General features: G+C 53.7%; 1 protein-coding gene across 6 annotated transcripts; it reads left to right on the top strand.

Moving 5' to 3' along the window:
- The first annotated feature begins 30,098 nt into the window (after window positions 1-30,098).
- On the top strand, window positions 30,099-121,329 carry RPS6KA6 (ribosomal protein S6 kinase A6). 6 transcript variants are annotated; one of them, XM_029067202.2, is made up of 22 exons: window positions 30,100-30,302; window positions 52,708-52,767; window positions 72,460-72,576; window positions 79,547-79,628; window positions 83,749-83,829; window positions 86,080-86,159; window positions 87,637-87,743; window positions 88,011-88,048; window positions 91,900-92,042; window positions 93,946-94,016; window positions 94,987-95,075; window positions 96,348-96,412; window positions 97,253-97,355; window positions 97,906-98,030; window positions 101,752-101,877; window positions 103,223-103,312; window positions 104,345-104,503; window positions 108,679-108,840; window positions 109,621-109,697; window positions 111,818-111,935; window positions 115,646-115,786; window positions 116,781-121,329. In XM_029067202.2, the coding sequence occupies exons 1-22, from the start codon at window positions 30,168-30,170 to the stop codon at window positions 116,904-116,906; spliced, it is 2,295 nt and encodes a 764-aa protein (XP_028923035.1). In that variant the 5' UTR covers window positions 30,100-30,167; the 3' UTR covers window positions 116,907-121,329. The 6 variants fall into 6 exon arrangements, 5 of the variants coding, with proteins under 5 accessions (XP_028923035.1, XP_028923037.1, XP_039768246.1 ...); XM_007658814.4 differs by lacking the exon at window positions 30,100-30,302 and adding an exon at window positions 44,048-44,117; XR_003760460.2 differs by lacking the exon at window positions 111,818-111,935 and having other exon boundaries at window positions 30,099-30,302.
- Window positions 121,330-126,720: the final 5,391 nt, after the last annotated feature.

Below are 126,720 nucleotides of genomic sequence, written 5' to 3'. Positions count from 1 at the left end.
GTCTAAACGACTGTTCAATAGCCACTCCGACACTAAAGAAAGAAAACGATAGTTCCCTTAGAGGCAGCAGAATGAGTTGGCTGAGAGGGTGCTCCTGTAGTAATCCTTGTCCCCATCATCAGATTTATTAAGCGCTGACTATGTGTCAAGCACTGTGCTAAGCACTGGGGTAGGTAGAGGAAGACCAGATCGGGCACAGTCCCAGTCCCACTCGGGGCTCACAGTCTAAGAGGGTGGGAGAGAGGGAGAGCAAGGGTGATAGTAATGGTATTTGTTAAGCGCTTACTATGTGCCCAGCACTGTTCTAAGTGCTGGGGTGGATGATCAGATTGGACACAGTCCCTGTTCCACAGGGGGCTCACTGCCTTAATCCCCGTTTTACAGATGAGGCGACTGAGGCCCAGAGAAGTGAAGGGACTTGCCTGAGGTCACACAGCAGACAAGCGATGGAGCTGGAATTAGAACCCAGGCCCTTCTAGGCCATGCTGCTTCTTGACCCCTTGGGGGGGATCCCCCGTGCCCTGCCCTCCCCCGGCCTGCCCCGCACTCCCACCAGGACCCGGCTCCTCACGGCCCAGCCGATCTCTATTTTACAGGTGAGGACGTTGAGACCCAGAGAGGTCAAGTGACTTATCTAAGGTCGCCCGGCCAGCTGGTGGCGGAGCCTGGAGAAGAACACCGGTCTGTTTGGCTCCCAGCCCTGTACCACCGGACACACTCCTCTGAATGAGCCCAGCGCTTCGGGACTCGGTTTTCGGCTGTCCTTAATGCCTCCCTTTACCTACGTGCACCCCTTCACCCTGGCTCACACAGTCAACGGGGGTGGGCAGACGGCAGCACTCAAACTCATGGGAAACGGCGTGGCTCAGTGGAAAAGAGCCTGGGCTTCGGAGTCAGAGGTCATGAGTTCGACTCCCGGCTCTGCCACTTAGCTGTGTGACTGTGGGCGAGTCACTTCACTTCTCTGTGCCTCAGTTCCCTCATCTGTAAAATGGGGATTAACCGTGAGCCTCACGTGGGACAACCTGATGACCCTGCATCTACCCCAGCGCTTAGAACAGTGCTCTGCGCGTAGTAAGCGCTTAACAAATACCAACATTATTATTATTATTATTATTATTATTAACTTCACCCAGAAAACTGTCCGCAAATCTCCCTTACCAAATCATCGCCCCCATTTCAAGTATAGACGAAGGGAAGACCACCGGCAAACTCGTTGATCCAATGATCCAAACTAGTCGATCCAATGCCAAAGTAGCCTTTTTTTTTTTTCCGGGCCAACTCCAGAGTCCCCAAAAAACAGTACAGTGCTCTGCACAGAGTAAGCGCTCAATAAATACGATTGAATTAATGAATGAATGGAAGAGCTTAGGCTTAGAAACATGTAGCAAGTCCAAGGGAGTCAAGGCGTCACCCTTGACATGAGTGGTTAGAGTACAAAGTGCGATTGTATTAAACCCAGGGAAAACAATCCCTTCCTTTTGCACCAGAGGCATTTGAACTCTTGATTGTACTTTCATTTGAGCAAAACCTAGGCATTCCCGTACATCCATGATGTGGAAATATTTCGGCCGAGAGAGGTATCTTTATTCTAGAGCACTTTCCGGGTTATTTTTTTCTAGTGAAAGTATTCTTTACAATGAATGAAACATCCTGCACATATGGCTTATTGTTTATTGTCTCATTTCCGAATAAAGCTGCTGCTACATTGTCATTTCAGGAACTATTTAAACTTCCTCCCATGAATGACATTTTTCACTTACCTTGGCCAGAATTTAGAAGGCATCTTCAGCCAAGGCAAGGTCCGTGCCTGCCACACTAAATGAGTCCTCTTGAGGAGCGCCGTTATCGGAGAGCCAAGTTGATTAGTGTGTGATCCTAATCGGCTTACAAATATCTCAGCCATTTTTCAGAAAATATGATGTCAGTTGGTCTACGTGACTTTGTACACTGTGTCTCTGTCGAATATACCTGCAAAATGGATGACTATTTCTATTTCATTTTTAATCCTGTGTACTACTCTCTCGAGAATGACTTCATGGCCCAGTAGTAGAAAAGTAGAAAATCCTATTTGTTGAGTGCTTACTGTGTGCAGAGCACTGTAGTAAGCACTTGGGAGAGTACAATATAACAATAAAACAGACAAATAATAGTATTGTATTTTTTTAGCACCCACTGGATGCGGTGCACTCTACTAAGCACCTGAGAAAGTACTAAGCACGTGATACACGCCGTACACACTAGAAGCTTCCACTCTCATGAAAAAGCTGAGTCCCGGATGAATGGAGCTAACTTCTGCACCTCAGTTACCTCACTGGGGAAGCAGCGTGGCTCAGTGGAAAGAGCCTGGGCTTCGGAATCAGAGGTCATGGGTTCGACTCCCGGCTCTGCCGCTTGTCAGCTGCGTGACTGTGGGCGAGTCGCTTCACTTCTCTGGGCCTCAGTTCCCTCATCTGTAAAATGGGGATTAACTGTGAGCCTCCCGTGGGACGACCTGATTACCCTGTATCTACCCCAGTGCTTAGAACAGTGCTCTGCACATAGTAAGCGCTTCACAAATACCAACGTTATTATTATCTATAAAATGGGGAGTAAGACTGTCGATCGCATGAGGAACACGGACTGTGTCCACCCTAATTAGCTTGTATCTACTCCTGTGCAGAGAAGCAGTGTAGCTTAGAGAAGCAGCGTGGCTTAGTGGAAAGAGTAAGGGCTTGGGAATCAGAGGTCGTGGGTTCTAATCCTGGCTCGGCCACTGGTCAGCTGTATAACCTTGGGCAAGTCACTTCTCTGTGCCTCAGTTACCTCATCTGTAAAATGGGGATTAAGACTGAGCCCCAAGTGGGAAAACCTGATTACCTTGTATCTACCCCAGCGCTTAGAACAGCGCTTGACACATAGTAAGTGCTTAACAGATGCCATTATCATTATTATTAAGGTCCTTGTGATCAGGGATCGTGTCTAACTACTCTGTTATACCGTAATAGTAATGGTGGTATTTGTTAAGCGCTTACCATGTTCAGAGCCCTGTTCTAAGCGCTGGGGTAGGTACAGGGTCATCAGGTTGGCCCACGTGAGGCTCACAGTCTTAATCCCCATTTGACAGATGAGGGAACTGAGGCACAGAGAAGTTAAGTGACTTGCCCACAGTCACACAGCTGACAAGCGGCAAAGCCGGGATTCGAACCCATAACCTTTGACTCCCAAGCCCGGGCTCTTTCCACTGAGCCACGCTGCCCGAGCCCTCAGGACAGTGGTCTGCACCCAGTAAGCGCTCAGTAAATGTCAGTGATTGATTGACGGCAGGCGGTAGGCAGGTGGGTGAGTGGACAGGTAGAAAGGTGGGCAGGTAGGGGGGAGGCGAGTAGATGGATGGTTGGGGGGAGGCTGGGAGGGTGGGCGAGCAGGCAAGCAAGCAGGTGGGTGGTTGGGTGAACGGGCGGATGGTTGGGTGAGCAGGCGGGTGAGTGGGTGAGCAGGTAGACAGGCAGACAGGTGGGTGGGCAGAGAGGGAGACCCCTTTGGCATGGCTGACATTGTAGCTCCAAGATTTTCCTGAGCCCCTGCCTTGCTCCGAGGGCTCCTGGCCTGTCCTGACCTGGCCTCCTACCCTGTGCTGTCATTCATTCAGCGCTTAGAACAGTGCTTGGCGCGTAGTAAGCGCTGAACGAATACCATCATCATCATTCATGTATTAATTCAGTCGTATTTATTGAGAACTTACTGTGTGCAGAGCACTGTACTGAGCGCTTGGAAGAGTACCGTGTAACACTAAACATATACACTCCCTGCCCACAGCAAGCTGACAGGGATGCAGAGACAGGGAGAGACAGAGTCACGGAGATGGGGGACACAGAGATACAGCCAGAGACATAGAGATAGACAGGGACAAAGAGAGGCAGAGAGGGACATGGAGAGACACACAGAAAGAGGGACACGGAGATAGAAGCAGGTAAAGAGATTATGGAGAGGCAAAGAGAAAGAAGGAGACGGTGTCAAGGACAGCAGACAGGTAGAAGGAGACTGAAATAGAAAAAGAAAGGCTGGGAGAGAAAAGAGACAGACAAGAAATGATGAGAGGAGATACAGAGAGAAAAAAACATGGAGTCACGCTGAGAAACAGAGACGTAGAGATAAACAGAGACACAGAGGGAGCTAGGCAGTCTAGACAGGGAAGGAAACGGACAGAAAGAGAGATGGAGACAGAGAAAGAGGTGGGTAGAGGCGAGCCCAACAGAGAGAGAGACCAAGATATAGAGGCAGAGATGGTCAGAGATCAATCGACTGTAATAATGTTGGTATTTGTTAAGCGCTTACTATGCGCAGAGCACTGTTCTAAGCGCTGGGGGAGGTACAGGGTAATCGGGTGTCTTATATTGAGCACTTACTGTGTGCGGGTCACTGTACTAAGCACTTGGGAGAGTACAACACAGTATAACAGAAACATTCCCTGCCCACAGTGAGCTTATAGTCTAGAGGGGGAGATAGACATTAATAGAAGTAAATAAATCCTGGCTATGTTACCTAAGTGCTGTGGGGCTGGGGACAGTGGTGGTGAACAAAGGGAGCAAGTCATAGCGATGCAGAAGGGAGCGGGAAAAGAGGAAATGAGGACTTAGGCAGGGAAGGCCTCTTGGAGGAGGTGGGCCTTCAATAAAGCTTTCGAAGGGGGAGAGGAGTCTGTCGGATTTGAGGAGGGAGGGGGTTCCAGGCCAGAAGCAGGTTGAGGGCGAGAGGCGAGTGGCGACATAGATGAGATGGAGGTACGGCGAGAAGGTTGGTATTAGAGGAATGAAGTTTTCAGGCTGGGTTGTAGTAGGAGAGTAGCGAGGCGAGGTAGGAGGGGGCAAGCTGATTGACTGCTTTAAAGCCGACGGTGAGGAGTTTCTGTTCGATGTGGAGGTGGATGGGCAACCACTGCAGGTTCTCGAGGAGTGGGGAGACACGGATTGAACGTTTTTATTGAAAAGTGATCCGGGCAGCAGATCCAAGTATGGCCCGGAGAGGGGAGAGATGGAAGGAAGAGAGATAGACAAACGGGCAGACAAGAGTCATGGAGACGGAAAGACAGATGCAGAGAGAGACAGCGAGAGCTAAAAGGAGGAATGGAGAGTCAGAGATGGAGAGATGGGAGGATGGGGGGAGGAGGGAGCGGGAGAGGATGTGGAGAGCGCATCTCTGTAATTTTCCGTTATCTCTCCCTCCGCTTTCCTCCAGAGTGGCGGAGAGTGACTCAGCGTTGGATGGAACATCGAGGACTTGGATTTTCTTGACGGCGCGGCCGTCGGTGTGGGGGGAGGTGGGTGAGGGGAAGGGACCGTTCCGGCCCCTCGGTTCCAGCCTCTGCCCCGGTCAGTCACGGCCCCTCCCTGGGCCCGGGGGCTTCTCCCCTGCCCTCTGAGGCTACCGCGTTCTCCCCGGCCTTGCTCCTCCCCGGCTCCACGCTTCCTCACTTGGCTGTGGCCGGGAGAGGGCTGCCCCAGAGCCCGTCGATCGGGAGGGCAGCAGAGGGGCAGAGCAGAGCAGCCCTGAGCTCCGCGGGGCCCTCGACCAGCGACGGCGTGGGTAGAAAGGCAGGGTGGTTTCCCGCCCGGTCCGGTGGGCCCGGCCCTCTTCCCTCCGAAGCGATGGCCCCCCACGCCAACGGGAGGCCTCCCTCGTCTAATAACAATAATGATAATTATGGTATTTGTTAAGCGCTTACTGTGTGCCAAGCCCTGTTCTGAGCCCTAGGGTAGATACAAGGTGACCGAGCGGTCCCATGTGGGGCTCACAGTCTCAATCCCCATTTTAATAATAGTAATAATAATGTTGGTATTCGTTAAGCACTTACAATGTGCAGAGCACTGTTCTAAGCGCTGGGGGAGACACAGGCGGATCGGGTTGTCCCACCTGAGGCTCGCAGTCTTAATCCCCATTTGACAGATGAGGTAACTGAGGCCCAGAGAAGTTAAGTGACTTGCCCAAGGTCACACAGCAGACAAGTGGCGGAGGCGGGATTAGAACCCGTAACCTCTGACTCCCAAGCCCGGGCTCTTCCCACTAGGCCAAGCTGCTTCTCTAGACTGTAAGGGCTGGGAATGTGTCTGCTTACTGTTGCATTGTATTCTCCCAACCCCTTAGTACAGGCTCTGTACAAAGTCAGCGTTCAATAAATACGAAAGACTGACTGATTGACTGACTGGTAGGCCAGGGACCTCTCCACACTGGGGATTCCCCTGCAGGGATCCAGTGGGATCATCTGGTTGGATGGGATCCAGGAGAGCGGAGGAGAGGAAGCGGCAGGACTGGCCAGGGAGGTTTGGAGGGGAGAAAGCTCAGAATTGGGGGAAGGGGTGGGGGGGGGGGGAGTTTATGGTATTTATTAAGCGCTTACTATGTGCCAGTACTGTTCTAAGTGCTGGGGTAGATACAAGGTAATCGCGTTGGACATAGAAATATTTTTGTTTGTCTCCCCAAAAGCTCCTTGTGTAAGGGGGAATGGTTAGTTTCTTTATTCTGACCTTCCCAGGTGCCTACTCCAGAATTTATAGATTCTCTCTCTCTCTTTCCCTTGTCCTTCTTATTTAAAGGACCGAAGCAGCATGGCCTAGTGGAAAGACCATAGGCCTGGGAGAGGGAGGACCTGGGTTCTAATCCTGACTCTACCACTTATTATTATTATGGCATATTGTTTAGCACTTACTGTGTGTCAACTCGTGGGGTAGATTCAAGTCAATCGGATGGGACAGACCCACATAGGGCTTAAAATGTAAGTAGGAGTGAAAACAGGTATTTAATCCCCATTTTACAGTTGAGTTAACTGAGGCCCGGAGAAGATAAGGGACTTGCCCATGGTCACACAGCAAGCAACTGGCAGAGCTGGGATTAGAACCCAAGTCCTCTGACTCCCAGGCCCATACTCTTTCCACTGGGCTATGCTGCTTCGTGCTGCTGTGTGACCTGAAGCAAGTCACTTAACTTCTCTTGCCCTCAGTTTCCTCATCTCTAAAATAGGGATTATATCCTACTCCCTCATACTTAGTCTTTGAGCTCCATGTGAGACCTGGTTATCTTGTATCTACCCCTGCGCTTAGTACAGTGCTTTTTTTAATGACATTTAAGTACTTACTATATACCAGGCACTGTACTAAACGCTGGAATAGATACCAGCTAATCATCTTGGAAATAGATCCTGTCCCAGCTCTAATCCCCATTTTACAAATTAGCTAAATGAAGCACAGAGAAGTGAAGTGACTTGCCCACGGCCACACAGCAGACCTGTGGCAGAGCCAGAATAAGAAGTCAAGTCCTCTGACCCCCAGATCCGGGCTGTTTCCACTAAGCCATGCTGCTTCTCAGCGCATAGTGGTACATAGTAAGTGTGTAACAGATAGCACTATTATTATTATCGTTATTATTATTCTTGTTAATATTAACAAACTGAATAGGACCAGACTCATTCTGCATGCCTGCTTTCCTCCAGTGGCAGGAGGGAATGGGTCAGCCAGGACATCTTTGCCTCTGACTCAGCCAGCCATGCCGTCACAAAGCTGTCTCAGAATCTCGATAAACTTTTCAGGGCGGCCAAATCTACTTAATAATTGCCAGAGGCTGGATTGGCCAATCATATCAGACGCTCCGCTAAGGTCTCTGAAAAGCGTGTCGACGTTCTTGGGGCTGTTCCCTGCCCTTCTCCTTTCTCCGACGGGCAGCGAAGATCATGCCTTCTGAGTCACGCTGTGGCCTGAAGCCACTCTGTGGAGCCAGGGGCATCCGGTCAAAGATATTAATAATAATATAGATAATCGTATTTCCTCAGTTCTTACTCTGTGACAGGCACTGTACTGGGGAGGATACAGGCAAATCGGGTTGGACACAGTCCCCGTCCCACAGGGGGCCCACACTCGTAATCCCCGTTTTACTGATGAGATAACTGATCCTCAGAGAAGCCAAATGACTTGACCGAGGTCACACAGCAGATACGTGGTGGAGCTGGAATTAGAATCCAGGTCCTTCTGACTCTTTCAGTCATTTATTCATTCAATCTTATTTATCGATCGCTTACTGTGTGCAAAGAACTGTAGTAAGCACTTGGGAGAATAGAATATAACAATGAACACACACATTCCCTGCCCACAGTGAATTCACAGTCTAGAGGGGGAGATAGACATTAATATACATAAATAAATAAATTACAGAAATATACAAAAGTGCCATGGGGCTGGGATGGGAGGATGAATAAAGGGAGCGAGACAGGGCGATGCTGTCAGGGAGTGGAAGAAGAGGAGAGGAGGGCTTAGTCAAGGAAGGCTTCTTGGAGGAGACGTGCCTTCAATAAGGCTCTGAAGAGGGAGAGAGCAATTGTCTGTCAGATATGAGGAGGGAGGGTGTTCCGGGCCGGAGGCAGGACGTGGGCCAGGGGTCGGCGGTGAACAGACGAGATGGAGGCGCAGTGAGAAGGTTGGCATTAGAGGAGCCAAGAATATGGGCTGGGTTACAGGAGGAGAATAGCCAGGTGAGGTAAAAGGGGGCAAGGTGACTGAGTGGTGAAGATTTGGTGAAGAATTTCTGTTTATGTGGAGGTAGATGATCAACCACTGGACGTTCTGGGGGAGTGGGGACACGTGGTCTGAATGTTTTTGTAGGAAAGTGATCCGGGCAGCAGAGTGGAGTATGGACTGGAGGGGGGAGAGGCAGGAGGCAGAGAGGTCAGCAAGGAGGCTGTTATGATGATATGATATATGATATGATGATATGATAGTCAAGGTGGGAGAGGATAAGTGCTTGGATTAACGTGGGAGCAGTTTGGACCAGAGGCCCGTGCTCTCTCCACTAGGCCACGCCACTTCTCTCGAGCAGCCGATCCAGGAGGACTCTGCCAGGGAACTGGCCGGCAGTGGAGACCAATGAAACGCCCTGATCATTTCCTCAGTCTGACCTTGGGCCTTTCTTCTTGAAGATGGTGCAGGATGGTGGCATCTTGAGGTCTTGGGGCATTTCTCCAATAGTCCATCTGTGGGGGAAAAGTTTGGGCAAGTGCTTAAGGAGCCTAGTACAGGGCGGTGGGTGGCCTCACGGGTACTCAATAAATACTGTTTCTGTGCCCTCCAGGAGCTCACTTTAACCTCAAGGAGGAGAGAGACAAAAATGAATGACTAATAGTGTATCTGGGAGGATGCAATGGAAAGTAGTTCAAGTGTATGAGTGTAACAGATCAGGATAAGTAATTCACATAGGTACACGTATATATGTGCCGAGTATAAGCGAAGGGTAAGATACACAAGTGCTAAGAAAGAAATAGAGGGGCAGAGAAATGGGCAAAAAACAAAGAGAGGGAAACTGAGGGGAGAGATAAAAAGAGATGAGAGAGATGAAGCGAGGCAAAGCCTGGGAAATACAGAAAGAATGAATACGTTAGAGGACGCAATATCAATCGATTGATCAATGTTATGTATTGAGCACTTACTGTGTGCAGAGCACTGTACTAAGGGCTTGGGAGCAAACAATATAACAGACACACTCCCTGCCCACAAAGAGGTTACAGTCTTGAGGGAGAAACAGAAGTATTGTTCATGAGGAGCTTAAAAACAGAATCATTTTGGAAAAGGCCAGAACTCAGGGGCTTATTCTAATCATCATAAATGAACTAACTACCTGTGGTATTTGTTAAATGCATGTTATGTGTCAGACACTGTTCTAAGCACTGGGGTAGATACAGGATAATCAGGTTGGACACAGTCCCTGACCCACATGAGGCTCACAGTCTTAGTCCCCATTTGACAGATGAGGTCGCTGAGGCCCAGAGAAGTGAAGCGACTTGCCCAAGGTCACACAGCAGACCAGTGGCAGAGCTGGGATTCGAACCCAGGTCCTTGCAACTCCCAGGCCTGCGCTCCATCCACAAGGCCATACCGTTTTCAGAGACACACCCTTTGGGGGGCAGCATTTCCAAAAGAAACGTCACATGTTAATTGCTTGTGGATTTTGTGGCACTGGCTGGCCTCCAGTCCCTGGCCTCCTCTGCCTGGCCTCCACTCCTCAGTCTTCCCTGACGGGCCTCCAATCCCCGGCCCCTCCCCCTTCAATTGGCCTCCACTGGCCAGTGTCCCCCAGCTGGCCTCCTATAATAATTATAATAATAATAATAATAATGATAATAATAATGGTATTTGTTAAGTACTTACTATGTGCTAAGCAGACTGGCCTCCGCTCCATGGCTGCCTCAATTGTCTGGCCTCCCCAGAGCCAGATTGGGTAGGCCAGGACATGGTTTGACCTCTTATTTATGGTATTTGTCAAGTGCTTACTAGGTGCCAGGCACTGTTCTAAGCGCGGGATAGATACAAACTAATCGAGTCAGACACAGTCCATATTGCCCCCTTTCCCTCTGCTCCCTCTCCCCTGCCCCCCACCCTCTGCTCTTCCCCCTTCCCCTCCCCTCAGCACCGTGCTCATTTGTATATATTATTTATTACCCTATTTATATTGTTAATGAGGTGTATATCTCCTTGATTCTAGTTATCTTGATGTTGTCTTGTTTTTTTTGTTCTGCTTTGCTTTGCTGTCTCCCCCCTTTAATGGTGGTATTTGTTAAGCGCTTACTATGTGCAAAGCACTGTTCTAAGCGCTGGGGGGATACGAGGTGATCAGGTTGTCCCACATGGGGCTCACGGTTTTAATCCCCTTTTCACAGATGAGGTCACTGAGGCCCAGAGAAGTGAAGTGACTTGCCCAAAGTCACCCAGTGAACCCATGACCTCTGGCTCCCAAGCCCGGGCTCTTTCCACTGAACCACGCTGTTTCCTTTAGACTGTGAGCCCATCACCGGGCAGGGATTGTCTCTATCTATTGCCGAATTGTATACTCCAAGCACTTCCTACAGTGCTCTGCACATAGTGGCACTCAATAAATAATATTGAATGAATGAATCCTGCCCGGGACTCACAGTCTCAATCCCCATTTTACAGATGAAGTAACTGAGGCACCGAGAAGTGAAGTGAAGGTCACACAGCAGGCAAGTGATGGAGCCAGGCTTGGAACCCACATCCTTCTGACACTCAGGCCTGGGCTCTATGCACTTTATATTGATGCCATTGATGCCTGTTTACTGGTTTTGTTGTCTGTCTCCAGCCTTTTACACTGTGAGCCCATTGTTGGGTAGGAATTGTCTCTATTTGTTGCTGAATTGTACTTTCCCAGCACTTAGAAGAGTGCTCTGCACACAGTGAGTGCTCAATAAATCCGATAGAATGAATGAATGAATGAATGAATGAATGAATGAATGAATGACCTAGGCCACGCTGCTTCTCAGACCTCTTCTCTGCACCTGCAGGATGAACAGCAGCATCAAGAAAATATAGTTTCCTCACTTGCAGCAAAAGAAAAATGGTTTTCAAAAGAGCTTTTTTTATGTCAAATGACTAAAAATAGCTTGAACTTTAAAGCTTCAGATTTAGCCCACAAGCAGCTCTGAAATTGATTTGGAATCACGGCGGCCTGAGCGTTTGAGACACCGCTGGGCCTGGGGCCTGTGTGGCTGTGCCCCGGCCAAACTGCACAGCGCCGAGTGGACGAAGACGTCGGACTCCTGGTGAGTTCCGGGGAAATCGGGGGGCCCGGGAGACAATGGGGGATGCTCAGGGGTGCTGGAGGGGGGATACTTGGGGCTCCAGAAGTGTAGGTGTTCCTGACAGTCACCCAGGCCTGGCATGGGGTGGTAAAGGGCGAGAGGCCTGAAGAGGCCTCGGGGGCAGAGGGAGCCCGTGGTCTCAATCCTGCCTTGATTCCGGCCAGGACTTTGGCCCGTGGAAATGAACCCGGCCTGGGACCTCAGAGGACTTGCTCCCTTTGTTTTTTCCCCCCCTCCCAACCTCATAACACGTAATAATAATAATAGTAATAACGGTATGTGTTATGCACTTACTATGTGCCAGGCACTGGGGTGGATACAGGCAAATCCAGTTGGACACGGTCCCCGTCTCACGTGGGGCTCACAGTCTCAATCCCCATTTTCCAGATGAGGTCCCTGGACACAGAGAAGTGAAGCGACTTGCCCCAAGTCACAGAGTAGACATGAGGCGGAGCTGGGATTAGAACCCATGACCTTCTGACTCCCACTACGCCATGCTGCTTCCCGTGGGTACATACGTACATATCTGTAGTTTATTTATTTCTATTAATGTGTGTCTCCCCACCTCTAGACTGTAAACTCGCTGTGGCCAAGGAATGCGACTGTTATATTGCCATATCGTACTCTCCCAAGTGCTCAGTACAGTACTCTGCACTCAGAAAGCACTCAATCAATAAGATTAATCGAATGAATGAATGAATGGCATGCCGTGTGGGAGGCCGCTCTGCCGGAGTTGGGTGCCTGCTGCGGGCACGATGTATATTAGACACCGAACTGTGAGCAGAGCACTGTACCGGGCACCTTTCTTGTGGTACTTGTTAAGCGCTTACTCTGTTGAGAAGCAGCGTGGCTCAGTGGAAAGAGCCCGGGTTTGGGAACCAGAGGTCATGGGTTCGAATCCTGCCTCTGCCACCTGTCAGCTGTGCGACTGTGGGCAAGTCACTTCACTTCTCTGTGCCTCAGTGACCACATCTGGAAAATGGGGATGAAGACTGGGAGCCTCACGTGGGACAACCCTATTACCCTGTATCTACCCCAGCGCTTAGAACAGTGCTCGGCACAGAGTAAGCGCTTAACAAATACCAACATTATTATTGTTATTATGTTCCAAGCCCTAAGTGCCAGGGTAGATGCAAGATAATCGGGTCAGACACAGTCCCTGTGGCACATTAGGGCTCTCAGCTTTAATCCCCATTTTACAGAGCTCACTGTGGGCTGGGAACGTGTCTATATCGTTCTCTCCCAAGCGCTTAGTACGGTGTTCCGCACACCGTAAGCGCTCTATAAATACTACTGATTGATTGATGAGGTAACCGAGGCACAGAGAAGTTAAGTGACTCGCCCCAACAGGCAGAGCCGGGTCCTCCAGCCCTGGGCACAGCATGGTGTTGGGTACCTGCTGGGCCCGGCTCCTGCCCTCCGCAAGCGTGCCAACTAGCAGGCATCGATTCCTCCGGCCATCAGATCCCGCCGGCTTTATTTTCGGCTTCTCCCGCCTGATGGCAGGAGGCCCCACGGGGAATGGCGGGTGGGGAGGCGGGGGTGGGGGGGCGGCTTTCTCTTCACGGTCCCTGCGTTTCCATGACGTCGGAGGTGATGGAGCTGGCAACCGTCCATGGCGGCCCGCCTGCCCGCCCGCCTGCCCGCCGGTGAGTCAGCAGGAAGCCTGTCAGCTGGCAGGGGCACTTTGGGATTCAGTCTTTCATGCTTTCTTTAGGCCTTCTCAAGGCCAGTGGCCACAGCATCCACTGCAGAGAGGGGAGGAAAGGAGGCCGGGAAGAGGGGGGTCGGAAAGGGGACGGGAAAGGGGACCGGGAAGAGGAGGATGAGGGGGGATGGAGGGGGGAGGAAGAAGAAGGGAAGAGGTGGAAGAGGGAGGGAAGGGGAGGAAGGGAGTAGGAGGGGGCGGGGAAAGGGAAAGCTGCAAGTGAGGACAAGCTCTTCATTCCATCGTATTTGTTGAGCGCTTAATGTGTGCAAAGCACTGTTCATTCATTCATTCATTCAGTAGTATTTATTGAGCGCTTACTATGTGCAGAGCACTGTACTAAGCGCTTGGAATGAACGAGTCGGCAACAGATAGAGACGGTCCCTGCCGTTCGACGGGCTCACCGTCTGATCGGGGGAGACGGACGGACGAGAACGATGGCGATGAATAGAGTCGAGGGGAAGAACATCTCGTAAAAACGATGGCGACTAAATAGAATCGAGGCGATGTACAATTCATTAACGTAATAAATAGGGAAATGGAAATATATACAGTTGAGCTTGGGAGAGTCCACTATAACGACAGGCACATTCCTGCCCACAAAGAGCTTCCTTCAAAGCCCACGTCACCCGCCTCTACCACCCACTCCAATTACTCGTCGTAAGCCCTCTTGTAACCCTCAAACCTCTCTGACCTTACCGTGGCAATCAATAATAATGATAATTATGGTATTTGTTAACCACTTACTAGGTTCCAAGCACTCTTCTAAGCACCGGGGTAGATACAAGGTCATCAGGTTGGACATAATCCCCGTTCCACATGGGGCTCACTGTAAAATTCCCATTTTGCAGGTGCGGTAACTGCGGCACAGAGAAGTTAAGCGACTTGCCCAAGGTCACAGAGCAGACAGGTGGTGGAGCTGGGATTAGAACCCACCTCCTCTGACTCCCAAGCCCGTGCTCTTGCCACTAGGCCATGCTACTTCCCCTAGGTCAGGTTCAGGCAATCATAGTTATTGAGCACTTACTGTGTGCAGAGCACTGTACTAAGCCCTTGGGAGAGTAAACGGCATAGCGGATGGAGTTAGAAGGTCGTGGGTTCTAATGCCGACTTCCTTCCTGCTCCCCATTGCCATTTTCTCACCATCCCTCCACCCCGTTCCTCTCCTTCCCTTCCTTCAAAGCCCATGCCGCCCGCCTCTTCCACCCGCTCCAATTACTCATCATCATAATAAGGATAATAATTAATAATAATTCCGATATTAGTTAAGCGCGTACTGTATGCCGTGGGCAGATGGCCTCACTTCTCTGTGCCTCACTTGCCTCATCCGGAAAATGGGAATTGAAACCGTGAGTCCCACGTGACACAGGGACCGTGTCCACCCCGATTTGCTTGTACCCACCCAAGTGCTTATAGTGACTGGCGCATAGTAGCATGGCTCAGGGGAAAGAGCATGGGCTCAGGAGTCAGAGGTCATGAGTTCTAATCCTGGCTCCACCACTTGTCAGCTGTGTTACCTTGGGCAAGTCACTTCACTTCTCTGGGCCTCAGTTACCTCATCTGGAAAAATGGAGATTAAAAAATGTGAGCCCCACATGGGCCAATCTGATGACCCTGTATCTACCCCAGCGCTTAGAACAGTGCTGTGCACATAGTAAGCGCTTAACAAATACCATAATGATTACTATTATTGTTCTCTGTGCCTCTGTTATCTCATCTGTAAAATGGGGATTAAGACTGCGAGCCCCGTGTGGGGCACCTTGATTGCCTTGTACCCTCCCAGCGCTTTAAACAGTGCTTGGCAACATAGTAAGCACTTAAATATAATAATAATAAAAGTTCACCAGCCTCTGGCTCCACCCAACCTCAGGCCGCTCACCAATTTGGGTACACGCTCGATCTCATCGTTCTAGCCACTGTACGATCTCTAATCTTACCACCTGTGAAATTCCACTCTCTCCAATCACAGCCTCCTCACCTGGCTTCTCTCCCACATACGCTCGCTTTCCCCCACCGCAGATCTGTCCTGTTCCCCCACCGGAGACCTCCGATCTATCCATCTCCTCCGATTTCTCTAAAGTTATCACGCTTCATTGGGTTTCCATTCCCAACTTACCTTCTCTTTACACACGAATTGAACACCCCCTCGCCACTGCCCTGTCCACTCACCTCCCTTGTACCCCTGACCCTCTGTGGATCTTGGCTTGAGGGGTGGGACGGGGTTGTCTGGGAGTGAGCTGATTGTGGGCGGGGAGGGGGCTGGGGGAGGAGGAGGATGAGGTGCTATTCTTCCAAACACTTAATACAGTGCTCCACAGACAATAAATTCATTCCTTCAGTCACTCAGCCGTATTTATTGAGCACTTCCTGTGTGTAAAGCACTGTACTAAGTGCATGGGAGAATACAGTAAAACAATAAACTCCCTGCCCAGCCCGAGCTTACGGCCTACGAGTGCTCAATAAATGCCTTTGGTAGATTGGCTGATTAATAATAATAATAATAATGTTGGTATTTGTTAAGTGCTTACTATGTGCAGAGCAGTGTTCTAAGCACTGGGTATTTGTTAAGCACATATTATATATCAAGCGGGGTTCTGAGTGCTGGGGGAGATACAAGGTAATTAGGTTGTCCCACCTTGGGGCTCCCAGTCTTAATCCCCATTTTCCAGATGAGGTAACTGCGGCACAGAGAAGTTAAGTGACTTGCCCACAGTCACACAGCTGACAAGTGGCAGAGCCGGGATCCGAACCCATGACCGCTGACTCCCAAGCTCGGGCTCTTTCGGCGGAGCCATGCTGCTTCTCTTTATTATTATTTATTGGGCATCTACTGTTGGGAGAAGCCTGTGTGTAAGCACTGTACTAAGAGAAGCAGCAGGGCCTCGGGGAAAGGGTGTGGGTCTGGGAGTCAGAGGACCTGGGTCCTAGTCCCAGCTCTGCCACTTACTTGCTGTGTGAGTTTGGGCAAGTCACTTAACCTCTCTGGGCCTCAGTCTCCTCAGCTGTAAAATGGGGGTTCAATACCTGTTCTTCCCCCCAGTTAGAGTCTTAAGCCCCCTGCAGAACTGTGTCCGACCTGATTAAGCTGTATCTATCACAGAACTCTGAATCGTGCTCGATGCACAATAAGCGCTTAGCAAATGCCCCAATTATTATTACTGAGCGCTTGGCAGAATACGATACACATGCGTGGCTTAGTGAAAAGAGCAAGGGCTTGGCAATCGGAGGACATGGGTTCTAATCCCGGCTCTGCCACTTATCTGCTTGTGACCTTGGGCAAGTCACTTCATTTCTCTGTGCCTCAGTTTCCTCATCTGGAAAATGGGGATTAAGACTGGGAGCCCCAAGGTGGGACAACCTAATTACCTTGTATCTCCCCCAGCACTTAGAACCCTGCTTGATATGTAATATGTGCTTAACAAATACCGTAATTATTATTAATATTATCAGTATAATCCTGGCCCACAGTGTCTCTGGGAGTTAGTAGCTCTTCCCACCTTCAGAGCCTTATGGAAGGCATATCTTCTCCAAGAGGCCTTCCCCACCTAAGCCCTCATTTCCCCTTCTTCCTCTCCCTTCTGCGTTGTCCTTGCTCTTGGATTCGCGCCCTTTATTCACCCCTCCCTCAGCCCCTCAGCACTTGTGTCCATATCCATAATTATGTATTTCTATAAATGTCTGTCTCCCCCTCTAGTCTGCAAGCTCACTGTGGTCAGAGACCATATCTATCAACTCTATTATATTGTACTCTTTCAAGTGCTTAGTATAGTGGTCTGCACACAATCAGCACTCAATAGATATGATTGATTGATTGGCAGCCTGCTTGATTGACAGCTGTGGACTGGAGTTACGGCCTGTTTTCCAACTCCGCTCCCCCGCCCCCTTTCTCCGTCTTCTCCCTTCCCTTCCCCCTCCTGCTTCCAGGGAGCCAGGACTCCTCGGATTCCCTGGAGTTGGCCAGGGAGGCAAGAAATTTGAGGGGCAGACCTAGGAGTCTTGGAGTCCCCTTCTAGACCGTAAACTCACTGTGGTCAGGGAATATATGTGGTATATTGTAGTGTACTCTCCCAAGGGCTTAGTATAGTGCTCTGTACACAACAAGCACTCCATAGATGAGATTGACTGATTGATAGGAGTAGGAAAACCTAGAAATACTCTCCGAGAAGGGTTGGATTCACCCTCCTGAGGGCTTGGTACTATTTGATTTTGAAAGGCTTTGGTTGCCTTGATTCTATTTATTGCTATTCTTGATTCTATTTATTGCTATTGTTCTCGTCTGTCCATCTCCCCCGATTAGACCGTAAGCCCGTCAGAGGGCAGGGACTGTATCTGTTACGATTTGTACATTCCAAGCGCTTAGTACAGTGCTCTGCGCATAGTAAGCGCTCAATAAATACTATTGAATGAATTGAATGAATGACTGGTGTGCAAACTTTTTAAAAAATTTTTGAATCTAGTAGATCACAATTGTATTATGCATCCAACACAAAGCAGCTCTGTGGGTTAATAATAATTATGATATTTGTTAAACACTTAACTATGTGCCAGACACTGTACTAAGGGCTGGGGTGGATACAAGCAGATCAGGTTGGACGCTGTCCCCGTCCCACGTGGGGCTCACAATCTCAATTCCCTATTTACAGATGAGGTGACTGAGGCCCAGAGAAGTGTAGCGACTTGCCCAAGGTCACACAGCAGACAAGTGGCGGAGCGGGGATTAGAACATTTTAGACTGTGAGACCATTGTTGGGCAGGGATTGTCTCTATCTGTTGCCCAATTGTACATTCCAAGCGCTTAATACAGCGCTCTGCACACAGTAGGTGCTCAATAAATATGATTAAGTGAATGAGTGACCTTCTGGCCTCCCCAGTCCGTGCTCTATCCATTGTGCCATGGATTCTTTTCACTCCCTAAATTACGAATATAGTTTGAATTCCAAATTGCCTACTTACTTAGAAGAGTGGTAATAATAATAATGTTGGTATTTGTTGAGCGCTTACTATGTGCAAAGCACTGTTCTAAGCGCTGGGGGGATACAAGGTGATCAGGTTGTCCCTCGTGGGGCTCACAGTTTTAATCCCCATTTTACAGATGAGGTAACTGAGGCACAGAGAAGTAAAGTGACTTGGCCAAAGTCACACAGCTGGCAAGCGGCGGAGCCGGGATTAGAACCCATGAGCCCTGACTCCCAAGCCCGGGCTCTTTCCACTGAGCCACGCTGCTCACCTATCCCAAACCCTAGATCATTAAGGAAAATTCACATCATAGAATTATGACTTGGGGGAGCCCCCTACTCACTTTAGCCTGAGGCCTTCAACTGCGGCTCCTAAAACGCCATCCTCCTCTGGCCCCGGTCTCTGATACCGGGGGTTCCCCCTGAGTGGAGCTTGACCCCCCCCCAAATCGGGTCTTCTTGTCTACCCGTTCACTCTGCTTATCTTCTGTCTACCTCAGCGCTTAGCACGGTGCTCGACACACAGAGAGTGTGCTTAACAAATATCCCAATCATAATTATCACCAGGTTGAAATTCCCCATCTATTTGTTCAGAGCAGAGTCACATCCACAACTGAATTTCCTGAAGAAAAATGACCTTCAAAGAATACGCGGGGCCTAAATGGCGAGGGAAGCTTTAAAAGCTGAGGAGCTGTTGAGGCCGCGAAGCGCAATGTTTCATTCACTCGGACTTTCACTCCTCGAGGGCAGGGATTCATGCCTACCGTACTCTCCAAAGCGCTCAAGATGCTGCTCTGCACACAGTAAGCACTTAAGAAATACAACTGATTGATTCCTTGGAAAAGCATTTTTCTGGGAAATATCGGCTCGTCTTGCTTCTACTGAAAACATTTCTCTGGGCAGTGTTGGCTTTTTTCTCTAAATTAAAAAAAAAAAAATCAACCTTTTTAAAGGCGACTTCTAGTCCACCACTAGAACATTTCAGCCCCGGCTGCGGAGACAAAAATAAAAGCCAAGGTTTTTCCATGTCGCGTTTACCTGCATTTATTTACGTCATCCTTGGGAATGTATTTCCTGTTGGGTTACTTTGATCCCCGTAACTCCAGCAGTATGGACTATTCCAAGAGCAAGAACTATTGTTTAAATGATCACAGAAAGTCCTTGACTTTGTCCTGGCTCTGGAGCATTGAGAGTCAGCGAGATTTCTGAATATTTTGATGGCTTAGCCGTGAATGTACACTAAGTCTTTAAAATACAAAATCACAGTGGCACCAAAAAAACAGTTTCGGTGCTTTTATGGGGCAAAAAGTCATTTTCTGTTCTAAAACCCACATCGGACAGCAAACATGGAAAAACCAGTAGGCAGCCTCATACTCATAGCTATTTGCTAAGCACTTACTACGTGACAAGAGTTTGGGGAAACTGTAGAAGCAGATCCGGAAAAAGCGGTGCGGGCTAATGAATAAAAAACCTGGGGCTTTGAAACCAGAGGACCTGGGTTCTAATCCTGGCTCCACCACTCACCTGCTGTGTGAACTTGGGTGAGTCACTTCACTTCTCTGGGCCTCGGTTTCCTCAATTGTAAAAGCTGGACATCAGTACCTTCTTCTTCCTCCTATTTGATTCTGAGTCCCATGTGGGATAGCTCACAAGTGTCCCACCTAATGAACTTGTATCTACCCCAGCGTTTAGAACAGTGCTTGACATATAGTAAGCGCTTAACAAATACCCTAAAATAATATGCTGGTATTTGTAAGCGCTTACTATGTGCAGAGCACTGTTCTAAGCGCTGGGATAGATACAGGGTAATCAGGTTGTCCCACGTGAGGCTCACAGCCTTCATCCCCATTTTACAAATGAGGTAACTGAGTCACAGAGAAGTGAAGTGACTTGCCCACGGTCACACAGCTGACAAGTGTCAGAGCTGGATTCCGAAACCCATAGCCTCTGACTCCCAAGCCTGGGCTCTTTCCACTGAGCCTTGCTGCTCAAAGGTCTCTGTCCCACAAGGGCTCACATTCCAAGGGGGAGAGTCCCCAATTTTTACAGATGAGGAAATTGAGGCCCAGAGAAGTGCAGTGACTCGCCCAGGATCATTCAGCGGGCAACTGGCAGAGCCAGTCCTTTGCACAGAGGGTTCTGCACATGGGAAGTGCTCAGTAAATACTATGGACTGCTATATATTGCTATAAAAAAATATATAGGTATTGAATTGTTCCCATGAGCGATGTACACCTGGATTTTCATAGCCAACCCCTATGATCCTATTTCGGCCCACCCCCTTCACTACTGTTCCTCTAGACTGTAAGCTCATTGTGGGCAGGGAATGAGTTTACCAATTCCATTAGATTGTTCTCTCCCAGGTGCTTAGTACAGTGCTCTGCACCCAGTAAGCACTCAATAAATACAATAGATTGATTGATTGATTGATTGATTGATTGTTGCATGCTGTCTTAGTGGGGTTTTGCTCCTTTGAAGGACCTATCCTCCAGGAAAACCCAAATGCACGTTTTAGCAGAGGGACCCAGCGGGGGTTGTTTATTAATAACGATAATAATAATAATGGTATTTATTAAGCACTTAGTCGGTTCTCCCCCGATTAGACCGTAAGCCCGTCAAACGGCAGGGACTGTCTCCATCTGTTGCCGACTTGTTCATTCCAAGCGCTTAGTACAGTGCTCTGCACATAGTAAGCGCTCAATAAATACTATTGAATGAATGAATGAAAAAATACTATTGAATGAATGAATGAATGTGCCAGGCACTGTAACTATGGTATTTGTTAAGCACTTATTACGTGCACTGTTCTAAGCGCTGGGGAGGATACAAGGTGATCAGGTTGTCCCCGTGTGGGGCTCTGTCTGTCCGTCTCCCCCGATTAGACCGTGAGCCCGTCAAACGGCAGGGACTGTCTCTATCTGTTGCCGACTTGTTCATCCCAAGCGCTTAGTACAGTGCTCTGCACATAGTAAGCGCTCAATAAATACTATTGAATGAATGAATGAATAAATACTATTGAATGAATGAATGAATGTGCCAGGCACTGTAACTATGGTATTTGTTAAGCGCTTATTATGTGCACTGTTCTAAGCGCTGGGGAGGATACAAGGTGATCAGGTTGTCCCCGTGTGGGGCTCACAGTCTTAATCCCCATTTTACAGATGAGGTCACCGAGGCCAAGAGAAGTGAAGTAACTTGCCCAAAGTCAGCCAGCTGACAAGTGGTGGAGCCGGAATTTGAACCCATGACCTCTGACTCCCCAGCCCATGCTCTTTCCACTTAGCCACGCTGCTTCTCTAACAGTAGTGAATGGGGGTGGGCCAAAATAGGGTCATAAGGGTTGGCTATGAAAATCCAGGTGTACATCGCTCGTGGGAACAATTCAGTACCTATATTCATTCAATAGTATTTATTGAGCGCTTACTATGTGCAGAGCACTGTACTAAGCGCTTGGGATGAACAAGTCGGCAACAGATAGAGACGGTCCCTGCCGTTTGACGGGCTTACGGTCTAATCGGGGGAGACGGACAGACAAGAACGATGGCGATAAATAGAGTCGAGGGGAAGAACATCTCGTAAAAACAATGGCAACTAAATAGAATCGAGGCGATGTACAATTCATTAACAAAATAAATAGGGTAACGAAAATATATACAGTCGAGCGGACGAGTACGGTGCTGTGGGGATGGGAAGGGAGAGGTGGAAAAGCAGAGGAAAAAGGGGAAAAAGAGGGTTAAGCTGCGGAGAGGTAAAGGGGGGATGGCAGAGGGAGTAGAGGGGGAAGAGGAGCTCAGTCTGGGAACGCCTCTCGGAGGAGGTGAGTTTTAAGTAGGGTTTTGAAGAGGGAAAGAGAATCGGTTTGGCGGAGGTGAGGAGGGAGGGCGTTCCAGGACCGCGGGAGGACGTGACCCGGGGGTCGACGGTGGGATAGGTGAGACCGAGGGACGGCGAGGAGGTGGGCGGCAGAGGAGCAGAGCGTGCGGGGTGGGCGGTAGAAAGAGAGAAGGGAGGAGAGGTAGGAAGGGGCGAGGTGACGGAGAGCCTCGAAGCCTAGAGTGAGGAGTTTTTGTTTGGAGCGGAGGTCGATAGGCAACCACCGGAGTTGTTTAAGAAGGGGAGTGACAGGCCCAGATCGTTTCTGCGGGAAGATGAGCCAGGCGGCGGAGTGAAGAATAGACTGGAGCGGGGCGAGAGAGGAGGAATACCTATATTCAATTCACCTATACCTATATTCGATTCACTGTACTAAGCACTGGTTTGGACACAGTCTCTGTCCCACATAGGGCTCACAGTCTCAATCCCAATTCCACAAAAGAGGTAATTGAGACACAGAGAAGTGAAGTGACTTTCCCAAGGTCACACAGCAGACGAGTGATGGAGTCGGGATTAGAACCCATGACCTGAGTCCCACACTGGTGCTCTTTATTGCCATTGTTCTTGTTCTTGTCTGTCCGTCTCCCCCGATTAATAATAATAATAATAATAATGTTGGTATTTGTTAAGCGCTTACTATGTGCAGAACACTGTTCTAAGCGCTGGGGTAAACACAGGGGAATCAGGTTGTCCCACATGGGGCTCACGGTCTTAATCCCCATTTTACAGATGAGGGAACTGAGGCACAGAGAAGTTAAGTGACTTGCCCACAGTCACACAGCTGACAAGTGGCAGAGCTGGGATTCGAACTCATGAGCCCTGACTCCAAAGCCCGTGCTCTTTCCACTGCGCCACGCTGCTTCTCATTAGACCGTAGATTAGATTAGACCGTAGATTAGACCGTAAGCCCGTCAAACGGCAGGGACCGTCTCTATCTGTTGCCGACTTGTTCATTCCAAGCGCTTAGTACAGTGCTCTGCACATAGTAAGCGCTCAATAAATACTATTGAATGAATGAATGAATATCCACTAGGCCTTGCTGCTCAGAGCCCCTTTTTCACGATGCTGTCTCCCCCTCAGCCCCCAGTCCCTGCACCTGCATGCCTGGAGCAAGAGAGGTGAGATTTACAGAGAGAAGGAGACAGCAATTTGGCAGCCGCAGGAAGAAGCAGCGAGGCACGGGCCTGGGAGTCGGAGGACCTGGGTTCTAATCTTGTCTCCGCCACTTGTCTGCTGTGTGCTCCTTTTCTCCCACTCCCTTCTGTGTCACTCTTAGAGTTGGATTTGCACCCTTTATTCACCTCTCCCTCAGCCCCATAAAGCTTATGTACATAGCCGTCATTCATCTATTTATATCAATGTCGGTCTCCCCACCGATAATAATAATAATGATGGTATTTGTTAAGCGCTTACTATATGCCAAGCACCGTTCTAAGCACTGGAGCACTGGGCTGTACGTACGTCGTGGGCAGGAAATGGGTCTACCAATTCTGTTGTATTGTACTCTCCCAAGTGCTTCGTACAGTGCTCTGCACATTGTAAGCACTCAATAAATATGATCGATTGCTTGACTGATCGTGAGCTCTTGTGGGCAGGGAACGTACCTACAAACTTTGTTTTCTTGCATTCTCCCAAGTGCTTAATACAGTGCTCTGAACACAGAGAGTGCTCAAATAAATAGGATTATCTGTTCCACCCTGTTGTCTACCCCATTAGACTGTAAACATCTTGAAATTAGGGGAAAGTGCCTTCAGTTTTTGTGGTAAGTTCTCAAGTTTCCCTACCTACCTCCAGTATGCCCTACTGCAAGCGTGTAGCTCAGTGCTTTGGGAAAAAAAAGAAGGATTGTGCAAGCAGATTGGAGAGTGAGTGGAATTACTATCAGTAAAGCTTGAAGGAGATGGACTTTGAGTTGCGATTTTAATAGAGGAAAGACAGAATTAGGGTGGCTAGAGAAGAGAAGGGTCCGGGGGGGAGGAAAGATGATGAGAGAAGGGAGAAATAATTCTACTGCTGGTGGAAATCAGTTTGGCAAAATAGCCCAGTGCTTAGAATAATGCTTGGCACATAGTAAGCCCTTAACATGTGCCTTTATTAGCAGTATTAATGTGATTTCAGCTATTAGTCTCCATAGTGAAAAAATTAGGGAAAGTTCGGATGGCATCACAGTCCGGGGAAGGTAGAGAGTAAAAATTTGGGTTTGGAATTTAGAAGCATTTACCAATCGATCGATGGTATTTATTGAGTGCTTACTGGGTGCAGAGCACTGTACTAAGCGCTTGGGAGAGAACGATACAACGGAGTTGGTAGACACGTTTCCTGCCCGCAACAAGCTGACAGTCTGTAGGGGAGGGGGGTGACCAGCAAGGGAAGGCAAGAGGTGCCCCGGGGAGCCCACCAGGACTGTAACACCACTTGGGTGTATTTGGGTATGGTTTCTTATCTTTATCATGGGTCTCCATCCTTTTGTCTTTCAGGCTTCGGTATTTAGGGTTATGCCTTTGAGTGCCCAGTGTAATTGTGTGCGTGGGTGTGTGTGTGTCTGTGTGTGTGCGTGGACCCTGTCTACCCCCAAGAGACTCCCAACCCCCTCAAGGTCAGAGACTGTGTCTCCACCCCCCTCTCACCCCCAGTTATCAATTGATCAATCGATAGTATTTATTGAGGGCTTACAGCCTGCCGAGCACTATAATCAATCGATGAATGGCAGTTGCTCTGTGTGGCTAGGGAATGTGTCTGTTATATTGCACTCTCCCAAGCGCTTACTGCCGTGCTTTGCACACAGGTTATTATTAAGGGCCGTCGAGTCGTCTCCGATTCACAGCGACTCCGTGGATATACCGCAACCATTCTAACGGTTCTTCCGTTATGGTTGTAATGGTCTCTATCCGTTACACGTTGAGAAGCAGCATGGCTCAGTGGAAAGAGTCCAGGCTTAGGAGTCAGAGGTCATGGGTTCTAATCCCGGCTCCGCCGCTTGTCAGCTGTGTGACTTTGGGCAAGTCACTTCACTTCTCTGAGCCTCAGTTACCTCATCTGTAAAATGGGGATTAAGACTGTGAGCCCCATGTGGGACAACCTGATTGATTGCCTTGAATCCTCCCAGTGCTTAGAACAGTGCTTTGCACATAGTAAGTGCTTAACAAATACTATTATTATTATCCATCTTGCTGCGTGCTTCGCCTGATGTCTTCCCACTTATCCATCTTGCTGTCTGCTCTTCCATGGTTTTCCCTGGACTTTTCCTAGCATTATTTGTCTTCTCCAGAGAATTAGTCCTCCTGATTAAGTGTCCAAAATCTGGTAATCTAAATTGAGTCATTTGGCCTTCCAAAGACCACTTTGGTTTAATTTGCTCCAAAATCCATTTGTTTGTTTTTCAGCCATTCCATGGTAATCTCGAAAGCCTTCTCCAACACCATATTCCTTCTCCAACACCATATTTCAAAAGAATCGATGTTCTCTCTATCCTGTTTTTTCACTGTCCAGCTTTCAGATCCATCCACTGCCACTGGAAACCCCGTAGAGTTGATACAGGTAGCGCTCAGTAAATAGGATTGATGGCTTGAGCAGTGTCTGGCTGCAGACCTCTGTACTGAGTGCTCGAGTGAGCGCAATGCAACACAAGTGCTTGGTACAGTGCTTTGCACACAGATAGCGCTCAAAAAATACAGTGGATGGATTGAGTGCTGACTGGCTGCAGAGCACCACAGTGAGTCCTTGGGCGAGTGCCCTAGTGTATGAATTACATATTTGTAATTCTTTTAACTTATATGAATGATGTGTATATATCTATAATTCTATTAATTTATACTGATGCTACTGACGTCCGTTTACTTGTTTCGATGCCTTTCTTCCCCCCCTCTAGACTGTGAGCCTGCTGTGGGCAGGGATTGTCTCTATTTGTGGCTGAATTGTACTTGCCGAGCTCTCAGTACAGTGCTCTGCACACAGTAAGCGCTCAATAAATTCGAGTGAATGGTTAAATGAATACTGCAATGCAACACAAGCACTTAGTACGGTGCTTTGCACACAGGTAGCGCTCAATAAATGCGACCGATGGATTGAGTGCTGACTGGCTGCAGAGCACTGTACTGAGTGCTCGGGCGAGTGCGATGCAATCCTGCAATGATTATGCTGATGATGATAATGGCGTTTGTTGAGCGCTTACTATGTGGAAAGCACTGTTCTGAGCGCTGAGGGGGATACAAGGAACTCAGGTTGTCCCACATGGGGCTCACGGTCTTCATCCCCATTTTACAGATGAGGTAACTGAGGCACAGAGAAGTTAAGTGAACGCCCAAAGTCACACAGCTTGCAATCCAAGCAGTCGTACGTGCTCGGGCTTTGCGCACAGGTAGCGCTCAATAAATACGACCGATGGATTGAGTGCTGACTGGCTGCAGAGCACTGTACTGAGTGCTCGGGAGAGTGCGATGCCATCCTGCAGTGCAACCCAAGCGATTGGTACATGCTTTGTGCTTTGAGAAGCAGCGTGGCTCACTGGAAAGAGCACGGGCTTTGGAGTCAGAGGTCATGGGTTCGAACCCCGGCTCTACCACTTGTCAGCTGTGTGACTTCGGGCAAGTCACTTAACTTCTCGGTGCCTCAGTGACCTCATCTGTAAAATGGGGATTAAGACTGTGAGCCCCACGTGGGACAACCTGATTCCCCTGTGTCTACCCCAGCGCTTAGAACAGTGCTCGGCACATAGTAAGCGCTTAACAAATACCAACATTATTATTATTATTATTAGGTAGCACTCACTAAATTCTGATTCTCTTCCCCTCTTCAAAACCCTACTTCAAACTCGCCTCCTCCAAGAGGCCTTCCCAGACTGAGCTCCTCTTCTCCCTCTACTCCCTCTCCCACCTCCCCTTCACCTCTCCACAGCTAAACCCTCATTTTCCCCTTTTCCCTCTGCTCCTCCCCCTCTCCTTTCCCATCCCCTCAGCACCGTACTCGTCCGCTCAACTGTATATATTTTCATTACCCTATTAATTTTGTTAATGAAATGTACATCGCCTCGATTCTATTTAGTCGCCATTGTTTTTACGAGACGTCCTTCCCCTCGACTCTATTTATCGCCATCGTTCTCGTCCGTCCGTCTCCCCCGATTAGACCGTAAGCCCATCAAACGGCAGGGACCGTCTCTATCTGTGGCCGACTTGTTCATTCCAAGCGCTTGGTACAGTGCTCTGCACATAGTAAGCGCTCAGTAAATACTACTGAATGAATGAATGAAATTGGATGGCATGAACACTGTGGGTGGGCCCGATCCCTGCCCTGAAGCAGGGGGCCGAAGAAGGCGAGAAGACCCTCCCTGCGCGGCGGCTCACCTTCGCGTGAAACAAAAATTTTTCACTCTTGGCTTCAAAGCTGTCCATCCCCTTGCCCCCTCCTACCTCACCTCCCTTCTCTCTTTCTACTGCCCAACCCATACACTCCGCTCCCGTGCCACTCACCTCCTCACCGTCCCCCGTTCTCGCCTATCCCGCCGTCGGCCTCTGGCCCACGTCCTCCTGCTGTCCTGGAACGCCTTCCCTCCTCACCTCCGCCAAACTCACTCTCTTCCCCTCTTCCAAGCCCTACTGAGAGCTCACCTCCTCCAGGAGGCCTTCCCACACTCAGCCCTCCCTTTCCCTCTGCTCCTCCTCCCCTTCCCATTCGCCCTCCTCCCTCCCTCTGCTCTACCCCCTTCCCCACCCACAGCACTTGTGCATATTTGTATATATTATTTATTACTCGATTTTATTAACGATGTGCATCTACTGATGATTCTATTTATCTATTTTGATGGTGTCGATGCCTATTATTTATGTTGTCTGTCTCCCCCTTTTAGACCGTGAGCCCGTTGTTGGGCAGGGATGGGCTCTCTCTGTTGCCCAATTGTCCATTCCAAGTGCTTTGGACAGTGCTCTGCACAGAGTAAGCGCTCAATAAATATGAATGAATATATTATTTATTACTCTGTTTTATGCGTGATGATCTATTTTGATGGTATTGATGCCTGACTATTTGTTTTGTTTTCTCTCTCCCAAGTGTAGACTATGAGCCCACTGTTGGGCAGGGATGGTCTCTCTCTGTTGCCCAATTGTACACTCCAAGCGCTTAGGACAGTGCTCTGCACAGAGTAAGCGCTCAATAAATACGATTGAATGAATGAATATATTATTTACTACTCTATTTTATTCATGATGTGTATATATTGATGATTCCATCGATCTATTTTGATGGCATTGATGCCTGACTATTGTTGTCTCCCCCTTTTAGACCGTGAGCCCGTCGTTGGGCAGGGATGGTCTCTCTGTGGCCCAATTGTCCATTCCAAGCGCTTAGGACAGTGCTCTGCACAGAGTAAGCGCTCAATAAATACGAGTGAATGAATGTATTATTTACTACTCTATTTTATTCATGATGTGTATATATTGATGATTCCATGGATCTATTTTGATGGTATTGATGCCTGACTTTTGTTGTCTCCCCCTTTTAGACCGTGAGCCCGTTATTGGGCAGGGATGGTCTCTCTCTCTGTGGCCCCATTGTCCATTCCAAGCGCTTAGGACAGTGCTCTGCACAGAGTAAGCGCTCAATAAATACGATTGAATGAATGAATGAATGTATTATTTATTACTCTATTTTATTCATGATGTGTATATAATGATGATGCTATCGATCTATTTTGATGGCATTGATGCCTGACTTGTGTTGTCTCCCCCTTTTAGACCGTGAGCCCGTTGTTGGGCAGGGATGGTCTCTCTCTCTCTGTGGCCCCATTGTCCAATCCAAGCGCTTAGGACAGTGCTCTGCACGAAGTAAGCGCTCAATAAATACGATTGAGTGAATGAATGAATGAGTGAGTGAGTGAATGAATGACTGACTGACTGGGGCCGGGAGCGAGGCGCGGGCCGTTGCCCGTGGCAACCGGGGCCGCCCGGCGCGAGGCGAGGTGGGCGGGGCCGGGTTCTGCGCATGCGCGGCGGCCTCGGCCCACCGCCCTCCCCCCCGCCCGCGGCTGGGGAATCTCCGCTGACGTCAGCGTGACGTCATCGGCGCGGAGTCGGGAGGTCGGGGCCGCTAATCCCGCCTCGGGGCTGCCGGGTGACCTTGGGCAAGTCGTTTCACTTCGCCGGGCCTCGGCCACCTCATCTGCCAGAGGGACCCCGCGCCCCGCAGGGACTCTGTCCAACCCCCATTGCCGCCGCCCGCCCGCCCGCCCGGCGCTCCGCCGAGGGCCTGGCGCGCAGTAAGCGCCTCACAAAGGACCGCGGCGATTACTACGGCTACGGGCGCTGCCGCCATATTGATCGAGCGGCGGAGGGGGGCGGGGGGGAGGGGAGGGGAGGGGAGGAAGGGGGCGGGGCCGGGCGCGCGAGGGGCAGGAGGAGGGGGGCGCGGGGCAGTAGGCAGGGGGCGGGGCCGGGGCGCGAGGCGAGCAGGCAGGGGCGGGGCCGGGCGCGCGAGGCACTAGGCGTGGGGCGGGGCCGGGCGCGCGAGGGGGGGGGGTCAGGCTGTCAGTCAGGGGCGGGGCCGGGCCCGCGGGGCCGTCAGGCAGGCGGTCAATCAGCCCGTCCAGGGGGCGGGGCCGGGCGCTCGAGGCACTCGGTGGGGGGGGCGGGGCCGGGCGCGCGGGGCCGTCAGTCAGTCGGGGGGCGGGGCCGAGAGCGCGAGGCCGTCAGTCAGTCGCCCGTCCGTCAGTCGATCAGCCCGCTCAGGGGGCGGGGCCGGGCGCGCGACGCACGAAGGGCGGGGCGCGCGGGGCCGTCAGTCCGTCCGTCGGGCGGGGCGGGGCGGTGGGGGAGGTGTCGTTGCGGGAGGGCGGTGCGGGGGGATGTTTGGGCGGGAGCGGCGGTGGCGGCGGTGGCGGCGGCGGCGGCTGGTGGTGCCCGCGGCCCTGGCCCTGCCCCTGGCCCTGGCCCTGGCCCTTGGCCCTGCCCTGCCCTGCCCTGCCCTGCCCCTGGCCGCGGCCCTGCGGGTGCGGGTTCCCGCGGGCTGCGGGGTCCGCGGGCGCTGAGGGGCCATGGTGCCGCTCGCCCCTCCGGAGGATCCCTGGCAGCACAAGATGGACGGGGCCGCCCACGGACACGGAGCCGGACACGGAGCCGCAGTCGGAGCCGGACCGGGCGGCCGGCCGGCGGCGGGGGGCCCGGGCGAGGTGAGCCTCCGGGGGGCTGGGGGGGGGGTGGGGTGGGGGGGGGCCCGTCCTTCCTCCCCCTCCCCTCCCCCCGCCGCCCCCCCCCCCACTCCCACAGACGGTCGGCGCCCGGTCCGAGCCGCTCACTACGTGCCCGGCTCTTTTCTGAGCGCCGGGGGCGGGGGGGACACGGGCACAAGGTCGGCCCACGCGGGGCTCGCAGCCCGCACCCTCCCCCCCCCCTTTTAATAATAATGATGACGATGGCATCTGTTAAGCGCTTACTCAGTGCCGAGCAACTGGGCTAAGCGCTGGGGGGAGACAGGGGGAGGAGGTTGGTCCCAAGCGGGGCTGGCAGGCTGCACCCCTTTTAATAATAATATAATAATAATAATGATGATGGTGGCATCTGTTAAGCGCTTACTACGTGAAAGCACTGTGCTAAGCGCTGGGGGCAGACGGGGGATCAGGTCGTCCCAGCGCTGGGCTCGCAGGCTGCACCCCCCCTTTTAATAATAATAATGATGATGATGATGGTGGTGGCATTTGTTAAGCGCTCACTACGTGCCAAGCACTGTGCTAAGCGCTGGGGGGAGACAGGGGGAGGAGGTTGTCCCACGCGGGGCTCGCGAGGCTGCACCCCCTTTTAATTAATAATAATGATGATAATGATGATGATGATGGTGGTAGCATTGATAAGCGCTTACTACGTGATAAGCACTGTTCTAAGCGCTGGGGGGAGACAGGGGGAGGAGGTTGTCCAAGCGGGGCTGGCAGGCTGCACCCCCCTTCTAAAATAATAATTAATAATAATAATGATGGTGGTGGCATCTGTTAAGCGCTTACTATGTGATAAGCACTGTTCTAAGCGCTGGGGGGCAGACAGGGGGATCAGGTCGGCCCACGCGGGGCTCGCAGGCTGCACCCCCTTTAAATAATAATGATGATGATGGTGGCATTTGTTAAGCGCTTACTACGTGCCAAGCACTGTGCTGAGCGCTGGGGGAGAGTCAAGGCGATCAGGTTGTCCCACGTGGGGCTCCCAGTCTTCACCCCCATTTTACAGATGAGGTCACCGAGGCACAGAGACCTGAAGTGACTGGGCCAAAGTCACACAGCTGGCAAGTGGTGGAGCTGGGATTAGAACCCACAACCTCTGACTCCCAAGCCCAGGCCCTTTCACCTGAGCCACGCCGCTGTTAGGTGCCAAGCACTGTGCTAAGCGCCGGGGGGGATAGAAGGTCATCAGGTTGTCCAAAATGGGGGCTCACAGTCTGCACCCCCATTTTAATGATAATAAGGGCATTTCTTAGGCACTTAGTATGTGCCAAGCACCTTTCTAAGCGCTGGAGAGGATACAGGGTGATCGGGTTGTCCCATGTAGGGCTCACGGTCTGCATCCCCATTTTAATGAGAATAATAATAATAATAATATAATGGCATTTGCTAAGCGCTGACTACGTGCCAAGCTCTATTCTAAGCGCTGGGGGAGATACAAGGTGATCGGGTTCTCCCATGGGGGGCTCACAGTCTTCATCCCCATCTTAATGATGATAATAATAACCATCATGGCATTTGCTAAGCGCTGACTACGTGCCAAGCTCTGGTCTAAGCGCTGGGAGAGGTAAAGGTAGTCGGGTTGTCCCATGTGGGGCTCACAGTCTTCATCCCCATTTTACAGGTGAGGTCATTGAGGCCCAGAGAAGTGAAGCGGCTTCTGCCCAAGGTCACCCAGCTGGCTAGCGGCGGAGCCGGGATTAGAACCCACCACCTCTGACTCCCAAGCCCGGCCTCTGTCCACGGAGCCGCAGCGCTTCTCGTACAGTCCCTGCCCGCGGCGAGCTCACCGTCTGCGGGGGGGGGGGGGGGGGAGATGGACAGAAACACGAATCAACAGACATCGTAAATAAAATAAAATGAACAGATAGAGACATAAGTGGTGTGGGGCGGGGAGAGGGGGGGAAGAGCAAAGGGAGCCAGTCCGGGGAGATGTGGAAAAGCGGGGCTCGGTCTGGGAAGGCCTCTCGGAGGAGATGGGCCTTCGGTAGGGCTTGGCTCCCCTCTTAATAAGCGTTAATAATGATGGTATTAAGCGCTCACCGGGCGCCAAGCGCCGCTCTGAGCGCCGGAGCCGATCCAAGCTAATCGGGTTGCCCCACGTGGGGCCCACAGCCTCCGTCCCCCGTTGGACAGATGAGGGGGACGGGGGCCCAGAGGAGTGAAGCGACTTGCCCGAGGTCTCGCTGCGGACAAGTGGCGGAGCCGGGGTTAGAACCCGTGATCTTTTGACTCTTGCCACGAGGCCGCCGCTTTCCCCCCCGCCGTCCTCTTGCGGGCGCACTGATTTTCCTCTCCTCTCCCCCGGATCCAGGTGCCCCGAAGGGTCGGGGGGGAGCTTCGCCCCACGCTGAAACCACTCCCCAGGCGGCAGCCCCTCCTCCCCTGCACCCCCTGGGGGGGGGAGGGGGGGTCTCCCCAAAATGTAATGGGGATCCCTCCGTCTTTACACGTGACGTGAAACAGAAGCCCAGACTCCCACCCCCTGGCCGGTGTCCGGCCCCACTGGGCTTGGGGTCAAGGGCGGGCATAGGGCACTCTCCCAACCACCACGTGGCGGGCAGGGATCGTCACTTGTCCTTTCCGCCAGCGCTTAGTACACGCTCTGCGCACAGTAAGCGCTCAATCAATACTATTGAATGAATGACCACCGGGTCCAGGGAATGCTTGCCCCTAGCAGTCACCCCGTCAGTACTACTGAGGCACAGTAAGTACCACCAAGGCCGGGGTGGGGATGGGGGGGGAGGTGACCTCCGACCCGTTCTGCCCCCTCCCCCCCGGACCACCCCGAGGTCCAGGGGTGGCGAATGGAGGCCGGGATGGGGCATCCAAGCGGCGACGGAGGGCACGCGTCCGTTGCCGTTCGGTGGAGCCGCTCGTGCCCGCCCCGGGCGCCCGGAGGGGCCGCCCGCCCCCCTCCAACCCCGCTCCGCCCGCCCTCCGAACACCGACCGGATCGACGGGGTTTTCCGGCCCTTCCCGGCAGATGCGTTCCGAACGGGAGCCGGGGGCCGGGAAGGGAGCCTCGACGCATGAATATTTAATCCCCGTCTACTGGAAATGAAGTCAGAGATGGCCCTCAATCGGGTGTTCCGTAGTCCCCAGATGGGCCCCGCTCGCCCAGCCCGCTAAAGCGCCGGCGTCTCTGTCTTGCGAGTGCATGAAAAAGTAATGCCGAAAGGCTTCATTTGTTCCTTTTGGCATCGGTTGCCCGGCACACCGGGGCTCCGAGCGAATGCCCTCATTCGGACGGGGCTTCCGTTGTCTCGTACTCCCCCCCCCTCGCCGCAGGCCTTTAGTTCGGTGCTCCGCCCCTAGTAAGTGCTCAGAAAATACCAATAATTGACTGATTGACCGTGGGGAGTTGGTTCTCAACAGGCCCTATCTGCCAGGCGATGAGGATTGCTAAGTTCCTGGAAAAGACAAGCGGTCATTAGTAGCGAGTACCTGTTATTAGGGGGGATGATGGTGTATAAAGGATAAAAATGCTCTAAGATGAGGGGCGAGAAGACGGCGAGGCCCGGCCATCCAGCGGCACCCGGGGCGTTTCTCCTGTCGTGATCTCTTCCGGTGTTGTTTCCGTGCGCTGTGGTGACCGGGGGTGTGTGTGGGGGGGGGGGGGGGGCTGTCTCTCTGACATATTTATTAGAATACGCCGTTTGAATGTTGCAGTGATTCACTACAGAGTCACAGTCTCCATCCTTAAGTACTTGCGGGGGAAAAAAAAAATCCATCGGGAGTAAAATAAAGCATGTGGTCGACGGGAAGATAGGGTTTTTGCCGTCCTAAAAACAGTGAGGATTGGTTAGATCTACCTCTGCAGTTTTAAGGATTGTAGTCCGGAAACTCCTGGTGACTCCCCCCCACCCCCAGTGGCGCCTTTAGCGGGGCTAGAATTTAAAGCGATTTTTGGCTTCCTGGAATCAGAGGAGTATCTCTGAGCAAATACGGTTTTACTTTCTAATGCTGGATTCCGTGGACATATTTGCTAATGTTATTGTCTCCAGAAGTGCGGTACTCTAGTTTGGGTAAGATATTTGTGTCCCTCTATCATCATTCGGTAAACACCCAGTCAAAAGCTGGCTTATAAAGCCCAGGGTTTTTTGTGTTCTTTTCCCCACGGCATACGTATTTTACAGTCAGACCTGCAGCTGCATTTCAAGACTAAAGATTATAACTTCTTCCTTCACACTCTCTCTAGAATCCGCCTCTTTCTCTCCATCCCAACTGCTGCCCTGCGGGTCCAGGCACTCCTATCCTGACTCTGCTACTGTGTCACTCTCTTCGCTGACCTCCCAGCCCCCAGTCTCTCCCCACTCCAGGCCACATTTCATTCAGTTATATTTCTTGAGCGCTCACTATGTGCCGAGCACTGTACTAAGCGCTTGGAATGGACAATTTGGCCCCCGATAGAGACGATCCCTGCCCGTCGACGGGCTTACGGTCTAATCGACTTCGCTCTGCCGCCCAGATTGTTTTTTCTAAAAATCTGTCGGGTACATGTCCCTCCACCCCTCAAAAACCTCCAGGGGTTGCCCATCCACCTCCGCATCAAATACAGACTCCCTAGTAGCGTCGGCTTTAAAGCTGGCAATTCCACTGGTTTTTTAAATGCGATTTTTTTTTTTTAGTATGATTTGTTAAACACTTTCTTTGTGCTAGGGACTCCAGTAGGGTGCCGTAGATGCGTGATAATCCCGTTGCCACAGTCCCTATCCCACCTGGGGCTCAGTCTCAATCCAGTGGTATTTGTTAAGCGCTTACTATGTGCGAGGCAGTGTCCTAAGCGCTGTGGTGGTACAGCGATTCGGTTGGTCCCACGTGGGGCTCTCAGTCCCCATTTTAACAGATGAGGTAGCCGAGGCACAGAGAGGCGCTGGCCCCGAGGTCACCCAGTTGCAGGTGGCGGATCCGGGATTAGAACCCAGGTGCTTCCCGAACGCCCAGGCCCCGCGCCAATAGCCACGGCCCCGCTGCTCTGCCCTCCCTACCTGGCCTTGCCGATTTCCTCCGCGGTCCAGCCCGAACACTTACTCTTCTACTGCCGACTTAGCGTACCCCGAACCCGCCTGTCCTGCTTCTGACCCTTTGCTCACATCTCCTCGGGTCTGGAACTCCCTCCCCTTCATATCGTAGAGACCCCACCCTCCCCACGTTTCACAGGTCAACTAAAAATCAATTCTCCCCCTAGAAATCTTCCCTGATGAAAGCCTCATTTCTCGCAGCCTCTCCCCATCACTTTCTGCATCAACTTATTCATTCAGTTCAGTAGTATTGAATTGAGCGCTTACTGTAATAAGGTTGGTATTTAGTAAGCGCTTAGTCTGTGCAGAGCACTGTTCTCTGTGCAGCAGCACTGTACTAAGCGCTTGGAATGGACAATTCGGCAACAGATAATAATAATGTGGTATTTGTTAGGCGCTTACTATGTGCAGAGCACTGTTCTAAGCGCTGGGGCAGATACAGGGTCATCAGATTGTCCCACGCGAGGCTCACAGTTAATCCCCATTTTACAGCGACGGTAACTGAGGCCCAGAGAAGTGAAGTGACTTGCCCACAGTCACACAGCCTGACCAGTGGCAGAGCCGGGAATCGAACCCATGACCTCTGACTCCGAAGCCCAGGCTCTTTCCACTGAGCCACGCTGGAGACCATCCCTGCCCAGTGACGGGCTCACAGTCTAATCGGGGGAGGCAGACGGACAAAACAAGGCAACATAATCACGATAAACAGAATCGAGGTACCTTGGGTCCGTACCCCTAAGCACTTGGATCTTCACCCCGTCAGCATTTCATTCGGTAGTACTTACTGAGCGCTTGCTATGTGCAGAGCACAGTAACTGAGCGCTTGGAATGGACAATTCGGCAGCAGATAGAGACATCCCTGCCAATAACGGGCTCACGGTCTAAAACGGGGAGACGGACAACAGAACAAATAGTCAGCCATCACTACCATCAAAATAGATAAATAGAATCCTAAATATATACGCATCATGAACAAAACAGAGGAATAAATAATATATTCATTCAATCGTATTTATTGAGCGCTTACTGTGCGCAGAGCGCCGTCCTAAAGCGCTTGGAATGGACAATTTGGCAACGGATAGAGACCTTCCCTGCCCCAATAACGCGCTACGGTCCTAAAAGGGGGACCAGACGACGAAACAAAACAGAACAAAACAGACAACATCAAGATAAATAGAATCATGGAATATATACCTCATCAACAAATACAATAATAATAATGTCGGTGTTTGTTAAGCGCTCACTATGGGCAAAGCAGTGGTCTAAGCGCTGGGGATACAAGGTGATCAGGTCGTCCCACGTGGGGCTCGGGGTTTTAATCCCCATGTTAACAGATGAGTAACTGAGGCACAGAGAAGTGAACCTACCCCAAATAAATAGGGTAATAAATGACATATAGAAATATGCACAGTGCTGAGGGGAGGGGAAGGGGGAAGAGCAGAGGAGCTCTTGGGGCCATAAGCAAGGTAATTTCAATTTCCTACTTAGTCACCCTTATACTCTGCCACTCCCTAACCTATATAATTTTAAGGTCTCTCAGCCCCACAAGGCTGTAAGGGTTCCTGAGGGCGGGGATCGTGTCTACCGCCTCCGTATTATACGCTCCCAAGCTTGGCGCTGTGCTCGGCCCAGAGTAAGCACTTAGTAAATGCTACCGAAGGACAGGAAATGGAACGGAATGACTGGTTTTCAGCAGATTGCTTTGGGTGCGGTGAATCGATCAATAGTATTTATCTGGAGCTAAGCACTTGGGAGAGTGCCCGAGCAGTTGACACCCACCCTCAATGGAGTCTGTCGGGAGGAGACACGTAATTACCAGGTGAGGGAAAAGCCACCAGATTCAATAATAATAATGTCACGACAATGACTGTGGTAACTTGTTAAGTGCTTAATAGAACCTAGAGAGCAGCATGGCTCAGTGGAAAGAGGCCGGGCTTGGGAGTCAGAGGTGTGGTTCGAATCCCAGCTTGTCAGCTGTGTGACTCTGGGCAGGTCACTTCTCTGTGCCTCAGTTCCGCCTCATCTGTAAAATGGGATGAAGACTGTGAGCCTCATGTGGACAACCTGATGGCCCTGCCCAGCGCTTAGAACATGCTCTGCACATAGTAAGCGCTTAACAAATACCAACATTTTTATTATATATGAATACATGTCAGACACTAGTCTAAGTTCTGAGGTGGGTACATGCGGATGGTTTGCACACCAGACCCTGTCCCACATGGGGCTCCCAGTCTCAATCCCCATTTTCCAGTGAGTAGCCGAGGCACGAGGCTGCGGCGTGGCTAGAGAGCGGCGTGGCTCAGTGGGACAAGAGCTACGGGTGCTTGGAGTCAGAGGTCATGGGTTCGCCCATCCCAGCTTCTGCCACTTGTCAGCTGTTGGTGTGGGCAGTCACTCTACTCTCTGTGCCTCAGTTACCTCATCGGAAAATGGGGATGAAGAGCTGCGAGCCCCCACGGTGGATCCTACCCTGATTTCCTCTGTGGGGCCATCTCCAGCCGCTTTAGAAAAGGGCCCTTGCTACATAGTAAGCGCTTAATTCAAAATGCCAAACATTGCCTATGGATTTATGATTATTATTATTATTAAGTGACTTGGCCCAGAGGGTCACACCAGCCGGGACAAATTACGGATGCCCTGGGATTAGAACTCCAGGTCCTCCTGACGGCAAACCCGGTGCCCTATCCACTGGCCATGCTGCTTCTTCTTGAATCTCCTTCTCTGATTGAAAGATATACCTCAATTCTCTGGGGAGTGTTGGCAGCCGGGGGAGAGGGTCTGAGGAGCTTAGCGGGTGGGGACTGAAGTCATAGGCTCTGCAGGAGGCGGGGAGAGGAGAGATTAGTCTGAGATGACTTCTTGGAAGAGATGTGATTTATAAAGTTATAAAATTTGGAAGCATATCAACTTACCAAGATATTCAAAAGCGTGTTTCCCCTAATCCGCTCTCGTACGGCCGGTTGGTTTGGCGCGCTCCAGAGGGCCTCGCCTGTAAAATGAGCCACACGTGTATGTCGGCGTCGGCGCCTGTGAGGTTTAGTCTGATGGATTGCGGGACCAGATTTCCACGGAGCCGAGGCAGGGTAAACCACCCATTTCAGCTGTCACCCCAATAAAACGTTCACCAGGGCCTGCGCCTTCTCGCCGAACAGATGCTTTTCTTGCAAAGCTCGATTGTACAGCTCAGGGGGTTTGGAAAGTAGAATTTAGGACTTCCTCACTCCTCTTGCTTGGATCGAGGTGGTGTATATTCTTGGGAATAATGAATATTTTCGACGTGTCGTGCCCAGGAGTTAGCACATCTTCCAAACTTGGGCCCTGGAGCCAAATGGCCTCCCGGGCCTTGCCTTTGCCGGAAAAGTGGTCAACCGGCAATGGAGCTCCTACTGAGTAGGGAGTAACACGCACTCCCTGCCTTGGTGGAGCTTTCGCTCAAGCGTGGGAAGCGGACGGGCATCGATCGTCAGAGTGGCTTGAGGTGGAGTGAGAAACCCTGTCAAACTCACCCTTGTATTCTTTTCCTGGGTTTAGTACGATGCTTTGCAGCCAGCGAGCACTTAATAGATCCTCTTACTACTACTGCTGTCAATCGGTGGTATTTATCGAGGGCCAAGAAATGCCAGTAAGAACAAGGCTACGTAGAACGGCTGGTCACTGAACACGTGACTTTACGCAGACGCAGAACTTCTGAGCCCAGGTATTGGTGTAAGCGCTGAGGAGAAGCAGCGTGGCCTGGTGGAAAGAGGCCCGGCCTGGGAGTCCCAGGCCCTGGCTTCTAAGCCAGGCTCCATCACTTGTCTGCTGGGAGACCTTGGGCCAGTCACTTCACCTGCCCGCGCCCCAGTTCCCTCATTTGCAAAAAAATGGGGATTCGGTACTTGTTCTCTCTCCTCCTTAGCCGGTCGTTACCTTGGTGTGAGCCCGGACAGGGATTATCTCTATCTGTTGCCGAATTGTCCATCCCAAGCGCTTAATCCAGGGCTCTGCACATAGTAAGCGCTCAATAAATACGATGGAATGAATGCATGAATCTTACCCGGTGTTTACTGCAGCTCTTGGCACATAGTAAGCCCTTAACAGATATCACAATTGTGGTTCTTTTTAAGGACATCTGTCAGGCTGCTGGGAATAGGGAAAGGCTCCCTTAGAGAGGGCAGGATTTTAGGAGGGCTGAGGGAGAGTTCCAGGCATAGGGAGGATACAGCCATTTTGCACCTGTTCCTTGCTTATTCACCCACAGACAGCCTTGGTCCTCCGAATGGGTCGACTCTCTTCTCTCCACCCCCCTCCCCGCCCCACACCCATACAAACGCACAAGTACACACTCATTCTCTCCCTCCTGCCCTCTGTCTCTCCCCCGTGTTGGTGCTTCCCCATCCGCAGGATCATCTTTCCCGGCTCTTGATTGCCTGCCCCCCTCCCCAAGACCGTAAAGTCCTTGAGGTCAGGGGATCGTGCCTTTTAAGGGATAATAATAACCGTGGTATTTAAGCACTTACTGTGTCCCGGGCACCGGACTGAGCGCTGGGGCGGATTACAAGCAAATCCGGTGGGACACAGTCCCTGTCCCACGTGGGGCTCACAGTCTCGATAATCCCCATTTTACAGATGGGGTCACTGAGGCCCAGAGAAGAGAAGTGACTTGCCCGAGGTCTCACAGCAGACAAGCGGGGGAGCCGGCATGAAAACCCTCGACCTTTTGACTTCCCGGCCTGGGTTCTGTCCACTACACTCTTGGGCGCTCCTAAGCATTTAGTGCTGTGCTCGGCACACAGCGGGTGTTCGGCGATTTCCGACGAGTTCTAAAAAAAATGTGCTATTTGGGGATGAAAGTAAAATGAATCTGTTCACCTTTCCCCACATCTCCATCTCTGACATAATGCTTAATTTCTGTAAATCTCTTTAGCTCGCCACTTTCTTTCCGTAGCTGACAACCCAACTTCTGTCCTCTTCTCCTTTCCATTCTCTCTCCCTCCCCGTCCTCTTTCTCCCCTCTCTCCCTGTCCTTTTTCCTCCCTCTCTCCCTCTCCTTCACCTTTTGCCGCCTTTTGTTTCACCTGGCTGTTTACTGTTGTCAGCAGAGAGCGGCTCTGGTCGTAGGCTGCCGGAGGAAAGTTTCCCAGAGGGACTTGAGGGCTGGGGGAATTGGGAGCCAAAGAGACGTAGGAGAAGCAAAAAGCAGAGCGTGGGGGGAGAATGAAAACTCCTTGTGAGCCGGGATCGTGTCTGCCAGCTCTATTATATTGTACTCTCCCAAGTGCTCAGTCCAGTGCTCCGCAAACAGTAAGCGTTCAGTAGATACCACTGACTGATCGAGAGCCCCGGGACCTGTCACCCGAGAGCGGGATGGAAGGAGGAATTGGAGGAGGGAAGGGTGAGGACGTCTCGGCTGGGAGCAGATCTGACAGCAGTGGTGTAAAGACCGGTCTCTCTGGGAGGACGTGGCCAAAATCACGTGGCCTCAGGGCTTGGTCGTGGAATGGTTTGGGGATGTGCAGGGCACGGGTTGTTTTGAGGCGTAGGACCCGAAGGCAAGGTACCTTGATCGTTCCGTAATAAAAACTCAGAAGGTGAATTCCTTCCCTGAAATTTAGGGATTTTAAAATTCCCTACAACTGGGGTTGTGATAGTGTATATGGAATGCCCAGTCAGTGCTCGGGGAGTACAGGCTAAGAGATTGGAGAAGCAGCGTGGCGTAGGGAAGGAGCACGGGCTTGGGAGTCAGAGGACATGGGTTCTAATCCCGGCTCGGCCCCTTGTCTGCCGGGACTTAGGGCGAGTCATTTCACTTCTCTGTGCTTCAGTTACCTCATCTGGAAAATGGGGATTAAAAGTGTGAGCCCCGCTTGGGGCAGCCTGATTACCCTGTATCTTCCCCAGCGGTCAGAGCAGTGCTTGGCACATAGTAAGCGCTTAACAAATACCATTATCATTATTACATAATAATTATAGTATTCGTTATAATACTATGTGCCAGGCACATAGTAAGCATGTAACGAATGCCATTATTATTATTATCGTTATGAGATACCCTCCCTGCCCATGAGGAGCTTATTCTTCAGTGGGGGAGACGGACAGGAAAAGATTTACAGGGAGGGTAGTCAAGATGAAAAGTTGGACGTGAGTGCCGAGGTTCTGTTTAAGGTCATACCTGAAATAAGTTGAAGTTAGTGCTAGAGATGGATGGCACCTGAGTTGTTATGACTAAGGGAGCTGGAATTAATCGATAGAGGTGGGATTTGAGGAGGGTTTGGAACTTGGGGGGAGATGCGGTCCATCAAATTTGGGTGCACAGGGTTTTCCAAACTTGAGGGAGAGGGTGTGAACCGGGAACAGCGTTGGGAGAGTTTGTTTGTTTTTTCGCGGTATTGGTTAAGCCCTTACCATATGTCAGACACTGTTCTAAGTGCCGGGGTGGGTACACGTTGACAGTGAGGGAAAGTTTCAGTCGCGATTGGGAGGAATGAAGACCGAGTCAGGGAGTAGTGGGTGAAGAGAGCGGAAAGGAAAGGGGTGGGGGCGGTTAGGTGGGCGCCGAGCCTCGAAGCCCATCGTAAGGATTTTTGCGTGAAGCGGCGGGGCGCGAGAAGGCAGTGGGAGAGGAGAAAAGAAGAGACGCCTGCCGGCGCCGTTTGAGGAAGATGACGGATGCCGTAGGTCGGACTGTGGATTGGAGACGGGGAGAGGCTGGAGGCAGGGAGGCCAGCGTGGAGGCCACGAGCTTAGTCCCGCCGCAGTCTGCCGGGCAGAACTCGGACCAGGGCGGCGGCTGTTGCGATGGAGAGGAAGGGACGCGTCGGGGAGGTGGGTGTGGGAAGACCCGGCGGGAGGGAGACGGAGACCGGATCTGACCGGGGAAAGATAGTGAGGACTCGAGGGTGATCCCGAGGGGACGGGGCTCTCGGCACTGGGAGAGATGGCAGTCGGAGTGGTGTGCTCCCTTCCGAGACGGGAAGTTAGTCGATTGTATTTATTGAGCACCTATTATGTGCAGAGCACAGTACTGAGGGCTTGGGAGAGTACAATGTAACAGACACATTCCCTGCCCACAAAGGACTTACAGTCTAGAGGAGGAGTGGGTCAAGGGGGAAAGAAAACTTTCATATTGGGGTACAGATTTTCATTGTGCCCATGAGCGGTAAGAGCCGTAGCAGGCCGATGCATAGACTGTTAATTCATTGTCATATTTACCGAGCACTGACTGTGTGCAGAGCGCTGTACTAAGCGCTTGGGAGAGTACAGTGCAACAGTAAACAGACACGTTCCACACCGACAGTGAGCTTACAGTCCAGAAGGGATAAAGACAGACAATAATATAAACATATTACAGATCTGTATATAAGGGAGAGGTACATAAGATCTGTACAGAAGTGTGCATTAGAAAAGCAGCGTGGCTCAGTGGAAAGAGCATGTGCTTAGGAATCAGAGGTAATGGGTTCTAATCCTGGCTCCGCCACCTGTGTGACTTTGGGCAAGTCGCTTCACTTCTCTGGGCCTCAGTTCCCTCATCTGTAAAATGGGGGTGACGACTGTGAGCCTCATGTGGTACAACCTAATTACCCTGAATCTCCCCCAGCGCTTAGAGCAGTGCTCGGCACATAGTAAGCGCCTACCAAATGCCAACATTATTATTATTATTATTATTATAAGTGCTGTGCGGGTGAGTAAAGGGAGCAAGTCAGGGTGACACGGGGGGTAGGAGAAAAGGAAAGGGCTGGGGGGGGGGGGGCGTAGTCAGGGAAGGCCTCCTGGAGTAGATGTGCCTTCGGGAAGGCTTTGAAGGAGGGGAGAGTGACGATGTGTCCGATTTGAGGAGGGAGGGCATTCCAGGACAGAGGCAGGACCTGGGTGCCGGAAGTGCAGCAGGGGTCGCCCCCGGGGGGCTCGAGGAAGGGAGGCTGGGCTGAGGTGCCAACCAGGTGTGGGGCGACCCCCCCCCACCCTCTCCCGATGCCCTCAGGGGAGGCCTAGCGGGCCAACAGGACTCTCTTTCATTGCCACGGGAACGTGAAGAGAGCACCGCGCGGGCGGCTCGCTGCAGGCTTGCCCTAGGCCTTTTCAGAATCTTCTCAGGGCAGTTTTGTCCTCCAACCCCTCTCCCGTCCCATCGAGCATATGACTTCTTATTCATTCATTCACCGATCCGTATCTATTGAGCGCCTCCCGTGTGCAGAGCACTGTACTAAGCATTTGGAAAGTACAATTCGGCGACAGGGACAACCCCTGCCCACAACGGTAATAATGATAATAATGTTGGTATTTGTTAAGCGCTTACTATGTGCCGAGCACTGTTCTAAGCGCTGGGGTAGACATAGGGGAATCGGGTCGTCCCACGTGGGGCTCACAGTCTTAATCCCCATTTTACAGATGAGGGAACTGAGGCCCAGAGAAGTTAAGCGACTCGCCCACAGTCACACAGCCGACAAGTGGCGGAGCTGGGATTCGAACTCATGAGCCCTGACTCCAAAGCCCGTGCTCTTTCCACTGAGCCACGCTGCTTCTCCATCTGCCGTCGAGAGGAGGAAGCGGACAGTTGAATGGCCTCCCCGAGTGCCTTTCCGCACAGAGCCGGAACCGTTGCAAGGAACGGAATTTGGGAATCCAACGCCTGGGGCCACCAGGATGGGGAGAAGAACGTTTGTCGGCCTCTGTATTCGGCGGGGGCTTGGGGTCGTGGTCCAGACCCTCGTTTGCCCTCCCCCACGCAGGTCGTGGCCTCCCCCCTCGCCGAGATGTGTTGTTCCAAGGTGCCAGCGTAAGCATTTTATGGGGCAAGAGTAGTTTTCTTTTTTTAGGGTATCGATTCATGGCTTATAACGGGCCCAACACTGTTCCAAGAGCTGGGATAGACTCTAGTCAATCAGGATGGCCACGGTCCCTGTCCCCCGTGGGACTCATAATCTAAGTAAGAGGGAGAAAGACAGGAGAACTGAGGGAAAGAGAAGTTAAGTGACCCGCTCAAGGTCACACAGCCAACAGTTAGTGGCAGAGATGGGATTAGAACCCAGGTCCTCCGACTCCCAGGCCTGTGCTCTTTCCGTTCAGGCCGTGCTGTAGTTGGTAGTGGTATCTATTTAGTCTCCATTGAGTGGAACACTGTACTGAAAGCTTGAGCCCCCACGTGGGACGGGTACCGCCTCCAACCCGACAGCCTCGTATCCATCTACCCTGGCGCTTAGGAAAGTGTTTGACACGGAGTAAGCGTCTAGCAGACGTCATTGTCGTCATTATTATTGCTCTGCGATAACTTGCAATAACAGGTAATGACTTGTCAGCATCCCGTCGTTCGAAGCCCCGGCTGTCTGCTTTTCGTGCTTTTCCAGAGAAAGCTCATTTCGCCTCTTCCAGCTTCCTTCCTCTGTTGTTTTCCCAAATTGCTCTAATGGAAGGGTTTTCGTCTCACCCACCCATAGTACGCTGTCAGCTACCGAGGCATCGTAACTCAGTGACCTAAACACGATTTAGGGCTTATAAACTAAATCTGGGGGCGATTAAAATCCAGTCTCGCCTCTAACTCGCTCTGCTCCTTTGTGGTGAGTCATTTAAGCTCTCTCTTTCCGTCTCCTCGTCGTTAAGACAGGATCGTCATTTCCATACCTTGCATGGGTGGTGTGTTGCTTTATTAAAACAATTAGGAATCGGCTGGAAAATGCCGTTTCTATAAGGCTCGCGAAGCGCTTTTCCGGTTCGAAAGCCATCGCCCCGGGCGGTACGTGGTAGCGCCCCGAGCCCCGAACGATTCCTTCCGAATAGGTAGTCTCACCCTGTGGGGGGGGAAGCGGGGTGTCAGGTGGGTGGAAAGTTTCCTTTTTCTTGCTGCCTCACCGACCCGTCTGATCAAAAGGAACCTAGGCCCCCGTGGAATTCGTCAGGGGGAAAAAAAACCTGGCCCTTTCCCCAGAATTCCGGTCCCCGGAGAAGGATCGTTTGTCCTGGGAGAAGCCTCTGCCCATCGGCTCAAGATGGACGCCCGATCAATCGGTTCCCGGCAGTTCAGTCCGCGATCTTTCCGCCTCCCCCCCCAGCTGGCCACCGTCCCCCCTCCCGTCCGTCCCCCGAGCCGAGCGCGAGGCCGACGTCTCCGAACGGATGGGGCGCGTTGTGCTCCGTCATAAAGGCCACCGGGGCGAAATGGAGATCTCTCCTTTGGTTCCCTGGGGTTTCGGTCGGGCCGAGCGCAGGCCCGCCGCGTCGCTCACGGTTACGCCGATGAACATATCCTTCCTGCCTCCCCCGCTTCTCTCTGATAGTCTCGTGTGTCGCCCGTTGAGCTCACCCTTCAGAGGAGGGGAAGGGGAGGGTGAGAGAGCGTACGGTTGTCGGGACCCGTCTTGTCTTTTGCGGTCGAGTCGTCTCCGACCCCGAGCGCCTCCCTGGACACGTCTCTCCCGGGACGCCCCACCCTCCATCGGCAGTCGGACCGGTGGCGGATCCGTAGAGTTTTCCTGGTAAAAATCCGGAAGCGGTTTACCGTCCGTCGCCTCCTTCCGCGCGGTAAGCTTGAGTCTCGGCCCTCGACTCTCTCCCGTGCCGCTGCTGCCCGACACGGGGGAGTTTTGACTCGTAGCAGACTGCCTTCGTCTCGCCAGCCACCGCCCGGGCCAGGAGTGGAGTGGATATGCCTCCGCTCGACTCTCGCTCCCGTAGCCGTAGAGGATTGGAAACTCTCCAGGTGCCGTCCTGAGATGGGGGTCACTACCCGGCGTGGCTCAGTGGGAAGAGCCGGGGCCTCGGAGTCAGAGGTCGTGGGTTCGATTCCCGGCTCTGCCGCTTGTCACCCGTGTGACTGTGGGCAAGTCACTTCTCTGTGCCTCAGTTACCACATCTGTAAAATGGGGATTAACTGTGAGCCTCACGTGAGACAACCTGATGACCCTGTATCTCCCCCAGGGCTTAGAACAGTGCTCTGCACATAGTAAGCGCTTAACAGATACCAACATTATTATTATTATCATCGTTATTATTACCCGGACCCCCCTAAAATCCCGTCTCTTCCGGAAAGACTTCCCCGATTAACCCCTCATCTCCCCACCCCGTTCCCGTCGGCCTCGCGTACGCTCTCGGGTCTGTACTCCTCGAGCGCTTTGAAATTCACCCCATCCCCGGTCCCACAGCATTTAAGTCCAGTCCCTGGGATGATAATTGTGACATCTGTTAAGCCCTTACCGTGTGCCGGGCACTGTACTAAGCGCTGGGGTGGATAAAAGCAAATGGGGTTAGACACGGTCTCCGTCCCACGTGGGGCTCGCCGTCTCAATCCCCAGTTGACGGATGAGGTAACCGAGGCCCCGTAGACTGGCTCAAGGTCACACAGCAGACAAGTGGCAGAGCCAGGATTAGAACCCGTGACTTTCTGCCTCCCAGGCCCATGCTCTCTCCACTTAGTACAGTGCTAAGGGCTTAGTGCAGTGCTTTGCACACAGTCAGCGCTAAATAAATATGATTAATAGAGTGCTATGTTCTATTCTGTGAATTGCTCTCGTCTCTAAAGTCCCTATATTCTGGCGCTTCTCCCGTCCATCTTCTATTTTAACATCTGTCTCTCTGGCTTGACTGTCCATCCACTCTACCCCACTGTACTCTCCCAAGTGCTCAGTACAGTGCTCATCGTGGCCTAGCGGAAAGAGCGCCGGCCTGGGAGTCAGAGGACCGGTATTCTAATCCTGGCTCTGCCGTTCACCTGCTGCCGATCCTTGGACAAGTCACTTCACTTCTCTGTGCCTCAGTCCCCTCATCTGCAAAATGGGGATTCCGTACCCGTTCTCCCTCCTACTTGGGCTGTGAGCCCCGTGTGGGATCTGATTTATCTTTTATCTACCCCAGAGCTTAGAATAGCGCATGGTATTTAGTCAGTGCCTAGCAACTATTATTATTATTTGTGCTCTTTGAACAGTGAGCGCTCAGTGAGTACCAAAAGTAATAAAAATAAAAATAATAATTGTGGGGAAGAGGCGTGACCTAGCGGATGGATGGAGCGGATGGGAATCAGGAGGGCCCTAATCCCGGCTCCACCATGTCTGCTGAGTGACTTTGGCCAAGTCACCTAACTGCTCTGTGCCTCAGTTACCTCATCTGTAAAATGGGGATTAAGTCTGCGGGCCCCATGCAGGTCAGGGACGGTCCAGCCCGATTCGCTCCTGTCCACCCCAGCTCTTATTACAGTGTCTGGCACATAGTAAATGCTTAGCGAATACCACAGCAACTAGAAGCAGCGTGGCTCAGTGGAAAGAGCCTGGGCTTGGGAGTCAGAGGTCAGGGGTTCGAATCCCTGCTCCGCCACTTGTCGTCAGCTGTGTGACCGTGGGCAAGTCACTTAGCTTCTCGGTGCCTCAGTACCTCATCTGTAAAATGGGGATGAAGACAGCCTCACATGGGACAACCTGATTACCCTGTATCTACCCCAGCACTGAGAACTGTGTGCTCTGCACATAGTAAGCGCTTGACAAATACCAACATTATTATTATTATTATTATTATTGTCACCTAACTTCTCTGTTCCTCAGTTCCCTCGTCCGTGAAGTGGGGGTTAAGATCGTGAGCCCCACGTGGGACATGGATTGTGTCCAACCTGAATAGCTTGGCTCTGCCCCAGCGATCAGTGCAGTGCCTGGCACTTAGTAAGCGCTTAACGAATACCATTTAAGAAAAAAAAAGCAGTGTTGGCATGTGTGGCGGGGTAAATCAGAACTAGACCCACCCAGTTTCTTAATCACTGAGGATAATGGACTTTCGAAACACTGGGCGTCCACACGATTAACGAATTGACGGAGGATGGGGAATCCCCAGGGTTTCAAAAGAGGCACGATGTCTGATGGAGGTGAATCGCGAGGAGATGTCACTAACACCTTTCGTCAGGCACCTTGGACCAGGTGATGTTTGGAAAGCATTTAAGGATGGCTCCTTCTCCCGGCCCCCCACCCTGGGTCCAGGGCTGGGATGTTCGAACAGCTCCGCCATTAAGAGCTTTACGGTGTGCTAAGTGGCTTTCCCCATGCAAGAAGGACAGGTCTGAGTCTCATGCCAATCACTGGGGCGTCTCTGATGGCCTGTCACTAATAATCATTGGAGCGTTCGTTAGGCGCTTGCTACGCGCCGGGCACCATGCTAAGCGCTGGGGCCGATCCTAGATCGTCCTGTCGGACGCAGTCCCTGTCCCCACACGGGGCTTCCAGTCCACAGAGTCCAAGTTGAGTCGGAAAAAGAGAAACCCTGGGCTCTGGATTTTTCAGCGTTACCTTTTGAACACAACCTGGTTTCCGTACGTCTGAACCGAGTCGTCGAAGTAGAGAAGCGGCCCGGCCTAGCGGACAGAGCCCGGGCCTGGGAGTCAGAAGGACCTGGGTCTAAGCCCCGGTCCGCCGCTCGTCTGCTGTGTGATCCGGGGCGAAGTCGGTCGATGTTTTTGGTGCCTCCGTTCTCCCTCATCTGTAAAATGGGGATTAAGACCGGGAGCCCTATGTGGGGCAGGGATTGTGTCGAACCTCATTAGCATGTATCCACACCACTGCTTAGAACAGTACCTGTACTGTACAGTACTATTATTAAGTGAGTGATCTCAGACTGCAATACAGAATGTTTTTGTCACTCGGGCATTAAGCTGTCGTGGTACTTAAGCATCAAGAGATAATAATAATAATAATAATAATGGTATTTGTTAAGCACTTATTATGTGCCAAGCGCTGTTCTAAGCAGTGGGGTAGATACAAGGTAATCAGGTTGTCCCACGTGGGGCTCACAGTCTTCATCCCCATTTTGCAGATGAGGGAACTGAGGCACAGAGAAGTAAAGTGACTTGCCCACGAAAGTCTGACTCCCAAGCCCGGGCTCTTTCCACTAAGCCGTGCTGCGATACTCGAGGGGCAACGTGGCCTGGTATAAAGAGCCCGGGCCTGGAAGTCAGGGGATCTAGGTTCTAATCCTGGCTCCGCCACTTGCCTGCCGGACGACCTTGGGCAAGTCATTGAGCTTCTCTAAACCTCAGTGTTCTCACCTGTAAAATGGAGATTCGATACCTGTTCTCCCTTCCCCTTAGACTGAGAGCCCCATGTGGACCAGGGACTGTGTTCAACCTGATTATCTTGCATCTACCCCAGCACCTCGTACAGTGCTTGGCACATAGTAAGCGCTTAACAAATGCTGCAATTTTTTTTTAATAGTGGTGATGTTTACTGAACGCTCCCTGGTTGCACTGTACTAAGCGCCCGAAGCCCGAGCAATGCGTATTGGGAATTCATTTTGAGGGGAAGGTTTAATTAATGGACTGTTAACTCTAAAATGAGGTACTCTCCTACTTACATTGCTCAATAAGAAAAATCACATCTCAGGACTTCCCTCACCAAAGGGGTGGGACCTTAAGATGTTAAGTGTTAGGCAGCCCTTTTTGAAGTCTAAAGGAGAAATAAAATGCAGCCGATCAGTGGTATTTATTGAGTGCTTACTGTGTGCAGAGCATGTACGAAGCACTTCGTGGCGTATAACAGAGTCGATAGACACGTTTCCTGCCCGCAGCGAGCTTCCAATCTAGAGGGAGAGTGGTAAATCTCGTGCAAGCGCTTGTAAGTAAATGACATTTAAAAAGAGATGGGTGTTTTTGATTCCCTCTTAGTTTGATTAGATTAGAGATTTGTTGTTAGTTTTCCCTACAGAGTTTGCGAATGAACGGCAGGCTTGAGCTGCATTTTGGATTGGACTGCGGTGATCAGTCGATCACTGGTATTTATTGAGCGACTACTGTGTGCAGAGCCCCGTACCAAGCGCTTGGGAGAGTCCAGTACAGCAGGGTCGGTAGACACGTTCGCTGTCCGCATGGGGTTTAAAGTCTAGAGGACGATGTAGCTTTGGACACTTCTATATTTTCTCTCTCTCTCTCTCTCTTTCTTTTTATTTCTCTCTCTCTCTCTCGGACAGCCATTTAGGCTGGTGTTTTTAACCCCGTTACAGCCTACAATTCTAAGGAGATCTCAAAATCTGCATCAGAGGTGTTAATCCCCGATAACCCACCACTTGGATTTCCTTAAACCAGAAAGCTCGATACGTAAGAGAAGATAAATGTTTTACGCAAGGCCTAATGGCTTCCACAAGGTACCGGTTTGTCAGACTTCTTCCCCGGCGAGTTATGCTGTCAAACTCGATCGCTGACTCCTCACTCCTATTTTATCCAGACATCAAGGGGAAGTCCGGCTTATTAGATCCCAACTGGAGAGTTACGCATCGACTCGCTACGATGAAATCTAACCAGAACCAACTGTTGGCTCTCTTTTTGGGCAGCAGCTATTGTGAATTACAAGAGTCTAGCATAGATATTTTGGATAAAGCTTCAGTAGTAACATCGGAGTGGAACGCCCCCGGGTGCAACACGCCGCACAAAATGCTTGGGGGAAAAAGCGGTAGGAGCGCAGGACGTTCTCCCTCCTCACAGTCATTCAGCCGGTGGTTTTTGTTGAGCGCTTCCTGTGTGCAGAGTGCTGTACTAAGCGCCGGGGGAGAGTACGGTACGACAGAGTTGGCAGATACGGTCCCTGCCGACGACGAGCAGACGTCAGAAATTCACCGTCGGCTGGTGGAATGTGCACTTGGGTGTGCAAGTCGACATGAGCTTTGCGGGGATTATGAATCCACAGCAGCAGGGTGGCCTAGTGGAAAGAGCACGGGGTGGGAGTCAGGAAACCTGGCTTTTCAATCCTATTTCTGTGTCTGTTTCTACTCTTCTGTAAAATGGGGATTAAATTCCCATCCTCCCTTCCCTTTAGACTGCGAATCCCATGTGGGACAGGGGCTGTGTCACATCTGCATATATTTTATCGCCCTCAGTGCTTAGTACAGGGCTTTGCAAAGATCACAGTTGTTCTTCTTTGTATTATTATTGGGGCGGGGATGCTCCATCTGATTATCTGGTATTTCTCCCAGTGTTTTTCAAAGTGCTTTGGTGGTAATAATAATAATAATAATTATGATGGTGTTTGTTAAGCGCTTACTATGTGTCAAGCGCTGTTCTCGGGTGGATACAGACTAATCAGATTGGACACCGTCCCCGTCCAACATGGGTCTCACAGTCTTAATCCCCATTTTACAGACGAGGGAACTGAGGCTCAGAGAAGTGAAGTGACTTGCCCGAGGTCACCCGGCGGACAAGCGGCAGAGCTGGGATTAGAACCCAGGTCCTTCTGGCTCCCAGGCCTGTGCTCTAGCCACTAGGTCATGCTGCTTCGGCGCTGATATATTTCATTATTATTATTAAGTGCTAATGGCGACTGTTGGGTTGGCAGGGCTTGGGGCGATGACAGTCATCGGAGAAGGCTCTTCGGGACAGGTGGGAGATTACCTAATATTTTGGTGGCATTTGCTTACTTTATCAGTGCTTAATGTGTAATTAACAGTGGAAAAATGATCCGAGCCGTCTGGAATAGCACCGTGAGGTTTTAGGAATGCTACGGACCTAGAGGTTTTTGAAGCCTCATTTTCCGGTAGCTCCAGGGGACCTTTCCGCTTGCAGCTTCAGACCGGGGGTTTGGTCGAAAAGGTGATGAGGAAGGCGTGATCCGCGAGCGATCGAAATAACAAGTGGCATAGACCGATCGTGGTGGTTGTCGGCTCAGCCAGCTCTGCCGGGCCAAGGGTTTTAGGAGAATCCGATGGGGCTTCTCCACCTGGGGTCAGCCGGCCGCGACCGACCGACGGCCCCGTCGTCTGCCCTCCTCCCTCTTCCCCGCCTCCTTCCTCCTGCCCCTCCCCGTCCTCCTCCTCTGTCCTTCGACATAAACAAGGCGACCCTAAGCGACGCTTCAGTGGCAGAGACCAGCCCTGTGCCCATCCATCGAGGGTCCGGGCAAGGGCCGTGGCCAGGTTGGGGACGAGCCGGCCGGGACCGCGGAGGTACGAGGCGGAACTGGCGGCGGGAGCGGCCGGGAGGAGAGGAGGACGACCCTTCGGTCGGGTGGAGGGACGTCAGCCGGCCGTTATCGGGGAGTCTCCACGCCCCGCGGAGAGGCGGCGAGGGCCCCGCCCGGCGTTGACCTCCCCTCCGCCGCCGGGATCTCGAAAGGCTCCCGGTTGAGCGGCCGGAGGACAGGACCGATGAGTCCTCGGAGGGGAGTGTCGACGGCGGGACGCCAGCGGTGGCGACCGAGGTGATCAACGGGGGTTGAAGGCAGAAGGAGTGACGTTTCCCCCAATCCCTCTTCCTCCCCACCAGAAGAGTCTTGGGTCTTGCGTCCGGGCGTTATATGGTGGAATTGAGAATCAACTTCTCCGTCCACACACTTAATTGGCGGGGGGTGGGGAAGGGTCTGAGCAGGGTATTTTTGTCCTGGTTACTCAGTCTTCATTTTTTTCCCCCTCTCTTACAGCTGAATGGTCTTAAAATGGTGGATGAGCCCATGGAAGAAGGGGAGCCGTATCCCTATCAGGTAAGGATGTTGACAATCTCTTCAATCTTCTTGCCCTTGGGTCTTTTCCCTTTGGGGATTTGGTATTCCCTCCCCCAACTCCTCAGCCCCACGGCACTTACGTCCAGATCCGTGGTTTAATAATAATGTCGGTATTTGTTAAGCGCTTACTTTGTGCAGAGCACTGTTCTAAGCGATGGGGTAGACACAGGGTAATCACGTTGTCCCACGTGAGGCTCACGGTTAATCCCCATTTTCCAGATGAGGTAACTGAGGCCCAGAGAAGTGAAGTGACTCGCCCACAGTCACACGGCTGACAAGTGGCGGAGCCGGGATTCGAACCCATGACCTCTGACTCCCAAGCCCGGGCTCTTTCCACTGAGCCACGCTGCTTCTCCGAGGTCTAATGTCTGGCTCCCCTTCCCGGCCGGCAGCTCACTGTGGACAGGGATCACATCTACCGGCTCGGACGTGTCGTAGTCTCCCCAGCGCTCGGTACAGTGCTCTGCACACGGTAAGCGCTCAGTGAATCCCGTGGATCGTTTGTTCCGAGTCAACCCTCGCAGTGAGGTTTTCATTGAGCGGCCGGTAAGCGGCCTCGCCGTACGGGAGACGACTCTGTCGGCGGCGGGAGTGTACTTGCCGAGCGGGTTAGGGCGGGGACTGGGGAGGCGCCTACTACATCATTCCTCCGTTCTCATCCCTTAGCCCCGGCCCCCTCCCCCGGCTCGAAAGAGCCTGTCGTAGAAGGAGACCTCTCCTCCCTTGCCGTGGCCACGGTTCCGGTGCCCGCGGCCGGCTTTCCCCCGTACGGTTCTGCCAGCTGAAAGGGGGGACCAAGCCGGGGGGGGGGGGGGGGTCGAAGCGCTTCGCCAAACCGAAGCCAGAAGAGCCCTGGCGAGGCTGGGGGTATCTAAAGGGCTACTCTCGGGTGTTCCCCGGGGGGCGGTGGGGCGTCGTTGACTTGTGTAGACATCGAGAGGCACACATCTATCGAAAGGGCCTTCTAACGCGAGGGATCGCAACGTACGGCAGGACGCGTTCGGGGCCTCTCACGCTATTTTCCGGGTTTTCGTCCATGCTCAGGGGAACCGTCCCCACCAGCAGCCGTTTGCTCATAATAATAATAACGATGTCGGTATTTAAGCGCTTACTACGTGCAGAGCGCTGTTGTAAGTGCCGGGGTAGATACAGGGTGATCGGGTCGTCCCACGTGAGGCTCACAGTTAATCCCCATGTTCCAGATGAGGGAGCGGAGGCACAGAGAAGTGAAGAGGCTCGCCCACAGTCACACAGCTGACAAGCGGCAGAGGCGGGATTCGAACCCGTGACCTCTGACTCCCAAGCCCGGGCTCTTTCCACTGAGCCGCTTCTCATTGAGACCAGGGGTTGTCTCGGTTGCCTCGTTCCTCAGTCTGCATTTCCGCGGCGCAGCCGGTTCTCCGACCGAACGGCTCTTCATCCCGAGCGCTGTCAGGCCACGGCCGGGAGCCCTTCCCGGGTGCTTCCCGACCGGGATTTAGGATGGGAGGGATTTTCTGGCCCTTCCGCCGTCCCCTGGCCTCCGAGGCTACAGTGTTTCCAGCGCCCGGGCGAGGGGCAAGTGTTAGCGTCGGAGATCCCCGCCGGTCACCTGACGAAAGACGGCCACCCGGACGGGCCTCTTCGCGGTATTTATTGAGCGCTTGCCGTGTGCAGAGCACCGTGCGGAGCCGAGTGCAGAGCACTCGGGAGGCAGCGTGGCTCAGTGGAAAGAGCCTGGTCTTGGGAGTCCGGGGTCACGGGTTCGAATCCCTGCCCTGCCACGGGTCAGCTGTGGGACTGTGGGCGAGTCGCTTGACTTCTCTGTGCCTCAGTGACCTCATCTGTAAAATGGGGATGAAGACTGTGAGCCCCACGTGGGACAATCTGATGACCCTGTATCTCCCCCAGCGCTTAGAACAGCGCTCTGCACGTAGTAAGGGCTTCCCAAATACCAACATCATCATTACTAAGCGCGCGGGAGAGGACGGTACAGCAAGAAGCAGACGCATTCCGTGTCCACAGTGCGTTTGGAGAGCTTGCGTAGAATGGTGGTATTTGTTAACGTTGCTTCCACTGGAGGGGGTGGGAGTGGAGCCCCTCAGGGTGGAGCCACACCTCCGAGCTGGAAACCAGCGGGGCCCGGCTGATCGCCGCCCCTCTGCGGGGCGATCCGGAGAGCTCCGCCGCCTGCCCCTCCGTCATCAGATGCCGAGTCGTTTCCGATCCACAGCGACTCTGCGGGCGTACTTTCTCCCGAACGGCCTACCTTCCGCCAGGCGGTCGTTCCGGTATGTCCGTCCGTGGAGCTTTCTTGGTTAAAACAACAGATACGGAAGTGCTTTCCTATTGCCTTCTTCCTTGCGCCAAAACCTCGAGTTTCCGCCGTGGTCTTCGATCGCCATGTCGATGGCTCGATCGTCCTTGGATTCCCCCCCCCCCCCGCCGCTGGCGCCCAGCACAGCCCAGTCGGCTCCGTCTCCCCGGTTCGGAGGATTTGGGCTCGCCGGTCAGACGTGGCGAGCGGTTGGCTTTGATTTGGTACGAGAAGCAGCGTGGCTCAGTGGAAAGAGCCCGGGCTTTGGAGTCGGAGGTCATGAGTTCGAATCCCAGCTCCGCCGCTTGTCGGCTGTGTGACTTGTGGGCTTCCAGGACTGGGACAAGCCGGGGAGAAGCGGGGGATGGAAGTGGCCGGAAAGCACGCGGGCGAGGAGGAATAGGGGGCTCGCGGGAGAAGAGACTTGCCAGGCGGTGGGCTGGATGCCCCTGTCGGTGTGAAGTGACTGGTCGTCCCTTCATGGAGAAGCAGCGTGGCTTAGTGGCTAGGGCCTGCGAGTCAGAAGGACCTGGGTTCTAATGCTGGCCCTGCCACGTGTCTGTTGCGTGACCTTGGATGAGTCACATAACCTTTTTTTTTTTTTTTTGGCATTTGTTAAGCTCTTACTATGTGGCAAGCACTGTTCTAAGCGCTGGGAGGATACAAGGTGATTCAGGTTGTCCCACATGGGGCTCGCAGTCTTCATCCCCATTTTCCAGACGAGGTCACTGAGGTCCAGAGAAGTGAAGCCACTTAGCCAAAGTCACCCAGCTGGCAAGTGGCGGAGGCGGGAGTCGAACCCATGACCTCTGACTCCCAAGCCCGGGCTCTTTCCACTGAGCCACGCTGCTCCTCTGGGTCTCAGTTCCCTCGTCTGTAAAAATGGGCATTAAGAGTGTGAGCCCAGTGTGGGACAGGGAACTGTATCCCACCTGATTAACTTGTATCCACCCCAGCACTTAGAACAGCGCTTGGCACATAGTAAGTGCGAAACAAGTGCTATAATTATTATTCTGTTCTGTTGGGTGTTGTTTTTTTTAATACCATTAGAGAAGAGGAGGGAAGAGTCGTCATAAACCTGTCAAGTAGTTGCCATGTGCCGATCGCAGGGGCGGTACAGAGATGATTAGACTGTAAGCCCATCAGTGGGCAGGGACTGTCTCCATCTGTGGCCGATTTGTACATTTCAAGCGCTCTGCACATAGTAAGCGCCCAATACATACTATTGAAAGAATGATGAAGCTGGCCCCGGTCCCGTCTGACGTGGAGTTCCGACTCTAGGTGGGAAGCAGAACAGGTAACGAATCTCCATCTCACAGATGAGGAAACTGAGGCCCGGTGAAGTGACCCGCTCAGGTTCTCGCAGCAGGCAGATGGCAGAGCTGGGGTTAGAACCCAGTTCTCCTGGCTCCCGGGCCCGTGCTCTTAGGTAAATAGCCGTAATTTATTTTAATGCCTGTCTGCCCTGCTCGTCAGTCTGTCAGTTGCGTTTGCCGAGTGCTCACTATGTGCAGAGCACTGTACCAAGCGCTGGAGAGAGCACGGTACAACAATAGAAGAGACCCATTCGCTGCCCATAACGGAGCAGTTCATTCAATCATATTTATTGAGCGCTTACTGGGTGCAGAGCGCTCAACTAAGCACTTGGGAGAGTAAAATGCAGCCCTGAAAGACAGATGGGCCGGACGTAGAACATGTCACCAACTCCCTTGTACCATTCTTTCCCAAGTGTTTAGTACAGAGCTGTGGACGTAGTAAGTGCTCAAGAAATACCATTGATCGACTGAGGTCCAGGAGGCCAAACTGCTCCTTTCTCTCCCCTCTTCCTCCCTTGCCTCCATTCCTGCTACACCCAAAAATGCGCCCCAGAGGTTCCAGGGGAAAGTAGCATTGGAGAGCGTGACGGGAGAGACCCTGCGTCGTGGAAATTGCCGCGCTTGCTCCTCACCGTAGGCCGGCCCTCACAGCTTGTCTCAGCTTTATTTCACGCCTCCGAATCTCCTGACTGGACACCATTCGCCACGGCATCTGAACGGGGATGACGGGAAATCCGCTCCCCTCGCCCCACTGCCCTCCCGAGCTTCGTTCTGGTCTTCGTGTTGCCTTGGCGTTTGGTTTCGTCTCTCCGTACGTAGCTCTCTCCAGTCCCCTCGCCCCCTTTTTATTTGTAGTCTGGGACAGCCCCCCAAGGGGCAGGGGCCGTGGCGATTTCATTCATTCAGTAGTATTTATTGAGCACTTACTATGTGCAGAGCACTGTACTAAGCCCTTGGAATGGACAAGTCGGCAACAGATAGAGAGTCCCTGCCCTTGGACGGGCTCACGGTCTGATCGGGGGAGACGGGCAGAGAAGAACGATGGCGATAAATAGAGTCGAGGGGAAGAGCGTCGCATAAAAACAATGGCAAATAAATAGAATCAGGGTGATGTGCATCTCATTAAACAAAATAAATAGGGCGATGAAGATATAGACAGTCGAGCGGACGAGTACGGCGCCGAGGGGGTGGGACGGGAGAGGGGGAGGAGCAGCGGGAAAGGGGGGAGAAGAGGGGCTAGCTGCGCAGAGGTGAAGGAGGAGGGTAGAGGGAGCAGAGGGAAAAGGGGGGAGCTCAGTCTGGGAAGGCCTCTCGGAGGAGGTGAGCTCTAAGTAGGGATTCGAAGAGGGAAAGAGAATCAGATTGTCGGAGGTGAGGAGGGAGGGCGTTCCGGGACCGCGGGAGGACGTGGCCCCGGCGGTCGACGGCGGGACGGGCGAGATCGCGGGACGGCGAGGAGGTGGGCGGCGGAGGAGCGGAGCGTGCGGGGCGGGCGGTGGAAAGAGAGAAGGGAGGAGAGGTAGGAGGGGGCGAGGTGACGGAGAGCCTCGAAGCCCGGAGTGAGGAGTTTTTGTTTGGAGCGGAGGTCGAGAGGCAACCACTGGAGGTTTTTAAGAAGGGGAGTGACATGCCCAGAGCGTTTCTGCAGGGAGACGAGCCGGACAGCGGAGTGAACCGTGTCGTCTTTCCCAGGGATGGAGGGAAGAGAGGAAGAAGAGAGGGTAAGGAGGGAGGAAGGGAGAGGAGCGGTTTGGCCTACTGGAACTCAGTCGATCAATGGTATTTCTTGAGCACTTATTACGTCCACAGCTCTGTGCTGAACACTTGGGAAAGTATGATACAAGGGAGTTGGTGACAGGTTCTACGTCCCGCCCCTCTGTCTTTTGTGCTTGTATCTTACTCTCCAAAGTAGCACAGTGTTCCGCATACAGTAAGCGCCCAATAAATTCCCTTGCTACATCTCAGCTGGCAAAACTGGAAGATTGACCTAGTTACCGAGGGCGTGGCAGGTGAGAAATGACGAGTCTCTGTTTACAGGATAGAGGTATTGAGGGTGGAAAAGGTTTCGGTGCCCAGATTTTTGATAAAGGCGATGACCGTGAAGCCGGAGGATGAAACGCTCCAGGTCGGGAAACCGAGACTGGATGGGAAAACCGAGTAGCCTCTTGGGTTCCTGGGAAGTAGCATATTCGTTCATTCAGTCGGATTTAATACTAATCGTATTGCTGTGATGATAATAATAATGTTGGTATTTGTTAAGCGCTTACTCCGTGCAGAGCACCGTCCTAAGCGCTGGGGGAGATACAGGGGAATCAGCTTGTCCCACGTGAGGCTCACAGTTAATCCCCATTTTACAGATGAGGTCACTGAGGCACCGAGAAGTGCAGGGACTCGCCCACGGTCACTCAGCTGACGAGTGGCAGAGCCGGGAGTCGAACCCATGACCCCTGACTCCGAAGCCCGGGCTCTTTCCACCGAGCCACGCTGCTTCCCTGAGTACACGCCGCTGTACCGAGCGCTTGGGAAATACAGATACAGCAATAAAGAGAGACGATCCCAGCCCACGACGGGCTCGCACCTCGGGGCCGGAGGGACAAGAAGAAAGGTTCAGAGACGTTCTCCCGTGAACGGCAGCGGGCCTGCTTTGACCCTCTCCGCGTTTATCGTCTACGGCGGTCCGAACTAGGCCGCCAAATGGAGGGTCCGGGGGGCGGGGAGGACATTCTGGGTATCACTGAGTTGACCTCACTCTGATTTCACGCCCTCCCCGGCCCTCTTGAGCTCCCTCACGGCGCTCACCCCACCAGGCTGCTCTTGCCAAGCGGCTGCTACCCTGTCGGGTCTCCGGTTCTGCCGTCAGAGAAGAAGCACGGCCTAGTGGCTAGAACCCGGTCCCGGGAGGCCGGAGCGCCTGGGTCCTAATCCCGGCCCCGTCACTCGTCAGCTGGGTGACCTCAGGCAAGTCACTCCCCTTCTCCGTTCGGATCCCGGCTCTGCCACTCGTCAGCTGTGTGACTTCGGGCAAGTCACTTCGCTTCTCTGTGCCTCGGTTACCTCATCTGCAAAATGGGGATGAAGCCTGGGAGCCTCACATGGGACCACCTGATGACCCTGTATCTCCCCCCAGCGCTTAGGACAGTGCTCCGCACATAGGAAGCGCGTAACAGATACCATCATTATTATGCACGGCGCTGAGTTCCGGGGGCGGGTGGGTTACTGCCAAAGTTGGTCCAACCTGAAAAAATTTCCATTCTCCACCGACGGAAGGAGGTCTTATTTTCTGCCGTGTTTGTTTTTGCCGTTCGCCATTAGGAGGCCGTGTGTACAGAGTTATCACTTCATTCAGTAGTGTATTTATTGAGCGTTTACCGGGTGCAGAGCACTGTACTAAGCGCTTAACTAAGTTGGGAGCCCTGACTAAATATAGCCCCGACGGTCCCGAGCGACCACCCAAAAGCCCCGTCCTCCCAGAGCCTTACTGTCTCACCCTTCCTCTTCGCCGCTGGGTGTTTTAATACGCCCGGTCGGGTTGATCGTGTTCAGGGATTCCGGCGGAAGGCGGGCGATGAATTTTCCTCCTTTCAGCCGGCGGGGGCTGTTGGGCTGCAGTCACGGGACGGGTTGCGGGCGTCTCATCGTTTGACTCGAGGCCGTTACCCTTGGGGTCGGGCAGGGGGAGGACGGGCATTTTAAAAGAGTGCCGTGTCCTGCCCGGGGTGTTCAGTTTGTGCCTCCCCTGAGCGTAATGACTCTGGTATTTGTCCCTTTGGTGGTTTCTGACGTCTGGAGAAGCAGCATGGCTTACTGGAAAGAGCACGGGCTTGGGAGCCAGAGGATGCGGGTTCTAATCCCGGCTCCGCCACTTGTCCGCTGGGTGACTTGGGGCAAGACACTAAACCTCTCTGTGCCTCGGTTCCCTCGGCCGTAAAGTGGGGATTAAGACTGTGAGCCCCACGTGGGACAACCTGATTACCTAACCCCAGCGCTTAGAAGAGTGCTCGGCACGTGGTAAACACTTAAATGCTGTCATTATTATTATTATATCTACCCCAGTGCTCGGCACGTAGGAAGCGTTTAACAGATGCCGTCATTATTATTATAATTTTTATTAAAGGGCCGTCGTTTAAAAGACGTCGTCTCAGTGTTCGAGTCGGGTCTCTTTATGCCAGTGAAGTCGCCTCATTGACTCTGGATGGACATAGATTCCCCGATTCCACGTGTACCGCTGCGTCCGGAGATTTAAGGTCCTTCTCCCGCGGGGCAGAATTCAGCTCCTTAACGTGTACGCGGGAAAGGCTGGCGGCGAGCTAAGGATTTAGTCCCCTCTTGACCGGTTATATCCAGAACGCTCTTGTGTCACACTGAAGGCGTAGACGGTGTTGGCCCGTGTGAGCTCGTCGTCTGTTGTTAAATTGTACCTTCCTAAGCACTCAGTGCAAAGCACAGTAAGCGCTCGGTAAATTTGAAGAAATGTGGGCTTGCTGCCCCTCAAGGGTTTCTGTGGTGCAGAGACGCATGATTTGCTTCAGTCCTTTTTCCTTCACCTTGGGAAGCAGCGTGGCGCAGTGGAAAGAGCCCGGGCTTAGGAGTCAGAGGTCATGGCTTCTATTCCCAGCTCCGCCACCCGTCAGCTGCGTGACTTTGGGCGAGTCACTTCACTTCTCGGTGCCTCCGTTCCCTCATCTGTAAAATGGGGATGAAGACTGTGAGCCTCACGTGGGGCAACCTGACTACACTGCTCGGTACATCGTAAGCGCTTAATAAATACCAGCATTATTATTATTTTTTTTTTTTCTCATTTCCCTGCCCCAACTGGACTCCTCAGCCTGGCCCACTTGCAATATAATAATAATGTTGGTATTTGTTAAGCGCTTACTATGTGCAGAGCCCTGTTCTAAGCGCTGGGGTAGACACAGGGGAATCGGGTGGTCCCACGTGGGGCTCACAGTCTTCATCCCAGATTTTTGATAAAGGCGATGACCGTGAAGCCGGAGGATGAAACGCTCCAGGTCGGGAAACCGAGACTGGATGGGAAAACCGAGTAGCCTCTTGGGTTCCTGGGAAGTAGCATATTCGTTCATTCAGTCGGATTTAATACTAATCGTATTGCTGTGATGATAATAATAATGTAGGTATTTGTTAAGCGCTTACTCCGTGCAGAGCACCGTCCTAAGCGCTGGGGGAGATACAGGGGAATCAGCTTGTCCCACGTGAGGCTCACAGTTAATCCCCATTTTACAGATGAGGTCACTGAGGCACCGAGAAGTGAAGGGACTCGCCCACGGTCACACAGCTGACGAGTGGCAGAGCCGGGATTCGAACTCATGACCCCTGACTCCAAAGCCCACGCTCTTTCCACCGAGCCACGCCGCTTCTAACATCCCCGGACAACTAGCTTAAATGAAGCGGTCGCAGGTGCCGCCTGCTGTTTGCGGGGTGTGGGAGAGGGGACCACCCGAGAGCCAGCTCTGTCCGAATCACACCCCCCCCCCCCCCCCGCCAGGAGGAGGGATTGGTTTCAGGGCATTTAAAGCCTTAGAATAATGATGATAATCTGGTATTCGTTATGGAAAACAACCAAATAGATTTGGAACAAATTAAGCCAGAGGGGTCTTCGGAAGGCCAAATGACTCGACTTAGGGTAGCATATTTTGGACACATAATGAGGAAGACTAATTCTCTGGAGAAGACAGATAATGCTCGGAAAAGTCCAGGGAAAACGTGGAAGAGGCAGGCTGGCAGCCAGACGGACAGAGACCGTAACGGCGATAACGGAAGAACCGTTGCGGGTCATGGCAGAGGACGGGATGTTCTGGAGAAAGCGTATCCGTGGAGCAGCTGCGCGTCGGAAACCACTCGACGGCCCTTAATGATGATACTTTGTTAGGGGCTCACCTTGTGCCAAGTACCGTATGAAGCCCTAGGGCAGATGAGAGATAATCAGGTCGGGCACAGTCCCCGTCTCTCATGCCCATCGTGGGATGAGGAATCGAGTCTCCATTTTACAAATGAAGAAAGTGAGACCCAAGGAATCGAGTCTCCATTTTACAAATGAGGAAACTGAGTTCCAAAGAAGTCCAACTATTCATTCATTCACTCATTCGATAGTATTTATTGAGCGCTTACTATGTGCAGAGCGCCGTACCAGGCGCTTGGAATGGACAAGTCGGCAACAGATAGAGACGGTCCCTGCCGTTCGACGGGCTCACGGTCTGATCGGGGGAGACGGACGGACGAGAACGATGGCGATGAATAGAGTCGAGGGGAAGAACATCTGACCTAAGGCCACACAGCAGGCAAGAGACAGCAAGGGAAGCGTGGTCTAGTGGATAGAGCACAGGGCTGGGAGTCAGAAGGACCTGGGATCTAATCCCAGCTTCGCCACATTTCGGCTCTGTGACCTCGGACAAGTCACTTCACCTCACTGGGCCTCGGTTACTTCATCCGTAAAATGGCGACTAAGATTGTGAGCCCTCTGTGGGACAGGGACTTTGTCCAAATTGATTAGCTTGTATCTATCCCAGGACTTAGTACAATGCCCGGCACATAGTAATCATGATGGCATTTTGTTAAGTGCTTTCTCTGTGCAAAGCACTGTTCTAAGCGCTGGGGAGGATACAAGGTGATCGGGTCATGCCACGTGGGGCTCGCGGTCTCGGTGCCTGTTTTACAGATGAGGTCACTGAGGCCCAGAGAAGTGAAGTGACCTGCCCAAAGTCACACCGCTGACAAGCGGCAGAGCCGGGATTCGAACCCATGACCTCTGACTCCCAAGCCCCTGCTCTTTCCACTGAGCCGCGCTGCTTCTCTAAGCATAGTAAGCACTTAACAAATACCGTAAAAAAGGAGGCTGAGGTGGAATTCCAATAAATCATTTATATTAATGTCCGTCTCCCCCATTAAACTATAAGCTGGTTTTGGGCGGGGAACGTGTCTGCCGACTCCGTTATATTTACTCTCCCAAGTGCTTAGTACAGTGCCGCGCACACAGCGAACGCTCAAATGTTTTTGAGGATGAGGACGTCCTCTGAATTCCCGGCCCATGTTCCTTCAACTGGGCCATGCTGCTTTTTTTAAATGGTATTTATTATGCATCTACCGGGTTTCTAACATTATTCTAAGCGCTCGGGCGGGCACAGGTTAATTAGGTCGGACACAGCCCCCGTCCCGCGGGGGACTCACAGTCTAAGTAGGAGGGAGAACAGGTTCCGAATCCCCGTTTTACCGTCGAGGGACCTTTGCTAGAGAGAGGTGCAATGACCTGCCCGGGGTCTCTCGGCAAGCACGTGGCCGAGGCAGGATTAGAACCCAGGTCCTCTCACTCGCGGGTCCGGGCTCTAGGGCCCAGCGGAAAGAGCCCGGGCTGGGGAGTCAGACGTCATGGGTTCAAATCCCGGCTCTGCCGCTTGTCAGCTGTGTGACTCGGGGCAAGTCACTTCACTTCTCTGGGCCTCGGTGACCTCATCTGGAGAATGGACACTGAGACGGTGAGCCCCCCGTGGGACAACCCGATCACCTTGCGTCCTCCCAGCGCTTAGAACAGTGCTTTGCGCATAGTAAGTGCGTAACCAATGCCATTATCATTATTATTATTTCCCCCAGGCCACGCCACCTCACGCTGCCTGTGCCTTCCTCCCAGAGTCCTCTGGAGGACAAAGTTCCAGGCCGGCGTCCGGGCCTCTCCTTCCCCTTCCCACACCCCCCCTCGTTGGCGGCCTCTGTCCTCAACACCCTTGGGTCCAGGTGGCGGGATCTTCCCTCCCCTTCCTCCCCGAGCTGCCCCTCGCCCGGCCCGGCCCTCGGACCCCCACCCCCGGCCGTCCCTTCTCCGCGGGCCGGGGCGGTCGACGTCCCGGCCCCGGATAGCTGCAGGGTGGCGTGAGAGCCGCCCACCCTGGAGACGAAGGGGTGAGCGTGCGATCGGTACCATCCGTCGATCGGCTGGATGCGTATCAGTCAGTCGGTCGTATTTACTGAGCGCTTTCTGTGTGCGGAATAGTGTAGTAAGCGGTTGGGAGAGTACGGGTTAGCGGAACTGACGTCACGTCCCCTGCCCGCTTGGAGCTTCCGGTCTAGGTGCGTGTTAGAGCATTTTGGCAGCGTTAACTGAAAAAGGATTATCCTTTTCATAACCCCACATACTCCGCCTTAACGAACAGACACGTCACGTGAATCAGAGTCACATTTTAGTTTTAATGGCCCAGTTGGCTAGTTTGTACAAATGCCTTTCTTGACTCTTTTAGCACATATCCTTTTCCTTTCACCTCGGAAATATCTGATACTCTCTAGTCCTCTCCCATGGCCGGGCATCTTAAGTATCGTTTTCCTTAGGTAGATTTTCCTCTTGGTATTTATCACCTGAACACCCAAAGTCCTATCCCTATCAGGTGAATAACGTGCCTTGTTGTGAAAATTCAGAGTCGGCCTCTGCGAGTGTGTGTGTGTTTGATAACGCGGGAGTGTTTTGGTAGTCGGCGCAAAATTAATATTGTCGAATGTTTGTTTCCCTCCTCCTGGTTTTACTGAAACAATTCGTCTAGTTTGGAAAGCGATCAAGACGGTTACTAAGTGTATGATAGAATGATATTCCTCCCTATATTTGTCTGATCTTCGGAATAGTGTATTGCCTTCTTTCAGAAACGATGAAGTAATTGTCGGGACGTGTCAATGACGTATTTTGAAGTCACGGGAATGGATCAGGCAGAGAACCTCTAGACCGTAAGCTGATTGTGGGCAGGGATTGTGTCTGTTTATTGCTTCGCTGAGTAGAGAAGCAGCGTGGCTCAGTGGAAAGAGCCCGGGCTTTGGAGTCAGGGGTCACGGGTTCGAATCCCGGCTCGGCCGCTTGTCAGCCGTGTGGCTTGGGGCAAGTCACTTCACTTCTCGGCGCCTCAGTGACCTCCTCTGTAAAATGAGGATTAAGACTGTGAGCCCCACGTGGGACCACCCGATTCCCCTGTGTCTTCCTTCCACCCCAGCGCTTAGAACGGTGCTCGGCACATAGTAAGCGCTTAACGAATACCAGCGTCGTTATTGACATTATTAGCGATCTGCTCGACCGAGAAGACTTGAGGCCGTTTAGGAAGCCAGCTCAGCATCTGGAGCGGAGTGACCGCTGAGGGCAAAACCGGACTGATTTTTTTTTTTTTTCCTAATGTTTTAAGGCTCACGGTTGCTCTATTTGCTTTTTAACTTGGCGAGGTTAGCCTTATTTGGTTCCGAAGTCAATTGGAGTTGCCGATGAGTTTTCTGTTTCGGCGAGGGATGATGGGCGGTTTGTGTTATTAAGGGGAACCATGCTGGGGAGAGACAAGCCCCGAGTGGCTGGAGGTGAAGGTCTCGCTGTGGGTTTGGCTCGGTGCCATCACTCGTAGAGCAAGGCACTGACTCTCTCTTCTCGGGGTTCTCTCCCAGACCCCTCCCCGTCCGTCCGGCTCCTTCCCTCCGCTTTCCCGGGGAGTTCCAGAGGAGCGGCGTGGCCTGGCGGTCGGGGACCCGGGTTCTAATCCCGGCTCTACCACTTCCCTGCCGGGGGACCTCGGGGAAGTCGCGTAACACCTCCGTGCTTCGGTTTCCTCATCTACAGAAGGAGGATTCGGTGCCCGTCTTCCCTCCCCCTCGGATTACGAGTCCCGCGAGGGGCAGGGACCGTGTCCGACTGGTTGATCGCGTATCTGCCCCAGGGTTTAGTACGCTGCTGGGCACTTAGCGTTTAACGAAGACCACTGGTGATATTGTGACTGTTATTATCGCTGAGGTCTCCCCTCACCCGAAACCTAAGGCCCCTTCTCCATCCTCTCCGGTCGCCAGGTTTCCTCCACAGCCGCACCCCCTCGTCCGTCGGCCCGACGTGGCCGGCGTAGACCCCCTAATCGATCCAGGCGGGAAGGAGAGAGACGGTATAATAAGCGCTGAACCACAGAGGTGGTATTCCCAGGAAGGGCCAGGTGAAGTGTTAAACGACACAGCATATTGAAATGGGCGGGCTTGAAACACCCTCCGCTGTATGCGTGTGTGTCAGAGCTGTATACCTTTAGGGTAAAGGAACTTAATAATAATAATTATGGCATTTGTTCAGCGCTCACGGCGTGCCAGGCACCGTACAAAGCGCCAGGGCGGATGCAGACGAATCGGGCTGGACACAGTCCCTTGTTCTCCGTGGGGCTCACAGCCCCAATCCCCATTTTACAGACGGGGGAGCTGAGGCCCGGAGAAGCGAAGTGACGTCAGTCACGTTTGTCCAAAAAAAATCCTTCGAGCGCTTCTTGTGTGCAGAAGACTGAACTAATCTTTCCGGCATTTACTAAGCGTTTACTACGTGCTGAGCTCCGGGACGTTCGTTCATTCAGCAGTATCTATTGAGCGCTTACTCTGTGCAGAGCACTGTACTAAGCGCTTGGAATGGACAGATCGGTAACAGATAGAGACGGTCCCTGCCCTTTGAAGGACTTACGGTCTAATCGGGGGAGGACAGTCTAATCGGGGGATGTAGATAGGTGAGGAGATCAGACCCAGCCCCTCTACCACACGGTCCTCACAATCTACTATCTTCCCCATTTTACGGATGAGGAAGCCGAGGCCCAGAGAGGCTAAGCGACTCGCCCGGGGACGCGCCACCAGCAGCCTGGTGGAGGAGCCGGAACTCGCGCGTGGATCTCCGGTCCCGGCCTCTTTCCACTGGGCCCCGCTACGTCCCGCCCGGGATGGTACAGCGGAGTTAGGAGTCGGGATCCCTGTCCTCGAGGAGCTTACAATCGAACGGAAGGGCCAGGTGCTAAGATCAGTTCACAGAGGAGGAAATAATAGCGTGCCAAGAGGTATTCATTCATTCATTCATTCATTCAATAGTATTTATTGAGCGCTTACTACGTGCAGAGCGCTGTACCGAGCGCTTGGAATGGACAAATCGGCGACAGATAGAGACAGTCCCTGCCCTCTGACGGGCTCACGGTCCGATCGGGGGAGACGGACAGACGAGAACAGTGGCGATAAACAGAATCGAGGGGAAGAGCGTCTCATTAAAACAATAGCAAATAAATAGAATCAGGGTGATGTACATCTCATTAACAAAATAAATAGGGTGATGAATAATAATGTTGGTATCTGTTAAGCGCTCACTATGTGCCGAGCACCGTTCTAAGCACTGGGGTAGACCCGGGGGAATCAGGTCGTCCCACGTGGGGCTCACCGTCTTCATCCCCATTTTACAGATGAGGTCACGGAGGCACCGAGAAGTGAAGTGACTCGCCCAAAGTCACACAGCTGACAAGTGGCCGAGCCGGGATCCGGACCCATGACCTCCGACTCCAAAGCCCGCGCTCTTTCCACTGAGCCACGCCGCTTCTCACAGCCGAGCGGACGAGTACAGCGCCGAGGGGATGGGACGGGTGAGGGGGAGGAGAAGAGGGAGAGGGGGGAGAAGGGGGTTTAGCTGCGGAGAGGTGAAGGGGGGTAGAGGGAGCAGAGGGAAAAAGGGGGGAGCTCCGGTGGGAAGGCCTCTCGGAGGAGGTGAGCTTTAAGTAGGGTTTTGAAGAGGGGCACTTGAGGGCCACAGTGGGGCGAGCGCCCAGGTGGCGCGGAAGGGCCGGAGCGGCAGCCGGTGGGGGTACGAGGTGGGGAGGGGAGGTGAATCCCCCCGGGAGTCCCCGGGCCCGGAAACCGGGGTCCCTCCATCTCCTTGCTTCACCAGTGCCCCCTTTTCGACGGGAGTTGGGAAACCTGGACGGAACATGGGGGGTGACCAGAGTCCTCACTGCTCTAATCGGTCAGTCGGTCGCTGGTATCTATCGAGTGCTCGCTGTGTGCGGAGCACTGTACCGAGCCCTACGGCGTGGCCGAGTTGGTGGACGGGTTCTTCGGCCGCGGCGAGCTAACGGTCTAGAAGGGAGGAACGGCCCAGAGGGGGACTGGTCCTCTTCCCCCCCCCCCTTCAGAGCCTTATCTGAAGGCTCGTCTCCTCCAAGAGGCTTCTCTGACTAAGCCCTCCTTTCCTCCTCTTCCACCCCCTTCGGCGACGCTGTGGCTTGCTTCTTTTCTTCACCTCCCCCCGCCCCCTCCCCCCCCCAGCCCCGAGACACTCATGTCCGTATCTATAATTTATTTATATGAACGTCTGTCTCCCCGTCTAGACCGAAAGCTCCTTGTGGGCAGCGAGTGTGCCGATCTGTCCATTCCGAGCGCTCAGGACGGTGCCCTGCACATAGTAAGCGCTCAGTAAATACTATCGAATGAATGAATGAATGTTCATCGTCGTGGCATAGTCTCCCAAGCACCTAGCGCAGTGCTCTGCCGCACGGTAAGCCCTCGACGAATACGATCGACTCCAATGGAATAGACGGGTCTTCCAGAACTGCTTTTTCCTGACCCGCCTCGCGTTCCCTGATGCGAGACCGTGAGCCCGTCAAAGGGCAGGAACCGTCTCTCTCTGTTGCCGACGTGTCCCTTCCGAGCGCTTAGTACGGTGCTCTGCGCATAGTAAGCGCTCAGTAAGCACTATGGAATGAAGAGTGGGGGCGTTGCTCCCCGTAGGCGGGAGTCCCCGGGAGCCTGAGCCCCCAAATCCTCAGAGGGTGAAGGCCGCCCCCTCCCCGAGGACTCTCTTCCGGGCCCGGCTCTCCGCTCCCCCGCCCCGATCGATCGATCCGTGGTATTTATTGAGGACTTACGGTGTGCGGGGCACCGTACCAAGCGCTTGGAATGGACAGTCAGGCAACAGATAGAGACCGTACCTGCCCAGTGACGGGCTCACGGTCTGATCGGGGGAGTCGGAAGGAAAAGACAAGACAACATGATCACAATAAGTAGAATCAAGGGGATGGACACCTCATTAGAGAAGCAGCGTGGCTCAGCGGAAAGAGCCCGGGCTTGGGAGTCAGAGGTCATGGGTTCTGATCCCGGCTCAGCCACTTGTCAGCTGTGTGACTTTGGGCAAATCACTTCACTTCTCTGGGCCTCGGTTACCCCATCTGTAAAATGGGGATAGAGACGGTGAGCCCCACGTGGGGCGACCTGATCGCCTCGTATCCTCCCCAGCGCTTAGGACAGTGCTTTGCACATAGTACGCGCTTAACAAATGCCATTATTATTATTAACAAAATAAATAGGGTAGTACAGATCTATCCAAATGAGCAGAGTGCTGAGGGGAGGGGAAGGGAGAGGGGGAGGAGCAGAGGGAAAGGGGGGAGAAGGGGAAGCTCAGTGGGGGAAGGCCTCCTGGAGGAGGTGAGCTCTCAGTAGGGCTTTGAAAAGGGGAAGAGAGTCAGTTTGGCGGAGGTGAGGAGGGAGGGCGTTCCGGGACCGCGGGAGCACGTGGGCCGGAGGTCGACGGTGTCCCCGCCGCAGATTTCCGACGACCCCAGCGGACCCCTCCTCAGCTTGGCCCCGCCCCCGGGACCTTCCCGCTCTGCCCTTGACGCCGGTGCCTGTCAAGTGCGGGTGGGTAATTGAGGAGCAGTGAAGAAATCGGGGTTGGAATTCACCTGGAAAAGTGCCTGAAAATCCAACTCCCCGCAGCCTACGCCAAATCTATCCCAGCGCCTCTGTTGCCTCGCTCGGTTTCGTTAAACCTCCGGGTGGCCTTTGACACGTTGCCGACTGAAACGATCAATGAATGGTGTTGGTTGAGCACCTCCTGTGTGTGGAACGCTCTACTAAGTGCTTGCCAGAATGCCCTGTGGCAGAGTTGGTAATAATGTTAATAATAACGATGTCGGTATTTAAGCGCTCGCTAGGTGCCGAGCACCGTTCTGAACGCTGGGGTGGATACAGGGTAAGCAGGTGGTCCCACGTAGGGCTCCCGGTCTTCATCCCCATTTACCAGATGAGGTGACTGAGGCACAGAGAAGTTAAGTGGCTTGCCCGGGGTCACGCAGCGGACAGGTGGCGGAGCCGGGATTAGAACCCACGACCGCGGACTCCCAGGCCCGGGCTCTTGCCACTGGGCCACGCTGCTTCTCTGTACTGGTAGACCAGTACAAACCAAGGCCAGCCGCGGTTCAGATAAACGGGGCACAGACTAGGATAATAGTAATATATGGCATTTGTTAAGTGCCCGCCGTGTACCGGGCACTTTACTAAGCGCTAAGGTAGATACGCGGTAACGAGGTTGGATACGGTCCCTGTCCCTGACGAGCTCTCAGTCGTGATCCCCATTTTGCAGATGAGTTAATGGAGGCGCAGAGAGGGTAAAATGACTCGCCCGGGGTCACACACCAGAGAGGTGGGGGCAGGATCCGAACTCAGGTCCTTCTGACTCCCCGGCCGGCGCTCTGTCCACTAGTCCGTGCTTCTGCACCGTACCCCGTCCCTTCTGCGTCAGCTGGGCCCTTGAGAGCCTGGGCTGGGGAGTCAGATGTCATGGGTTCAAATCCCGGCCCCGCCGCTTGGCAGCTGCGTGACTTCGGGCAAGTCACCTCGCTTCTCTGTGCCTCAGTGACCTCATCTGTAAAATGGGGATTTAGACTGTGAGCCCCACCTGGGACGACCTGATCGCCTTGTATCTTCCTCAGCGCTTAGAACGGTGCTGGGCACATAGTAAGCGCTTAACAAATGCCATCGTTATTACTATTACCCGTCTGCCCCTCACGGTACGGATCCGTGTCCTATCTCTCCTCTCCTTTTCCCGTTATTGATCTTCACGTCTAGATTGTAGGCATTCGACTGTAGGCTTGAGGAGGGCGGGGTTTGTATCCTCTTGTCCTATCCGACTCTCCCAAGTGCTCGGAGTGCTGTGCACACAGCAAGTGCTCAGTAGATAGCCTCGAATGATTCATTGCACTCTCTGAGACCTCTGGAGTAGTCCTGCAAGACGCGGACCTTCTTCATTTGCGGCGGCGGCCCCTCGTTACTCAAACCGTCCGTCTGCCCCCAAGTATTTCACGTCATTTCCGCCCCGCTCTGCCCGACCGACGGGAACGCTTTTACCTCGATTCTGTTTATCGCCACCGTCCTCGTCTGTCCGTCTCCCCCGATTAGACCGGGAGCCCGTCAGAGGGCGGGGACCGTCTCCATCTGTTACCGATCTGTCCATTCCAAGCGCTTAGGACAGTGCTCTGCGCATAGTAAGCGCTCGATAAATACTACTGAATGAATGAATGAATTTTACCAGCGCCTTGGAAAAGCAGTTTAATTGCCAGGAATCGGTCTGCCACCAAAATGGACCGTGTCTGCTCATAATCTCAGGTTATGAGATTATGATAATCTCAGGTTATCGCGTCTGCCGATCTTTCCGTCTTAGGACCCGAGGACGTTTAATCTATGCAGTTTCCTCTCCCTTTTTACAGCTTTCTGAAATGAGTGTGGTTAATGAAACCATCGCCGTTCTAATTTTTTAGCGTCTTCGAGCCCGCGTGGGAGTCGGTGGGAAGGAGGTGTGGAGAAAACTGTATTCTGGGGAAATCAGCTTTCCGAGACAGGTGTCGGAGAGGGGCTGGGCTCCCGTCGTACTTAGCGTTGCCCCCCCCCGAGCCGGCGGAGGGGGAGTCTCGAGCCAGCGGGCCGGGGGAGACGTTGGCGGCCGACACGGTGGCCGACTCTGAATCGCGTCGCCTCTCTTCTACGTGCCACGTGCGGAACCCGTTCCGCCGCTTCGACTTCCGGTCTTCTTGTCAGCCGGCCGGAGTCCGCGCGGTCGGAAAGACCGGAGGAAGAGGAGGCGGCCCCCCCCCGCCGCCGGCCCCCCACCCCCCAACCGGCCTCACCCCGTCCCTCTCGAGAGCCGAGCCGGAGAGGAGGCCGCGAGCTGCCGTATCGGTCGGTCAGTCGACGGTATTTAGGGAGCGCTCAAGTGTACGCAGGGCGCTGTACTGAGCGCTTGGGAGAGCCCAGCAACATCGTTGGTAGACGCGCTCCGTGCCCTCGGGGAGCTTGCAGTCGCGGGAAAGGGACGGGACCGCACGGCGATGGAGGGGGGGAAGCCATCCGTGGGGAAGCACGGGAAATGCCAAGGCCACCGGTCGGGCAACGAAGGGTAGTTTCTGGGGGGGTGGCTTTTTTTTTTTGGTTCGTTTCAGGGCTCTGTCGGGCGAATTCACTACAGCGCTGTTTGGATTTTCTTCACAGGATGAAGGAAGCGTTAAAGAAATCCCAATTACCCACCACGTGAAAGAAGGCTGTGAAAAGGCAGATCCTGCCCAGTTTGAGTTGCTCAAGGTTCTTGGTCAGGGATCTTTCGGAAAGGTAAGGAGAGCCGGCTCCGGCTTCCCGCGCCCGCTTCCTCGGGCCACGGGCGACGGGCGGGCGGGACCCCCGTGTCCTCGGCCCAAGCGGAGCGGCGCGGCTCAGTGCGAAGGGCCCGGGCCTGGGAGTCGGAGGTCATGGGTTCGAATCCCGGCTCCGCCGCTTGCCGGCTGGGTGACTGGGGGCGGGTCACTTCGCTTCTCGGCCTCAGTGACCTCGTCTGCAGAAGGGGATGAAGACTGGGGCCCGTCGTGGGACATCCTGTTCACCTTGTATCCCCCCAGCGCTTAGGAAAGTGCTTTGCACAGAAGCGCTTAAGAATGCCACCGTTATTATTATAAGCGCAGGAACCGCCGTCGAGGCCCGATCCCTCTCCCCGCAGCGTCTCATGAGCTGTGGATGGGAAAACCCGTTCCTCTCCTTCTCTTCTTCCTCCATTCCGGATCCTCCGCTGTCCTGCCTTCCCTCACCTCACCGCCAGTGGAATCCCCAGTTCCCCCCGGTGTCTTCAGCAACCGCCCGGTCTTGGGCCGACCCGGGCGCGCTTAAAAAAAGCCGTCCTCCCGTAGCTCCCCGGCCCACAGACGCACGTTCCCTCGGCCGGCTTCCTACCCCGCGGTTCCTCGGCCTAGTGGAAAGCGCCCGAAGGAATCCCGCTCCTGTGGACCAAAGGGTCAGAAGGAAATAGGGAATCAAGCCGCCGTTTCCCTGCGGGGCGAACCGCTGTGTCGCCTCAGCCAGTCAGTGGTATTTATTGAGCTCTTACCGTGTGGAGATCACCGTCCCGAGCACTTGGGAGAGTACAGTACAGCGGTAAACAGGCACGTTCCCTGCCCACAGTGAGTTTAAGGTCTAGTCATCCTGAAGCGGGAGAGGCAGGTTTTCCCAAGTGGGCCAGGGGTCACCTGGGAGGCTGGAGTGACTTTTCGTTCGTTCATTCAGTTGCATTTATTGAGTGTTTACTGTCATTCATTCTCATCCCCTCGATTCCATTTATCGCTATCGTCCTCGTCCGTCCGTCTCCCCCGATTAGACCGTGAGCCCGTCAGAGGGCAGGGACTGTCCCTATCTGTTACCGATTTGTCCATTCCAAGCGCTTAGTACAGTGCTCTGCACATAGTAAGCGCTCGATAAATGCTGTGGAATGAATGAATGAATGAATGAATTGAGCGCTTACTATGTGCGGAGCACTGTATGAAACACTTGGAAAGTACAATCCGGCAACAGATAGAGACAATCCCTACCCAACAACGGGCCCACTTTACTTCCCCCTCCCACCTCTCTCTCTCGTTTTCTCTCTCTCATTCTCTCTCTCTCATTCTCTCATTCTCTCAATTTCTCTCTCTCATTCTCTCTCTCTCATTCTCTCATTCTCTCTCTCATTCTCTCATTCCCTCTCATTCTCTCTCTCATTCTCTCATTCTCTCATTCTCTCTCATTCTCTCTCCCTCCCCTGAGAGGAGGGGAGATGCTGCCAACTGCTCAAGTGGGATGAATTCCCACTTAGGGAAATAATAATGGTACTTGTTAAAGCACCTACTATGTGCTAAGCTTTGAGGAAGGTACAAATCAAGCAGGTCGGACACTGTCCCTGTCCCCCATGGGGCTCCCGGTCTCAATCCCCATTTTACAGATGAGGTAAGTGAGGCCCAGAGAAGTGACTCACCCAAGGTCACCCAGCAGACATGTGGCGAAAAAGCTGGGATTAGAACCCAGGTCCTTCTGACTCTCAGGCTCATGCTCTATCCACTAAGCCACGTTCATTCGTTCATTCATTCACTAGTATTTATTGAGCGCTTACTATGTGCAGAGCACTGTACTAAGCGCTTGGAACGAACAAGTCGGCAACAGATAGAGACGGTCCCTGCCGTCCGACGGGCTCACGGTCTGATCGGGGGAGACGGACGGACGGGAACGATGGCGATGAATACAGTGGAGGGGAAGAACATCACGTAAAAACAATTCTTAACCACTGGACTCCCTGTCCCTCGGCTCGGGGCCGTCACCGTGCCGGTTCCAGAGGTCGCTGCTGCAGGTTCGAGTCGTGGTCTTCGGTCGGGGGTGCGGGCCCGCCCGGCCCCTGCCCGGGCTCAGGTTTTGGGTCCCCCCGACTCCCTGCAGCCCAGCCCCGGGCCGGGGTAGGGCGAGCCCTCTCCGCTTCCTTCCCGCCGGGGGCCCCGAGAGTCCCGGGAGTAAGATGAAACCGCAGCGAGGGGATCGAGGAGGAATCGGACGAGGCGGTTGGAAGGGCAGAGCCGGGTTGAACCTAGCTCACGGGACAGCAGCTGCTGTCCGAGGTCGTGGGTTCCGATCCCGGCTCCGCCACTCGCCAGCTGTGTGACTTGGGGCGAGTCACTTCACTTCTCTGGGCCTCAGTGACCTCATCTGTAAAATGGGGATGAAGACTGTGACCCCTCTGTGGGACAACCCGATAACCTGGTCTCTAACCCAGCGCTGAGAACAGTGCTCGGCACATAGTAGGCGCTTAACAGGTACCATCATTATGTGGCTCAGTGGAAAGAGCCTGGGCTTCGGAGTCAGAGGTCATGGGTTCGACTCCCGGCTCTGCCCCGTGTCAGCTGCGTGACTGTGGGCGAGTCACTTCACTTCTCTGGGCCTCAGTGACCTCATCTGTAAAATGGGGATTAACCGTGAGCCTCACGTGGGACGACCTGATGACCCTGTATCTACCCCAGCGCTTGGAACATAGTAAGCACTTAACAAATGCCAGCGTTATCATTATCCTTATATCCCGGAGGTACGAGAGCCCAGGCCCGGCCTCCGTTCGCTTCGGGGTCCTTCTCGGGAAACCGGCCGACTCACCCCCTTCCTTCTGTCGAAGCGAGCGTCCGGTGGGGAAGGAGAGAGCCCCTCTCGTTTAACCTGGAATCGGGGGCGCCCGCCGCTCCTTGGGAAAAGCGAGCCGCTCCGGCGGGACAGGTGACGTTAAGCTAGAGAGACCCGGAGAGAGAGAGAGACAGAGAGATACGGAGCTGGTCTGAGTGGGTTGGGGCGATTCGGAGCCAGGGCCTGAAAATACCTGTGGAAAGCAGGCAGGCAGGCGTCAGAGGAACTCGTTTCTGACTCGCGAGCTGAAATTCCGCGGGGGCGTTGTCGGCTTTGCCTCCTGTACTTCTCCGTGCGCTCCCGCCAGCTGCGGCACAGTCGCTCGGCAGGGTGACGTCACTCGTGTAGGCACCGTGTAGGTGTAACCGGTTCCGAGCTGAACCTGAGCGGGAACGGGACCGGGGCTCTGATTCACCTCGGCGTGGAAGCAATTTCAAGAAACCCGGGGCTGCCAAATCCGGCCGCCGCTCGGCTCCGGAGGCGCCGGGGGGGGGGGGGGGGGGGGGGGGGGGGCGCAAAACGCTCCCCAGGGGGTCCGGGGCCGGACTCGGTGTTAGACGACGACGGGAGTCGTCTCGTCGGGGCCCGGTCGGAGGCGGAGGCCGCCAGGTGCGGGACGGTCAGCCGGCCGGTCTTTCCGAACCTTGGTTCCGGCCAGCCGCGTCATTTAGGGCCACGTGGGTGGGACCGGAGCCAGGTCGGAGGAGCAGGAAGCCCATCGCCACGTGCGACGCCCTACGCACGACAAGCGGGAGATTCCCGGGCCGGAGAGGGCCCCGGCTGCCCGGGCCCGCAAGGCGTCAACATCAGCCCCCCTCCCCGGACGCCCCCTGAATCCCATTGCGGCACCGAGTGGGACCCGGGGAACTCGAACCCGGTACCCTTCAGAAGTCAGGGACCTGGAGGCAGATCTTTCCTAATAGTAGTAATAACTGGTACTTGCTAAGCGCTTACAATGTGCCGGGCGCTGTACTAAGCGCCGGGGTGGATACAGCAAATGGGGTTGGACACGGTCCCGGTCCCTCGTGGGGCTCACAGTCTTAACCCCCTTTCTCTGCCACTTGTCGGCCGTGTGACTGTGGGCGAGTCACTTCACTTCTCTGGGCCTCAGTGACCTCATCTGTAAAATGGGGATTAACCGTGAGCCTCACTTGGGACGACCTGCTTACCCTGTATCTCCCCCAGCGCTTAGAACGGTGCCCTGCACATAGTAAGCGCTTAACAAATACCAACATTATTATTATAACTGAGGCACAGAGAAGTGAAGCGATTTTGCCCGAGGCAGAGTCCCAGAGCAGAAAAGTGGCGGAGCTGGGATTAGAACCCATGACCTCCCGACTCCCCGGGAGTGCTCTATCCACTACACCACGCTGCTTCCTGCTCAGCGCCGGATAACGCCCGGGCACCTGGACCCTCGCGACTGATAGGAGGCCTTTTATCGATATTTGAACATGGGCCCGTGACGCCACGGCAGGCCGTCGGAATCGGGGAGGCCTGCTTGAGAAGCAGCGTGGCTCAGTGGAAAGAGCCTGGGCTTTGGAGTCGGAGATCATGGGTTCGAATCCCTGCTCCGCCGCTTGTCAGCTGGGTGACTTGGGGCGAGTCACTTCACTTCTCTGGGCCTCAGTGACCTCATCTGTAAAATGAGGATTAAGACTGTGAGCCCCACGTGGGGCGACCTGATTCCCCTGTGTCTACCCCGGCGCTTAGAACAGTGCTCTGCACATAGTAAGCGCTTCGCAGATAGCGACATTATTATTATTATTATTATTCCCCGACTGGGTCTTTCCCAGCGGGATGGGTGTTCTAGCCCCGGATGGGTTCGCGGGGTCTCCCCAGCCACGTCAAGAAAGCCACCTGGAGTCTGGAGCTGTTAAACTATAATCCTTTTTTCTGCCAAAGCTGCTCTCCTTTTTTTTTTTTCTAAATGGTAATGAAGTGGTTATTGGGTGCCAGGCACAGAATAATAATAATAATAATAACGTTGGTATTTGTTAAGCGTTTACTACGTGCAGAGCACCGTTCTAAGCGCTGGGGGTGATCCAGGGTAATCAGGTCGTCCCACGTGAGGCTCACGGTTAATCCCCATTTTACAGATGAGGTCACTGAGGCACAGAGAAGTGAAGTGACTCGCCCAAAGTCACACAGCTGACAAGCGGCAGAGCCGGGAGTCGAACCCGTGACCTCCGACTCCGAAGCCCAGGTTCATTCCACTGAGCCACGCTGCTTCCCAGAACTAAGCGCTGGGCCAGATAATAACGATGATGGTATTTGTTAAGCGCTTACTGTGTTCGTTCGTTCATTCAATGGTATTTATTGAGCGCTTACTGTGCGCAGACCACCGTACCGAGCGCTCGCAATGGACAAATCGGCAACAGATAGAGACGGTCCCTGCCCTTTGACGGGTTTACGGTCTAATCCGGGGAAGCACTCTTCCAAGCGCCGGGGTAGATACGAGGTCATCAGGTCGTCCCACGTGGGGCTCGCGGTCTTCATCCCCATTTTCCACATGAGGGAACTGAGGCGCAGAGAAGAGAAGTGACTTGCCCGAAGTCACCCAGCTGACCAGTCGCGGAGCCGGGATTCGAACCCGTGACCTCTGACTCCCAAGCCCGGGCTCTCTCCACTGAGCCACGCTGCCCCTCCAAGATACGGGGTTGTCAGGTTAGACCCAGTCCCTGTCGTAGTCGGGGGCCCCAGGCTTCATCCCCACTTTACAGGCGAGATAACCGAGGCCCAGGGAAGGGGAGTGACTGGCCCGAGGTCACACGGCAAACGAGCGCGGAGCCGGGATTAGGAGCCAGGGCCTCTGAATCCCAGACCGGGGCGCTTTCCACTAGGCCACGCAGCTTCTCCTTCGCACTTATATGGACAGCGGGCATTTGACCGGTGCTGGGGACAGGAGCGTCGGACAGCGGACAGCGATCATATTGGTATTTGTTAAGCGCTTACTATGTGCAGAGCGCTGTTCTAAGCGCCGGGGGAGATACAGGGTCATCAGGTGGCCCCACGGGAGGCTCCCGGTCTTCATCCTCATTTTCCAGATGAGGGAACTGAGGCCCAGAGAAGCGAAGTGACTCGCCCACGGTCCCACGGCTGACGAGTGGCAGAGCCGGGAGTCGAACCCGTGACCTCTGACTCCGGAGCCCGGGCTCTTTCCACTGAGCCACGCCGCTTCCCGAGCGAGAGATACCTGGACTCAGACCCCCCGCCCCAAGCCCCCCGAGGACATCGGGTCCTCAGAGGTCCAGCGGGGTCGCCTACAGTTTCCTTCCAGGTGGAGAGGGCCCCGGGAGCTCCTAGTAGTTCCCTAGACCGTCAGCTCGTCGTGGGCAGGGGACGTGGCCGTTTATTGCTGCAGTGGACTCTCCCAAAGTGCTCAGTACAGTGCTCTGCACGCAGTAAACGCTCCGGAAAGGTGATGGGGTGAACGAACCCACGGGAGTGACCCGAGCGCCTCTTTCCGCCAGCACCTCTCCGGGTTCTGCGGGGAGACCCGGGGCCTTTCCTGGAGCACCCCCGCTTCCCGTTTCAGTCGTGGCCCCCGGCCACCACGGCAGGGCTCAGCTAGGATTTAGAGGCAGTGCGGGCTAGCGGTCGGAGCTCGGGCCTGGGAGTCGGCGGGACCTGGGTTCTAGTCCCGGCTCTGCCGCTTGTCCGCTGCGGGACCTCGGGCGAGTCGCTTCAGTTACCTCATCTGCGAAACGGGGATTAAGACCGCGAGCCGCCCGTGGGACTATTCGATTCTTGTGGGACTATTTGATATCTCGATTCTGTTTAGTCGCCATCGGTTTTTACGAGACGTCCTTCCCCTCGACTCTATCCATCGCCGTCGTTCCCGTCCGTCCGTCTCCCCCCGATCGGACCGCGAGCCCGTCGAACGGCGGGGACCGTCTCTGTCTGTTGCCGACTCGTTCATTCCAAGCGCTCAGTCCGGTGCTCGGCACACAGTGAGCGCTCGATAAATACTGTCGAATGAGTGAATGACAAGAACTACGTCCAGCCTGAGGAGCTCAGGCCGTGCTTCACACACAGTGAGCACTTTAGTACCATTATTATTATTATCGCTATCATTAATATTATTATTCCACGTTGACAGTGTCTTCCCTGGGTTTTTTCCCAGGTTTTTCTTGTACGGAAGATCATCGGGCCAGATGCCGGACAGCTCTACGCAATGAAAGTGTTAAAGAAAGCTTCTTTAAAAGGTAGGGCACCCTTCGGCCTGAGACTTGGAAAACAGAACCTCCTTTGAAAAATGCCCCGGTGAGCGGGTTCAGGACAGGTGGGTTTGAAATGGTAGATCGAGGCATTTTCCAGAAGCAGCGTAGCTCAGTGGCAAGAGCCCGGGCTTGGGAGTCGGAGGACATGGGTTCGAATCCCAGCTCTGCCACTTGACAGCTGCGTGACTGGGGGCAAGTCCCTTCACTTCTCTGTGCCCCAGTTCCCTCATCTGTGAAATGAGGATGAAGACCGTGAGCCTCACGTGGGACCACCTGATGACCCTGCTTCGACCCCAGTGCTTAGAACAGTGCTCTGCGCGTAGTAAGCGCTTAACAGATACCAGCGTTATTCTTTTCCCGCCACTCGTCCTGTAGCGGGCCGTAAATGTAGTTCCGGTCCTCTTCCCGGGAAGTGCTCCGGTGGGGGCTTGGAGCCCCGTGGGATTTAAGTGGGGAGATGACGGCGGCGCCCCCCACCTCGGTCAGTCGGTCGTATTTGTTGAGCGTTTACTGTGTGCGGAGCACTGTACCGCTTGGGAGAGTATAATACGGGAACAAGCAGACACGTTCCCTGCCCACAGCGCGCTTGCGGTCTAGGGGGACGACCTCCTGTTTCGGGGCGGACGGTCAGGCCCCCCGCTTCTCTCTGTCCATGCCTTCGGGGTCTCTCTCCGTGTCCCCGCAGCCCGGCGGGGCGCTCCCACCGGTCGGTCGCGAGTGTGGGCCGCCCGAGCACCCTGGGACGCGCCCTGAACTGGGCCCGCCGGGCGGGTGGGGGCTTCCCGCCTGGACGAAATCAGTGGCTTGTGAGGGAAAAGCGGTGTGACCTAGTGGATAGAGCCCGGGGCTGGGGGTCAGAAGGACCTGGGTTCTGACGCCGGCCCTGCCACTTAAAAATAATAATAAGTAGAGTGGCATTTGGCGGTCGGTCAGTCGTAGCTATCGAGCGCTTCCCGTGGGCCAAGTACTGTACTGGACACTGGGGAGGGTACAAGGCAGCGATAAACAGACACGTTCCCTGCCCACAACAAGCTTTGTGAAGTGCTTTCTACGCGCCAAACGTTATACTAAGAGCTGGGGGAGATACAAGATAATCGGGTCCACGTAGGGCTCGCCGTCTCCTGTCCGTCCGTCTCCCCCGACTGTGAACCCGTCGGTGGGCGGGGATTGTCTCTGTCCGTTGCCGAATTGCACGTTCCCGGCCTTAGCACAGTGCGAAGCGGCGTGGCTCGGTGGGAAGAGCTTCGGAGCCAGAGGTCATGGGTTCGACCCCCGGCTCGGCCGCCCGTCAGCCGTGGCACCGTGGGCGAGTCACTTCACTTCTCTGGGCCTCAGTTCCCTCATCTGTAAAATGAGGATTAACTGTGAGCCTCACGTGGGACGACCCGATGACCCTGCATCTCCCCCAGCGCTCAGAACGGTGCTCTGCACATAGTAAGCGCTTCACAAATACCAACATCATTGTCAAGCGCTTAGTACAGTGCTCTGCGCATAGTAAGGGCTCAATAAATGCTACTGAACGAATAAGCGCTCGATAAATACTGTTGAATGAATGAATAGGCAGGAGATCAGGTATCGAATCCCCATTTTGCAGACGTGAGAACCGAGGCACAGAGAGGTCAAGTGATTTGCCCAAGGTCCCACAGCAGGTAGGTAGCATAGCTGGGATTAGAACCCACATCCTCTGACTCCCAGGCCCAGGCTCTTTCCATTAGTCCGTGCTGCTTCCCATTCGTCACTTTTCCCATTACTCCGGTGGTCTGCTGGGTGACCTCGGGCGGGTCACTTCACTTCTCTGTGCCTCAGCGACCTCATCCGTAAAATGGAGATTAAGACTGTGAGCCCCACGTGACACTTGGACGTTGTCGAACCCGGTTAGCTTGAATCCACCCCAGCCCTAGTACAGTGCCTGACACATGAGAAGCGGGTGGCTCAGTGGAAAGAGCCCGGGCTTGGGAGTCGGAGGTCATGGGTTCGAATGCCGGCTCTGCCGCCCGTCAGCCGTGGGACCGTGGGCGAGTCACTTCACTTCTCTGGGCCTCAGTTCCCTCATCTGTAAAATGGGGATTAACTGTGAGCCTCACGTGGGGCGACCCGATTCCCCTGTATCTCCCCCAGCGCCTAGAAAGTGCTCTGCACATAGTAAGCGCTTAACAAATATCAACATTATTATTATTATTATTGTTATCTAGCGCTAACACAAGCCTGGGCAGAGTTCAGAGGGCAACGAGTTGAAATTAACTCTCCTCCTACTGACTGCCATTCTGGCTTGCTTATAAGGCTGAGACATTTTGGTCTTTCTTTGGTAAGGAGCCACTTCATATTCACATTACGCAACTGGAGCTAAAAGAAATGAAATTCAGGCCCTACATATCGTGCAGAATGTTAGGTATCTGGTTTTCAGTATTTTTGTAGGGGCTTTGTGCTCGTGTCTATCTCGCCGCCGACCCCTTACCCACATAACAATAATAATAATAATAACGTTGGTATCAGTACGTACTACCGTTGCAAGCGCCGGGGTAGACACAGGGGAATCAGGTTGTCCCACGTGGGGCTCACGGTCTTCATCCCCGTTTTACAGAGGAGGGAACTGAGGCACCGAGAAGTGAAGTGACCCGCCCACAGTCACGCAGCTGACGGGCGGCCGAGCCGGGATTCGAACCCATGACCTCCGACCCCAAAGCCCGGGCTCTTTCCACTGAGCCACGCTGCCCCCGCCCACATGCCACCTCTGGCCTGGAACTTCCTCCCCCTCCATAGTTGCCAGATCACCAGTCTCCCCACTCCCCAGGCCTTATTCAAATCCCGTCTCCTCCGAGAGGCCTTCCCTGATTCAGCCCTCTCATTTCCCCTACTCCCTCTCCCTTCTGCGTCACCCTTGCACTCGGATGTACCCTTCATCCATCCCACCCACAGCGCTTGAGGAGCAGCGTGGCTCAGTGGGAAGAGCCCGGGCTTTGGCGTCGGAGATCATGGGTTCGAATCCCTGCTCTGCCGCCTGTCAGCTGTGTGACTTTGGGCGAGTCACTTCACTTCTCCGTGCCTCAGTTCCCTCATCTGGAAGACGGGGATGAAGACTGGGAGCCCCACATGGGACAACCCGATGTCCCCGTATCTACCCCAGCGCTCAGAACGGTGCTCTAGTAAGCGCTTAACGAATGCCAACATTATTATTACTTCTGTACATATCCGTAATTTATTTTAATGTCTGTCTCCCGCTCTAGGCTGCGAGCTCCTTGTAGGCAGAGAATTTGTCTACCAACTCTGTTGCATTGTACACTCCCTAGCATTTGGTACAGTGCTCTGTGTACAGTGAGCACTCCGTAAACATGACGGGTTTTAAAAATCTGTGGTGGTGATGGCTTTTACCAAGCACTTCTATATACACCAAGCACCGCGCTACGCTCTGGTATAGTAGAGAAGCAGCGGGGCTCACTGGAAAGAGCACGGGCTTGGGAGCCAGAGGTCAGGGGTTCGAATCCCGGCTCTGTCCACTGTGTGGCTGGGGGCAAGTCACTTTACTTCTCTGTGCCTCAGTTCCCTCATCTGGAAAATGGGGATGAAGACTTGTGAGCCTCATGTGAGACAACCCGATTACCCTGTATCTACCCCAGCGCTTAAAACAGTGCTCTGCACATAGTAAGCGCTTAACAAATACCAACGTTATGATGATGATGATGATGATGATGATGATCGGATTGTGCTCGTCATTCCCTTATTGTCATGATTGGATTGTTCCCTGTCAAACAGGTGGGGAGAGGGGCCTCATCCATTGTGCCAATTGATGCTGTTTTCACAGCCACTTTTCCCCTTCCCTTGAAGGCTAGGGAGTGAAAATGGAAAAAAAAAAAAAAAAAATCTGGAATTGACCACACAAATCCTGAAGATGGATTAAGAAACGGACCTTTTAGAAAACAAAAAAATAGGGACTGTCTGCAGGAAGTCCGTGAGAATGAGGGATAGGTGAAAAGAGGTAACAGAGGCTTAACTCCAGGTATTCAAGTTAACCAACGTGAACTGAGAGTCAAATGAAAAGAAATTTCACATGTCTACGATGTCACTCTTTCAGACTTTTTGTAAGGTACTTTGCGTGTTTCCTTTCCAGTTCGAGATAGAGTTCGTACAAAGATGGAAAGAGATATACTCGTGGAAGTAAATCACCCATTTATTGTCAAATTGCACTATGGTAAGTATTTTGTCACTTAAAGGGGTAGCAGAAAACTAAGGCTCCCTGGAGGTGGGTGAGGGGTCCCGTCAGAAACCCCGTCGGAAACCCGCCCGACATTGGCCTCTAGTGCCCTACCGGTGCCCGTCACCGTGCCGGATGTGGTCTCTACCTAGGTGCCCCTAAGACACCGAGGGCCTGGTCCCCATTAAAAGGCCCCGCTCTGAACGCGTCCGAAACGGGAGCGTTCCGAAAGCCCAGACGTCATTCCAAAAGGCCGTCGCTCCCGGGTCGGCTCCGTCCTCCGGACTGACGGCTGATCCACCAAGATCCTTGGAGCCGACGGGGAGAAGCTCATCGGAGCCTCCCGCGTTGAGCCGAGGGTGGGGGGCGCGAGGGCTCTGGCTCGTCCACCGGGCAAGCAGGGAAGAAGGCGTCCATTTTCTCATCTGTCTGGGCCGAGAGACCTCGGCCCGAGGGCGGCTGAGGCTCCGTGGCGTCTCGGAAGGGCCGATTCCCACTCGCCCCCCCCCCCTCCCCCCCCGCCCGCTTAGAGGTCCGGTGTTCTCTCGGGCACCGTCACAGGATTTCTTCCACTCACCGGACCAACTTTGGAGCCCCGACCCAGCCCATCTTCATCTCTAGAACAGCCCTTTTCTTGGCGTCAGCCGTCTCGGCCTAATCTCTAAGACCTTAGTCACCAGCCCTGGGTCCGCCGGGATTTTCAAGGACCGGGTCACACTCTGTCCACGTTGAGATTCTTTTCCTGTGGTGAATTTGGATTTCCCTATCCGTCGCAAACCCCCCGTTCCAGCCCCCGGTTCCATCCTCTCCTCTTCTGTTCTACATCTCCAGCCCCCGAGACAGATCTCCACGCTTTAGACTTGAGAAGAGCCATCCAATGGTGATTTAGATTCCCCCAGGGACCGCCCCCGATGGACAAGTGGCCGTTGGTTTCCCGGAACCCCAACGTGCTGTTTCTAGGTTAAGCGGTTCATCCCCGAGTGCATCCTTTCCTGCTCCAGGCCATTCTCTGAGGGGCATTTATCCTTCCCTCTCTCTGTTCATCGGATCCCCCGCCCCGCCGGGTTCTTCCAGTCGCCCCCTTTATCACGCTTCACCCTCCGCCCTCCCAGAAGGCTTCTTCGGCATCCCCCGCGCCCATCTTTGGAGAAACGAGTTCTCTTCCCATCGTCTCCAAAGGCCCGTGTGTCCGGGATCAGCCGGGATTTAGGCCTCGCAGGAGAACCATCCGGTAAATGGGCTGAACTCTCCGGGCTTGAGGTCAACCGATCCGTCGCGTTGAGCTACTGAGACGCTGCCCCAGAGCGAACGGTCCCTGCCCTCGAGGAGCCCACATTGTAGCTGACAGCCTTTGCACCCGGAAGGCAGCTGGATCCTAAGGGAGGCGGGTCCCGGGAGTGAATTCCCCAAGGGAGAACCCACCTGGTCCCCACGCCTCCCGAGACCTCCAGTTCCGGGAAGCAGTCCCGCTTTTCCTCCCGCACCGGCAGCGCGAGCCACTTCTCAGGACGGCAGGGCAACCCTTCACGGAGCCGGGATCTTGAATTCCTCCGTCAGCCACCCGGAGGACGCCGCTTGGACGAGGATTGCTCTCGGGCAGGACAGGGCGCGCGTGGCCCGTCACCCGTTGTCCCGTTGGTTCTGCTTTCTCTTGTAAAGGGAAGCCGGACGAGAGGGCAAGGACCGCTTCGCTCTCTGTTCGGCAGCCAGCGCCCAAGACCAAACACAGGCACTGTTTGGTCGTGATCGTTTTGGTCAGAAGTTCGACGTCTGTAGGCCTGACTTGATTTGCTCGTCTCCACCCCGGCGCTTAGTTCAGGGCCTGGCGCATAATAAGCGCTTAACAAATACCGTCATTATTATCATTATTACTGTTATCTCCTCCAGGCCTTCCCTGATTTAAACCCTATTTCCTTGTCTTCAGCTCCCTTCTGAGTCTTCCTGACTTGCTGTCTTTACTCACCCCCCCCCCCCTCGCAGCCCCACAGTACTTACGTACATATCTGTAATTTGCCTGTTTTTTTTAATATCAGTGTCTCTCTCCCCCTCAAGACCGTAAGCTCGTCGCGGGCAGGGAATGTGTCCGTTTATTGTTACATAGCAGTCTCCCAAGCGCTTAGCACAGTGCTGTGCACACAGTAACTGCTCGGTGAATACGATCGACTGACTGACAAAGCAATATATTAAGATGTTGAAATACTTAAGCGTGTTTAAATATTAATTTATACTTTCCCCCCCCGAAATCAGCCTTTCAGACAGAAGGGAAGCTCTATTTAATATTGGATTTTCTCAGGGGAGGAGATGTCTTCACACGATTGTCCAAAGAGGTAAGTATCTGCATCGTATCATCCTTCTGGCATTCCTAGAGCTAGAAAAAGAGCGGGAACAGCCCGCTTTCCCCTATTTTTGCTTGTTCCTGTGAAACACTGACCTATCTGTCCGTTCTCTTCTCGAATGATCTGACCGGTTTGGTGCCGGGCTACGGATGTCTCGAAGCAGCTTCGAGAGAGAGTCCCCTGGAGGAGACTACCGTTTTCCTTTCAGTCGTGTACCTATAGCTCCTTTCGAGTAGGGACTAACACAATGGTGCGATCAGTCGAAATTGAATACTTGTAGCCTAGGAGGGGGTCGGGGAACAATGTAGTAACGGACACACATTTTTGTAAGTAGACCCCTTTCCGTTTTTCTCTGATGCTTGTAGTAGTTTAGAAATCATATTTGTGTTTCGCTCAATGTCGAATATTTTGTAATTCACACCATCCGGGGTAAAACTTGACTGTTTGTTGTTCCCGACTTTTTTTTTTTATTATTGCTATTAATATGAATGGGGATAGAAAGTCAATAGGATGACGCTTTTCCGTTGGGGTAGGATAGGAGAATAGTTCGCGTGTGTGCTTTTACCTGTGATTAAGCGCGTCGCTAAACTCTGTCCCGTTTTGTAACTTCGCCTCCGTGGTACCGAACCAAAAAAAGCCCCATCTGTAGTCTCCAAAAGCGAAGGATTTAGCACCTCGCGCAGTTGATTGACCGATTAGACGGGTAATGGTGCCGCTTGTTCGTTCCTGTTAAATTCCCGCCGCGGCTGATTAGACATAAGGCAGAAGCACTACAGTTCCGGTTGGCCGACACAGAGCTCCCTCTGGCCAAGTCCGTTGAACCCGGGAAATTTACATAAGGCCCGGGCTCGTCGCCCTGACGGTCTCGAGGGGAGCAGCGGTTCTCAGCGTCGGGGCTTGGCGTTCTCCCGCCACGGGCTGCCGTCCAGGGGGACCGGAGGTCGGGGCTGTGGGTGGGCCGGGGCGGGAGGGAGGCAGGCCCGGGCTCGGCTCGCAGGAAATGACCGTTCCACCCTGGGCCAGCCTCTCTAGGTTTCCCATCCAAGCCGCCGCTGCCGGGAGTGGCCCAGGATGGCTGGGAGTGGGTTCCGGCCCCGCTTCCGGGATCCAGGCGAGGAAAACCACTTCCTCCTTAGGTGATCTGAACACGATTGTCAGTGGAGCGGATTACTAGGGGGAAAAAAAAAAAAGTACTCTGAATTTCAGTGTTCTGTTGGATCCTTGAGATGATTAGAAATTGGGGAAAGTCAGAGATGTCTGAGCTGGTGACGGGGGTGGGGGGAGTGGTGTGTGTGTGTGTGTGTGTGTGTGTGTATGTGTCTGGCTCAAGGAACCGCACTTTCCGTTTTCAGACTCGGTTAAAACGTTCGGGGAGGTGGCAGTCCTTTTTTTTTATTTTAATTTTGAAGTTTGCAGCTCTAGGAATTGAAGCAAAGATCAGAAGGTAAATCTATACAGTTCTTATTAGGTTATGTTTACAGAGGAAGATGTGAAATTCTACCTCGCAGAACTGGCCCTTGCTTTGGATCATCTGCACAGCCTGGGGATTGTGTACAGGGACCTGAAGCCAGAAAAGTAAAGTAAAAAGTATTCTCCTCTACTGTTTGTACCTCTGTTGCACTGTTCCCCCGCCTCCCCTCCTGACCTGTTGCCCGGTTTCATGGGAAAACTCCCAGGGAAGTCAAAGCCACCCTGGGCTAGAGATGCAGAGTTAAAATAACCACGGCGACTTTTCAGACACGTTTGCCGTTTTAGTGAGCGACCTTTTGGGTATTGGCTCGTTTTAAGTATGTGACAATATTTTATCGATGTGTTTTGGTGAATTTGAATTTTAATTTTCAGCATTTTGCTTGATGAAGCAGGACATATCAAGTTAACAGGTAGGTAAATTTTCTTAGCACAGCTAATTCATAACCTGTACAGTTTACTTGATTGTCCCAGTGATTTTTGTCACCTAGATTTTATCCCCTCCATGTTTTCTGTTTTCTCTCCCCCTTTCTTCTTGGATTCGGTTTGCATTATAGCTGTAGGTTTAGTATCACTGTAGAAAAATAATCTCCTCATTCTCATAGAATTGCCATCCTTGTTTAAGGCGGGGCATTTTCCTGACAGAAAAAATAGGACAGTAATAATAATAACGGTGATGAAAGTATCCATCGGTCGTATTTACTGAGCGCTTACCGTGTGCAGAGCACTTCAGTAAGCACTTGGGAGAGTAAAACACAGCTTTATCACAGACACATTCCCCGCCCACAATGAGTTTACAGTGTAGGGGAGAGTCAGACATTAATATAAATAAATCGATTACAGATACGTGCATAAGTGCTGGGGGCGTTGAGAGGGTGATGAATGAAGGGAGCAAATCAGGGCGATTCAGAAGGGGAGTGGGAAAGAGGAAACGAGTGCTTGGTCAGGGAAGGCTTCTGGGAAGAAATGCCTTCAGTAAGACTTTGAAAGTGGGGAGAATAATCGTCTCTCGGATATGGAGAGTGAGGACGTTCCGGGCTGATTTGTCTATTATTAATGTTGCTGTGTGTTATGTCAGTCAATCAGTGGTATTTGAGGTGCTTACGGTGTACGGGGCGCTGTACCAAGTGCTTGGGAGAGTGCACACCGCAGAGTTGGTTCCTTACCCACAAGCAGCTCACAGTCTAGAGGCGGGGACAGATATTACTATAAATAAATAATTTATAGGATATCATTTATAGGCATGTATACAAGCGCTTTGGGTCCAAGGGTGGAGCGCACACCAAATGCCCGAAGGTCAGAGACCCAAGTGCACGGATGACATGGAAGGGAGAGGGAGCTGCGGAAAAGAGGGCTTCGTCGGAGAAAGCCCGTTGAAGGGCTTAATAATAATAATAATGTTGGTATTTGTTAAGCGCTTACTATGTGCCGAGCACTGTTCTAAGCGCTGGGGTAGACACAAGGGAATCAGGTTGTCCCACGTGGGGCTCACAGTCGTAATCCCCATTTTACAGATGAGGTCACTGAGGCACAGAGAAGTTAAGTGACTTGCCCACAGTCACACAGCTGACAAGTGGCAGAGCCGAGATTCGAACCCATGACCTCTGACTCCAAAGCCCGTGCTCTTTCCAGTGAGCCACGCGGCTTCTTAGGTGTCCAGCACCACGCTGAGTGCTAGAAGAAGTACGAGGCCCAGCTCAGGCCCAGGCCCTATCCCACACAGGGCTCACAATCTCCCCATTTTACAGGTGAGGAAACCGGGGCCAGAGGGGTGAAGCGACTCGCCCAGGAGCAGAACCGGGGTTAAAACTGGGGTCTCCTGACGCCCAGGCTCTTGGGAGCGGGGCACATCACACCGAGGCGGCGCATTCTTCGCCACAAAGCCGGGGTACTCGTCGAGTGGCTGCGCCTGTCCGCCGAAGCATGAGCAGAAACAGATGCGCAGCCGTTAGGGCTTCGTGAAACCTTGCTCCCGACTCTCTCCATCAGCTGAATTTTGCATTTTGTCAGAACTTCTGAACGGCGGACCAGTCTCTGCAAACGTACCACGAAGCCATAAAAGCAGCCCAACACACGCGCTGTAGAAAGGAAAAGTGCGCCAGTGCCCCACTCTGCCAGAAAGATCACTTTCTGGATCGTACAAAGCAGGGGTGGGGATGGCGATATCTTTGGCTCCCACCCAGGCTTGATCTGAGCTGCGGGGTCAGGTTGGGGGCGGAGGGAAAAGGTGGAAGGAGGGAACTTGTTAAAAGCCCCACTCTGCCACTTGCCTGCTGTGTGACCCTGGATCGGTCACTTTACTTCTCTGGGCCTCTGGTACCTCATCTGTAAAAATTGGGGATTCAGACCGCGAGTCCCAAGGGGGATATGGACTGTGTCCGCCATGATTAGCTTACGTCTACCCTAGCACTTAGAACAATGCCTGGCACATAGTGAGCGCCTTACGAATACCATTAAACAAAAATTGGGGTACCCCCCCCAAACCCATAGAATTGGCATAATTGTATATAGGAAGTTTTTTAAAAAAGGTCACTGAAATGTGGGCCTCCGGGAGTTCTCTTCCAGGAATCCTTTTGACGTATCGGAACTGTGGCGACCTTAAGATTTCACGCAGAATGTGAAGTTCCTGTGTTCAGTGTCTGAACGCCGTGGCTAAGGGCATTAAATAGAATGCTAGTTAAAATTTAATACCTTTCTTTTAGGCCCATTAAAATCGCCTGGTTTATTTTAGACAAAGTCCCCGCTAGATTTTTCTATGGCCATTCCGTGTGGTTTCTGTTCTGTGGCTCTGGCAGTCTCTGTTTCGTAATCCCAAGGCCACAGAAACCTTCTGGAAAATCACGGTCCCAGGGCCAGGAGGGTGGAGAGGATCCCCTCCTCAGTCAGCCTCTAGTCACCCTAGAGGCTGTGTCTGTGGGTACGGGGGGCTAGTGGTGGCTCGTGATCCTCCGCGGATGGTCAGCTCGGAGCAACCCGACCCCCTCGTCATCCAGCTGACAGGCCTGGAACGTCTTGAAAGGGACAGTCGGTTACAGAGGAAATGACTGTTTCGCCTTGGGATGTGGTTCAAGCGAGTCACGCGCAGCAGCAGACAGCCCGGGGGAAGGGAAGCTGGATTGGTAAGGGACAGAGCTCTGAATTGTGAAGGATCTAAGCCTTCTCGGAGACCCGCGGGGAGGAAACACAGAATGGGACCAGTCCAACGGCGGCTTCCGCCAAGCACCTAGAGTACCGTGCTGAACGTTTGGGACGGTACAGAGGAGTCGACGGACACGATCCCCGCCCTCAAGGAGCTGACAGTCGAGGCACCAAAATAAACTACCGGTCAGAGGAAGCATCGGAGTAGAAGGGCCGAGGCAGGGAGGGGGTTAATATCTAAGCGTTCAGGTGGTGTGGAAATGCCAGAATGTAAGAATTTAACCAGGGGAGGCCTCTTGAAGGAGTCACAATTTCAGAAGAGGCCAGCGCCGGCCTACGCGGAGCTGCTGCCCCATCGGAATTGGTTTCCAGTTAAATGGCAAATCTCCACCTGGTCATTACCTTTTTTTGGCCTCATATGCATTTTTGAGAAAAAGAAAAAAGGCTAGGATCAACATCAAATTAGTGGTTGGGATTTTCTTCTGCCCCTTAGGCCCGTAGGCAAAACGACTCAATAATTAGGCCGGCCTAGGAGACATTTTTCAGAAAATCCTAAGCGGTGAATCCTTTGGCAGGACTTTCCCCAAAACGTAGAGAGGCTCGTCTTAGAAGGGAAGTATAAAGGTTGCAGGAGAGACTTGCCTTCAGAAGTGTGTGCGTTCTCGGCAGAACCGGCCCAGATAAGTAGATGTGGATCCAATCTTTGAACATTGCCGTTCAGAGTTTTTTTTTTTTTTAATAAAAACATGATTTTTATAAACTCACGTCAGCGTGATGATTTCCTTTGCTCCTCCTCACAGCCTTAGCTTTCTTCTCCCAAAGTACAGGCACAAGCCGGAGCATTTCAGAGTTTAATTCTAGCCTTTTGAAAGAACTTGGAATGTACTCACACCGGGATTGAATTTCATAAGGTTAGCATAATGAAACACAGGCTATTTTCCCTTCGGATTTTACGCAGTTAGCCCCCATTCACCCAAAATCACTTGTTGAAGAAGAATTCTGTCCAACCGTGATAAACTTTCTACAAAGTTGCACGTATCTGGGGGGAGAGGGTCCCGTGCGTGGGAATTGGCATTTCGGGGGGGAGTCCTTTGTTATGTACGTGCTCGTACTTTTATTCTTACAGACTTTGGACTCAGCAAAGAATCCGTAGACCAAGAAAAGAAGGCCTACTCATTTTGTGGCACCGTGGAATACATGGCCCCCGAAGTGGTGAACAGGCGGGGTCACACCCAGAGTGCTGATTGGTGGTCGTTTGGGGTGCTCATGGTGAGTGGACTTAAGTAGTCGATCCGGACCCCCGGGAAGCCACCAGCTTGGGACTCGTTTTTAAACCAGGTCGGGTCCCCTGCCGTTTCAATCAACCAATCGTATTTACCGAGCGCTTACTTTGTGCAGATCCCAGTATTAAGTACCTGGGAGAATATGGTATTACAGAGTCACGTTCCCTGCTCACGACGAGCTTATGGTCTAGATTCCGAGGAGGCTGCGGAGTCTTAAGGAGTTCCCGGGAGCACCTTTTAGGGACGGAGGGAGAGAGAGATTGTTCCCAATGCCTGTGGTCGAAAGTATTTTTACGTGTCCTGATCCTGGGAAGTGAAACTAAGGATCTCTCGCTCGCTCGTGCTCTCTCTCTCGTGGGGGTGGCATGGGGCCCAGAGTTGAGGTTTGTGGACTTGGGAACCCCTATTCTGTAGTCAGGTTCATTCTGTCAGGAATTTGGGGCAGTGAATGACAAAACGATGCAGCGGGTCATTAGGACTGAGAAATCCTCGGTGGAAAAATACCGATTTAGCAGCCCAAACAGGCTGCTAGATGAATAGTCATTGATTCGGGCTCGAGAGTTTAATATCTGCTTCTCTGCTAGGGGAAAGCCACTTGGCCGTTAATCAGCCTGCGACGCATTTTTAGATTTCAAACGGCAAGAATTTGATTTTGAGAACTCCCCTTTCTATTTGAATAATGATTTGCATAATTGCCCTGCTCTCAAAAGGACTTTAATTTTGACTCAAGTTTGATTACCTCATTTAAGTCTCCGCCTCCCGACCTTCTTTCGACCTGATTTCAAACGACCGCCTCCATAACAAAGTCGTTTCCGTCCCATTTCCCGTGTTCAAGTGCCAGCGAGCCGACTCTTGCCGTCCCTTCGCGCCGCCTCTTAAACTGCCGCCCTCACCTTTTTGCCCCGTGATCATTCCGTGCCTCTTCTTCGATTGTTTTCAGATGGGCTGAAGGTAGGGGGGACCACTAGGCGAGGCGCCCCTGGGCAGGGAAGCTTTAAGGACTGATGGTTGCCCCGCTGGCTTGTCAGCATGGCCGAGAGGATAGAGCCCGGGCCTGGGAGTCAGAAGGTCATGGGTCTTGATCCCAGCTCTGCCACTCATCTGCTGGGTGACCTTGGGCAAGTCACTTCACTTCTTTGTGCCTCAGTTACCTCATCTGTAAAATGAGGATTGAGACTGTGAACCCCACCTGGGACAGGGACTGCGTCCAACCTGATTTGCCTGTATCCACCCCAGCGCTCGGTACTGTACCTGGCGCGTAGTAATCGCTTAACAAATACCATCGTGATTACTATTACTATTATTGTCCCCACGAGGAATTCTGACGTCCCAGGGGAGAGACACGAGCCCCGAAACTGTCTGCAGCCGGCTCCTCAGCGGATCCCTCTCCCCCCGACCCCGGGCCCCTCTCCTCACCCTCCTTCCCCAGGGTGAGCCAGGCATCCGTCGGGATGATGGTCATTACCAAGAGAAGCTTTGGATTGATCCCTGAGCCCTTTGCCAGGAACTTTTCACCTTTTTCCTGATCATCAATGGTGAGCACTTACTGAATGCAGAGCACTGTACTAAGCGCTTGGGAGAGTACAGTCATCCCAGCTTTCCCACCTCGCCGTTACTTTTCTTCTTCCTCGTCCTCTTCTCTCCTGGGCTGAGTAAAGGAAGCACTTATCATTCAGAAAGTTTGAAAATCATGAAGCTAATGAGTGTATGCGGAGAAAATTTTGTCCCGCCCATGACCGCCCCCGCCTCCCATCATGGTATTGAGAAATGGACTACGGATCTCTTCGGATGGTGACCGTGTGTTTCCGAGTCAAATCTCTTTTCACAAAAAGCATTACAGTGTCTGTCGTTGAAACGTGCTAAAATGACCCGTTTCCCATCTCTTCCAGTTTGAAATGCTAACCGGTACCCTGCCGTTCCAAGGGAAAGATCGAAATGAAACGATGAATATGATATTGAAGTAAGTGGAGATGCAGATTTTCCTCAAGCGACCTGTCTTTGAGTGGTTGGTTGGACAGCTACAGCTCTTAGAAGTGACTGTGGAGAAATGATTTTTTATTTGACTTATTTCTCTAAAGTTTTGCAATGAACCTCACTGTTGGCCGGGTGAGGGGATTTTTAGATCTTATTTTCCCCCAGTGCTCGAAGTGACAGTTCCCTACTTTAACACCAGACTGAGTGATCTCTCTGCTCGTGCAACGTCTGACCGAGTGTTCGCTACTACCCAGGTGGAAGCAGTGTGGTTCAGTGGAAAGAGCCCGGGCTTGGGAGTCAGAGGTCATGGGTTCTAATCCCGGCTCCTCCGCTTGTCAGCTGGGTGACTTTGGGCGAGTCACTTCACTTCTCTGTACCTCAGTGACCTCATCTGTAAAATGGGGATTAAGACTGTGAGCCCCACGTGGGATGACCTGATCACCTTCTAGCTACCCCGGCGCTTACAACAGTGCTCGGCACATAATGAGCGCTTAGCAAATACCAACATTATTATATAGTAAGCGCTCAACAACATTTAAAAAAAAAAAAAAGAGAAAAATCCCAGTAATTACCTGGGCCAGAAGTGGCCTAGAAGGAGCAGCAGGTGCCTCCTCCTGACTGCAGTCGAGAGCCAGTGCTAGTCCAGTGCTGTTTGTCGTGACCACCCAGGTGTCGGCAGACCCCTTCACTTGAAGGGGGGGCCCCGGAAGTCCTTTCCGGGGGACAGCAGCTAGCGCTCCGTCCAGGACGTTCTTACTCCTGACCAGGCGAAATCCCTCTGCCTCCAGGCAAACCTTGGCTGCATTCTGGGTCCGGTACCAGGGGCGACGGGGAAAAGGGCATCCGTGGGGGGGGTCACTGTGCTCGCCGAGAAGTCGGGAGTGCCTGGTTTTCAGTGCAAAATTGAGAAGTGTGCTTGGCGTGTTTTAAGCAGAACTTTGACTTTTGTTTTCCAGGGCAAAACTGGGAATGCCTCAGTTTCTTAGTCCCGAAGCACAAAGTCTCCTAAGAATGCTTTTCAAAAGGAACCCTTCTAATAGATTAGGTATGCTCATTCCTCCCAGAAGTTTTATATTTTATATTAATATGGCAGGTAGTTTTGTGAATGGCTTTTCAGTCTTCGACTGATTTTAACTGTCTCCCCTGTCTCTCTCTCTCTCTCTGTATCTCTCCCTCCCTGTTTCTCTTCTCTTTTCTTTCCGTCTCTCCTCCCTCCCTCCCCATCTCACGTTTTCTGGTGAGATTTCCAGATCTCGCCCCTGAATAGCATCACGGATTAACCGTGTAAGCAATCCATTCACATCTTGAGGGAACAAATTTTCCAAAAAAGTCACGTGATCACCTAAGGCTCAAATACGTGCATCTTAACAACATCTTGGCCAAAAAAGTGCCTTGCAGGAGGGAGGAGAGAGTAACGTGACCATTCATTCATTCATTCAGTCGTATTCACTGAGCGCTTATTGCGTGCTGAGCACTGTACTAAGTGCTTGGGAAAGTACAATAGAGGAATAAGGAGAGACAGTCCCTGCCCACAGCGAGCTCACGGATGCCGAAGTGACACTCGGCCCAGCTCCTCTGCTTGCCACCCAGGGCAAGGCAGGGTGCCAGGCAGGTGGACCCGGGGCATCCTCGGGGGCCTCCTCGAGGCCGCGAGCACTCCTTGGGGGACAGGCGATGAATGGGACGTACGTGGGAGGCCATCAAGTGGTCGGGCAGTCTGTCTCATGCCTCGGGGTAGCGGGGACGTGGGGGACTACATCCGCTGCTCTTCCTCCTCCTGTCCTTCCCCTCGGACCAGCCCTAGCCCTGCAGGGGTCCCGGACTGGTGGCAGACTGGGTGGACTGGGGCAGCCTGGGTCACCCCAGGAAACCAAGCCAGAGAAGGCTCCCTTAAGGCCGACCTGGGCCAACCCCAACCTTCCCCAACATCCCCAAGCATGGCACATTAGGCACCGGGCTTGCCAGCGCTGAAGGGTGGGTGAATAATAAGAACAACTGTGGTATTTGTTCAACGCTTACTGTGTGCTAAGCACTCTACTACGCGCCGTGTTAGATACACAATCAGCACGTCCCACCCGAGGCGAAGAAAAAGGGCAAACGGGAGAGGATGGTATGTTCCCTCCCTCTAGACTCTGAGCCCATTGTGGGCAGGGATTGTCTCTCCTTATTGCTGTATTTTTCTTTCCAAGCGCTTAGTACAGCGCTCTGCACACGGTAAGCGTTCAATAAATACAACTGAATGAACGAACGAATAAAAGTGTTTGGGGCACCCGAAAAGAATTGTACAGTAAGAGCGTCACTCTTCCCACTACCACAGGAGCGGGTTCGGACGGAGTGGAGGAAATCAAGCGGCATCTTTTTTTTTCTACTGTCGACTGGAATGTAAGTACGGAGGAATTTAAGAAGCTGTTGTTTAAGAAGTTGGTCAGAGGAGCTGTTTACACAGTGGGGATAAGACAGAAGAGAAAGCAAACACTTGCCGGTCGAGTCGGCTTTTTCGTAACCAAATCTAGACCGTGGGTCTCCACTAGTTCCCACCTGAAATTCTCGGTCTGGTCCAAACGTGACCCTGAACCGTCCATTCACCGAGGAAGTGAAGCGAGAAGGCAGACCTCCGGGGCTTGTTTTCCTTCACCTGTAAGCTGAGGATCACATCTGCCCCATCCTACCTCAGCTCTTTTGAGTGGGAAGGGAAGGGGAAAGAGGGAGCACGCATGAGAGAGATACGTCATAAATGTGGCCTGGCCAAAATACCGCCTCCCCCAGACCACTCTATTTGGCCCCCAGAGCCCCCTTAGCCCCTTCCCGGCCGGGCCCGCACCCACACCAACCGCAAAAGTGGCTCCTCCTTTCCCTCCAGGCAGCCCGACCCCCTGGATGTGGTGTTTGCCCACATGCACGGCTGCTGCAGAAGCTGCCGGGATGCCCGGTCGAGGCCGTGGGCCGGTCCCCAAGGGCGAGATGGTCCCGGGCGTCCCGGGCCCGGGTCTCTACTCCTTGGTGCCCCTGCCAGGGGAGGGCAGGGCTCGGCGGCGGCCTCCTTCTCCCGAGCTCAACGGGCTTGGCAGCCGGAAACTGTGGAGACGGGCTCCTCCATTCTTGTTCTCTATGCCGTGTGGGTCCCGAGCACCCGACACAAGTCAGTTTCGAACTTCCCAGCCCTTTCATCTCCGGGTGGGTAATCTTCATCCTTAAGCACAGGGTTTCTGCTGTGTCTTGTAGAAACTGTACAGAAGAGAGATTCAACCCCCATTCAAGCCAGCATCTGGAAAACCGGAAGATACTTTTTGTTTCGATCCCGAGTTCACCGCAAAAACCCCCAAAGGTAACGTGTGCCGGGTTAGGATTTTAAACCGCCCCGGGTATAAGGCTTTCTCGCTCTCTGGGAACGATCCAAAGGAGGGTGGAAAGATGTGTTCGTGATCTGCGAGCACCGTCTCGCCTTCCGTGGATTCGTCAAGGAGCGAGAGTCACAGAATCGAGGAGGTGGAGGGTCTGGCGGAGTTTCAGAACGAACCGGTGTCTTGGTGAGAGCCTAGCTGTCGCTCTGTTATCACCCCGGCCTAGGGCAGTTTCCGTCAAGAGCGCCTGGGTACTTTGAGGGGTCGCTTGGGTTCAGACCAGGGTCCCCCAGAATGAAGCAGGAAGTGAAAACCCGGTCGGAGACCCCGCAAGGAAGGGATCAAGAGCTGAGGGCACTGGACGGTCGAGAGGATCATGGTATATTTGAGTCCCTTGTCCTTAAAACTCTCCTTTTGCGGGGCAGAAGATGGGAGGGGAATGGGTAATGTGGGGAAATGTGCCAGGAAAAAACTAATGTACTGAAGCTGTCCAGACGGAGGCATTTTTAACAGTGTGCGTTCTTTGAAAACTAGATTCTCCCGGAGTCCCCCCCAGCGCTAACGCGCATCAGCTCTTCAAAGGATTTAGCTTCGTTGCAACGACCGCCATAGAGGATCATAAAACATCTCCCCTCACAAACATACTGCCCATCGTCCAGGTAAATCGGGAGCCAACCTGTGTGCCATCCACCGCCTGCAGGGTGAGGAATGGGGTGTTTCCATTTCGCCTGGGGACGGGGCAACGTGGCAAGCGTCACCCCGAGCCCCGTGTGGCCCGTCGTACCGCCTTCCGCGATGCCAAGCCCAAACCCCGACGCGCTGGGCCTCGGGGCTTTCCGTGGACCCGCCCACAGCTCAGTTACCTGGGATGGTTCCATGGGAGCCTCCTCCACGCCTCCTCCCCCTTCTCGTCGTCGTCCTCCTCCTCCTCCTCGGTTGGCGGTCCCACCTGCGGGAGGTAGCTGATAATAATAATAACAGTGGTATTTAAGTGCTTACTGTGTGTGAAGCACTGTTCGAAGGACTGGGGTCGGGCTAATCAGGTCGGACACAGTCCCTGTCCCACGTGGGGCTCACGGTTTTAATCCCCATTTTACAGATGACAAGCCCGGAGAATAATAATAATAATTATTATGGTATTTAAGTGCTTACTCTGTGCAGAGCACTGTTCTAAGCGCTGGGGTGGGTACAGGATAATCAGATTGTCCCGCGTGGGGCTCACATTTTTGAATCCCCATTTTTGCAGCTGAGGTAACCGAGGCACAGAGACGTGAAGTGACTTACCTAAGGTCACACAGCAGACAAGTGGTGGAGCCAGGATTAGGACCCAGGTCCTTCTGACTCCCAGGCCCGGGCTCTCTCCAGAGGCCACGCTGCTTGGAGAAGCTGCGTGGCTCAGTGGAAAGAGCCCCGGGCTTGGCAGTCAGAGGGCATGGGATCGAATGCCGGTTCTGCCCCCTGTCAGTTGTGTGACTGTGGGCGAGTCACTTCACTTCTCTGGGCCTCAGTGACCTCATCTGTCAAATGGGGATTAAGACTGTGAGCCTCACGTGGGACAACCTGATGACCCTGTATCTACCCCGGCGCTTAACAAATACCAACATTATTATTATTATTATTATTATTATTATTATTATTATTATTCCCTGGTGAGCCTGAGCCGGAGATTTACTCTGCTGACTGCAGAGAGCTCGCATCCCCTCTCTGTACCTGGTCCCCGGTTCTCGGGCCTTCCGGGCCGGGGAGAATCCTGCGAGCTCCAAGGGGCCCGTTTCTTCCCTCGTTTCCCCCGGTGGGCTTTAACGGGCTGTCCTCGGTGTACCTTATCTGTACGTTAGACTGTTTCTCGACATCCAGCACTCTCCTTCTGTGGCATCATTCATTCAGTAGTATTTATTGAGCGCTCACTGTGTGCAGAGCACTGTACCAGGCGCTTGGAAAGTAACAAATAGAGACAATCCCTACCCAACACCGGGCTCACAGTCTAGAAGAGAAAAACAATAATCATGGTATTTAAGTGCTTACTATGTGCCGAGCACTGTTCCAACCGCTGGGGTAGATACGAGTTATTCAGGTTGTCCCACGTGGGGCTCACAGTCTTAAGCCTCGTTTTACAGCTGGGGTAACTGAGTCACAGGAAAGTGAAGTGGCTCGCCCAAGGTCTTTAGACTGTGAGCCCATGTTGGATAGGGCTTGTCTTTATTTGTTCCCGAACCGTACTTTATTTACAAGCGCTTAGTACAGTGCTCTTCACACAGTAAGCGCTCGATAAATACGATGGAATGAATGAATCAGTGGCGGAGCCGGGATTAGAACCCACAACCTCTGACTCCCAAGCCCGTGCTCTTTCCACTAAGCCACGCCGCTTCTCCGGGGCCGGCTCCAGGAGCCCCTGATGGCAGTGGAGGGGTCCAGAGTCGTGGCGGGTTGACGCGTCCATTTTACTTCTGCCAAAGTCAGGGCCGGCCGTAGTATTGTGGAACTCCTCCTAACGATGTTAATAAATATAATTTTAAGCGCTTATTATATATCAGGCACTGTACTAAGCGCCGGGGGATACAAGCAAATTGAAGTGGACACAGTCCTTGTCCCACATGGGGCTCACAGTCTCAATCCCCATTTTACAGATGAGGTAACTGAGGCACAGAGAAGTCAAAGTGGCTTGCCCATATAGGTCTTTAGACTATGAGCGAGCCTGTTGTTGGGTAGGGATTGTCTTTCTTTGTTACCGGATTGTACTTTCCAAGCGCTTAATGCAGTGCTCTGCACACAGTAAGCTCTCAATAAATACGACTGACTGAATGAATGAAAGGTCACAAAGCAGACAGGTGGTCGAGCCAGTATTAGAACCCGTGACCTTCTGACCCCCAGGCCCAGGCTCTATCGACTACGCCATGTAAATTCATTTCCCATCTGTAATAATCAATCAAGGGTACTTACTGAGTGCGTACTGTCTAGAGCAGCAGAGAAGCAGCGTGGCGCAGTGGAAAGAGCACGGGCTTTGGAGTCAGGGCTCATGAGTTCGAATCCCAGCTCTGCCCCTTGTCCGCTGTGTGACCGTGGGCGAGTCACTTCACTTCTCTGGGCCTCAGTTCCCTCATCTGGAAAATGGGGATGAAGACCGTGAGCCCCACGTGGGACAAGCTGATTCCCCTGTGTCTACCCCAGCGCTTAGAACAGTGCTCGGCACATAGTAAGCGCTTAACAGATACCAACATTATTATTATTACTGTCTACAGAACACTGTTCTAAGCACTCGGGAGAAGCAGTGTAGCTTAGTGGAAAGAGCCCGGGCTTGGGAGTCAGAGGTCGTGGGTTCTAATCCCCACTCCGCCATTTATCAGCTGTGTGACTTTGGGCAAGCCACTTCACTTCTCTGTGCCTCAGTCACCTCATCTGTAAAATGTTAACACTGTGAGCCCCACGTGGGACAACCCCATTACCCTGTAACTACCCCAGCGCTAAGAACAGTGCTTGGCCCACAGTAAGGGCTTAACAAATACTATCGTTATTATTATTATAATTCAAAACAATTAGCAGGCACATTCCCCGCTCGTAATGAGCTTGCACTCAGAGTGTGAGCTCAAAATCCTGAGTAACTGGGGTAGGAATGGGGTCTCCAGCCTCCGTTCGGGAACCAGTACCCCGTCGACAACACTCTGCCTAGGGGGGAAGATTCCTTCTGCTCTCGGCTTCGGCCGCCGCTTTCAGGAAGCGGTGGCGGTCCTAGGGTGACCGATCAATCAGTTGTATTGCAATCGGTCGTATTTATCGAGGGCTTACCGTGTGCAGAGCCCCGTACTAAATGCTTGACCCTAGTTTCTGTTTGCTACTTTCATTATCCAAGCACCGTACGTCAGTTATTTCCGTTCACTCCTCACCAGACCCCTGCGAGGTAGGGTTCGGGGATCGCTATCCGCCGTGTGGGAATCCCTGCCCCAACCCCGCTCCATAACCTCACGACCCCGGCGTTTGCCCGGGCCACGTGGGGCACCCTCATCTGCGATGCTTCTTCCCGTTAAATCGAGTCACCGACCGGGCAAATCGCGGCCGGGGTCGGCTGGTCTCGTGGGGTCGCCCGTGGAAGACCGCTACTGCTTCAGCTTGGCCCGCGGAGGTTCCTGTAGATCAGTCAGCCAATGAATGGTATTTATTGAGCGCTTACCGTGTACAGAGCACTGTCGTAAGCGATTAGGAGAGGACAAAACAGTAGAGTTGGCAGGCATACTCGCTGCCCTCCAGGAGCTTTCGATCTCCAAGAGGTATTACAAACGCTCGAAGACTGTTGATATTTTTCCCCGGTTTGGGAAACAGTCTCCATCCTCTGACAGATACTTTTGTGCTCTTTTATTTATTCTTTTTTTTTTTTTTTTTTTGAAGCAACTCCACGGCAACAGTGCCCAGTTTAACGACGTGTACGAATTAAAGGAGGACATTGGCGTTGGCTCTTATTCGGTGTGCAAGCGATGTGTGCACGGAGCCACCAGCATGGAATTGGCTGTGAAGGTACTTGTGTCGGTCCTCTTGGGTGGGCGGTAGAAGTTGTGTATTAAATGGTCACTGGGGCGGGGGATCCTCTCAGGGGATGGGAGGATTAGTGAGGAAGTCAGGGTTTTGCAGGCCGCACGTTGGAATTCTGTTGTGTTTCCAGTTGAAGAAGTCATCGCTTTCATTCAATCAATAAATCGTATTTATTAAGCGCTTACTGTGTGCAGAGCACTGCCCTAAGTGCTTGGGAGAGAGCGATAGCCAATAGAACACATACTCCCTGCCCACAACGAGCTTACAGGCTAGAGGACGAGTTTCAACGCATGTATGTGGTGTTCGGACCCTGAAAGCAGTTAAGTGAATTTGCTTGGATCAGTACCCCTCTCTAAATACACCGACTAGAGTTTTCAGAGAAGCGGACCAAAAGCCACCAAATCAGATCGTCATTTCGTGCAGAAGAAATATCGACGACCCCGTTGGTTAGATCGGAGCTCCCCGAGGGTAGGGATCGATGGCATTTTTAGTCAGTGGTATTTATTGAGCACTTACTGGGTGCAGAGTACCGTACTAAGCCTTGGATCGGGTCATATTTACCTCTGTCGCCTGGTCCTCGGCGGCCCAGTGTGGTAGAAGAAAATCAGATTCACCCATGGGTTTGTCAGGCTGGAGACAGGGCGTTCACTTCTCCCGTAATGTGTGTTTCCACCGTGCGTTTTGGGCAGAACCGGGAACGTTCTCCCGACAGCAGGAGCCCTTCTGGGTCCAGGGCCATATGGTGGTGGAGGAATCGACAGTGCGCACCCCCAAGAAACGTCAATCGATCAATCGGTTATATTCACTGAGCTCTGTGCGGCGCACTGCTGGACCTGCTAGAGGCACTCCCGAGTGGGGCTTTCCTTGCCACGGGTATCTGGGAGGATAATAATTATGGTATTTGTTAAGCGCTTACTATGTGCCAGGCGCTGCACTAAGCACCGGGATGGATACAGGCAAATCAGGATGAACACAGTCCCCGTCCCAGGTGGGGCCTACAGTCTCAATCCCCATTTTAAAGATGAGGGAACTGAGGCGCAGAGAAGTGAAGTGACTCCCCCGAGGTGACACGGCAGGCAAGTGGCAGAGCCAGGATTAGAACCCAAGACCTTCTGACTCCCAGGCCCGGGCTGCGTAACCAGTAGGCTACGCAAAGCCCAGCCCGCTGGGAGAGCCGACTGATCCAAGTCAGCACATTTAGGTGTTTGGAGTCATGAGGACAGCTCTTCAAGTTCCCTCCACAATCCCCTAAACTGGTCTGGGCGTGTGTAAGATGAAGAAAATGAAAGGCTTCGTTGTCCTCAGAGTTTCCCCGAACCTTACTTCACAGATAATTGACAAAAGTAAAAGAGATCCGTCAGAAGAAATTGAAATTCTGATGCGTTACGGCCAGCACCCCAACATCATCACGTTAAAGGATGTAAGTATTCACCTCGAGGGCCTGAGAGGAAGTCATCTGCTGCTCAGCCGAGTTTCCTTCTTCCGGAAATGGTGTCCACTGAGTTAATAATAGTGGTGGTATTTAAGAACGTACTATGTGCCAAGCCCTGTACTAAGCATTGGGACGGCTATAAGATGATCAGGTCGCACGTGGGTCTCACAGTCTACGAAGGAGAGAGACCAGGTATTGAATCTCTGTTTGGCAGTGGAGGGAGCTGAGGCACAGAGAAGTGAAGTGATTGTCCAAGGTCACCCATCAGGCAAGCCGCAGAGCTGGGATTAGAACCCGGATCCTCTGAGTCCCAGGCCCAGGCTCTATCCACTAGGCCACGCCGCTTCTCCTAAATGTGTCTAAAAGGTTGAAAATGGATGCTTTCTCGTTCACCCTGGCACAGCGGGCAGCTGTATATTGAGTTGCAGCAATGTCCAATGTTGTGTGGTTCCATAAAAACTTGAAGGGATGACAGAATTTAGGGAGATTTCCAAATCTTACCTCAGTGATTGCCAGATTGGGTGACAGATTTGGAGGGGAGGGGATGGAGAGCAGACCGTTTTGGACAGATATCTATTCATCGCCCAGCTTTTTCATTTTTCCCTCGACGATCATTTCTGGAGAGGCAACTAAACTGAATTTGTGAGTTTTCAGTAGTCTCAGTAACTCTCTCAAAAGGCGAGTTCTTGGGTTAGGGCCTATGGTACCAGTATATTTGGAAGAGGCGAGAAAGTTTATCTTCATCGTGGCCGACTTGCCGATTTAAAAACTTGTGGGGAGCGACAGTTTTTACAAAATGGAGAGTCAGCCGGTTCCCCTGGGCGACCAAGTGTGGGAGGGAGGCAGGGGGACCTTCCTTGTCCTGTTGCCCCACGACGGCTGCGATAGCTGTGGTCCCAGCGGAGAGTCAAGTGATCATCTCGCAGGAAAGCGTGAAACAAGCCAACGCCTTAAGTGTTTCCGAAGCAGCGTTGACCGTGCCCAAGGGCGGACTCTCAGGTGTGCCTCTTCTCTTCCAAGGTGTATGATGACGGCAGATACATTTACCTCGTTACCGAGCTGATGAAAGGAGGAGAGCTGCTCGATCGAATCCTCAGACAAAAATACTTCTCCGAGCGGGAGGCCAGTGCCGTGTTGTACACCATCACGAAAACAGTAGACTACCTTCACTGTCAAGGAGTAAGTGGCCAAACGTGGGGACTTCCCCTCGTTTCCCTGGGCGAACTGTTCCGGGGAAAAGAACCGTTCGGGCTAGTTGGAGACCGGCTAGGCCGTCTCGGGCCTCACGGACTGGACTCCCTCCTGGTTTCAGAGCGGTTTCCACAGCCTCCCCGAACGACTCGGGTCAGGAAGCCCTTCGGACGCCCTACAAGCCACCCCGCTTCTTCCTCTTTCGAACTCGGCTTTCCCGGGAAGTATCCTGTTCACTGAGCGCGGGGCCGTCGTTAGGTCTCGCCTCAGCTGCCTCTCCAGTGAGAGGGCCTGTCTTTCTGACCTTTTCATCACTCAGAATATCCGCCCTCTTAATCCTCTCCGGATTCTCCACGCTCCGCTCCCTCTCCGCGACCCGGTTTTCCTCCTTGGGTGGTTCGATCCTGAAGTATTTGTCCCCAGCTCACTGGTCGATGGGGTAACTCATTACCTCACTAGATTTTCCTCTTTAACAGGGCTCCATCGGGTGTTCAGCGGAAAAAAAATTGTGCATCTTATTTAATCACTTCTGTCAATCATATTTATTGAGCGCTTACCGTGTGCCGAGCACTGTACTAAGCAGTTGGGAGAGTAAAATACAACAGAGGCGGTGGACAGGTTCCCTGCGCACAGTGAGCTTACATCTCTACAGGGGGAGACAGAGACTAAGATAAATAATATAAAGTATATAATGATATAATAATTATAGTATAAATAAATGACAATCCCAGGAATTACTCGCTCATGTACAGATGACTCTTCTCTCTGGTTGTTGATTTTTGGGAAGCAGCACGGGCTAGTGAAAAGAGCCCGGACCTGAGAGTCGAGAGACTTGGGTTCCAATCCCGGCTCTGCCACTTGCCTGCTGTGTGACCTTGGGCGGATCACTTTACTGTGACTCAATTTCTTCATCTGTAAAGCAGAGATTCCATACCTGTTCCCCTCCTACTTAGACCGTGAGCCCCTTGAGGGGGCAGGGACTGCGTCCGCCCTAATCGTCTCGCATCTACCCCAGGGCTTGGTACAGTGCTTGGCACAGAGTAAGCATTTAACACATTCTGCAATACTTATTACTATAATTATTTTGAGGTGTGTGGCTAGGAGTACACAAAGGTATCATTGCTATCTGGGGAAAGGTACCTCTGGAAACAGAGGATCGGGTCCACGTCTAAAACAGTTCTCCACTGCTCATCGAGGGCTCTTAGGTCACCGACCCCAAAGTTCTCAGCCTGCTCCCGTTTGGGAATGATGGGAAGGTTAGGTCACTTCCTTTCAACCCAGAGATTATGACTTAACGACCCTCGCTTTCGGGCACTCCGTTCAGTCTGCTCATCAATCAGTGGTATTTATTGAACATTTACTGTGATCGAGCACTGTGCTAGGCGCTGGGGAGAGCATTAAAGGATAGTCGATAGACGTGATCCCTGCCCGAAAGGAGCTAACAGTCGAGAGGGGGAGACAGATGTTCCAATAAATTACCATGGATTGCTCTCCCTCTCTTCAAAGCCCAACTCCTCCAAGAGGCCCTTCCCTGAATAAGCTCCCCTTTCCTCTTCTCCCACTCCCTTCTGCATCACACTGACTTGCTCCCTTTGTTCATCCCCCTTCCCAGGCACAGCGCTTATGTACAAATCTGTAATCTATTTATATTAATGTCTGTCCCACCTCCCCTAGACCGTAAGTTTGTGGTGGGCAGGAAATGTCTCTTGTACTGGACTCTCCCAAGGGCTTAATATAGTGCTGTGCACACAGTAAGCGCTCAATAAATACGATTGAATGAATGAGTGGAATGTAGTGAGAGTCCACTGGGGATCGTTTCTTGATCTGTCCCTCTTTTGGCATGATTCAATAGCGTATTTACTGAGCGCCTTCTGTGTGCAGAGCATTGTAGTGAGCGCTTGAGAAGAGTACAGTTCAACAGAAGGACACACACCCACCCACCCACCCACCACTGTACGGTACCAGCTTCCGGGCGGGTTTTACAGCACGAGCATTTTGGCACGAGCACAACCCCGGCGTTTTAAGGCAACTGGGTTCTAGCCCCGGCTCCACACCGCTTGCCTGCTGTGTGACCTCGGCCAAGTCACTTGACTTCTCTGGGCCTCAATTTCCATATCCGTGAAATAGGAATTAAAACTGTGAGCCCCTTGTGGGACAGGGACTGTGCGCAACCTGATTATCTTGCACCTACCCCAGCGCTTAATACAGTGCCTGGCACATAGTAAACATTTCAGAAATACCATTTTTTTTTAAAAAAAAAAACCAAAACGGGAAATGCAGTTCCATTTGTGCAGACTGTAAAATCCAAGTAACAGCATGGCACCCTCAGGAGATGTATCATTTGAGTGGAGTGTAATGAAATCTGAAATGTAAAGTGTCAGGGCTGGAAACGGCGAGGCTTTGTAATACTTGAATTGTACGGTCCATGTTCTTTCTTTTAACTTTTCCCTCAAACCTATTAGCATCCCCTGCCCTCTCTGGTCCTCTTGGATCAATCTGATCCAGGGATTTGATTTGGAAAAATCCTGTCACCTAACAGTGCTGTGCACACAGTAATAAGCTTGAATAGCTGTCTGCAGCCTAGTCAAAGAAATATTGGAAGTATTGTTAGACTGTCAATTCCTATTAACTGTGGTCCTCTCCTGAGCGCTCGGTGTAGTGCTCTGCACCCAGTGAGCACTCATCATACACAATTTGTGCATCTAGAAGGAAATGGAAAAAAAGCCCGGCTTTTTCATAATCTTCTGCTACTTTAAAATAGACCATTCATTCATTCGTATTTATTGAGCGCTTACTGGGTGCAGAGCACTGTACTGAGCGCTTGGGAAAGTACAGTGTAGCAGTAAAGAGAGACAGTCCCTGCGCACGATGAGCTCACAGTCAAAGGGCGGAGACTGTCCCTATCTGTTGCCGATTTATACATTCCAAGCGCTTAGTACAGTGCTCTGCACATAGTAAGCGCTCAATAAATACTATTGAATGAATAATCGAGTCCTTGAATTTACTTAAAGCTTCTGAGTGTCGATTACATTAATCGTCTCTCCTTGTTTCTTTTATTTTTAATTTTTTTTTTTTTTTTTACTTATAGACTAAATGGGAGTGTTAAATTAGGATTTTTCCCAGAAAAACAAAGTCAAAGAAAATCATTTTCCCAGGACAGGAGATGGATATCTTGAATTTCATTATAATCTTTTTGGGTACAGACATCGGGTACAGACTCTAATTTAACACATTGTATTGGAATTTATCATCCCAATTTTATTTTCCAGTGTTATAAAAGCAAAAATCATTACCCTAAGATCAATTAGGTCATTCAATTATAAGGACATTCTTCAAGCTCTTCTTGTTCATGTTCAAATTAAAGTCGTTTAAGGCATTTCATTTTTTAAAAATGGTGGTTCATTTTCAAATGGTGACCTTCATAATTTACTTAAGGTAATTTATTTGACAGGAGATATTTCTTAGCAAATCCAGCACTAAGGCTATCACATTTTCTAATTCGCTTTATCAGAATAAATAATCGTAGATTTCTCTTGGACTTTTGGATCCCCCCCCCCAAAAAAGAAAGGTTGTTTGCTGTCTTAGTGGGATTTTGTTTGGCGTTTACCTTCTCCCTGTACCTGGTCTGGGGAAATATTTGGCTTTCTGTCACCTTTTCATCCAAAATTAAAGGAGACCTGAAGGCGTGAGCCTTCTTTTCTCCTACTCTCTCTCCCGTCTACATCACCTGTGCACTTAGATCTGCACCCCTTAAGCACTTGATATTCACGCCACCTTCAGCGTCCCCGACACTTCAGCACACCTCCGTAACCGATTTATTGGTATCAGTGTCCTTTTCCCCCTCTAGACCGTCAGCTCGTTGTGGGCCGAGAACCTGTCTACCAACTCTGTTGTATTGTCCTCTCCCAAGCGCTTAGTCCAGGGCTCTGCCCGCAGTAAGGGCTCAATCACTGCAATTAATTGTTAACCGTTTGCATTTAAGCCTCTTGGTGAAAGTTGGAGCCGGTCTCATTCCCGAAAATCAATTCCAGTCTGTGCAAGTTCGGCAAGGCATTCGGGGAGACGGCCCGGGGAGAGGGGGAGTGACGTCCCCCGAGGATATCAGCCTCTCAGAGGTGCTGCAGTGGAAGGTGTTGTTAAAGGTGTTCTCTCGTATCCCCCAGGTGGTGCATCGAGACCTGAAACCTAGTAACATTTTATATATGGATGACTCCAACAACGCAGACTCCATCAGGATATGTGATTTCGGCTTTGCGAAACAGCTCCGGGGAGACAACGGACTGCTCCTGACGCCTTGCTACACCGCCAACTTCGTGGCCCCCGAGGTAGTCCCTGCTCCGCCTCGACGTCGGGCCCTCGCTCTGCTCTTCCGCTCTCCCAAGCGGGGTCACCGGGCCCTCCCGGTTCCGTCCTGGCACCTGCCCTGCTTTGGAATCGCATTGTCTTCGGTCCAAAGGAACCGGGCCGTCGATTGCAAATCCATTCAATTTTAGGCTGCACAGGGATAATAATAATAGTAATAATGATGGCATTTGTTAAGCGCTTACTACGTGCAAAGCACGATTCTAAGCACTGGGGGGGGATACAAGGTTATCAGGTTGTCCCACGTGGGGCTCACAGTCTTAATCCCCATTTTACAGATGAGGTCACTGAGACACAGAGAAGTGAAGTGACTTGCCCAAAGTCACGCCGCTGACAAGCGGCGGAGCCGGGGTTAGAACCCATGACCTCTGACTATGGTGGTAGATGATGGTGATGATAATTGTGGTATTTGTTGAGCGCTTTTTGCGTGCCGTGCACCGTGCTAAGCGTTGTGATGGATACAAGCAAATGAGTTTGAACGCAGTCCGTGTCCCACCGGGGACTCTCAGTCTCAACCCCCTTTTTACAGATGAGGGAACTCTGACGTCCAGCTAAGTGACTTGCCCAAGGCCACGCAGCAGACATGTAGCGGAACTGGAATGAGAACCCGTGACCTTCCGACTCCCAGGACCGTGCTCTACCCACTATGCTGTGCTGCTTCCGGCAAGATAGGGGCCACCCTGTTCCTTCACGGGAGCTAGCCTGATGTCTGCCACTTTTGACGGCGATGTTTTCTCTCCTAGGTTCTCATGAGGCAGGGGTACGACGCTGCGTGTGACATCTGGAGCCTGGGGGTCCTCTTGTACACGATGCTGGCTGGGTAGGAAACTCTCGCCCCCGCCGAGGCTCGCCGTCGCTGTGGTCTCCGACACGTCTCACACGCCAGGCCTGTTGCCCCGGCTGCCGGGGCTTCCTGACGACCCCCGGATTCTGGGGACGGGGCTGTGACCTGAGGGAAAGGATCGTTACTTGTCTTTCGAGCAGAAGTCCCGAGGAAAGTGGGTGGGTTCCAGCCAGAACCGGGTAGGACCCGGCCCTCAGGCTGGAGCCCAGGGGACGCCCGGGGTCAGACGCAGAGCTTCAGGCCTCCTTTCCTCCCCGGGTTAGAGTGAAATGACCGGACGCCACCTCCCCGAGGCCCAAAGCGTTAATATGTCTTCTTTACGGGCAACCCATTTTCGGGCTCTGGGTGACGTTTTTCACGCGGGGGGGGCCTGTCTCGTTCTGGCCGTGGGATTTCCAAGCCGTACTGGCCGGCGTCGAGCCCGGGAGTGGCCTGCTCTAACCCGTTTGTGTGTCTTCCTGCAAACTGCGGCCAGCCTCTCCCGGGATGTGAGTGCTCTGGCAGCGTCCACCTCCCCCCAACCTCTCCAACCCCCCCCCCGTCACAACGGTATGCCCCAGGTGCGCGCTTCCGCCCACACACGCGTGCCCAGATGGCCCACAGCGGCACGGGAGGCGCTGTGTGTATGGTGGAGGCCTGTTGGCCTGAGCCCTCCTTCACCCTGGATTCTTTACAGAGCATCCCCTGTGGTCTAGAAGAGCTGACCAGGCTTTAGGCGGTGGGGGTTTGGGCCACAGGAGAGTCCTTTCAGACCGGCCCACGCCGTCTCCAAACTATCTCTCTGCCGTGTGCTTGGCTGCCACCTCACACTTGGCCTTCTCGCGTTTCTGGCTGGAGCGAGGTTGGATCCGCCCAGCCCTCCCACACTTTTTTTTTTAAATGGTATTTGTTAAGCGCTTACTATGTGCCAGGCCCTGTACTAAGCGCTGGGTTAGATACAAGCTAATCAGGTTGGCCACAGCCCCTCCCCCACGTGGGGCTCGTAGTCTTAATCCCCGTTTTACAGATGAGATCATTGAGGCCCAGAGAAGTGAAGTGACTTGCCCGAGGTCACACAGCAGACAGGTGGCAGAGGCGGGATTAGAACCCGGGTCCTTCTGACTACCGGGCCACACTGCCGCTCGCGCCTCACCCCCGGCACGCCTCGTTGTTTTCTCGAGTCACCCTATCTTCGGGGCGAAGCGGCGGGGGACCCCACTTGGGCACCAAGTTCGGAAACTCGGTTCTCCGCTCGGACGGCAGTCGGCCAGTCGGCTCTCCAGGCCGCGTCCGCCTAACGAGTCCCTCCGGATTTATTTCCCCCCGTCTCGGTGTCCCGGTTTCCGTTCACCGTTCGGTATGCCGATTGGAAACTGCCCCCAAAATAGGGAGAGCTAGAAAACACCCCTCGGCGGGGCCCATTTGGGGTGCCCCTTTCCGTTCCCGAAGAGGCTCAGCGGACGCGTTCGAACCCATCGACGGGGGCTGCCTCGGCAAAGTCAGAAAACCGAGCGGCCGGGGCCTACTGGCCGACGCTTCCCGACCTTCGGGGCCGGCTCCAGGAGGGGAGGGGTGGTCCAAGAAGGGTGCGGGGGAGGTGGGGTGAGAGGCGAGAGGGATGTCCGTTTCCCATTCTCGGCCGACAGGTTCAGGTTTTCAAGCATAAACCTTATTTCGAGAGCGCCTGAAATCCAACCTCGTCCGTGCTCTCAAGCTTAGGGAGGATTCGAACCGTGGGGCCCACAGATCTAGAACTAAACCGTTTATCCTGGGGCTCCGTAAACCTTTCGGAAAAAAGAGGAAAGTAGCCGTTCTTAGACGCCGGTTGTTCTCCCGCTGCCACAATTTGCAGATAGCGGTCCCTTTCCACGAGTCTCCCGTGAAGGGTAAAAAGCCGCAGCGGCGGGGAACCCCACCGTCCCGTGGCCCCGTCTGCCCAGAAGCCGTGCCGGGAGGCCGGAGGGGGGGAGGAGGGGGCGGGGAGGGCATCAGACGATGTCTTCCGCGTGTTCCTCAGCGAAGCGCTGCATGAAATCCTGCGTCCGCCACCCTCCCGAGATGCCCCATGTGTGTAATTCTTTGCTACTAAAACCTGTGTTTGTGTGTTTTTTCACTAGCTATACTCCTTTTGCTAATGGCCCCAATGACACTCCCGAAGAAATCCTCTTACGGATAGGTAGTGGGAAGTTCTCTTTAAGCGGTGGCAACTGGGACACGGTTTCAGATGCAGCAAAGGTGTAAATATATTTTGTTGTACCTTTCATTAAGCATGCGAATATGATATCACGGACCCCGACTAAGCCGCGTTTGAAGTGCCGACTAACCCGGCCGGCCCGGGCATTCGATTCCGCTTTCGTGCTTCTGGGGTTGCCGGGGTTTACGTAAGCCCTTCTGCTTTCGGCGGAATGATCGTTTTCCTAGCCAGCTCTTAGTTTGGAAGACTCCCTCGGCCACGTATGGCAGATGAGCGTGAAACTGCTCCGAAGCTCAAATGAGAGGTGTTTTTTCACCTTAAGTGAATCGGAATAGCATTTCTCAGGTTTGAGTACCGTTTCCGTACATTCAAACTCAAGCCTCCTTTTGGAGCTGACGGCACAAATATCTAGAGATATTTCTCCCCCCCCCCCCGCTGCACGCACCAAAAATATCTTGATCCTTATAAAGGACAAATTATCCTCCTAGCTGGACAAAATGGTATAAGGAGCTTAAGCCGGTGTGTATCCGAAATGGATAAATGAAGACCGAGGGAGACGGGCCCCGGCCACCGACCGTTTTGCCGGAGCTAAAAATTGGACTTGACAGACAGAGCGTGTGATTTTGGACACCTGTGGGGAGCAATTGATGCGTTCAAATTCGTTGTGGGACAGCATGTAGGGTTCCTGAATACCCTGTAAAATAATAGCTTGGTTCACACCGTGCCGGTAGAACCCACCCCATTTTGGGCCTTTTATCCAGCTTTCCCCGAGGGGCCGGTGGGGCAAACAGAAAGCGGGCAAAACGTAAATGTGGCCTCCCCAGAAGTGTAGAGTGGATGTCGATTTCCCGGTCAGTTTTGGTTCAGCAGATTGCTCCTTCCGAGGCGCGACCACCTTATTTAGGAGCGGAGGGCGACTCTCCTCGCGGAGTAGAGAACTCGGCCGACGGAGCGGGGTCCGGTAGCCAGGACGGATCCCGATGAGGCCCCACGGGCCTCTCCGGCTTCCGGAGACGGGCCAGTGGTCACGGCGCAGCGCTGAGGACTCGCCCCTCTCTCCCAGGCTCAGCTCCCTCTGTGACCCCCTGGGCTTCGGGCTCTCTCTTCGTCCCCTGGGGCTTTCTGCTTACCCGGCTGGAGCGGCCACCTGCCGTCAGTCCCGCTGCCTTCCCCCGACTTCTCTTTCCATTTTCCATTCCACGTCGCCGGCCCCTCTCTCCCCGGGCTCCAACTCTTCCCCGGTCCTCGCTTGAGCCGCACGAGCGGCCTCCAGCACCCGTGGGTCTCGGGTCTCTGACCGGTCCTCGGAGCGGCCCCTCTCGGGGTCACGGTTCACGTTGGGTTTCACTTTGCCTCCAGCGGACTCGGCGGACTCCAGGGAGGAGTCCCCGACAGAGGCTGAGGGAAGCGGCAGAGGGGGAGGGGTGACCCTCATCCTTCCTTCTCTGGGGATAGGGCTAACTTAGGCTGCGGGCTCCTGGCCAACAGTTGACGGTAGCCACCGAGGGCCCCCCCCCCCCCCCCCCGGGCAGGCCCCTCCCACGCCTCAAGATAGGGGGAAGTGTGGGCATGCGGACTCTCCCCGCTCCAGGCAGGTGTGAGAGGAGCCCGGGGTCGGGGAACGTTTTTCCTGGCTCCAGCACTGGGAATGAGTGCGTTTTTGCAGTTCTCTCCAGGGGATGCCACCCTGTCTTGGCCCAAGCCTGACTTGGAACGGCTTCCAAAGGAAATGTTTCGGCTGCAGATCGAGATCCGCCAAAGCCCAGTCATTCACGTCTTTCTGAAGGGGGTCCCGATCTCTGTATAGGGAGCTTAGCTTGGCCGTAGTCCGAGACGATTGGAGGCCGGGGAGAGAGCGTGGAGTCTACGCAGACTGTCCCCCGTCTGAGAATTAGAACGCAAATGAAGTCAAACCCAAACGATTTTAGTTGGCTCGCTTTTCCCATGGAGGGGGCTCTCCTAGCCCGTGGGATCCAGCCCGCACATTGGCATGAGGAATGGCTTCCAGGCAGGCGCACAATCACTTTCAGATCCCCAGCCTCTTCCCCGGGGAGGTTTGTCCCCGCTTTGACCCCACGCAATCAGTCCCCATTTTTCCCCCGTTCGGCTCGGCGGGTGTCCCCCTCGGGCAACTGAAAAACAGCCAGCCCGGTGGCGTCCGTGAGTCCGGCGGGAGTCGCGAGGGAGATGGTTTTCTTGGCTGCTGAGAAAATCCAGCGACTCCCGAGCAACCTGGCTTCCGTCTGTGTTTCCTCCTTAGTCCTGGCTCGTCCGCCAGCTAAAACCCGCCACTCTCTTCCGAGAGATGGTTGGTGGAGCCGCGAGGCCCCTTAGCCGAGTCTGGCCGCCTTCGGGCGTGCGTGGCACCGTCACCAGGCTCCTCCCGAAAGCAGCCGCAGAAGGGCCGAGCCCCAACACCCCCAAACCACCACCCGGAGGCAAGTCACAGCTCCAGAGTCCCTTCCGGTGGGGCTTGCCGTAGGGCCGTTCAGTTTGTCCGCTCCCTGTGCCGCAGAGCCCTTGGGCACTTGTTTCCCCACCTGGACCTCTCCAAAGTGAGACCCGAGTCAGTGTTCGGACGGCTCAGGCAGAGGGTGGTGACGTTTCCGCAGCCTGGGGGTGGCGTTCACCAGTCCGCAACCACCCAGGCAGGGGACCGCCCTGCCGTCAGGACCGTTGAGCGAGGCAAGGGGTAGTCAGCTCCCTCTCCCCCGTCCCCGAGATCTGGGATCTGATTGGAGGGGCGAGAGGGGAGGCATCACCTTGGGCTTTCTTAGCGGGAGCCTCCGCCCAGGCCCCCCAGGAGCAGCCCCGACCCCTGGGGGACGTCACAGAGCCGATGCCCGGGGCCTTTTTGAGGGACGGATTGTCTGGGGCTCCGGCGAACCTCTGGCCCTCCCAGTTGGCTGCCGCTTTTGCCTTTGCTCGTCTTTGCTCCTGGCCGGGTCCCGGGTCCTTGTTGGAACGGGCCGGTCTGCTCTTCCCTCTGGGCCGCCGTCCCTCTCCGCTCCTCACTCCGATACGCTTCTTTACGAGCTGCCGTTTCTACCGTGGGGCTCCGTCTTACCCAGCCGCCTCTCGGTGGGGATCGACGGGATTGACAGAAATCCAGTGCCGTGCCGGCAGCCGTTTCCTAGAGAGAAACCTGTTGAGCGACTGCCATTGAGCCCCGTAGTAGGAAGTTGGAAGCGTCAAAGGACAGGAGGAGCCAAGCTCCCGGCCCTGGGGGAGCTTACGGTCTAGCGGGTTCTGACAGATACGTGCATTGTTTATGGACGAGAGAGGAAGAGGGAAAGGGGCGAGGACACGATGGGGAGACGTGTCATCTGCCAGGGCGGACGGTGAAAACCAGACCACGCTCTGCTACCAGATGCCGTAGTGGGGAGCCCCCCGGACCCCTCGGTTCTTTTGGCCGGTAGTGTCGTGTACTGCTGGGGGAGCGGTCCAGTCCAAAGCCCGTGGGAGAGAGAGATTAGGAAAGTCGGACTGACCGTAGGATAAATAAAATTACGTATCTCTGCCCATTTAAACTACCTGCGTGGCTCAGCGTCCATTTGACGTCGTCAGCCTGCTTTTTCTCAGATGAAATGCAAAAGACACAGAAGCACTGGGCAGAGTGGGCTCTATTTCGTTTGGCACGTGTCGCGTCGATGTTTTGAGCAGTGATTTTTTTCTGCCGCAGTCACGGGTGTGGAGTTGCGTACCTGGCTTGACTTGGGCCTGCTTGTTTTCTCTCCCCCTTCGGACGCAGGACTTGCTGTCCCACATGCTCCACGTGGACCCTCAGCAGCGATTCACCGCCGAGCAGGTCCTCAAACACTCGTGGATAGCCTGCAGGGACCAGCTGCCTCACTATCAGCTCAACAGGCAAGACGCGCCCCATCTAGTCAAGGTAACTTGCTCCCGGCCGGCCCTCGGGACCACCTAGACCACCGGCCCGCAGACCCTGGGGCGGGTCCCAGGACGGGGGGAGCCATCCTGGGTGCTAGGCCCAGTAGAAAGAGCCCGGGCCCAGGATTCAGAGGGCCTGGGTTCTCATCCCAGCTCCACCATTTGTCTGCTGGGTGACCTTGGGCCAGTCCCTTTACTTCTCTGTGCCTCAGTTCCCTCATCTGCATGGGGATTCGATACCCGTTCTGCCTCCTGCTTAGGCTGTGAGTCCCACGTGGGACCTAATTGACTTGTCTCTGCCCCTGTACATAGTACAGTGCTTGACACATAGTATGCCCTTAACAAATACCACAGTTGTTATTGTTATTGTTCCCAGTTGAATTGTGCTTACTGAGAAGAGAACAGTTTCCCCCATTAATTTATACATCATGGGATTCATTGAGCACTTGCTCCTTACTAAGCGCTAGGACCCACACAAGATAATCAGATGGGGTATGACCCCTGCCTCTCCCTCTTACACCCCCCCGGGGTCCCAGTCTAGGAGGGAGGGAGGGCAGGGATCTTATCTCCTCATTTTCCAGAGGAGGACACCAAGGCCCAGAGAGGCTCGGTGACTCTCCTCGAGCCACCCAGCCGGCTGGTGCTAGGGTCGGACCGGAACCGGGGCCTCCAGCCGGCCGTCTCCACGCCCGCTCCGGCGGGCTTCGCGGCCTCCCGTCTGCGGCAGAACTGTCCCCTTAAAATGCCGCTTTTCGGAAAGTGGCGTTGACGCCAGGCGTGGGAAACGGAAACCTTCTTTTCAGTGGAGGCGGCGTGGATCCCGAGATGTTGGCGGGGGCCGTGGGAGCCACGGGGGCCTCTAACGGCCTCCCGCCCCTCGGTGGGGACGGTCACGGTCGTGGCGAACCCGCCCCCGCGAGGGGAGAAGCGGGGTCCGGGTGGTGGTCTCCCTCGGCCGCCAGCTGCTCACGCCGCGACGTGTTTCCCCGTTCCAGGGCGCCATGGCGGCCACCTACTCGGCCCTGAACCACAAGACCTTCCAGCCGGTCTTGGAGCCCGTGGCCGCTTCCAGTTTAGCTCAGCGGCGGAGCATGAAGAAGCTGACGTCCACGGACTTGTAGGCGAGCGCTCCGGCAGGGCCGCGACAGAACTCGGGACGGCCGCCGGCCCCGCCTGCGGGCGACGGAGCTTCCCGCTGCACTACTTGAAGACTCTGTACAAGTCCTTTTTTTTAGAAAAGATGAAAAAAAAAAAACCCTGGCCCTCGGGACTCCCACCGTGTCGTCCGCAGGCGCTGTCCACGTGTGCGTTTATTTCAGTTGACCATTAGGCTTCGTCATCCCGACCGAGAGGCGTTTCCGTGTTCGGGCTCGGAGAGGACGTGCGGCCGGCGGCCGCGGGGAGTCGGCGTTCCCGTTCCGCCGGAGGCGGGGGCGTCGCCAACGATCGGCGGCTCCGGCACCGTCGTCTCCGTTCGCGGGTCGGGGAGAGGGTCCCGGCCCGGCCGCTGGATCCCGTCATTTCCCCCTCGGTGGCCGCGCCAGGGAAGGTAGGGCATCGGGAGTGAGCAGGGGCACCGTGGCGGGGGTAGCCCTTTGCCCGGGGAGGAGGGCAGTGAGGCCCAGGGCCGGAGGGTCGTCTTAAGGACCCTTGGGGTCTTGGGTGTTAAACCAGGGGTCCCGTGGTTTAGCGAGTCCTCCCTACGCCTCCCGGTGGGCCCGTGGGATCGATTCTCCCCCTGACCCTGCCCCGGTCTGTAAAGGGCGCCGCTGCTTCGGGCCCGCGGGATGCTCCGGGTCACCCGGGATCGCCGGATGCCGCGGCCGAGGCTTTACCGTCATCCCCGTGGGCGGCCGAGGCTTTGCCGTCATCCCCGCAAGCCGCCCGTGTGGCGTAGAGTCCGCCGCGCCCCGGAGGGCCGCGGCCGGGACCGCGGCCCGGTACTGTGTCAGGGAAGCGGAGTCGCCTTTCACGTGGGAAGAAGTTCTCTGCACGAGCCACCCCTCCGACGGAGCGCGTCGCCAACCAAGTTGGCCGAATCGGTCCGCGGCCTCCGGTTAGGCATTCGGAACCGCTTCCGGCCGAACCTCGTAGCCCCGAGGCCCTGGGCAGAGATGGCAACGCGGCCTCCTTCGGCGGGCTCCCGGAACCGCGCCCGTCACCCCCCGGCGGGCCGGAAGGGACTCGCCGGTGTGAACCGGGCGGGAGCGGCTTGGGCTTTGTGAATACTTGTGAGCTGCTTGTGAGCACCTGGGGTTCCGTTGCTGTGTATTTGGGTTCACGCCGGGAACAGGAAACTTACTCTGGAGCACTGATGTACTGTGCGATTTAGGCCGGGAGACTTATAGGTTTGGTATTTCATTAGAAAGGAAAACGTGTACGGCTGTCTCTCTCTGTCTCTGTCTCTCTCTCTCTTCCCCCCACCAACCCTCCCAGCACTCCAGGAGCTCCAGGGTCCCCCCCGGGCGCTCTCCCTTGCCCTCGCTTGACTGTACGGCCAGCAGTGTCTGCCCAGAGGGGCGGGTGGGACGGGCGGCTCCCGCCCCGCCGTCCCCTCGCCCGCGGTGGGCTCCGCTCGCCGCCGGGATCGGCGGAGAAGGGTTTTGCTGGCGGTGATCCGGGAGTGGCCAGGCCCTAGAGAAAGCTCTTTTCTCCGGCCTGCCCCTCTCCGTACCGCTCACTCGGAGCCAAATAAAATGGGCACGGGGAAAGGGAATTGCCCAGAGGCGGTCTCCGAGTTTTTGTTTCTACCTATTTAAAAAAAACCAGAAAGCTGGTGTTGGCAAAGGGGGGGTTTCCGTTTAGGTTGCCCCGGGGAAAGGTAGGGGCTTGAGCCCCTCACGGAGCCCGGCCCTTGGAAGGCGAGCAGGGTAGGAGACCCTATGGGAAGGGGGAGCCTGTGGCGGGGGGGGCTCGGCGGCCCCCACAGGGGAAGCGGGGTGCGCCCATCCTGCCTCCCGCCGACGATTCCAGGGTTGCCTGGACCGGCGACCGGCACCCGGGGGGTGGGCAGTGATAGCCAGGCTGTCCCCCCCGCCCCCGCCCCGGCTTCAGCCGGAATTCAGAGGGTGGCCCGGGCGGGCTCCTCACGGGGAAGAGAACCGGGGTCCTCGCCGCTACAAGGAAACGTCACCATTTCTGCTCAGACCAACAAGCGTTAGTCCTAAAGCACATCTTAGCGTGAATAAACTCAGGAAAAACATTAGACGGTTCGATGACGCAAATCGCGGGGTCCGCTTTTGGAGCGGAGGCGATTTCCACGGGGCGTTTCTCCGGTTGGGCTTTGTGTTTACCGAGAGTCGGGCGAGAGCTGCCGAGAGATGCGCGTTTCCCTGCTTATCGCATTAGGGAAAGTTAGCCGGCTATTTTATGGAAAAGGTGACTGTCCCAGTCACCTCGGAAAGACTAGATAGGTCTTCAGCCTGTTTTTTTAGCTCCAAGAATGCTTCAGAATCGAGCGTACGGACTTTGAGATAGTTACTGTGATTGGTACTAAACTGATAACTCGTTTCCCCTGATAGTATCCTAGTATGAGAAAACTTTGACCCTTGAAATTGTGCCCTTCCGGTGTGCTCAAGAAGTTTTCACGTTCTTTACCTACCCGTCCCCTGCCACCCTACTCCACACACATACACACACACACAATGATACACAAACACACATGCACAATATCGCTAGCACAAATGGGTTTCCCCTCTGTGCGGGTAGAGAAATGAGGCCCCGGGAAAGGTTGCGTGTCAGTCGGGCGACACAGCAAATCGGTGGAGGGGTCGGGACCTAAACTCCCACTCGCAACCGCAGACCCGGAGCCCCTCCTGCTCAGTCGGGGTTCTGGGACGTGGCGATGCCACTGCAGCTGTAGTCGGCAGCCGTTGCCCCGGAGGCGTCGGCTGCCCCCAGGCCTGCCCGAGAGCGCGGTCCATCGCACAGTGGCTCGGCGTGTTCGGAGGTGGGCTCGGTTTAAGGCCGACGCGACTGTCGGGGAGGGTGCCGCGCTCTGACCGATCCGCAGAATGTCTGGGATCCCGGAGGAGGGGCCGCCCCGCCTGAGACCACCCGGCTCCGCTCCCCGTCGAGGTCCCAGCACTGCATGGAATTGGAGGAGCGGGGTGGCGGGGTGGGGCCCCGGCAGTTGTCAGATCTTCCCCATTGCCGGAGCCCCCGGAGGGACCGGGCCTCGGTTCTGCTGAACGAAGGCCCGGAGACGGGCCTCCAGGTAGAACCAGGGAAGCAGCCAGCGACGAGGAGGAGGAGGGCAGAAAGTTGGCTCCACTTGAGCAGGCCAGACCGGGGGCATAGAAGCCAGTCGGCGCCCGAGAAGGGGGCGGGAAGCGTGCCCCGCGCAGATGACTCGGCTGAGAGACGGGCACCCTAAAGGTCCCGCCTTCTAGTTCCGGGAAACAACTCCCCGCTTCAAACGCCGCCCCGCTCCGAGAACCGCCCCGCGCACATCAGGACCTTCGTAAGCGTAAGCGCTCTGAGCCACGTGCCTCGTTCCGTTCCGCAACTCACGGGCCCCCCGCCGAACCGGGCTTCGCTTTTCCCGCCAATCGCTGGGGGTCGACGGGCCGAGGGCGTCGGGGTCACCCTCCCTCCGGAGTCCAAGGCTGTGACAAGCGGGGGTCCTGGGGGGGGGGGGGGGGTCCCCGTGGGAGCGGCTCGGCACCGTTTTGTGCTGCCCTGACGAGAACCGCCCGACCAGAAGCCACCATTTCTCGGGCTGTCCCTGCCGCGTCTTGAAACTCTCGGCCGAATGTCCAGATCCCGTCACAACCGAGCGACGAGAACTCCGTCTCGAGTTTCAATTCCATAGTCGAGTCGTGGGGAGGAGGTTGGGGTTTGTGGTGTTTTTTCTTCTTTTTTTTTTTTCTGGTTTTTTCGTTCTTCGATGAGGAATCGCAGGCTTTGTGGGGAGACACGCACAAGTGTGTTTTGTGTGTAGATCGTGTACGTGTGTGTGTGTGGGGGGGCGGGGGGCCTGGACAACATTTCCCAAGCACTTTGGCGTCCTTGCACTGATCCTCCTGCTGGTGACTGTGGCCGCAATTTTCCAAACGGGAAAGGGCATTAGTGAGACCTGTGTGCAGTGTAATGGACGTGCTGCCCAAAGTACTTCTCAACGGCGGCGATACCGACCGACGCGGCGTCCCCAGCGATCCGATACCGAACCGCTCATTTCCCGCTCTGAACAGATTGTGGATTTTGTATCCCCTTCTATTTATTTCTTTTAAATTTGGGGGGGGGGGGGGTTTGTTTCCTTCGAAGCTCTGTATATATTGACATTAAAGTTTGCCTCGTATTACATTCTCCTCCTCGTAAGGCTGAATCCAGTTGTGCGTTCTCCAGTCCGTTTCTCCTCGCACAGTGCTGCTAAGATTGCTTTCACTTCGAATTATGACATGCCAAAGACAACACAGAAAATTGTATTTATTTTTGTTCTTGTTGAAACTCTGTGAGCAACGATGATGAAGATAACCATGTTGATAACTGGCATTCTATGGGTACTAGAATAAAAAGGCTGCAAATTTATAATACTTTACAAAAGACCAAACTCTGTGATTTTTGCGGGCGGAGAGTTTTCTGAAGCGGGGCGGCCTCACCTCAACAAGCCCGGCAGCGGCGACCCGCTCTTGGGAGCCGGTCGCACGGGAGCGCTGCGCCGCCAGGGTCGGGGCGCCGTCCAACTGGGTATCTGGCACGGGGAGCCCCCCGTCCCCTTGGCCGGGCCTCGGATACGCACGGGATTGGGCCGTGAACCCCGGGGGGCCGGGCCTCCTGCCGACCAGAGGGGCGTTGGACGGTGCGGCTGAACCAACCAAAAAAAGGGACAACTCTCCTCTGTCCTCTAGGCTCCTCGTGGGCGAGGAGCAAGTCGGCCCACTCTTTTATATTGTAAGAATCGCGGGGTTTATTTGTACGGTCTTGTCTTTTGCTTTCGAGTCATCTCTCACCCAAAGCGACACCCCGGATACGTCTCTCCCAGAACACCCCATCTTCCTCTGCAGTCGGTATCTGAAGATCCAGGAGGGGCTTACCGCCGCGTCCCGCGCGGTAAACTTGTATCTCCGCCCTCGACTCTCTCCCGTGCCGCCGCTGCCCAGCACAGTTGAGTTTCGCCTCGTAGCTGATTGCCTTCCGCGCGCCAGCCACTGCCCGAGCTTGGAGTGGAACGGGGAGGCCTCCGCTTCCTCCCGTAGTCAAGACCGGTGGAGTATTGGAAACTCTCCAGACGCGACCCCGACGGGGGGTTACCGTCGCGAGCCCCCGGTTCGTACCGACCGGGACCTTCCTGGACCGAGGGAGCCTCGGTGACACGTAACCAAGGTTACTCTGGAAGGTTTTTTTTACTTTGTTTTACCAGGGTGCAAGGGAATGACACGTACCCACTCTCACAAACTCCACTCAGGGTCCAATACCCGGCTGCTGGTCAAGAACGCCCGTTCCGCCAGTGCTGCTTCTCAGCTTCCAAGTGCTGCCGCCTTCCGCTGCTTTCCAGGCTGCTCTCCTGCCGCTTCAGTGCTCCCTTCCCTCTGGCGTGCTTCCGCTCCGGGCGCTTCCCTCCGCGCCGATTCCCGCCTTCCCTTTGCGTGCCATCTCGTGATTCAAAACGGCCACCTTATTAATAATAATAATAATAATGTCGGTATTTGTTAAGCGCTTACTATGTGCAGAGCGCTGTTCTGAGCGCTGGGGGAGATACAGGGTCATCGGGTCGTCCCACGTGAGGCTCCCAGTCTTCATCCCCATTTTACGGATGAGGTAGCTGAGGCCCAGAGAAGTGAAGTGACTTGCCCACAGTCACACAGCTGACAAGTGGCGGAACTGGGATCCGAACCCGTGACCTCCGACTCCCAAGCCCGGGCTCTTTCCACTGAGCCACGCAGCGTCGCAGCTGTGGCTCCGTGTGGCAGGCTCCGGTCCAGGCCCGTTACTGCGTAGAACAGGGAGAGAGAGCCATCCCTCCTTCCGTGCTCCGTCCCCACAGGCCAGCAATCACCTGTCTCAGGTAGAGCCCATCATAATAATAATGTTGGTATCTGTTAAGCGCTCACTATGTGCCGAGCACCGTTCTAAGCGCTGGGGTAGACACAGGGGAATCAGGTCGTCCCACGTGGGGCTCGCAGTCTTCATCCCCATTTTACAGATGAGGGAACTGAGGCACCGAGAAGTGAAGTGACTTAATAATAATAATAATAATAATGTTGGTATTTGTTAAGCGCTTACTATGTGCCGAGCACTGTTCTAAGCGCTGGGGTAGACATAGGGGAATCAGGTCGTCCCACGTGGGGCTCACAGTCTTCATCCCCATTTTACAGATGAGGGAACTGAGGCACAGAGAAGTTAAGTGGCTTGCCCACAGTCACACAGCCGACAAGTGGCAGAGCTGGGATTCGAACTCATGAGCCCTGACTCCAAAGCCCGTGCTCTTTCCACTGGGCCCAAAGTCACACAGCTGGCAAGTGGCAGAGCCGGGGTTCGAACCCATGACCTCTGACTCCAAAGCCCGTGCTCTTTCCAGTGAGCCACGCCGCTTCTCAGCGCCTCAGCGCCATCAGTGCCTTCCCCAGTCATTCATTCAATAGTATTTATTGAGCGCTCATTATGTGCAGAGCACTGTACTAAGCTCGGTGCCTCGGTTACCTCATCTGTAAAATGGGGATGAAGACCGCGAGCCCCACGTGGGACAACCTGATTCCCCTGTGCCTACCCCAGCGCTTAGAACGGTGCTCGGCACATAGTGAACGCTTAACAGATACCAACATTATTATTATTATTGGAATGTACAATTCGACAACAGAGAGAGACAATCCCTGCCTGCCCATGGACGGGCTTACGGTCTCCTTGGTGGTGTTTGCGGGATCACAAACAGTCACTAAATAAGGCAGCTCGTTGTGAGCTCACCGCAGTTACTTGTACGGAATTGTAATAATAATAATAATTGTATTTGGTAAGCGCTTACTGTCTGCTGGGTGCTTACAAGCAAATTGGGTTAGATGTAGTCCCTGTCCCGCTTGGGCTCACCGTCTTATCCCCATTTGACAGATGAGATAACTGAGACCCAGAAAAGTGAAATGACGTGCCTAAGCTCTCAGAGCAGACAAGTCACAGAGCTATTAGAACCTGTGTCCCGACTGCCAAGCCTGTGCTCTAATAATTAAAATAATAATTATTATTAGGATATTTGTGAAGTGTCTACTAGGTGTCAAATACCGTTCTAAGCACTGGGGTAGATACAAGGTAATCAGTTTGTCCCGTGTCACAGGCTCACAGTCTTAATCCTCGTTTTACAGATGAGGTAACTGAGGCACAGAGAAGTGAAGTAACTTGTCCAAGATCGCCCAGCAGACAAGTGGCGGAGCCGGGATTAGAACCCGTGTCCTCCGAGTCTCAGGCCCGTGCTCATTTCACTGAGCCATGCTGCTTCTCTATCCACTAGGCCGTGCTCCTGTCCCAAGCGCTCGGTACAGTGCTCCACACACAGTAAGCGCTCGTAAAATGCCACTGTTCGAAGCAGTCCCGTGGACTGGACCCAGCTCCCACGCTGAGCCCCGGGAAGCCGAATCGTACATTCCAAGCGCTTAGTACGGTGCTCTGCACGTAGCGCTCAATAAATACCACTGAACGAAGCCATCGAGCCAGAAGCTGCCCGTGCCGTCCCCTCCCCCGCAGGAGCAGTAGTCATCGGGGTACGATTTATCATTGTCATCGATGGCATTTATTGAGCATTTGCCACGTGCGGAACACTGTACTAAGCGCTGGGGAGCCCCGGCCTTGGCACCTTGCAGGTGCCACTCAAAGAAGCGACACGCTCCCCGCCCGCTGGGGTTCCCGGTCTAAGGTGGGGGAAGACCGAAGAGGCAGTGTCACTGGGGAGCCACGTCACGCGTTCGTTCATTCAATAGTATTTATCGAGCGCTCACTATGTGCAGAGCACCGGACTAAGCGCTTGGAATGAACGAGTCGGCAACAGACAGAGACGGTCCCCGCCGTTGGACGGGCTCGCGGTCCGATCGGGGGAGACGGACGGACGAGAACGATGGCGATGGATAGAGTCGAGGGGAAGGACGTCTCGTAAAAACCGATGGCGACTACATAGAATCAAGACTAAACAGAATCAGGAGACGCAACGACGACTCTCCGGAAGTCTGTCCCGCGACCCATTTCCGTTCCCGGGCGGGCGGCCGTCGACCCTTGAAGCCTCGGGCCTTCGGGGAAGGCGGGTGGGCGCGGGCCCCGAGGACGTGGTGTCCGGAGTGGCCGGCGGGGTCCCGGGGACGGGCGTCCCCTAGGAAGCGGCACGCCTCGCGCGGGGCTGGCGGTCGGTGCCTCGGTGGTACCGGCCCATCCGCAGAACGCACCGAACCGAGGGCTTGGGTGGGAACGCTGCGGTAGGCAGCGTGATGAAGGTAGCCGTGTTGAACACCTGGCTTGCTGCGAGTACTAGAATGAAAAGGCTGCAAATGGATGGTATTTTACAAGACCAGACCCCGAGGTTTTCGCGGACGGAGGGTTCGTCAACAGAGCCGCCGTCTGCAGGGCGCGCGGAACTGAGCCCTCGGGTGGAGACGCTACGGTAGGGTCGACACCGACCGTAAGCCCGTCGAACGGCGGGGACCGTCTCTGTCTGTTGCCGACTCGTTCATTCCAAGCGCTTAGTCCGGTGCTCTGCACATAGTGAGCGCTCGATAAGTACTATTGAATGAACACCGTCCCTGCCCCCAAGGGGCTGCCGGTTTCGCAGGGGAGGCCCCCAGTCGAACGGTTCACAGGCAGGAGGAAGAGGGGTTTGGATCTGCTGTGTCGGAGGCCCAGGTAGCATTTGATAATGTTGGTATTGGTTAAACGCCTACTACGTGCAGAGCACCGTTCTAAGCGCCGGGGGAGATACAGGGGAATGAGCTTGTTTCACGTGAGGCTCACGGTCTTCATCCCCATTTGACAGATGAGGGAACTGAGGCCCCGAGAGGTGAAGTGACTCGCCCGCAGTCACACAGCTGACGGGGGGCAGAGTCGGGATACGAACCCATGACCTCTGACTCCCAAGCCCGGGCTTTTTCCCCTGAGCCGCGCTGCTTCTCTAATAACGGGAAGCATATAAGCATATAACGGGAAGCAGCGCGGCTCAGGGGAAAGAGCCCGGGCTTGAGAGTCAGAGGTCATGGGTTCGAATCCCAGCTCCGCCACTTAGCTGTGTGACTGTGGGCGAGTCACTTCACCTCTCTGGGCCTCAGTGACCTCATCTGTCAAATGGGGATGAAGACCGTGAGCCTCACGTGGGACGACCCGATGACCCTGTATCTCCCCCAGCGCTTAGAATACGCTCGGCACATAGTAAGCGCTTAACAAATACCAACATTATTATTATTATATACTTAAGGTGATTTTCTTTCCAAGGAACGTCTGAACCCAGAACTGAGGAAGAAGTGGGCAAGGTCAACAGGGGAGCGTCTAGCCCTCTCTGCCCCTTCGCTGGCTCCAGGGTCGCTGGGGGGTTCAGGTCAGCGCTCCTAGCCGAGATAGACCCGTCCCTCTCCTCGGGCTCTCGGCACTGGGCGGCACCAGCCCCGCCGAAGCCTGTCAATGGACGGGGATTGTCCCTATCCGTCGCCAAATCGTAATAATAATCATAATAATGTTGGTATTCGTTAAGCGCTTGCTATGTGCCGAGCCCTGTTCTAAGCGCTGGGGGAGATACGGGGTCATCAGGTCGTTCCACGTGAGGCTCACAGTTAATCCCCATTTTCCAGATGAGGGAACTGAGGCACAGAGAAGTGACCTGCCCACAGTCCCACAGCTGACAAGTGGCAGAGTCGGGAGTCGAACTCATGACCTCTGACTCCGAAGCCCAGGCTCTTCTCCACTGAGCCACGCTGCTTCCGAGCGCTTAGTACAGTGCTCTGCACGTAGTAAGTGCTCAATAACTACTATTGAATG

The sequence above is a fragment of the Ornithorhynchus anatinus genome, chromosome 6 (assembly GCF_004115215.2).
Source record: "Ornithorhynchus anatinus isolate Pmale09 chromosome 6, mOrnAna1.pri.v4, whole genome shotgun sequence".
NCBI lineage: Eukaryota > Metazoa > Chordata > Mammalia > Monotremata > Ornithorhynchidae > Ornithorhynchus > Ornithorhynchus anatinus.
Note: the sequence above shows the minus strand (reverse complement) of the source record. Positions and strands in the feature narration are given on the sequence as shown.

What these genes read in the sequence shown, in the direction of transcription:
- RPS6KA6 (XM_029067202.2), top strand. Translation starts at nt 30,168, where the DNA reads ATGGTGCCGCTCGCCCCTCCGGAGGATCCCTGGCAGCACAAGATGGAC. An exon ending in ACTACCTTCACTGTCAAGGA is followed by an intron (nt 104,504 to 108,678) that starts GTAAGTGGCCAA and finishes CGTATCCCCCAG; the next exon opens with GTGGTGCATCGAGACCTGAA. An exon ending in TTGTACACGATGCTGGCTGG is followed by an intron (nt 109,698 to 111,817) that starts GTAGGAAACTCT and finishes TTTTTTCACTAG; the next exon opens with CTATACTCCTTTTGCTAATG.